General features: G+C 37.6%; 2 protein-coding genes across 2 annotated transcripts; both read right to left on the reverse strand.

Moving 5' to 3' along the window:
- Positions 1-6,783: 6,783 nt before the first annotated feature.
- LOC149209004 (abietadienol/abietadienal oxidase-like) lies at positions 6,784-68,815 on the reverse strand. Its single transcript, XM_089398490.1, has 7 exons — positions 68,595-68,815; positions 68,211-68,502; positions 67,977-68,126; positions 11,693-11,771; positions 11,473-11,591; positions 11,263-11,390; positions 6,784-6,976 (listed from the first exon to the last, which is right to left on the reverse strand). The coding sequence occupies exons 1-7, from the start codon at positions 68,813-68,815 to the stop codon at positions 6,784-6,786; spliced, it is 1,182 nt and encodes a 393-aa protein (XP_089254616.1).
- Positions 68,816-108,044: 39,229 nt separating this feature from the next.
- Positions 108,045-112,611, reverse strand: LOC149209005 (abietadienol/abietadienal oxidase-like). Its single transcript, XM_089398491.1, has 9 exons — positions 112,391-112,611; positions 111,977-112,298; positions 111,684-111,833; positions 109,930-110,172; positions 109,746-109,832; positions 108,778-108,856; positions 108,564-108,682; positions 108,304-108,431; positions 108,045-108,138 (listed from the first exon to the last, which is right to left on the reverse strand). Exons 1-9 carry the CDS (start codon positions 112,609-112,611, stop codon positions 108,045-108,047), a joined length of 1,443 nt encoding a protein of 480 aa, XP_089254617.1.
- Between the last annotated feature and the right edge of the window lie 31,568 nt (positions 112,612-144,179).

Below are 144,179 nucleotides of genomic sequence, written 5' to 3' on the forward strand. Positions count from 1 at the left end.
CAGGGGAGGTAGCAGAATTACATGAAGAACCTGTGGTTCCATCATAAACATCATCACAACTGTACAAAGATGACAAAGGTAAGGCAGTTATCACTTAGCAGGAGGAATGTGGTTTTGAAGAGGTAGAGAAGAAATTGAAGCTTGCCAATCTTGAGATTGCCAAACTTAGAAAAAAAGAAAGGAAACATGCAGTTAAGGAAGCCAATTTCAACAGAATGGAGGCTCTGTGGGAAGATAAAATAATTTCAATACCTGAAGTAGTTAGCTGTCATGCTCAATATTTCACTTGGACGGTCCCTGCAATAAAAGAGGCGAGATATATCAGAAGGGTCAATGAAAAATTGAGAACTGGAATTCGAATGATGAAAAGACAGATCGAAGATTTGAAGATTCAATTGAATGAACCAGAAGAACAACCTCAACATAAATGAAGCAGATAGTAAGTGAAGCAATTTTGAGACAATTTTGATGTGAAGTCTACCTTTTGAATATTGAATGTTATTTTGGATCGATAATGTCAGATTATTTGGTTCATAGCATGTGGATAAGCCATCGAAAAATTTCAAAAAATGACAAAAACTGTGTTCTTGAATCACACAGCAGTTTCATAGCACGCTATGAAACTACCAAAAATGACATATAATGCACAGCAGTTTAACTGCTGAAGCTGCCAGTTTTGTTTTTTTCAATCAATTTTGAAATGAAAGGGGGGAACCATTATGAAAGAATGCTGCTGTAGAAGACACAAATGGGCCACCTCAAAAGTTTTGAATACTAAACAAAGGAAAATTCAAAGAATGAAAGGCATTTAATATCTCCAAACTCTGAGCTACGAAAACAGCGGTCATTTTTGTAGCTCAGACAGTGGTCATGCTTCAATCAGCTTCTAAGGGGTTTTGTCTTAGCATGAGTATATGAGCAGGACCTTTGGTCTAATTCAAGGCATTACATGTTATTAAAAGGGATAAAATGGTTAGCAGAATTCGAGGAACCACTTTGGAGACCAAAGTAGAAAAACAGGGGCAGTTTTCCTAGTATCTAGGGACAGTTAAAGGACAGCGTGGAGTTTAAAGTCATCACTCAAGCCAAAGATGAAGAGGGACAGATGTCAAAGAACGAGTTTGTTTCATAGCTAAGGTTGTTGCCAGCATAGATAAGGAGTTACACTCATAATCCAAATAGTTCTCTAAGACTGTTAGTTTACAATGAGTTGTAATTAATAGTCTGTTTAAAGTGCAATAGGTGTCAGGTCTAGAGAAATTCGAATTCCCCTCTTGCTGGAGGAAGGAATTCAAGCTTGTAAGGAAACTCTATATATGACAAGAGTTGTAATGCATCAAGGGTTGGAAAATTTCAGAGAAAACACTCATATTGTGACATTGTAGAAGATTATGTTTTCATGAATACAGACTTTGGCTTTACTTCTCAAGATTAAGAAAGAGTTCAATGGTGGCTTGTTTTATGTTTGTCTTCATTTCCTTACTTGTAGTGGTATGAATGTATGATACTTAGAACTCATTGGAAATGCTCTAACTTCTTCATGCATTTGTAGACTGTGTTTCCCACATGTTTCTATGTGTTAACTGATATATTGAACTTTTGATGCCCTGACTTCCATGTTCAGCGGATACTGTTGTCATACTAAGCATTTTCTAACCCTATAAGCCCAATGGATGTTTATTGACTGTGTTTCAACCATTACACTTCTTCATTTGTTTCATAGAGTTAGCCATCTAATCCATTATCAAAATCTTTAACCTAGTGAGAGAGCCCTCTCAGGTTGATAAGGCTAGGCCTCAGCCAAAAGTTGATTTGAAATAGTTACTCAGAGTCTTCCTGATTGGCAGCTTATCAGGGGTTGATTTTGTGATAACAGCGCTCATTTGAAAACTCATAAAATAGAGGATATAAAGAATATTCTTAGGCACAATGTTAATGTTATGGATGGCCTCCATTGTTGTCTACCAATAGTTTAGCATAAATCTTCCTAGGCTCCACAGGTAGAACGATATTTTTTCATTGGCTCGTACAGATCTACCCTCCCCTGATTGCAGCAACTGCCAAAACCAAGCACCGTGCTCCTAAAGTAATTATGAGCCATACTAGGTTTCCACATGTGATATCGATTAGCCCATTATCAAAATCATGAACGCTGCAACGATCTATATGTGCTTTGACTTTGGCTTTATTTTTACTCCCAATGAGACGTTGCATTTTGTAGTTGTATTAACTTGAGATATTTATGCCAAAGGCGCGGATTCAAATCGACAAAATTAATGGTGGTTATTGCGTACATTTTGTGACCTGCATCCTTTCAAATTTCTCATTTAAGCCAGTAAGGAGTGTCTTAGTTACATCAATATGTCCAACTAAGTTTTCTCCTATTTCTTCAATCTTATTCAATGATTCCTTGGTGTAAGAACAAGTCATGCTGGAATCAAATTGTAAATTATTCAAACAAGAATTTACACAATTGAGAGAAGACTGTACAATATCTACTTGCTTCTTTACATCTTCTGCTTTAGCCATATTCATTTCTAGACCCTTTAGAGCAGTATTGGTCCAATTTAACTGTTCACTAGCCTTTTGAATTCTACCATCAATTCCTAAGGCATTATCATCTTTTTGAACCAGGGGGATGGCTTTGGCTGCATTTGTTTTTTCTCCCAAGATGATTCCTTTATATGGGGGAAAAGTAGTAGGGGTTTCAACTGTGGATCCATCAATTGCAGTCCATCCATGCTTATCAGTCATACTGCTAGAAATAGCACCAGTTAAAACATTTATAGGAGCAATTTTATCTTTCCATGAGTAGAAGGATATCCAAACACTATTTACTTCCATATAGTGTTTCCAGTCTGTTGCTAACTTTCTTTTCTGATCTGGGGTATATCCTTGGTCAAATTCATCTGCTTGAGGATTTGTATACAAATCCCAATTCAACATTTCTTTCATCCATTTAGAACTGATTTGTGATTTTAAGCATCCATCCATAAGTGCAAAAAACTTATGCATTTCCATGACTACAGGCTTTTTACAGTCAGAAGGAATCTGTTTGAATCTGCATTCTGGAATCAGTTCTGATTGTTCAAGTTTCCCCAACCCATACCTTGGCTGTGCTGGTCTCATTAAGCAAATCATCTGAGTAAGCCTAGGGTCTTCTTCTTCTATTGAATGGATCATGAGAACATGATCTGAATCGGGCTCAGGCTCATGTGGGAAAGGAATATCAGAACATTTAGGATTCGGGCATGAGCTGATAGAAGTGGATGGAGGAGCAACACCAGTGCGAGGATTATGGTGCAGATGAACATTCTGTTCGGCTAGGGTCAACAGATTTATGACATTTGTACAATTTGGACATTTTACTTGTAAAGAAGAAAAATTAACAAGCTGAGCTAATTCGAAAAGCTGTGGATGTTTACAAGAAGAAAAGGATGATGATGAACAGGCGGTATCGACAGTGGAAGGATCTCTGTAGTATTTGGATGTTTTACAAGCAGCGTCTATTCTTCTCCGATCAATAGTTGACCTGCGAGGAAAGGATATGACTGCATTGGAAGCATTTTCAGTTATGTTGGCAGAAGTGATATTTCGGGGAATTTGTGGCCTGGAGTAATTTACAACCCAATGTTCAGGGAATTGCAGATCTTCCCATTTTATCAATAGATGTTCAATCTTTTGGTTCTTTGGGTCAGTTTTGACTACCACACTTGATTTGGAATCTCGACTGGGAGTATGACGGATTGCTGGCCATAAAGTGTTGGTATGTCTGAAACAGGCTTTGGTCTGGATGGCTATATTGTTCCTCTTTCTCTTCATATCAAAACCCGTAGTATGGATTTGCAGTTGTAAGATATCTTTAATGGTTTCATCAAACACATATATGGAAAAGTTTGGGAAACAATCAAAGTATACAGGGCCATCAGACAAAGGGGCTACAATTCCACCGATTATTGAATCTGTATATCTGTTGTGCGTTAGGTCTCTAACAGTAGCAAGCACAAATGTTTTTAATCCTTTATGGACCAAAGGATTGATGCCAACCTGAATGCAACCAAGATGTAGATAATTTGTCTTTAACCTTTTTGCTTCTGCTTGTAAGGCCAGCGGATTTAGCAGTGGTATTGTCTGAATACTCTCAGAGTTCTCCTGGACTTGACTAACAGACTCTTTAATGCTAATTCTAGATGCAGCAATTAGATGGAAAGGAGCTAAATCACTATAGACTTCAGAGGGTGTTATATCTGGTAAAGCCCATCTTGCAGAAGGCTGAAATTCCTCATAAGTAAGTTCTGCAGAGTTTAAGGTTCTACTTGAACTATTTTCAAACATTTCTTTAAGAGGATTTTCTTCTGAATGGGAATCATCTTCTTCAAGATCTCGATAAGAAACAGACTTTCTGAATGGCTCCATTCTTACTTAAAACAATATGGATCTGAGTACCAACCTTTAGAACCAGACGTTACTGGCTCTGATACCAATTTCTAGCAGGGGCTCCTGTCACGAGCTTGCTCTTTCTCTGTGTCTCTTCGTATTTCTCTGGTAGCCAACTCCTGATGAACCAGTGGTGAACCTACTTGGATCTTTCACACTCTCACGACCTCAACAACGCGTCCACGCCTTCAAATGGCCTTGGTGTCCCTTCGATCTTTTCGCGAACTTCCTGCGAACTTGGGATGAAAGCACAGAGAAAACTTCTACCACAGCGGACTTTTAAATGCACAGAGGTACTCAATAACAGAATGGCATACTCATTTTATTTCAGAATGGAGAAAATTCTTACAGGATGCTCACAGAGCTTTTATAGAAATGGATTCTATACAGAGATAGACTAATCTCGCATTTACCGGACTTTTCACAGCTCAAAATTAAGCAAGTTACTACCGGAAGCTTCTGGCGAGGTATAGGCTCTGTCTCAGAATCAGACTTAACACCCAAACACTTGACTCTTCTAATGGTTCGGCCACTTTAGGTTCTTATCAGTGCCGAGCACACTGATACGCAGGCTTCTCAAACCAACTAAGGACTTTGAGTGATTTCTCGTGTTGCAAGCAGATCAGACTGGATGTCCGCAGATGCAGAGCAGGAGAACACTCGACTCAAACACACACACAAGACTCTTCAAATGCCGATGCCCAACAAATGAACCTTACCCTTCTTATATAGGATGAGAAGGGGGGACAAACATTACTGTTGGTCGGACAGAAATGACTTAAAGCTTAAAGAATCATTTCTTTTCAGTCTTTATCAGAGCGACGTCCGCACAAATATTCGGGTCCTTAAAACAGACCGAATAATTGCTTTCGGGTAACGCATGAGATATAGTCTGTAAAGTAGATTCGGACATTATGGCTATCTACACAGTGGATACTTTTGTACAAAAAGCCCACGGGAAAAGACTAGATAAGAATATTTACACTGTGGAAGCTTTTAAACAGTAAAGCCCACGGGAACTCTGGTCACAATTAAGCCCTTGTGACTGGTACGTAATCAAAATACAGTCAGATCAGGGAATCTGTTTCTTTTATAAAGTAGATCATCACATGCCTTTGTATAAATCCTTCGGACTATCATGGGTTTACCCAGTATGATTTGATGCTGGACTTTGGTTAGGACATACCATTCTAAGTGCTCTCTCATGTATTCCTGGAGGGAATAATTTGTCATGTGAAAAGGATCCCACTCTTGGGCTGTCATTTCTTTGACTGTGTTGTATATGCGATGAAAACATTCCCCGATGTTGTACTCAAAACATCTGTAACAGTATTTTCTTTCATATCCTTCATGATATACTGGGTCCATGGCTGTTCTGTTCACTCCGTAATCTGTCCACCAATTCTGAAACCATTCACATTGTAGATTTTTCTGGGATGCTGCCATTGTACTGAATTTCAACTTTGTGTAATGGGTTTCTTCTCTGTCATCAATATTCATGAAGTCCCACCACAGCTTTTTATAATCTGAAAAATCATAAACTGTGTCAGGGAACATTACTTTGGGATCATTTCTGGGCCATCGAGCACATGGTTGGACTTGGGGTTGGTTGATCCACAAGTCTCTGGTTCGGTAGATGCAATAATAGCTTTCATAGATTCCTGTGTCACGACCTCCATGGTGCCAGATACCTCCAATGTCATGAAAATTTGTTTCCAGGGCCCTTCTTACTGTTCTAGCATCTGCTTTTGCTTTGTCATACATCATATCATGGATCCATTTTCTGCCCTTTGGGTACACCTTTCTTTCAGGTACATAGTGTTGTAGATCAGTGTGAGGCTGCAAGTTGGCATCAAGGACTTTTGTGTTCCTTAATTGCCATGTGGGTCTCCAGTTGTCCCTGTATGTATCCCAGTCTTGATTATCTGGAATGGTTCTCAAGACTTCTTGTTTTTGGTGCTGGTCCCACTCAGTAATAATCATCATGATATGTGCTGTGTTTTGTTCAAGGTATTCCCTGCTGAGAAAGTCAGGAAGACAATTTTCCTCTCCTTTGATGTGCTCAATGGAAAAATCAAAATTTGCAAAGAGCGCCTGCCATCTGGCAAACTTTGCTTCTTCTGGTTTCTTGATGTCCTTGGATAGGACTTTCTTCATTGCTGACGCATCTGTTCTGAGAAGAAAATGTTTGTTTATTAGATATACTGCAAACTTGCTGATGCAATTCCATGCAGCTTTCACTTCTCTTTCAATAACAGAGTAATTATGTTCTGCTGGATTCCATACTCCTGAGGCAAACTGTACCACTTGTTCTTCCTTGTCAACCTTTTGTTTTAGAATCCCACCCTAGCCTATGTCACTGGCGTCAGATTCAACTATCTTGAATGCCTCATCATCTGCTATATACAGTATAGGCAAAGACTTTACCTTTGCTTTGATTTCTTGCACTGCTCTGGTATGGGCGTCTGACCATTGAGGGGGATTTTTGCCAAGCCGCTTATTGAGAACTTTTCTGTCACTGGCACAGTCTTGATAAAAGCTGCTTACATAATTTAGGCAGCCAAGGAACCTTTGCAGTTGTGTCTTGTCTTTTAAGACATCTGGAAATTTGTCTGCAAAGTCAATGGCATGTTGTTGCAGAGAGATTTGTCCATTGGAAATCTGGTGGCCTAAGAACTTTATAGAAGTCTGAAATACTTCTACTTTCTTTTTGCTAAGCACAAGCCCATTTTTCTTGACCAACTTCATGAAAATATTTACATGTTTGAAGTGATCATCAATATTTTTGGAAAAAATTAAAACATCATCAATATATACAAGTAGCCAATCAAAATATGGCTTGAAAATATCATCCATGACCTTTTGAAACTTTGAAGGAGCATTTTTAAGACCAAAAGGCATGACATTCCATTCATAGTGCCCTGCAGGAATACTAAAAGCAGTTTTGAACTTATCTCCCTCATCAATGGCAACTTGCCAAAATCCTGCTTTTAAATCAAATTTTGAAAATATTTTGGCTCCTGCAAGTCTCCTGATCAAATCTCCTTTATGTGGAATGGGATAAGTATCATCGGCCAAAACTGAATTTAGAGGCTTGTAATTTATCACAAGTCTAGGGATACCTCTAATTTGTTCAGCTCTTTTGTTTACATAGAATCCATAGCAATTCCAGGGGCTAGTGGATTCTCTGATCAATCCTCTGTTGAGCAATTGCTGGATTTCTTTTTGGCATAGTTTTCTGTATTCTTGGCTCATAGGGATTGCTCTGCTTTTACAGGGCTTTCCTGTATATCCTTCTTTATAGGGCAACTTAATGGTATGTTGCTTTTTGTGCCAAAAAGCATTTGGTTCTTCTGAACAACATTTTTCTTCTATCTTTTCTTTCAGTTCTTGGATTTTTCTTTTAATTTGAGGTAGTTTCAGCTGTTCTTCTACTCTCAATGTGCTTTTTAGATCTTTAAGATCTAATAGCAAAGATTCTGCTTTGTCTAATTTCTGCATGGCTTGAACCATTGTAGAAACTCTTGGGGTTGAAACATAAGGAAGCTCAATTCTTTTTCTTCTACCATTAGATGTGGGTACAGAAATAAAATAACCAGCTTTACTTCCTTTCAACCTGGCTGACCCATGAGGTTCTACTGCAGCTAAAAAGACATTCCCTAATATACAATCAACAGGGATGTCTGCTATGGCAAATTTCATGTATACACAGTGGGTATCAAAACATAGTGAAGCTCTAGGAATTTCATATTTGAGTTTCTTATTTCCTAGGCCTACAACTTCTCTTTCAGCAGAGACCCAATATTTTGCTGGAACATTTCTGACATTAAGAATATTAATATCTGCACCAGAATCTAATAATGCAGTCATGAAAAATATCTGGCCTTGGATACAGATTTTTACCTTGACATGATGTTGCTGATATGTGATGGTAAACAATCTCATATCTTGAAAGCCAAAATTTGGGTCTGACCTTCCTTCAGCAACTTGAATTTCTTGGCTATGGGCTGTTGTGTTCCAGGATTCTTCTTCTTTTTCTTCTTGAATGTCCTTGCCTTTCTTAATTTCTGCAATTTGAGCTTTGATTGCAGAAATCTCTGCTTTGATTTGGTGAATTTCACCACTCACTTCTCCCAAAGTCAGGGATCTTACTTTCCTTGGTTTCTGGTGATGCATTTGGAAAGACTTAGTGTTCCTTTCATAGGATGCATCGACAAACAAAGGTATCTTACCTGATTCTTTTGAGGCTTTTGTTTTAAGCTGATCTGTGCTTCTATCAGACGGTTCTTCATGGGTCCTTCTTCCATTGTCCTAATATGTGATAAAATCTTCATTTCTGCCTCTTCTTCAGCAGATGCCATTAGGACTTTTTCTTTAGGAAGCTTTGTTCTTTCTTCTTCTTCTTCGCTGGAACTGTACAAAAATTCAGAGTCATCTTCATAAAATATATGACATGCACATTCTTCTGAATTATAGCAAGAACATTCAGATGATTCAGAATCAGTATACTGGCCCATATTAACTTGAAATTCTTCTTCTGAAGTGCTAAAAGAATCAAGAGACGATTCCTCTAATTGGTGCTGTTGAGCTGAGTCTTTGATAATAAGATTTGGGCACCTTTCTGTAGCATGGGTCTTTGATTTACATCTCAGACAAAAGCTTGGGCCTGAATGCTCTTTCTTAACCTGTTTAGCCTTTTGAGCATAAACAGCTGTCTTTTTTCCCTTATTAAGCTTTGATTCTTCGCCTTGGGGACATCTTGAAGCTGTATGTCCAGTCTGGCCACACAACCAGCAAGTAATTTTGTTCCATTTTTCTTGCTTGGATGTATGCAGGTGGATGTCAGAAGGAGTATAATAATGGGTTTTTGGGATATATTTGTAGTGGCCCTTCTTTTTATGGCTTTTATCCCTTGTAGAATACTTCCTTTTATTTTTTGGATAATCCCTTCGATTTTTGTAGAAAGTCTCTTTGAATTCTCTTTTGGCCCTCTTCCTAGACTTTCTCTTTTTGACCAATGGGTCATCTATTGTCAGTCCATATTTGCTGCAAATGGACTTTCTATCTGGCAGTCTGGACAGTTTTTCCAAAGACTTGTTTACCTTCGAGCTGGTACAAAGACTTACCAGTGTCTTTGTAATAAGGGAATAAATTTCTCCCCATGTATAAGACTCAAAAGGTAACTGAAAAATTTCTTGCAATCTAATATAGTCAACAAATCTAGAGGGTAGAGCAGCTAGATATACCTGCTTCCAGAGCAAGTTTTTGGAATCTTTCACCTCATAGATTCGCTGCATCCAATCTCTATGGAAATCATCAAATTGAGACATCTTATGACATTTGAGGTTCATCAAAATGACCTCATGTTTGTTGGCAATTTCTGTCTCACAGCCACACCAATGTTCTAGAATCATTGATGTTAGCGCACCAATCATATTGCTGATTACAGTACCATCAGGATTATGAATAACATCTCCTTTTTCATCCTTGAGCACTTCTGCTTCCATGGTCTCAATAAGTTTAGGAGAAGATTCAGTTTCCCACCATCTGAGAAGAGTACCTGTAAAACATTGGATGATGGTTCTGCAAGCATCTACCTCTGATCCAGCGAGTTCCCAAATGCAGTTCGTACGCACTGTGCGCTGAAAATCATGCCAAAGGGCATGGGAAAACCTCCCACCTACGAATTTGGACAGTCAAAACGGAAAGCTGGGTCTTCCTTCAGAGAATTGAGCGGCTCCTTCAGAAAATCAATGGTGATGTGAGTTTCTGTTTTGAAACGAATTCCCAACTCACAATCATGAAATTAAAGAACCTAACAAGAAACGTGACTCTAACGCGCCTTTAATTCCATCAGCCACTAAAAAATCTGATTTCTTACGATCAGAATCACCCACAGTCAAAATCACGCATAGCAGAGATGTATAAATAGAGATTAGACAATCATCACAAGTTGCAGTTGCGACTCCACAGTATATGAATTTCTAGGCCAAAGGATCACACAGTAATCAGTTTTCTTTTTACGCTCAGAAGAACAATACACCTTTACATTCATCTATTCTTCTCACACTCAGATCTATAGATGTACACAGACAGGATCACAAAAAATTCTCAAAATCTTACACAATAATTCTCAAAATCTTACACGATAGACCATTCTATGTACACAGTATTACTCATCTAAAAGTCAGGGTTGAGTTGAGAGGTTTGGCACAACACAAATTTTACACTTACTCATCTAAAAGTCAGGGTTGAGTTGAGTTGATATTCATTATAACAATTATATATAGGAAATTATACAGTGTCTTCAACACTTCTAGATAATGATTTTAATTCATTACATCGGAGTCAATAGTTTCTAAACTAACGACTTAAGAAATAACAATGACAACTACATATAATATGGAAATATAACTTCCAACAAAAAAACATTCAATTACCACCATAAATTTTATAAATAAATTTTACCACGATATGCTTTATAAATAAGTTTTAAGCATTTCTCATGGGAATGGTTGGGACAAGATGCATGTAGCCTTTTGTCACTGTCTCCTCTCTTTGACATGTATTGGAAATCGATTGACCATTCTGGCCATCGGAAAGTAAGAGGGCCTGTCTTCTTTCAGCTGATCCCAACTGCATAATACAATCAAAGTTTGGTTTAATTTAGTACCTACATAAAATCTTAAAAATTTAAATCCAAAGGAATCAGCTAGTTGTGACACAACCCATAATTTTTAAGTCCCAAATTATTATGAAAGTCTGAGTTATAAATTGAAATGGAATCATTATTTGGTGAAAAAAGTAATATTCTAACTTGTGTACCTGTATTTACTGACAAAATAATAAAGAAACAGAGAGATCTCAAGCATAGCAAGTTCTGCTCCCGCACAGAATCGACCTCCTGCTCCAAATGGAAGAAAAACTTCACTGTTTCTCCAGTTTTTGTTTTCCTGTGGAAATATCACACACTATTCAATATATCTAATCCAATTAGCTTTGCAAGGTGATATACATGATTGAATTCAAACTTACTGCGTCGGGCTCCAGCCAACGCCATGGATTGAAACTCAGAGCATCCTTGTAAAATTCTTCATTAACATGAACTGCATGTAGATATGGCACTACACACCAGCCTTTGGGAATAACATAGTCTGCCAAAACAAATTATGATAATGGTAAAAGTTAGAATCATAAGGATCCTGAACAGGTAATTACTTGTAGACAGAAGACAGAAATTTAACATCAGCTTTACCGTTGAACTTAACATCCTCTGTAGTCTCACGGAAGAGAGCTGTAGCTATGCCTCGTAGGCGAAGTGTCTCATTGATAACCTTAAAAAGAATAAAAGTTAATTAGGTATATGAAATTAAACTATGAGTATAATAGTTTTTTTCTTTTTAAGTCTGGTAGGATTAAGATTATGGGATAGCACAATATTTAAACCCAAGATTTTTTTTCTTTTAAGTCTGGTAGGATTAAGATTATGGAATAGCATAATATTTAAACCCAAGATTTTTTGGTTTGTGAAGACTTTTGATCTTAGTTTGTGAAGGCTTTATTTTCATTGCTATTGCCAATTGAACTACCTCAAACTGACGACTATAAAAAGAAAAAACTGTTTTCTAAATAGAAATAGTAGTAATCATCATCTTATCTTGGAATAAATATTTTTTAAAAGAAAAAAAAATAAAATTACTTAGATTTCAAGAATTAGATTCTGAATTTAAATACTCGTTAATCATATTTTTAAGCCAGAAATAACTAAAAAGTTCTTTCTTCCAAAAAAAAGTTTTTTTCATGTGTTTTTTTATTTCTCAAATATATAGAGATTCAAATATATGAAGATTAAGTGCATGTAGAATTAAATTAAAATTGATCGTTTCTCTTTTTCTTTAAAAAACCATTTTAAATTTTAAAAACAAGTGAAAAATTATAATTAGGTCGATTTATATATTTTAATATTCAACCAAAAATTTCAAATCCCAAAGATCATAATATCACCCATTTATGCCCATTAATATTTTATATGTGACTTCCCTAACATTTTAACCTTCCAAGCGTTCTAGAATTCAAAAATAAAATAATTATTTTAATAAAAGATTTAAGTTCTCCAAAGGATTCAAGTAACTCTCCTAACAAAATTATTTAACCAGTTCAATAGAAGAAATAATCTGTTATAATTTTTCACTTGTGGGTATAACAATATCATTAAACAGCTTTCTTCATCATATTTTCACAATCAAACTCTTAGAGAATTGGGTGGAAAATGTACTCACACATTTAGTGAAAGACATTGATCTGTAATCATCCCATGTGAGTGTTTCCTGGTCTTTAGGACAGCCAGTAAGAAAATGTACAATGAATGACATTATCTTGGTTGTTGTTTCGATTCCAGCGAAAAGTAGAGAAACGATGACATCGCCCATAATTTCTTCCGTTATGTTTTCTTCTTCATCTAATACTCTGGCTAGTAAGCTACTTTTGGGTACTCCATTAGAATTGTCTTTTCTCTCTTCTAGTGCTTTGGATACCTTAGACAACAAAATCCGCCTTGCCTGAGAATCAAAACTGAATAAAACTCAATATTGTGTAACAAATTGTAGAGTGATATTTAAATATGGTTTGAAAATTATAATACAAATATCATTTAAAATTGGGATAATCATATAAATTAAATGTTTGGTAAACACTACTAGCTTATAATAAACATCTAAACATTTACTTTATGCTAAATATTATATGGTTGAAAATAAAAAATAAAAACCATAAAAATATCTAAATTTTAAATTTATTTTAAATTATTAATTTCTTTTTGTAAGTCACAATAATTTCCATTAAGACAAAAAGCGACATAATTATGTGTAGTTTTTCAAAATTCGGTCATTCTCACTCCTACTAGGTTTATTGGTGATTCATCAGAATTTTAACACAAGCGAGAAAACGTTGAGATATATAAAACAAAAGAGAGCCCATAAACGAGTGAAATGACAAGATTTGCACACATCTTTTAGCCATCAAACACCATAAGGCATTACTAATGTTGGATATACTGGGCTGGATGCTTGGGGTGGAGGGTGAGGGAATTTGGATTGAATGTGCCACTATAGATGCTCTAAGCGAGCATCTAGATGGTTCAAGCCAACCTCCAAACGTGCCAAATTGTCTCGCATCTGCCATTAGCTTCTTTGAAGGACATTAAGGAAAGCAATAATTTCACTACAGTCCTCATTTTTTTCCTTGAAAACTTGACCGATAAATGTCTTTAGCTCCCAATGTAAAGTGACTCAATGGATGTATTGAGATCTCCTCCCCTTAGTGTGATCATGGTCCAGTAATGATCCAAGATCTTTTTCTTATAGATGTGTTAAAGAATTACACGCATAAAATGTAGCTTAACGTAGAAATTTAATGGGCACATGAGAGAAGAGGAGAAACACATAAAGCATGAAAGAAGACAACAGAACTTGATAAAGGAGTTCGTCCGACTTGGACTATGTCTTCGGGCCCTGCTCGATCAATGGCGAGGCCTTCATTCATTAAGTGGCATGAGAAGGAAGAGTACAAGCATCAATTACAAAAACAAGGATTTTTATACCTCCATACTGAGAAATGGCCGAAAAATGTAGAACTCTGACGGAGAAACGGACAACACCATTGTGTTCGTGGCATCGAGAAATGCTAAAACCGTATAAAAATTTTCAAAATCTGACAAAATTAATATTCGGCCCTCTTGCAAAATTCTGCCTCAAACTGCATGAACTACCTCTTGCCCCTAGGCACACCTATAAGTTGCATTTAAAAAAAAATTGCTAGTGGATTTTCCCAAATTAGCGATTGGCTGAGCTGGCTAGGTATCTAGTTATGAGGGAGGAGCTCGGGAGGTCAAACCTCGCCTCCTTTTTTTATACACCACTACTAAATTTTAAAAAAATTGGTTGGGTCGGGCCCGCCTTGGGTCGGGCCCACCTTGGGTGGCCTACCCACTGTACCCACCTCCAATGTGTAGTTTGATTGTTTCATGTTTCGGGGTCGGGTCCGTGCCCCAAGGACTGGCCCAACCAACTCCCTTTCCTTTTACTTTATGTGGTTCCATGGATTGTTATGAGGGTTGTGGGGTGGCAGGGTCATGGCCGCCCACCCCGTTTGTTGTTTTTTTGTTCCGTGGGATGGGGGGATGGGCCGGGGGTCATGGCCCGCCCCTCCATCATTAACATTGCTGTTACAAGTATGGGTTGGGGTGGCGGGGTTGGTGGCCCGCCACCCCCTTTTTTATATTTTTTTTGTTCTTTTAAAACAAACTATGCAAATTTTGAAAATTCTGTTTTTTACCGAAGGAGTCTTTTTAACAAGGCAACAATTTTGCCCAGAATCTGGCCGGAGTTGGCCGGATTCTGTCCGCTGGAAAAAGTCTAAATTGTGCCTTCATTAATCCTGCCAAGTCATCAAAAGTCAACCCAACTTTGACTACCTCTATCTCCTTCATCCGGACTCAGATTGGACTGTCGTTCACACCGTTGGAATCAGCACGACGAGCACTTCGATATGATATCAAGTTAATTTCCTTTCTACCACATTGAATTTTGAGTTTTTTCCATGTCACTGGTGTCTGGAGATCCACCTAGATCAAGTAACCAGTGAGATACTTCTCCAATAAGCTCTGAATCAGAGAGAGATTGTCTTTCCTAGTTCATTGTTCATTCCAGTTTTTGAATATCATCTTGGGTGCTAAGGGAGCTTGTAGCCTTAAAACTAGTAGCCTCCTCCTAATGATGGACCTCAACCTAATACATGTTGGGTTGGCCTTGGCTGGACTTCCCACATTCTTCCCTTCCTCATCTACAATGACCTCGATTAAGAGTCATTCTAGATAGCTCACTAGTTAAACCTCTTGGCATGGTTTTCTTGGACTCAAGACACAAATACAGAGCGAAATTTGCTACAAAGATCCATATAACAACCACCTTGATACTAAAAATTTGAGGAGCACTCAAAATTTCAATCCACCACCAAAACACCAGAGCAACAAACCTCTTCTTGAAGTTGGCTACACAGAAGGAAATGTAGAATTTAAACCAATCCTTAGGAAACTAACTCAAACCAGGCTTAATTAAGAGGAAATCCTCCACTGAAGCCACCGACAGAAAATGGTCATACAATTAGAAATATATGATAGAGGCATAATCTCCTGATAGACAACCTTGAGCTGGAAAGCTAGTGGACACCAAAAGAACAAGAAAGTGAACAAGACACCCAACAATAGTAGCTAAACACCAAAAATTCCAAGCCAGTGATATAACTTTAATAGAGGGATGAAGTTTCCTTGCAAATTCTAACAAGGGTATGCTATTAAATGTCTAGTAGCCTCCTAGAGCAAGGAGAATAGAATTCTAGAGCTACCCAAGAGCCTCTCCATGAGTGTAAATCTGCCTCCCCCTCTGACCAAGACTACACAATGACAAAAGCGAAAGATTTTTTTTTTTGAAGGTTTCTCCATCCAAGAAACTACATACCACCATATTACACCACAAAGTCATTTAAGACTAGCTAGGGACCATAAAGCAAAAACCATTACAAATTATAGGGATGCAAGACCAATGACCCAACCACCAGTGAAAATATATATTGTCCCTCCACCATATCACCATCGTAAAAAAATAGAAGATTAGTTTAAAAATTTGTCTCATTTAAGAACCATTAAACCACATGTGCTTGTGCACGAGGAGGCATGACATGCCACCCCCTACATTAATTATTGTGGGAGTTGGTGGGGTTACAAGAAAATTTCTCCCCATGATCCCTTTTTCTTTGTTCATCTACCCCCATTAGGAAATCCCTATCCTCTTCTAAAATAGTCAACATCTAACTGTGTCAAGTAAATGGGGTTTTCACTATCTAATCAGAGTTGAAGCTTAGATCTTGTCCTTGAGTTCCCCAATTAGCTAGAATATTTGCACTCTTATTCCCTGTTCTGTGAGAATATGACGTGATAACATATGGGAAGGAGGAAAGAAATCATAGGATGTGAGATACGTGAAGTTCTAGCACCATTTTTTGACCACTTTAACCATCGAGGTACCATAGATGAGTTCTTGAGTTGTAGATATTACTAGTTAGGAATCCCAATCCAACTAAATATTGGGGAAACACTATTTTCTTGCAATCCTTACACCTCTCTTGAGGGTAATAGATTATTCTACATGATTCCTGGTAAAGAGAAAACTGATAGCACATATCCTTAGTGGATTTCCAAACCAATCCTTGAGAATTCCTCTGTACCCAATGAGGCCATGGTTGCCTTTATAAGCCTCATAATTGTTTAACTTGATGAAGCAAGGCGGTGGAAGAGAGAAGCAATGTAACACCCTGTCCTCCCAGGTCCACCCAAGCAACCAGCCAACTCGACAAACATGTGATGACAGAGGTTACTAAGGGATTCAATCTCCTAGGTGACCTTAAGAAAATGGAATCAACATAACCCATCAAACAAACCCATCCACATCAGCAGAAAGTCCCTCATGAGACATGTCAACCACTTAGATAGCCTGTCCCTGAGCCCCATTGATTATTTAAGCCTTTTAACCCATATTCACTCTCACGATATAGGAAAGACAATGACTAGCAACTCAAAGTCACTCTCATAGGCCTTTGTGCTAGCGACTGCAAAATTTTCTCAGTAGACCTGTGTCCGTGACCCCGAGATTTGAGCCACTTTTCTAGCCGAGAATCCTGATCTCTGCCCATAAGTTGTTACAACCTTTAGAATCATTTAAAGACATGATAACAATGTTGATAACTATCAACCTTAGGACTAGGCCTGAGCATCCCCAACTGAGATTGACATTCCGTCAAACACTTGGCATTAATGCAACCTAAATGTCTAAAAAGAGAGCATAAATGATGGATAAAACCTACGAAACATAGCCAAAAGGATCACCTCCTTCTCAATTGAACTAGTACATCATTAATTAGGTCTTGCATCCATTCATTTAACAGTTAGAAGTAAATACATGAAATAAATATGCTAGAAACCAGTCATTCAACCATGCTTATAACTAACATAAAACCATATAAATATAAGAGCTATGACAACCATTAAATCCACATATAAACCAGTTCAAAAGTAAGAGAACTTAGCTTTTATTATTCATAGGAAAATCTGACGAGGTTCGAGACTTCCACGTACTACCCGAACATAGACATGGCTAAACCAAATCTCTCTTTTAGCTAGTAATCCCCGTGCCATATTCCAAGCATGAATGTGGAATCTCATATAACAACCAATCCAAGAACAACCAAGGGAATCTAGAAGTTAAACCACCTCCACCCTCATCAAACTGTGATCACAATGAAACCAGTGTTTCGATCACAACCAAACCGAACTTGGAATGTCATCCGGAATCCATCACTATCCTTGAGTAATTTTCCATCTCCTTGTGTCTCACGCTTTACCACAATCTAAACCCGATCACTAGGCCCTAAATCAAGACCAATCTCCCAATATTTATCGAAACCCACACCTAGATCACTAGGCCCTAAACTGATACTTCTCCCTCAAGCTTTGCCATGTATCCCACCAAAACTGGTCAAGGGATTCCTAGGCATTTGGGAATGGAACTTGAGACCACCTCTGCCTTGGATTCTGAAATCCATCTAGCAAACCAAAGCTCAAAAACTGAAATAAACATCCCAACAAACCATGAAATCTAGAAAAAGGCAAGGCTAGGTTGAAAACCATTGTCATATCCCAACAAAACCATAGCACTGACAGCAAGAGAACCATACACCAACATGTAAGGCATTACATGTCCAAACCAGCTAGGAAATCACACATGCAAAAGGTTACCTGCAAGTATTCCTACTAAAGCTACTTGATATTGCTTTCCTTTCTTTGATCCAAAGTTAGAGTGCTCCAAGAAAACTCTAAGTGATGAAGAGTGAGGGAGAGAGAGAAGAATGAGAGAGCTCCAAACTTGAACTGAGAAAAGGTTATCAACTAATCCTCAAAAGCATTTTTATTAATTAGGCCTCTATTTTCTTCATTTTCGATTATTTTCCTTCAATTTCCTCCTCACATGAAAATTGTGACCTTTCACCTTATTTTTCTCCTAATTTCCTTTATTTTCATTAATAAATGTGTCAAAAATGATTTTTTTCCTTTTAATGCCTTTACCTTTTCCTTTGTCATTTTCCTTTAGCCAAAACACACATCTAGTGATGCCCACTAGGATATCTTTGCCCAACATTTAGCTTGGAATAAGTGTCCCTTAACCGTGGCATTATTTTGTCTTTATTAACTTTTATTACATGAACTGCTCACCAGGGATGTTACAGAACCCTCCCCCTTGGGGAACATCATCCTCGATGTTAAACCACACAAAGACCTCAACAAAACCGCTAAAAATAAAACATACTGCCCATGAAGCTTTATAACTTAGCTCGTTGCAGTATTTACAATGAAATACCTGCTCAAAGAAAAACATCATGACAACATGGAAATATAACGACCATAATAACATGACACACATATCACTTATTTGAGCTTTATATCATATCTCATGGTGATATTTACATACATATACCAAAACATTAGCAAAATATATGCCAAAATATACCAACATCAAACCAAAACTTCTTTTCCATAACTGGAAAACAATGAAGGATATAGGGCCCACATCAAATCCACCATTTTCCATAGAGCTTCTTCAGGCCGAAAGTGCTTCCACTACACTTTTTCTTGCTCTATGGATTTGTTCCTCATCATGATATGCTTCCGCTGCAGTGTGCACTAAGGCTCTGGCTAGAACTCTCCTTGCTCCACTTGCAATATAGACCAATCAATAACATGATCAACATCCTTTATATACTTCTTAAGCAATGAAATATGGAAAACATCATGGAATTTCATTGTTAGAGGTAGTGCAAGTTGATATGCCACTAGTCCAATCCTCTCAAGGATCTCAAAATGCCCGCAATACTGTGGTTCCAACTTGGCACATGAACCAATCCTCAAAGAGATTTTATTGGGCTTGATTCGCAAATACACATGCTCCCTAACCTGAAACTCCTTGAATACCCTATAACCTTTAGATTCTTCTTTGTAACCTGCATTTCTAACTCCAGGTCCATCAACATGTCTAGTCCAATAAGTACCCTATTCACTGGATCACTCCAACTGATCAGAGTGTTACAACTCCTTCCATACAATGCCTTGAAAAGACTCATCATCAATGATTCCTGATAACCATTGTTGTATGTGAACTCAACCAATGGAAGATGCTCCTCCCATTTCCTCTACTAGTGCATCATGTACATCCTCAACATATCTTCCAAGATCCTATTGACCCTCTCTATCTGTCTATCTGTCTGCAGATGATAATATATACTGAAATCCAACTTTGTACCTAAGCCTGCAAATAGCTCCTTGCAAAACTTGGAAGTGAACTTTGCATCCCTGTCCAACACAATATTCTTTGGAACACCATGTAGTCTCACTATCTATCTGATGAACACATGTTCTACCTCACTAGTTAAATATGTATTCTTCACTGGAATGAAGTGAGCTACCTTGCTCAATCTGTCAACCACGACCATAACAGAATCATGCTGACTCATTTTCCTCCGAAGACCTGTGATGAAATCCATGGAAATGACCTCCCATTTCTATTCTGGAATCGCTATAGGTTGTAGTAGACCACCTGGATGCTTACATTCCACCTTTACCTATTGATAATCTAAACATCTAGCCATGAAATCTGCCACTTCCTTCTTCAGATTCAGCCAATAGTAAAACATCCTAACCTTTGTCAATGTCTTTTGATATCCTGGATGACCCGAGTACGGATTCGTGTGAAAATCTCTCAAACTAAGCTTCTTGAGCTCACTATAATTCGACACATAAATCCTGACTCTAAATCTCGCCGACCCATCTTCTGTGAGATAGTATTCTGCATCCTAATCACCTGTACCCATACCTACACCTGTACCTTCACATGTACCTGCACTTGTACCTGTGCTCTACTGTAACCTATGCATAATCTCCATGCATTTGTCATCTTGCTGACCTGCTTACAAAATTCTATCTTGTAACTTTGTTTGATAAGAGCTCATATCTTCTATTTTATTTACCTATACCTTCTTGCATAGAGCATCTGCAACCTGGTGTTGGTCATAAAAATTGCCTTATTTTTAACTTCCATTTTACCTAGACACATTACCTAAGCCCTTTGTTTTACCCTTGGAACCTATTTATTCCGGCACTTCTTCTAATTCTTGCACTCATTCCTGCACTAACTTCCTTATTTTCGTTATTAAGGTTTATATGAGCTTAATTACTAATTAAAAAGATTAAATAGGCTATTTTCCTTTGCAACTTACATGTTTTCTTTCATAAAGTATTTTGATAGAGCGAAAGTATTAATCGATGAGTAAGATGGGGTTGGTGCAGGAATATTCTTGTACCGTCTGCATTCTTGTACTCATGGCAGTTGGCAACATCAACATGGTTCACCACCAAAGGACACTCTAGTTTGGCAATCCATGCACATTCCTCACCAAAAGATCAACAACATTATGTCGGGCTTGGAGCATGAGGAAAATGTGGGATATGGAAGTGAGGGTTTTGACTGAATACCCCTAATTTAGTATTTTTTTCAAACAACCAAAAGCCAAGATTATACTTTTGTTTTGATTTCTATTGTGGCTGTGAGCCAAATGATATGTATTTAATAAGGCTTTCTAGTAAAACTAGGTGGCAATATGCTGGTGAAAATTTGGCTTATATTGTAACTTTTTGTATCGCCATACTTCTGGGCTGGATCCAGATATCCACGATGTACATTTGAAGTTACTAAGTTTAACTGATCCTAATTTAAACATGAATGCAAAAAATTACAGATATAACCATAAATACATAGATGCAACAAAAATAACACTTCCTTTCATTAATATAAAATGATGAAATATGCTTACAAACGGAGTGGAAATGAGACTAGCTCGAGCAATGGTAGCTTATCTCTGAGAAGAGATGTGGCAGCTACATGCCTCTGAATTGAGTTACAATGAGGCTAAAGGGACTTTTTATTATTAAACAATAAGAGAAAACCCTAAACAACCAAAACCATAACCCGAGGAGATGTAACACCAAGAGTTTATGGGCCCCATTGGGATTAGTTGGGCACCCAACTTCCCGGAGTCATAACTTGGTCATATTATCTCTATTTGATGCACATGATACTTCGTTGGAAAGATCTCCCGAAGGACTACAACTGATAATGCAATTTCAATAAAATCACTCAGATGAATATTGCCAAAAAAATGTCGTTTAGGACCTCAAAACAGCTCTAGAAGTTTAGGACATGAAAAACTGCCAAAAATAGTAAATTGTGCTACAATTAAGGAAATGGAAAATAAATAAATAAATAAATAAAAACATTTGTCAAAAAAATTGTGGGGGTCCAAGTGGAATAGGCGGGTGGACACCAGTATCCACCTGGATCATTAATACAAGCAGGTATGCTAGTTATTCATTTCCTGTTCCAATATTTTATGTGATGTGTTATTTGAGCAGTTGATTTTCTATATCTCATAATAGGGAAACGAGATGGTTGGCTAGGGCCTAGCCAACCTAAATCGTTCTTCCTCTTTTGTAAGGTGTGTTAGATTTATTTTTGTATGCAAGATTTGAGAAAGAAGTATTTCATTTCTTTTAAGTAGCTAACAAATCTTCACTTTCTTCATAAATTGTGTGACTCAGGTCTGAGGTGTGAAGGTGTGGGTGTGTTCATTTATTGATGATTGAATAACATTTCTTTCCTTTGATGAGTATTTTCCTTTCTTCCAAAAGAATGTTTTGGTTTTCTTGCACCAGTGTGCTTTATTTGTATAAGTGAGGGTTGTTTCTGCTAGTGTGTTTATTTCTGCAAGTGGATTTATTTTCCTTATGCAAATGTGTTTCATTCCTTAGTATGCAAATGTGTTTTATGCAAGTGCGTTTTCTTTAACTTATGGTTGATTTAATTAAATTTTCCTAAGAGTTAATGAAATGTTGTCTATATAATGAGGATCTATGTTTATGATTAATTTCTTGTGGGAATAGTTCAATTAAAGACTGGAATTTGGCGAAGGGACCTTTGAACTGAAACCTTTATTCAGTAAAAGTGTAGATCTGGTTAATTTCATGACATTCATCTAGGAAGGAAGAGTACTCTATATTTAGAGTGGATGATCATTTCCACATGAAGAAGTTTATGTTGCAGTAGAGATTTCCTTTGGATTTTGAAGTACTTTTCACTTTCGGATTAATGATTAGATAAGGAGCATTTTGATTACATGCATTTATTTCTCTTCTGTGGTTTTCCTTGCAAGTTAATTTCTAGTTAGCACACTTTACATTTCATGTAAGTGATTTGGAAGCTCAGTATAAGAATAATTGTTTCTTAGTACATGAATCTTTGTTTTGGTACAGGGATCGATACCCCGGTACAGAACAGAGTACTCTATTACACGAACCTAGAATTCTTGTATAAAAGCCAAAATACTCAATGCAGGAATAGAACACGCTTCAAGTATAGGAACATCATTTTAGTACAGGAATATTTTTCCGGTGTAGGAACTCTGCTCCAGTACAGGAACATTGTTGCTGTGGAGGAACAATGAATTAGACCAGGAAGGAAAAATTATAACAAAGACAAATGCACTTCACAGCCTAATCATTTCTCTGTCTTATGACTGCACTGACATTTAGTCTCAAATATATGTTTTTCTTTCTTTCACTGATCAGGATTGTTTATGTTGATTTGAAGTTCATTTCATTAAGTCTTCGCAACGTACTTTCCTTTCGATTCCAGAACCAGATTTTTTTTGGTATTATTTTCTTTGTAATTATTTGATTATGCAAATAATTAGGGAAGTTAGGAACATATTTGGTGAAAGTTTATACCATTAATCTTGGAATTTCCTGTGCTATGCCTCTAAGCGTATGTAGCCCCAAGTTGACAATTAAGTGTTGAAGGAGATTGCTGAACTGCAACTCCTGCACCCAACGCCTAGTTCTCCTTCCCTCTGATGTATTTGATCTCGAAGTCGAACTCACTAAGGGTATCCAACCATCTAGCTTGCCTAACATTTTGATTCGGCTGGTGAAACAAATATCTAAACCCACTGTGATCTCTTATCAATGTGAACCTCCTTCCCAAAAGATAATGTCTCCACATCTTCAATGCATGTATAATTGATTTAGCTCAAGATCATGCATTGGATAGTTCTTCTCATGCCCATTCAGTTTCCATGACTTGTAACACACTACTTGTCATTCTTGCATGATAACTCCACCAAGTTCCCTCTTGCCAGCATCTGTACACACTACAAACGCCTCATCCAGATCTACAATACTTAGCACTGGTGCATATGTCAACGACTGCTTAAGCTGCTCAAAACTAGCTTCACATTCTTCCTTCCATTCGAACTTCTTACCTTTCCACTACAATGATATGATAGGATATGAAATGCATGAGAAGTTCTTGATGAATCTCTTGTAGTAACCTGCCAATCCCATAAATGATCTCACCTCATCCACATTCTTAGGATCTACCCACTCCATGATAGCCCTTATCTTTTCTGGATCTACTGTTATGTCATCCTTGGAGACAACATGCCCCAAGTATTGTACCTCAGTCTGAAAGAAGTTGCACTTGCTAAGTGTAGCACACAACTGATGATATCTTAGCAATGTCAACACTGCTGCTAAATGTACAACATGTTATTCCTCATTTTTAGAATATACCAGTATGACATCAATGAACATAATAACAAACTTATCCAAATATGGATGCAACACACTATTCATCAAACATATGAATGTAGCTGGAGAATTAGTCAAACTGAATGGAACAACAACAAAATCATAATGCCCATTCCTGGTCCTAAATGCAGTCTTAAAGATATGATCTTCCTTGATGCATACCTGATGGTATCCCTATCTCAAGTCAATCTTAGAGAACATTGTTTCTCCCTTTAACTGATCAAAAAAATCATCAATCCTCGACAAAGGGTACTTTTTCTTGATCGTTACCTTGTTCAGCTACTTTTAGCCAATGCACAATCTAGGAATACCATATTTATTCTTCACAAAAAACACTGGTGCGCCCCATGGAAATACACTAGGTCTGATTTATCCTTTGTCCAACATTTCCTTCAACTGCAGCTTCAACTCTACTAACTCAGGTGTGCTCATCCTATAAGGTGATTTTGGTGCTGGAGCTGCCCCTGGCACCAACTCAATAGAAAATTATACCTCCTTGTGAGGTGGCAACTCTATAATGTCCTTAGGGAATACATCCTAAAACTACTGCAAAAATGGGTACCTTATCAACACATCGGAATCCTCAACCTCCTTACCCTTGTCACTAGAAATATGTACTGCAAACATCACACAACTCTTTCTGCAACTATGCTTAACTTGCATAGTAGTAACCATCATCATTGATGTAGGCTTCTTCTTTCCCTACAAAGTCCTGTTTTCCCCACTATCATCCACACACTCAATGGCCTAGTCAAGGCAATCCACTTTGGTTTTCTTAAGGTATAGCCAATCCATACCCAAAAGCACACTATATGATCCCAATGGAAATACATTCAAATATGATTCTGTAGGCATACCATTTAAATCAAATGCAAAAGCTCTTACATGTTAGTGTCAGTCTTTGTAGCCTTCCTCCAGTGATCAAACATGCTCTTACAAAGTGATTTTAAGGTGTCAAGGTCAAATTTTGTCATTTCAGTGAGTCTTCAAGCAAAATTTGGTCACTAGGTATTAGGTCTAGGGTTTGCTTTTACTCCTTTCAAAGTTGTCCAATTGTCGATCCATGTCACTATTCAGCTGAGTGTGCCATCATTCAGAGGGTTTTCATCATCATTTTAGGTTCCAATGGGTCATTTTACACCTTGTTCATGCTTCAATTGTGCCTAGGTAAGGTTCATTTCCCTCTCCTAGGGTTTTGAAGGCAATTTCTTTTAGATGGTCAAATCATTAGCAAAACTTGTATCCTGATGTTCACACTCTTTCCCCTATCCTTAATGTACTTTATTAAACACTTCCCATCACTGATATCCCTCAAATTCCTCATTTTTTCACAAACCCTAGTTTCTTGCTACAACTTGGCAATTTTCTAGGCTAGACCTGTGTTTTGCCCTTTTGGACCCCTTCCCCAAAATAAATATTTGAAATTCCACTTTTCCCTACTTCCTAACATCCCTCTCTACTTCCCAAAGCTTTCTCAAGAATTTATAAGCCCCTTATCCCCTTCATTTCGCTTCATTTCGACAAATCCCCTGTTCCACACATCAGGATAGGTTTTACTCCAATGATTTTTCTGAGCAGGAAAATATGAATTTGGGAAAACTGAGAGAGGTTTTTGTCCAAAACAGGCAAAGGAAGAAAAACCTCCTTCACTTTGTAAACAGATGTCATGGTTTTGGAGAAATGTCAAAAATACAGTTGCCTCAGGAGAATTGATGCACCTCTGAAGTGACCTTGGGAAAATCAAGTCTTCTCCTAGCTTGGTTGGCCAAATGACTTGCTTGATGAGTCAAATGATAACTATACATAATGAAATTTCCAATGAGCTATCATGAGCTCAATTTGGAGTTGAGGAAGACCTTCAAAAGTTGACTGCAATAGCACTCTGCCTTGAGGCAGCCTCATTTGTCACATTTTGACCAGTCTTGGAAGAGTTGATTTTTGACAGGGCAAATGAACTCCAAATTGAAAAATTCTAGTTGGGTTGGAAAGTATACTCAATATGATTTCCAACGAGCTATTCCATGCCCAATTTTGACACCGGTAAGGCCTCCAAAAGTCTCCTGCAAAAAGCGCTACACATTGGGTTTGGTGGCGCGACGCATTGGGTTTGGGGCATGGCGCATTGGGTTTGGTGGCGCGACGCATTGGGTTTGGGGCGTGGCACATTGGTTTTGTGGTATGGCACATAGAGCTGCAAGCCATTTTTGCCACAAATTCATCCATATTCTCAATTTTCTTGGTTTCCTCCGGTCCAAAGTAAGTCAACAACTCTCCAAATGCCAATGAAAGTGTGTCTTAAGATGTTTATGATGATTTAGTGAAAAATTTTCAAAACCCTACCTCCTTGCAATTTTTTTTCAAAACATGATTGCTTAGGGGTTGTAATTTTTTTTTTGTTTCCATCACTACGTCAGATTTTATTCCCTCACTTCTTTTCTAGTTTCGTTAACCCATTTCACTATCCCCCATATCCCTAAATTTATTCACTCCTATCCCCAATTCCCATTATCCTAAACCCTAGCTTCTAGGGTGAAACCCTAGTTTTCTTCATTGCACTAATGGTTGTATACCCTATCCCTTTAATCCCACTCCCCTCATACATTTTCCCCTTAATCCCATTCTCCACATATAATTTCCCAAACGCTACACTCCCAAACCCTATCCATATCCCTAAACCCTACTCACATCCCTAAAATTCTTACTCCCATCCTTAAACTCTGTTCACACATACATTTTTACACTCTCTTCCATACACTCTACCCATTTCATTCCTCCACCATATTTTCACACTGTTATCCACAAAACCATCCATATACAACCACATTTTTCAAAACCAAAGGAAAACAATGGAAAGGCACAGTGATCATGGGTATAAGCAAGAGATTGAACATGAATAGGAATCTTGGCTTGAGAGAACAAACTTGCACTTGGGAAAGGATGCTAGAGAATTCCAACAGGGAGAAGACATTGTTGAGGTGTATGGCTTATCATTACATTGCAAGAAACAAAGTCTGCAAGGCAAGAATCAGGAGCTTGAAAGCAAAGTTGAAAAGGGCATCGAGGAGGTGAAAGGAGCAAGATAGACTTCAGATATTGGCTGAGGCTTCCTTGGCCCAACACAGCACTTGATGGAGAAGACTCAAACCAAATTTCAAAAAATTTGGGACACTTTTTGCATTTTTAAAATTTTTGGACTAAAACACAGAATTTTCTGCCCTACATGCTTGGCCACCTGGCACTCGCTTTTAATGGGAGCCTCCAAATGAAAAAAAATCAGCATTTTTGGAATTGGCATGAAAAAATATGCTTGCCTACCAATGGCCAAGAAATTTTGACAGGTTTTGAGCCCTCAAAAAGGTCAAAAACACTCAAAAAATGACCTTTCTGCCCCTATTTTGACACACAGTAAGCAGTGTTGGGAGAACTAAATTTTGGAGGGGCAAATGGAAGCCAAATTCAAACATTCCTCTTGGGTTGGAAAGTAAACAGACAAACCTTTCCAATAATAACACTTGGAGCGAATTTGGACGCCGGGAAGGCCTTGAAAAATGGCTCCAAACAGGCGCTATGCATAGAGAAATCAGGCGCGGCGCATAGGGAAAATTTTGTCAGTTTGACCAAGTATACTATGTTTTTCGCCTAGATTTTTCCAGTTTGACTTTTTCACCTTCTTAATGTCAAAATTTTGATGTAATTTAATGTACATTTATGGATCATGATGTAAATATGTCAAATTTTCACTTATGCAGGTAGATTCATCTGTTAAAAAGTTGTTTGAAACTGAATGAATTAGTTCCCTTGTTTCTAGAGGCATGCTGTTCCACTGCCTAATTTCTAGTTCTCAATTTAGAATTAGTTGGAATAGCTCCTAAACTTGTGAGCTCGACCCCTAGAGGCTAGGATACGCTATGGTTTTTCTATATCTTATGTTTTTTCAGTGATTAGCATGGTTGGACTCTTGAGAAAGTATGGAGCTTCATTATACATTCATATTAGCATTTTGGCTAAGGAATTGAGACCAGGGTTTGCAACACTCTTTGGGATCCCTGTGGAATTTTGTTTTGGTATAGTGATTTCTTCTGTATTTGTGAATTTAATTATGTGTTATGTGTGACATTATCTATATTGTTTCTTCCTAACTAAATCAAACAAGAGTGAAAGTAGAATCCATTGAAATTGCAGTGCTCTACTTGAGGTTTGCTTTAGTTTCTTGATGTTTTCAGCTGTTTGGAGAGGATCCATGGCTTCTCTTTCCCTCTTCAACTCCTCACCTATCTAATCTCTCCACCTCATTCGATTTGAAGTGCCAAAATCAGCTGCCTACCTTGCCCCATTGAGACCTCTGCAAAACTGAGCCTCATTCCCAAGACCCAAAAACTGCCTTTCCATTTGAGCCAAAAAAACATCTTTAAATTCAATCAAACTCTTTTGCACAAATACCTAGCCTAAATTAGTCTTCATTCAAGTCATATCAAGCCTCATCGATCACTTTTTCTGAGATTGGTAGGAGAGAGCCCTCTCCCGAATTGGTAGGGCTAGCTACCAAGTTAAGCATGGTTTGATGTTACCCTAGATCCTACCTTTCTTAGCCTGAGGTAGATTTAGGCACTAAAATTACCCAATGGTGAAATTTCTTATTTGTACCTATAGCCAGCTATACCAACCAAGATTCTACATGCACTTCTTTTCTCAAACTGCACTTATCCACTAGGTCAATATTAATATAACTATAGTTAGATCTAGGATCAATCAAAATAGAAACAACTTGATCACAAAGCTTACCGTCCATCTCAATGATCGATGCCTGATGAGCTTCCTTCCTGTTGTCCACAACTACATAAAACTGAGGAATGTTATGGCCGACATCACCAACTGTATGTGCCTCTTGATAACTTTAGATCTGGGGTCTACCACCAATATGATACTATAGCCAATCCCTCTTATTATGATCCTTACCACATATCCAACACGGTAATGGTTCCCTGCCACCACCTCTAGCCTACTGTTCTACATGTCCTTTCTTAGATGTATTGAATCTCTTGTAAGGAATTGCATTATCTTTCTCACTTGCATCTTGTTCATGTCTTCCTCTCTTTGGTGGCCATTTTCCTTTAGCTTTTTCATTTATTTTTAGGTCATGCTTATGCTTAACCTTGTGCTTCGACTGCTCATAACAATGCTTCAACTTTCGGATAGCCTCCTCTAATGATCTAGGCCCATCGAACTCAATTCGATCATTGCATGTAAAGTGAAATCCACTGATGAATCTTTGAACCTTGGCCTTCTCCTCTCTGAGGTAAGGCACATATCTCAACAACAACAAAAATCTGCTGGTATACTCCTCATCTATCATAGAACCCATCCACAACTCATAAAACTCCTTAGCTCTATAATCATAGTACCTCTCAGACAAGTACTTCTTCTTGAAGATCCTTTCAAACTTATGCTAAGTCAAATCTTCCTCATGTATATGTTTGACATTATTCATGTGTTCCCAAAAGATAACCACCTTACCTTTGAGACTAAAAGTGGCTATCTTTGCTTTCATGTTTTCTGAATAATCATGCAATCAGAAGAATTTCTTCATACCAAGAAACCAAGCCTCTGCATCTTGCGATTTTTTCATTTCTCCATCAAGTATAGGTGGCTTTTATTTCTTAAAATCATCCGGAAAGTATCCCCTATCACTCCTCCTATAAGGATGATGATGATGATGATGATGATGATGATGATGTCTGTTAGAACCAGAACCAGATTAGTATTTCTGTATGTCACATCTTGTATCCAGAGTGTCCAAAATCATGCCATCTCTAATCATTTTTTATTTATTTGACCTGTGTCTACTAGGAGACCTGATGCCATATGCCCCATTAGTTTTTTCCTCCTGTCCATGGCTGATCTGAGGTGGTCCTTGTCGCTGCAAATATGACAAACTATGAAGTAATATCGCATTCACCTCTGCTTGTTTTTCTTGTGCCTGCATGATTTTGTCATTGTCTACTTTGCAACTCCTTATTTCTTCCTTCAGTATTCTCAATATTTATGCCAAGTTAGAAGAGTGCCCACACCATGCTACTCATCTGATGCCTAAGGAGATTCTATGTATTCTACCACCTTGCTAGCCATTTGTTCTCTTTCTGACAAGGCATACTATGTCAGCTAAACCAAATCACCATAAATCAACGTACCTTAGCACAATTCGAGGAGGATACCTCGTCTGCATGATCATCAAATCAATGTGATGGATGTATAACATAATCATAATGAAATATAGACATACATCAAATAAGTGCATCAACGTATAAACATCATTCTAGCTAGGGTCCAGTCATCAATGCAAGGCCATATAAACAATGCATGCTTTGAACTCATGCATGGCAACAACCATTACTCCATCATACCCATTTCCACATGCAACTATCAACATGCATAAGCAATGTCTAATTAGCTACACATACGCATAACCGCATGTAGTCGAGCATAAGCAATCAATTCTTGTAATCAACCTACAATACTAATACACATAATCAAATAATCAAGAATGAAACCCAACATAAAAGGATGTAATCAAGTTGCATATAATCATATAACCAGTCATATACTCTTGAAGATGCATTCCATAAAATCAACATCAAGTTCCTCATGATAACCTTACAACAACCATGATCAATATGATGCAGTGTAACAAGCACATGGAACATGTGTAAGAGACAAACATGCAACTGACATGTATGCATGACCAAACATAGCTCATCTAGTCCGAGGGGTGAACCATGTTGTAATACTAATTTGTAACACCCCCTCCTCTCAGGTCCACCCAAGCAACCAACCAACTGAGAAAACATGTGATGAGAGAGGTTACTAATGGATTCAATCTCCTAGGTGACCTTAAGGAAATGGAATCGATGGAACTCATCAAACAAGTCCATCCACATCAGCAAAAATACCCTCATGAGACATGTCAACCACTCAGACAACCTTTCCCTCAATCCCACTGATGATTTAAGCCTTTTATCCCAGATTCACTCTCATGCTATAGGCATGACAATGACCAACAACTCAAATTCGCTCTCATAGGCTTTCATGCCAATGACTGTGGACTTTTCTCAGTAGACCTGTGATATCGACCCAAGATTTGAACCACTTTTCTAGCCCAAAATATTGGCATCTTCCCAGAACTTGTTACAACCTTTAGAATCATTCAAAGACATGATAACAATGTTGATAACGCAAAATAAACCTTAGGACTAGGCCTAAGAATCACCAACTGGTATTGGCATTCTGTCAAACACTTGGCATCAATGCAACCTATAGGTCTAGGATTGTCGTGGTGGAAAAAGTCGTTTGTGTGGACACAACTGACCTCCCTAGGAGTCTAAACTCTCTAGCGACAAACAAGACAAAATGGAGTGATCTTTCTCTAAATATACCTTTTAAAACATGAAAACCACAAGTGTTTAGGCTTACCTTATTCCAAAACGCTGTTGTTGTAGTCCGTCCTTGCCGATCCGGATGAGCTCCTCCTTCACATCAATTCCTGCAACCACAAACAATCAAACAATTACCAAGCACTTGCATTTCATATAATAAAACATATATTCAACATGCAGACCAAGGAACACATGAAATAACTCATTAACACAAGCTATTGAGAAAAATAAACCAGTTTGTATTAATAACGAAACAAAGAAACTCTTACAACCTGGCCTTGGTGTTGTGCAAGTTCCTCCCAGGGTCCATCAAGGGTTTTCCTCTACTTTGACAAAGCTCACCCACTTCCAAGTAGAATCAAGCAAAGACAATCTCTCCTCACAAGGTTCTAAATGGGAGTCCTAATTCCTGCAGCATTTACCCAAAGAAAATGTATAGCTCCAACCTCCCCTCCCTCTGGCTCAATGCCTTTATTTATAGTGCTGTAAAGAGGTTATTCAGGTCCACCATCAATGGGATAATCCCCCTCTTTGGGTGGGATAGCTCCCTTATTGATGGGATAAGTTCCTCCTCAATAGGGATACATGAACCAACTGGAGGCGCATCCATTTCATCAAACCGACCTCTAGAAAGTTCTAGAAGTAACCACAAGTAACTTTTTTAAGATGAAACTTGCGCATTTTGCCTTTTACAGAAGGACGCACCTGTCCCTTAACATACAGAGCGTCCAAAGACGCAGCTTTTGTGAACATTGTGAGCGTCCCCGCAGGTAAGGCTAGAGAGAACCTGCGACCCCAGAGATAAACACATTTTTTACAAGACTTTCTCTCTTCTTTGAGTTTGAGATGGAGAGCAGAGGCATAAGACTTGCCTAAGAGGGTAGCATGACTGTTGATTTGAGCCATACTAACTGTAAATAGTCATGGTGACATTTTTTAGTGTAACAGATTGCCCCCTAAAGTGCGAAGCCTGGAATAGATTAGGGTTTTGTAATTCTAGGAAGGGTGAAGCACTTTATCATTTCAAGGATTGTCTTGTGGATGACCTGGTTGGAACCTGCAATTTCCAACACAAAATACATGTATAAGATTATATCATCACTGAGGTAGGCATTCCCATACTCAGATTCAAAACTTTAACTAAAGGACTAACTACTCTGATACAGGAATGATCTTGCAGTACATCATTTTTATAGACTTTTGTAGACACAGTATGGACGCAGCCATCTGTTTATGATTAGTCTACATAGATAATGAATACAAAACTCCTCGCAGCCTGGATGGTAGAAACTAGATCCAGGGTCTTCACTTCTACTTCCCGAATTGGTACGATTCTAGCCATGTGATTAAATGATTTGATGTCGAACATGTTAGAAACCACTTGATTACCAGTCGATGATGTAAACTGTTAACAAGCGTGAGAGAGACCACCAGTAATGTCAATGGTTCTCAAAGTACCAAGCACAACCCGTGAAATGTGAATAGATGTTTTGATGTCGAACACTTCACGGAATCCTTTGATCGAAAGTCAATGATGTAAACTGACGTCAAAGGCGAGAAACCTGCCATTGATGCATGCAGACTTCAAGGTACTGTCGATTCCTAAGTCATCTTTCTAGATAATGTGTCGATGTCGATAGAAAGCGACCCGTTGCAGGCAAGCCTGCAACACGAAATCATTGTTCAAGTTGAAGAAATGTTGCTGTAAGGACTGACTCAGGGATGGTCAAATGGATGACAAGTATTTTGCAGATGAAAGTTTTGCTTGCAGACCTCTTGAACACATAACGACACGACAGATGGCTTGGTGACGAATAACTCAAAGTTAATCCCCGGAACCCGGTTAAAGACTTTCAAAGTGGTTTGGTCAACTGTGAGGTAAAAGATTTCCCAACCCAGGTGAATGAAACAATGTCGTGTTCAAGAGTGGTAATAAAGTTTCTTCTGAGACAAAAGGTGACAAATAGGTTCATTCTTCTCTCTTTTCCCCCACCATTTCTGGCAAGTACCTCTTTATTTTTAACAAGCTTGAGGAGGATAACATATGCTTGATTGTAAGCTCATCCTTCGGACGAGTCCAACCTAGTTTAAATTCGAACCCTAGGAAGGAGTGGTTCGTTCCTGTTTGTAATTGAACAGGTCCTCTACTGTAAAAGTTTAACGAGCCCAGTATAGGAGAAACTCGGCGTTTTTTCAATTTTAGAGAGTCTGAAAAAACTAAAGGAGACTCCACGTCGAACTTTTTCGTACATTTGTGTCCCTCAAGCCCGAAAAAGTATAAAATAATACCTGGGGGAACCGCTTGATCTTGCGACCAAGGAGTACTTTCATAATAGTGTCGTTGACCTGAAAAGTAAAAAGCGATCAAGGACACGTCGTTTTATTTCCTTATCGAGTTTGAAACGACAAAAACCCGGCAATCTTTTCCTGATTTTGCGGTCAGAAAAGAGCTAAAAGGGGACCGTCTTTTAATTCCGTTTTAACGAGTGTAAAAGAAACGCTCGGCGATCTTTTCATGTTTTAGGAGTCAGAAAAGGGCTTAAAAGATGACTCTGATATTTTGTTTGTGAAAAAATGACAATTTCCCTCGAAATCCCTTTGTCCTGCACAAAAGCAACACATTACTCATACCTGTTTAAAATAGGCAAAAATACATCGAAAAATATCTTTTCATGGTAAAAAATGAACTAATTCACCCAAAAAACCTATAAAAAGACCTTTTACCATGTCATTTTTACCGTTTGACTGTTGAGGTTGAAAAAGGAGCTTTTGACAAGAAACTTCCCGTGGTCGCTGCGGAAAATCCGACCGTCGGAATCGAACGCCGTCTTATCCAGGTATTTTACACATCCTACTTTGCATTTCTATCCGTTTAGAATTAATTTTTAGGTCTTAGTTTCATTTTTTGGGGGGGTTTTGGTTATGGAATGCGCCTCTCGGCGGACGCAGGTGCCCTTCGGGTGACCCGCGTCCCCCGACTTTTTCTCATACGGGAAAATGGTCGGAAGACGCGGCCCGCCTTCAGGCCAGCCGCGTCCGGGCGCCCTGTGCTACAAAGCCGGGGTGCGTCTTCCGAGAAGTGCGCATTTCAAAACCCCAACTCCCTCAAAAAACTACCAAAAATTCCCAAATCAATTTCTAATTGCTATTTCTGATGTGCAGGGCATTAACCATGTTAGATTGGAGAGAAAGAGAGCATGTAGAGGATGATGAAGCTGCAATAAATCATCAACCTTTCCTGGATGCCCTAAGAGCATGCGGATTATACAAATATTGGACCATACCGGGCATGAGGGGCCAGGTAAGATTCTTGGAATGGCTGGTTGAGCGATGGAACGTTCAAGAACAATGCTTTTACATAGGAGGGCACCAGCTCGAGATAGAGCCCTCAGATGTATACTTTCTCACTGGCTTGCCGAACAGAGGCGAGCAACTCAGTCTTGCGGGGACTAGGCCGGGTGGCCAATCCCTTGATAGTCTCCGCGACGAGTGGTGCACACCTGGGGCTCACCATTCAAAAGGCATAGAGATAAAACACATCACTCTGCCTGAACTCAAAGTCATAGCGTTCACGGTTACCAGAATTTGCGGCGCAGCCGCTTTACACATTGCTTCCGGATCCCAAATGCGGATGGCAATTGACTGTTACCAAGGCACCATTTTCAACTGGTGTGAAGCTGTGTCGGCTCATATGAAGAGCCAACTGACCAAGGCAAAGAACGAACGACTAAAGACTTTTGGATATGGGCCTCTAGTCGTGAGCTTTGCCTTGGAGAGAGTTCCAATGCTGATCCCTCAGCAACTCACTGTTGATATCTTGGGTCCTCGGGAGCCAAAGCTGATACGATGGGTTGCGATGATGGCCCGGCATCCTAACGAGGGTGCGACAGTGGTTCGATTCTCAGATAGTTACTTTCACTGGTTAGAGGACCAGGTTTTTTCGATACAGGACTTTCCGTATGCCGGAGTGGATTTTAGAGGTGATCCGGACATGGTTCTTCCACCGGGAGAACAATGGGATGACAGAGGTACTTTATTTTTCACAAGTTTTCAAATTATGTATTTTTTTTATTTTTCATATATATCGTCTCAAAACTAACAGTAAAATTTTCAAAATGCAGATGTTGGTCCACAGCGTCCAGCCCACCTCCGGCCTTTTGATAGACTACATCCAGCTGCACCGCTACCGGCCCCACAGGACGCGGCTGCAGAAGTACTAGCTGAGTTGGAGCATGATCTAGAGCGTCTCACGGCAGATATACCTGAGACTACTATGGATGACATTCCTACCTGGCTTCAGCGCTTCGTAGTCGCGGTCCCTGGACCGTTTAGGAGATTTTTGCGTAAGGTAGCCCGCGCAGTGGTGTCATACAGAGAGCACCACCAGTGATTGACTAGTCACTTTTGTAGTCACATGTGACATTTTGACTTTTTGTACTATCATTTTGCCGATCATAAGGTGTTTTCAACCTATGATCGAAGACGATGTATATATTTTTTGACACACTTCTATCTATATATATCACTATTACCGGCTTATCTTGTTTAACATATGTGATGAAATGTTTTTTTAAATTTACTTGCATGATTATTGTAAATGTCTGTCCAACATTCGAGAAGCAATTGCATCTGCTAATGTATTCAAAGACCTTGGAATATGTTGATATTCAATGTAATCAAATTCACGTTCCAAGAGACGCACTCTCAAAAACAACCTTAATAACACAGGATTCCTAATGGCATAAACTCTATTAAGCTGTAATACAACAAGTTCAGAATCTAACCTCACTATCAAACGTCGAATTCCAAATGAAATAGATTCGGATAATAATTCAATCACTGCACTGTATTCTGCAATGTTGTTCGTTGTTTGACCGAGGCTTACCCCATGCATAGAAACTAACTCGTCAGAGGGCGAATAGATAACCCAAGCTGCGGAAGAGATATTCCGTGTACTACGACAAGCACCATCAGCAAATCCAATGTATGTTTGGAGAGGCGTCGACATCTGCAATATCAAGAGTAAAACCAAGATAAGCCAGAATAACGACGAAAAACCACACTCTCTAAGCTAAGCACACTGACTAAACTAACACACTTGCTAGCTAGAAAGAAAATCTAACCTATCTAAAAATTTCTCCATACCCATCATTTAAGCATAATACCTCTTTAGGTAAAGTCCATTTCTGGGTTTACCCAAAGAGTCCCCATCAAAGTCAACTAGCTCATAAGCCCCTTTTGCTAGCTTTCGCTTTACAATGTAGGGCCCATGCCACATGGGAACGAATTTTCCGGCACCTAGCTTATCGTTAGCTTGATCATATAATAGTACTAGGTCTCCTTCCGAAAAACTTCGAGGTGTTACATTTTTATCATACTGAGCTTTCATTCGTTTCGCGTGAGTCTCGATTGCCAATGTAGCGTCACGTCGAGTCTCATCTAATTTAGCCAAGTACAATAAACGTTTCTCCTCTTCGGAAGTAGCTGGAAGTAATTCGACAGCCATTTGAAGTGATGGGATTTCGCATTCAATGGGTAACACAGCTTCTAAGCCATAAACTAGCTGGAAAGGAGTGAACCCTGTTGAATTTTTCACTGAGGTTCGGTATGCCCATAGCGCTGAAAATAACATGTTGTGCCAATTCGACCGATGAACACCAATGGTTCGTCGGATCATGATTACTAGAACTTTGTTGATAGACTCAACCAAACCGTTGGCTTGCGGATAATAAGGAGTAGAGCTATCGTGGCGCAAACCAAGCTGGCTTGTAAGCTCAGTCATCATGACGTTTCGAAAATGGCTCCCATGGTCAGTAATGATTGCTTGTGGGACACCAAACCTAGTTATGATATGATTGAATACGAAAACTGCAGCTGTTTTGCCGCTTGCGTCGAATGTAGGCATCGCCTCGGCCCACTTAGTAAAATAATCAACCGCAAGGATGATATACGCATGCCCCCCGGCCGAGTGAGGGTTACAAGTAATAAAGTCGATACCCCATTTGGCGAATGGACCAACGGCAATTATAGGGTGGAGAGGAGCAGGTGGAGCGCGCATCTTGCGATCAAACACTTGACAGTTGTGGCACTTCCTGACTGCAATGATACAATCCTTAAACATAGACGGCCAGAAATAGCCAGCGCGCAACACCTTCTGAGCTGTGGCATACCCAGACATATGACCGCCACATGCTCCAGAGTGACAATCATTCAAAACCCTCTCAGCCTCTTCGTGAGTTAAACAACGTCGAAAAACTAAGTCTGCCCCCCGGCGATAAAGTGTATCTCCAATAATTTTGTATGGCTGGGATTGAAACCGAATTTTTCGACGTTCCGCTTTGGAAGCTTCAGGCCGAAAGGTTTGGGTTTGGAGATAGATGATTATATCCCCGTACCACGGATCTAACGTACTGATAAGAAACAAAGATTCGTCCGCAATGGACTCCTCTGCCACAGTCTCTGTGTCAGCACTCGGGAAATCACACATCAATTCCGCAAAAACTAAGGATTTCTTAGACTTGGACTTCTCGAACTCCAAGTCGAACTCTTGCAGGATGACAATCCATTTAGAGTACTTGCCCCCTAGCAGTTGTTTTGTCAAAATATAAATCATAGGGTTGCAATCCGAAATAACTGTAGTTTTGCGGAGAAGAATGTAGTGACGAAAACGCTGGACAGCTTGAACGGCTGCCAGGGCCAATTTCTCCACATGCGAATATTTTAGCTCAGTGGGATTCAAGGTCCTACTAAGATAATATATCACATGCTCCGCTCCGAATTCATCTTCTTGAACTAACACCATTCCAATGGTGGAATGCGAAGCTGCGAGGTATAAGAAGTAGTCCTGGTTGTAGTTGGGAGGATGCAATAACGGTGCATGGGTCAACGCGTGTTTAAGTGCATCAAAAGATTGTTGGGCAATCTCGTCCCAAAAGAATTGTGCGTTCTGTTTCAACAACCGTGTAAAACCTTTAGTGACCTCGGCGTAGTTTGGGATGAATCGGCGTAAAAAGTTCGCTTTCCCTTGCAAACTTTGGAGTTGGCGCAAACTCGAAGGAGGAGGCAATTTGATGATAGCCTCGACTTTCGAGGGATCGACGCGAATGCCGGCTTTTGAAACAACAAATCCCAGCAATCGACCTGTTTCTATACAGAAAACACACTTGTGGGGATTCAACCGAATTCGATAATGCCTACACCTCATAAAGATTGCTCGTAGGTGGACAAGGTGATCAGCTCGATGTAAAGAATGAGCAGGCAAATCATCGAGATAGGGTTGCACAATGTGCTTGATGTCATGAAATGCATAAGACATCGCCCGTTGAAAAGTGGCCCCGGCATTCTTAAGCCCAAAAGGTAACTTGCAATAAGCAAATGTCCCCCATGGACAAATGAATGCCGTTTTTGGTTGGTCGGCAGGTAGAATATTGATTTGATTATAGCCCGAAAAACCATCCATGAAGGAAAACATTTCACTTCCGGCACAATCATCAATAATTTGATCGATATAAGGCGTAGGATAGTTGTCTTTTGGACAAGCTCGATTTATATCCCTATAGTCGATACAGATTCTTATTGTTCCTTGTTTCTTATTGACCGGAACAATATTCGATACCCAATCCGTTAACGGGATCGGATAAATGAAACCTGCTTTCAACAGCTTTTCGACTTCTGCTTTAATCGCAGCCGCTTTTCGAGGGTGAATTTGACGCAACCGTTGCCGGACGGGTTTAGCATCCGGGTAGGTCTTTATTTCATGAACAACAATGGCAGGATCAATTCCCGGCATTTCCTCGTAAGACCAGGCAAACACGTCGCGGAATTCTTGGAATAGGGCCTTGTAAGTTTGGATTTCTTCTTCAGTACATGCGGCACCTATATGAATGTTTTCCTCGATTCCGGGCTTCACTGAAATATCAATGGGAATAGTACGAGAAATATTCCCTAAATTCAACTCTGAATCAGAATGTTTCGTTGGATCCTGAGCGTCTTTGACATATTCAGCGGTAAAGATAGATGAAAAATCATTTTCAAATGCATCATCCTTAGGTAAAAACGAAGATCTGTGATGGAGATCTTCCCATGGTAGATCATCTACACTTAGGATTTCGCGAAGTTGTTCGTCAGATGACACGACTTCGGGAAACGTTATCCGTTCTAAGGGTGAGGTGAAAAGTGACTCTTCACTGACCACATTCATTTGGTCAACTTCGGTTGAATGAAAGTCGGTAAAAGACATGAGAGCTTCATAAGCAATTTCATACGGACTCAAAGGCATAGCATTACCGAGTGAGTCTATCTCAGAGTCAGATGGGACGAACCAAGGATCATCATAAATAATGTTTTCTGATGTAATCATATGAATTGTTGCAAACGAAGGATCTGCGCTGAGTGGAGGGAGAGGAAAAGTTCCCAGTAAACCGGAATCCTTAACTAAACCTACACCAACGTCCCTATAAGGGATTGTCGTCTTACCGACATGCTGGATACTCTCTGAAGAGGCTGGGTCGGATGAAAAGTATGTCAGCTGATCAATAGTCACGATCTTACCGTTATGTGGAAACTTAATTACTCTGAAGACCGATGAAACGACCGCTGTCATAGCATATGACCAACTTCGACCCAAAAGAAGGTTGTAGTCTAGAGGGGCATCAACCACTTCCACATCCAGACTAACGGTTTTACCTTCAACCCCTATAGGCAATTCTTGTAGAATACCAAACGGACGGAACCCACGGCCATCAAAGGCCTTAAGGATGGTGGGGGATTGGTTCAACGAAGGAGAACCAAGCGATCTCCAACATTGAATCGACATAATACACGTAGAAGCTCCCTCATCAATCACAGTCCGATGAATAGGCCTGTTTTTGACTATCACTGGAATTTGGAAAGCCATTTGATGGGGGAGACGTGGCATACTATTTTCTAGATCAAAGATCATTAGGTTCGGGTCCTGAACATCGACAGCTCCGATAGCCGACAAAAGCAATTTCCGTTGTGCTGGGCATGATTGCAGCACTTCGAGTGCCGACATTGCTGAAGGTGAAACAGCTAAGTCCTCAACAATGTTGTAATTCTGGGCTGCTCTCGCATGTGGATTGAAAGCAGACCTTCGAAGTACACCCTTGGCGGGCGGCTTAATCACTAAGTCTGGGTTAGGTTTTTCGATCTGTAGTGGATCGGAACCAGGAGCTGAGGTTGATGGGTTAGAGTGAGAAGATTCTGCTTCCTTACCATCAACAGGAGCCTTACTACCATAATCTTGCGATCGAGTCGCAATCCTCACATGAGACATCATCAAAATGGGTTCTTCACTGGCATTCGAAGAAGAACCTATCATCTTATTCTCCTGCTCCGGAAATGGATTCTTTAACACAGCAGGAGTGGAGAACCTTTGACTATTTTCACAACCTCGGCCCGATGAGGGCAATCTCTCGTAAAATGATCCTCTTCACAAATAAGACAAGGATATCGAGGTTTGCGTTTTTCGTCATTGGTTTCCGACTTTTCAGTTTTCTCCTTTGGAGCCTTGTCTGCTTTAGCCTTCTTCTTTCCTTTCTTCTTTCCACCGTTTTTTGATTTGGCCGTAGATGACTCTACAGCGTGAATGTCGGCGGTGAGTTCAGGAGAAGACTCTCCTGTCGGAGAATCAGGCAAAGTGATAATTGGAGTAGTTGAAGCCTTGGAAGACTTCTTCTTGCTCTTCGTAGTCACGATACCAATCATACCATCAGCGGCATGAGATCCCGAAGGAGCAGCAGCGATTTGATTCGACTTTGGAAGATCCGGAATCTTCTCGTGTAACGTACCCGACTGAGTGTAAACTAAGTCAAGGTATTGTGCCTGAGCAATGACTTGCTCCTCAGTAACTACTCCGGCCTTAGCTACATCTTCAGTAATCTTCGGTAATAATGATTTAACAAACCATTCAGCTAAGATTTGGTCCGGGATAAAAACTTTCACTAATCTCCTTCGACGTCTCCACTCATGAATGTGATCAGAAATATACGTGGACGTTGATTGTTTTAGTGAAGTTAATAACTCCGTGCCGTTATCGTATCTGACCGGCAACTGAAAGTGAGTTAAGAACGAGGTAGCTAACTGGCTAAAGTTGTAAAAAGAGGCCCGTGGTAACTCAATGTACCACTTGGCCGCGAGACCAATGAGTGTACGCTGGAAAAGACGTAAGCGGATGGAATCATCTGAGATAGAATTCGAAGCACACCAGAGGTGGTAAGTCATCACATGATTGGACGGATCCTCTCCAGACTTACCTTCGAACTTGGGTATATCGCTGGGCAACTTATTTGGCATTGGCGGCCAGAACTGAAGATATTGAATTGGATCGTTCGTTAGGCGCGTCAAGTCGGGTAAATCCAAAGTTGCAATAAACGGTAACTGCCGGTTAGGATCTCTAAAACTCTGGGTCACAATACCAGCCCCAGGAGGAGGATATCCAGGATAACTAGGAACAGGAGTCGCATTTGGGATATTATATCCTCCTGGAAAACCAGGATTAACCGGACCGTACTGGGGTTGTTGAGGTTGTTGATAAGTGTACCCAGGATACGGTTGATACTGGTAAACCGGTTGTTGGACAGCTTGCCCATGTTGGTACTGTCCCTGGTACGGAGGTTGAACAAATTGAGGTTGAGTAGTGACAACCGTACTTATACCAGGCTGACCTACAGGCATCTGGACCGTGGTTTGAATCGTAGATCCAGACAACGGTAAAGATGTCTGAGGTGTGGTAACAGGGACAGTAGAAACTGGAGCCGTCGATACTCCAGAAGTAAGTATGGTAGATGTAGCGGTAGTTGCAGCAGCCGTTTGAGATGGAGTACTAGGTGCAATTGACGGCTGAGTAACTACCGAAGCTACAGAGGTTTGAACATTTGGCTGGACGGGTTGCGGTTGCTGGGTTGGACCAGAAACTACAGGTTGTCCAGCTTGAGGAACCATCTGTACACTTGGCTGCAACACCTGTTGACCCTGTGATGGATCCCACACTAACATTCCAGGGTATTGACCCGTAACAGGTTGAGGATACTGAGATCCATAACCAGATTGAGGGTAGGATTGATAATTGTAAGGTGTAGTTCCCATACTTGGAACATATGACTGACCTTGAGGCGGTTGATAACCTTGACTTGAGTATTGACCTTGAGGTTGATAACCTTGAGGTAAATACTGATACTGGGGTTGACCTTGACCTTGAGGTTGGTACCCTTGAGGTTGATAACCTTGGGGTTGATACCCTTGAGGTTGCCATCCTTGGGGTTGCCATCCTTGAGGTTGATATTGATACTGAGGTTGACCTTGGGGTACATATTGAGGCTGAGGTTGACCTTGAGGCAAGTATTGCACCATAGGTACATACTGACTTTGAGGTTGCCCCCCAGACACGATTTGTGTACCTTGAGGTTGCCCCCCAGGCGTTAACTGCGGTTGCCCCCCAGGCGGTAATTGGCCACCTTGAGGTTGGGAAACGGGAACTGAACCTGACATCATGTAAATGTCTCCTACACCCAATGGTACATTACCACTGTTTCCAGCAAATAACCCATGATCAACGGGTTGAGGAGATGCCCCCGCAAAGGTACCAGAAAGTGACTGATACCCAGTGGGAACAGAAGGACCGCCGTGTAAAAAAGATTCAGGACTTTGAGTAAACACGGACGACTGACCAGACATATTTACAGGAGTATAAATACCTCCAGGTGGAAAAGGAGTACGAGGTGTAGAGAAACCTACTGAGTTGTCTAAAAAATTGGTTAACGCAAGGTACCAAGAAGTACTTCTAGGAGGACTGTAAAAGATGGATTCACGCTCCCTTAGATCAATAGTAAGTTGACCTTCAAGGTGAGAGACACCTATATCTTCTTCTGGAGCAAGTTCTTCTATAGCAATCAAACCAGAAGGTAGATTTTCGGTGATAATTCTTTCTATTCTCGGTGAATCAGGGACACTAGAAGTTGGAGTAACAGGTTCGGAAATTTCAGGTTCTTCGCCTGTTTCACTGGCAGATGAAAAACTACCAGCAAGCTCGGAAACTGCAACAGTTTCGGGATTGTAACCTATTTCTAAACTTTGGTAATCTGGATGGACTACCAAGGAAGATTCTCCTTCTTCAGGTGAACCTACTCTACTGTCACTAGGAGGAGTTACAAGGACCTTTAACCCTTCATACTGACCCGGAATGTCTTCAGGAGATTCACCCCGCGATTTACGGAGTTTTCTTAACAAATCTATTCCGGTAACAATCTCAGGAGACTTGCCCCGAAGTCGACGGGACTGTCTCGGTAATTCCGCCACAATTAAAGATTTTTAACTACAACACACGAAAACAAAGTAAAAAATTTCAAATCAAACCATCTAAAGTCTTCTAAAGAAGCAAACAAATTTGAAGCACACGCCTAAATAATCTAGAGCGTCAAACCAAACACAAACAGTAGTCTTCCGGACCAAAAGCGCTAGTTGGTGATTAGGCCCAACCTCGCAGGATTCCGTACAGAAATGGGGGGTGGAACAGTTACCCCGGCAACCTGCTTAATGAATAGACCGGCACAAGTTCCTCCACTTTAACCGTCTCGAAGTGAAGTGAACCCCCCGGAAAATCCAAGTGAGTATAACCGACGTCTGCTCCAGGTACAGTGGGACCTTCCCTCCACCGTCACCTCGGTAGAACCCTAAAGATTATGGTCACTAAAGTTACCAATCACAACAATTACACCTGGGGGAACAGTCTAAACTCCGACAGCACGCAAGGGCAGAGTAGCAAGCTCAATCCCCTTACCGGCTCCTTGACAATAATCCAAGGTTTACCGATAAGTGACCCCTGGCTCCTCGACAATGGTTAATCCGAGGTTTACCATTTGTAATACGTACTGTCTGGCGTCGTTCCCAACGAGGGGGGAATGATCCCCTCACTGGTTCGGACACGAGCTCGTGCTTCTCCTTTAAGAGGAGCTTTCCCAGAGTGCAACTGAAACAATTGGATTTAATCTACTCAAGATAAACTATCTGTTTGGTTTTGTAGTCTTGGAGAGTTAAGTACTCACCTACTCCAAGACCCTAGCCTAAGCTATGTTGGTGTTTCAGAGCCCTAGAAAAATAAAAATTACTAGATTGATTTTAATTTAAGCGTTACTTTTAAGGTTGTTTCTTAAGTCAAAAGGTGATGGAAGTGAAACCAGTGGTGTGTTGACTCGACTCGAAACCACTACAAAATGCACCTAGGATGATTTACCCACTACTTTACTTTTTCGATGAATTGCTTAACTAAAAAGTTGAGAGAATGCAATCTTTATAAAAGCAACTTCTTAATTGAAGACAATCAAAGAAACAATTCATTTGTCTTTTCCAAGCATAAAAAACATGACCGCTCTTTACATGCACGAAAAAACTCTTTTTCTCTTTCAAAAACAAAAAGCTACTTGAAACAAGACTTTTAAAGAAGATGTTTTTGTATTTTTCTTTTAATAAAGCAAATAAATCTAATATAACCAAAAATCAATCTTAACAACTATTAAAATCTACGAAAATTCACTCATAAGCAAACTAAAAGGTAAATTTACTCTAAGCAATCTTAACGAGGCCAAAACCAACAATGATTATTCTAAGGTGTTTTACTTGATCACAATCAAATCAAGGACTAGCTTATTGCAGAACCAAAAACTAGCCAAAACAAAACTCTAATCTTTTTGTTCTTTTGTAAAATGGAAATCAACACTTTATAAACAAGTAATTCGAAATTTGACCCAAAACAACTTAAATGGCAAGTTGCTCACACAAGGAGACTTTACGACAGGCCCGACTTCTAAGAAGGCTGACAAACCAGAGAGATCTAAGGCTGGACAACTTTCTACCGTCAAAGTCACTACAGGACCTATGCAAAAATCAAACCCTAGGCCTAAACTTCGTTGAAATCCACTAAAACACTCAAAGCTCACAAAACAAGTTCAGGTGAAAATTTTTGACAGGGTACTAAAGGATCTGGGCAGAAAACACTAAGAAAAATCAAAATCTAAAAGCAATTAAAAAAAAAATGGAATTTTCCTAAATTTTTACAGGAAGACGCAGGCAACCCGTTAGAACAGGCGCGGGCCCGCTCTGTGCAAACGGCAACAGCGCGTCCAAAGACGCACTGTGCAGTACTCAGAGGGTGCGTCCTTCTGGAAAAGTTAAGAAAAACCAAATCTAACTAAATCTAAAGCTAAGCCACCCAAATACTAATTCTCACAGTCAAAAACCAGAAAATAAAAATGATTTTCTCAGAGCAAAGTTCACACAAAGGAAAAGACTTTCTCATTAATGGATTCCCCAGCGGAGTCGCCAATTTGTCGTGGCGGAAAAAGTCGTTTGTGCGGACACAACTGACCTCCCTAGGAGTCTAAACTCTCTAGCGACAAACAAGACAAAATGGAGTGATCTTTCTCTAAATATACCTTTTAAAACATGAAAACCACAAGTGTTTAGGCTTACCTTATTCCAAAACGCTGTTGTTGTAGTCCGTCCTTGCTGATCCGGATGAGCTCCTCCTTCACATCAATTCCTGCAACCACAAACAATCAAACAATTACCAAGCACTTGCATTTCATATAATAAAACATATATTCAACATGCAGACCAAGGAACACATGAAATAACTCATTAACACAAGCTATTGAGAAAAATAAACCAGTTTGTATTAATAACGAAACAAAGAAACTCTTACAACCTGGCCTTGGTGTTGTGCAAGTTCCTCCCAGGGTCCATCAAGGGTTTTCCTCTACTTTGACAAAGCTCACCCACTTCCAAGTAGAATCAAGCAAAGACAATCTCTCCTCACAAGGTTCTAAATGGGAGTCCTAATTCCTGCAGCATTTACCCAAAGAAAATGTATAGCTCCAACCTCCCCTCCCTCTGGCTCAATGCCTTTATTTATAGTGCTGTAAAGAGGTTATTCAGGTCCACCATCAATGGGATAATCCCCCTCTTTGGGTGGGATAGCTCCCTTATTGATGGGATAAGTTCCTCCTCAATAGGGATACATGAACCAACTGGAGGCGCATCCATTTCATCAAACCGACCTCTAGAAAGTTCTAGAAGTAACCACAAGTAACTTTTTTAAGATGAAACTTGCGCATTTTGCCTTTTACAGAAGGACGCACCTGTCCCTTAACATACAGAGCGTCCAAAGACGCAGCTTTTGTGAACATTGTGAGCGTCCCCGCAGGTAAGGCTAGAGAGAACCTGCGACCCCAGAGATAAACACATTTTTTACAAGACTTTCTCTCTTCTTTGAGTTTGAGATGGAGAGCAGAGGCATAAGACTTGCCTAAGAGGGTAGCATGACTGTTGATTTGAGCCATACTAACTGTAAATAGTCATGGTGACATTTTTTAGTGTAACAGGATATAAGATAGAGCATAAATGACAGATAAAACTTATGAAACATAATGAGAAGGATCACCTCCTTCTCAATTGAACTAGTACATCATTAATTAGGTCTTACATCCATTCATTTAACAGTTACAAGTAAACACATGAAATAAACATGAGATAAACCATTTGTTCAACCATGCTTATAACCAACATCAAAACCATATAAATATCAGGATATGAAAACCATTAAATCCACATATAAACCATTGCGAAAGTAAGAGAACTTACCAGGTTCAGGACTTCCATGTACCACTTGACCATGGACATGGCTCAACCAAATCACTCTTTCAGCCAGTCACTCTTGTGCCATATTCCAAGCATGAATGTGGGGTCTCATAGAAAAACCAATCTAAGAAAAACCAAGGGAATCGAGAGGTTAAAGCACCTTCACCCTCATCAAACCATGATCACACCAAAACCGGTGCTCCGATCACAACTGAACCGAACTTGGGATGGCATCAAGAATCCATCACTATCCTTGAGGAATTTTCCACCTTTCAAGCTTTACTGCAATCCAAAACGGATCACAAGGCCCTAAACCAAGACTTCTTTGTCATGCTTTATCGTGTATCCTGCCAAAACTAGTCAAGGGATTCCTAGGACTTTGGGAATGGAACTTGAGACCACCTCCGACCTGGATTCTGAAATCCATCTAATAAACCAAAGCTCAAAAGTGAAATAAACATCCCAACATACCTTGGCATCTGAAAAAAGACAAGGCTAGCTTGAAAACCACTTTCATAACCCAACAAATGTATGCCACCAACATCAAGAGAACCATACACCAATATTCAAAGCCATGCATGTCCAAATCAGCTAGGAAATCACACATACAAAAGGTTACTTGAAAATATGCCCATTGAAGCTACTTGATCCTTCTTTCCTTTCCTTGATCCTTGCTTTCCCTCCTTTCCCTTTGCTTGTTTTTCCTTCCTTGATCCAAAGTTAGAGTGCTCCAATAAAACTCTAAGTGACCAAGAGTGAGGGAGAGAGAGAATAATGAGAGAGCTCCAAACTTGAATTGAGAGAAGGTTACCAACTGATCCTCGGAAGATTTTTTATTAATGAGGCCTCTATTTTCTTCATTTTCCATTATTTTCCTTCAATTTCCTCCTCACATGCAACCTGTGACTTTTCACCTTACTTTTCTCCTAATTTCTTTTATTTTCATAAACAAATGTGCCAAAGATGGATTTTTTCCTTTAATGCCTTTTCCTTTGGCAATTTCCTTTAGCCAAAACACACATCTAGTGATGCCCACTAGGATATCTTTGCCCAACATTCAACTTCGAATAAGTGTCCCTTAACCGTGGTCTTATTTTTCATTTATTAACTTTTATTACATGAACTTCTCACCAGGGTTGTTACAAGCAAGTTAGGGAAGACTTGGGGTTCAATGTATGATGAGACTTACTAGGAGCTACCATATCTTGAGAAAGTTTTAAATATTGTAGTATAAATTCCTCTTGTAGAATAACCTTTGTGTCCTGTGAGAGCTAGGATTCTGAGACGATGGTCTCCTTTAAAATTATTTTAATGGTATGCCATACGAAGTCCTTTGTTTCTTGAAGATCCTCCTATTTATCTTCTTCCATACATTTCAAAGTACAAATCTAACTACTAATGTGTAGGATTTGCTGACAAAAATGATTTTATAGAGTGATTGCTGCTAATTTTCTATAGTTTTATCCAGGCTATTGGGAGAGCGATCCATTGTCCGAATAAATGCAAGACCCATTTCCATATTTACTCAAAGAAAGTACATGTGTTCAAAAGGTTCTTCATCATTTTGTCCATTTATCTACATAAGGGACATGTTGAGCATCTAATAAACTCTTTCTTCTATATATGATTCTAGGTTAGAAGCTTCCTCCACCAAATGAGTCATAGAAAGCTAACTACCGTCAAACATAAGTTACAAGTCCACATTCTATGCTAAATGGCTTGTTGAGGGATATTTGAAAGACCAACCATAATGGCATAAGATTCCTAAAGAGTTCACATACATCTATGTTTGTGTCCCTATTGTAGCTTATTTGAATATAGGGTGAATTGGATATTTCTAACCCAAAGGCATTGATCTAGGATGGTCAATAGATCTAATGCTTAATTATCTGGCCAATTTTCCTAGGCTTTTCAATCTTTCTAGTAGGTGTAAGAATGGATCTCTTTCAAGAAGTATGATACCTTGGAGGGCCCTTAATTGATGGTGAATAGTTTTATATCTCTTCAATCCTCTCAATCTCCCAAAAAACGATATTGTTTCCATGATTCCTCCCAGAAATTGTGCAATATGACCATCATAAATATCCCAAAAAAGTATGTTATTGTATCAAGTGTTTTTTTTCTTGATCGAAGTTCCAGATAAATGATCTGGGAGAATAGGCCTAGTCTCTTACTTCCACTGCTTACGAATTGGATTGACTATATTTTCTATCCCAAATATGTTTATGGATTTCCTATCCTCCTTGGAACCAAATCCACCACAACATTTCTCCCACATCCTTATTGAGGACCTCAGGATCCCTAATCCCAAACCTCCTATCAATTTTAGAAGGCATACCTTCTCTGAGACTACTAAGTCCCACTTCCAAGCATTCTTAGTTCCATGCCATAAGAAATCTAAAAAATTGGATGTGATAGCTTTGTAAACTGACTTGCAGGTAGGTAAAAAAATTGGTATACTAGTAAGTCTGTAGAACCAATTTGACCAGGATAACATGTCTTGCCAGGTTTAAGGACCGAAATGCCTTTTTGTCCATTCTTTTAGAAATCCTCTATAGAATTTCTTTCCAGCAAGATACTCATAAGGAATTCGTGACAAGTAGTATGCCAAGGTATTGTGTTGGAAGGGTACCTCTCTGATATCCAATTATTCAAGAAAGGTGCATTTGCAAAGGGTACATTGTGTTAAAGAATAAAATATAGGGATTTTCTCCATTTATCATAGTTCCTTAGGCTTCCATGAAATTAGTAAAGATTGAATTAAGCATTCTAATTTATTATAGGAAGGATTCACCAAAGAGCATGATATTTTCGACAAATTGTTGGTGTGTTATTGACAAGTATTATCCCAATATGTGTAGGATTTTTAGAGCTCCTTAGTTAATGACTTCTTTTATATATCTTCATATACCTTTCACTCTAAAAATGAACATAAATGGGCATAGAGGATCACCTCAAAAAATGCCCCAGGATTCTTGAAAGGTGTGAGTGGGGGACCCATTCAATAGTAGAGAGAAGAAGCATGTGGAGATTAGGGACTTAATCTAATCAATCCAGTGCTCAGAAAAAATGAAGGCTTCAAGGATCCCAAAAATATATTTCAAGTTTAATTATTCATAAAATTTGGAAAGATCAATCTTAATCACCATGCTAGGCCTTTTGAATCTTTTAATGGAACGAAATACTTCTTGGGTTGTAACTATCCCATCTAATAGTTTATCGCCTTCCATAAACACAATTTTTTCTAGGAAAACTATCTAGTTAAAGAGGGGTTTAAGTCATTTAGCAATCATAGAAGAAATAATCTTGTACACAACATTTCATAATTCGATAGTCAAGAAACTACTAGGGTAATTAAATTTAACATTCCTAGGAATAAGAGTGAGAAAATTTGCATTAAGACTACACCATACCTAATTAAGACTTCGTGACTCCTAAACTAAAACAAGCTCTTATTTTCAAATAAACAACCAATAAGCTTTGAAGAAATCTATTGTAAAATTTTCCAAACTCGGGGCCTTGTTGTTGGGAATTTCCTTTACCACTTCCTCCACCCCCTTAAAAGTAATTTCTTGAATTAGTTCTAAATTTTTTTTTGGATTAATGATTTTAGGAATGTGATTTTTAAGGAAATTTATGACATCTTCTCTATTAGGTTTTCCTTCCATGAGCATTTCCTGGTATTAGAACAAAAAGTCCTCCCCCATTTCCTCATGTTGGAGAATACGATTACCCTCCTTCGAATTAAGGGAGAAGATATGATTATGATGTTTATGTTTAACAATGGGTTTATGGAAAAAATTTGTATTTAGATCCTCCCTCTCTTAACCACTGGATTCTTGACTTTTGCTTCCATAATATTTTCTCCTACCTTTGTCTCTACTCTAAGTGGTGAAATAGTTGTCCCTCCTCTAGTTTTAGTGCCTCCAAGTGGCCCTCCAAAAATATTTCTTGTTGGATCTCTTGCATGCATGGAAAAATTTAGGGTCTAATATTTGCAGGTGGGCTAATTTTTCATGCTTTTTCCAAAAAAAAGATGCTCCAATTTCCCTTTTTCTTCTAAAAATATTCGCCCAAATTTTATAATATAAAATTATTTCACCTTAAATATAACCAAAATTTTATAAATACTCTATATAAAATAATTATAAATTTAGGTATTTTTACGAAGATTTCATAGTCTAAACATTTTAAAGTTAGCATATTACAGACAATTAAGACTCAACAAGGTTTCTAAACTTTAAAATAAATTTCCATCATTAAAATTATCCCTACCTACGTGCATGGCTCAAGATTTGTTTTATTCTATAAAATATTTCCAAACTCTAGATGATTCCAAATTTTTGTTTTGGATTTCAGCTCGTTCAGTTTAAGCTAGATGGTATGCATCTAATTCCTTTCCTCAACAATAATCTCCTTCCACCATCCTTCTTCTCTTCTCAAAAAATCGAGTTTCTAAAACCATAAGCTTTCAAAGCGGAATGAGCAATTCTATGGGGCTATTTTAAGGTATACCTATAAATGGATTGGTTAATTATTATAACCTAACACGGGTAGAACGGTTTATTCTACAAAAGCATATGTCCCTAACAATTCCTCTAGGATAAGAAAATGATCTAGCCAACTAGCCACCTGGTGATGACCTCCTCTATGATTTTTCCATACTAAGATCCCATTATTTTGATCTATATGTGAAACCATCAAATCTTGGGTGGCTTCCCTAAAATGGTGAGCCATTAAACCTAAAAAATTAATAGCTTATTTCTTCTCCATATCCTTGATGAGTTTGAAGTATCCTCCTGCTATCCAAAATTCATCCTTATGACTGTTTCTTGTCTCTCTTAAATCACCAAAAAAAACTGATTTTTGAAATGGTATAGAAGGACCATAGATGATGGATAAAAAAACCTCATCCTTTACTCCCACGCTATGGAGTTACCCATATAGGATGTTCCAATATGAAATCCAACCTTGAAGACAAACACCTTGGGACTCTATGCAACTTCTAGCCTTCTCCCATTGCCTTTAGCATCTATAGCCATTGATTCAAAACCCCTCAAACATCTGTCTAGAATCTCAATTATCTTTTCGTTGGATACTTTAATTTCTTGCTGAATACTAATATTTAGTTTCCATTTTTCCAATATATCTCTTAGTTATCCCTATTTACCTTCACTATTGCGACCGCATATATTTCTTTAGACTATTGTCATTGAGAAAGATATGGGACTCGGGAGAAGTATCCAGATAGCAGTGCTACCTGCCCAAAATTGATGAGAAATTATCCCACACTCTATATTACTTCTCGACTGGGAGAAGTATCCAGATAGCAGTGTTCTCGCGTTTGTCCTCTGTTTCCATGAGTAGATTTTTGTCTGTAAGCAAATGTTTCATTTTCATAAGGATAGGTGGGTGGTGTGCCCATAACTCCTTGCCATTTTTTCCCTCCAGAGGAACATAAATCTGTCAGCCTGCACCTAAATATGGAGCAACCTTGGAGGTGAGGTGCATAGTGTTTCGTACAACACAAAGACCGTTTCAAACTTCGTCGGAGGGTGTAAGCTTGCAGGAGAGCAACTAAGAGGGGTACGGATTTTTCTGGTCGGCTATATTGATAATAGATGATTTGTAGCAACATTTTATGAGGGCTGTGGACAAGAAAAAAACACTACAAATGCTTCGTGATATATGCTATCTTGGGAAACACGTAGTATAGTGATGGTCAGATTTTTATTGAGAGGGTTAATACTAAATGACTTCGGACCCATGAATGTAAGAGTAGTGGGAATAAATTGATAAAAAAAGTTGGTTCATAGTGGAAATTCTCTAGTTTGAAAAATAGGGGATGGGTTCTAGATGTAGCATAAACTGAGGACGCAAGTAACAAAATCCATTAACCAGATTATAGAGTGAAAGCCAAAGATTGAAGCATCGACAAGGGATAAGTTTGGTAACTTCAAGTGTCGATTAAAATAAAGAAATGGTTAAAGTGCAACCTCTGGTGGTGTCAAATCTGGTGTTGTTGGTTACATAACTATTGCACCTAGCATCTCTGGTACAAATTTCTTAGGGAAATTCACTGAATACAACAACTCCATCATATTCGAACCCATACCGATGTTGTATCAATTTCCATAATAAATGTTGTCAATTAATGAAGGTTGGTGGTGGTTGGTATATTAAAAAAGTAACATCCAACATATCAACTATTGCTGAAGAAGTAGAGACGTTAATTATACATGTACAAGTGTTTTGATAAGATTGGGGGACAATAAGCAACTTGCTATTACGCTTTTTTTAACAGAAGTCTTACATCTAGCTATACCAGTTTGGAGATCAGAGGTATTTTTCTAGAGTAGAAATACTATGGTTGTTTTATTGGTACATTTAAAAATTATACTGTCCAATCAGAAGTTTTTGAGTTTTAAAAGGTTTGAGGTGGGATGTTGGTTTGGCAGAAAGATTCTATTGTCCAACTGGACCACTCACTAAATTAGTCTTCGTGGTGCCTTCACATGCAATGGTTTTCTTAAGACTGACTCGCCATTAAGTTTGAATATCTTGACAAAGGTCTTAGCGATATTTTGTCCAAATTTTTCTCTTGCCCACAACTTCCGACGCCAGGTGTGATTCCAGTATTGGGAAAAAAAAAGGCTATTTCTCGGCTACGGGATACGAAAGGACACCTGATTTGCAAGTTGATTGATTTTGGACAAAGAGGTTTTTACCAGGGATTCCATTAAATCGGACTATCGATGGTCGTAGAATGTGTATTTTTTTACGACAGTAGCGAGCTTACAACATAGAGGATCTATAAGCAAAGTGTATCTTTTTCTGAAGCCAACGAGCTTGCAAAATAGACGATATATAAGAAAAGTTTCTTTTTAGTTTTTGGTCATGATTGGTAGCATGAATCAACATTTGTTGTGTTTTATTTCAGTTGCACATGAAAAAAAACAGCCCCAAAAATTCTAGTTTGACTTGGCTACGCTCGTTGGCAATTCACAGTTCGTATTTTTTCCCTTCTAACTCTGGTGGGGAGCTGATTTTTCCCGAATGGAGGCCCAATCCCTAATCATGGAATGGGATGTAGATTTTGAAAGCCTAATAGAAGTAATAGAAGTTACTGTGGTAGCTGAAAATGAAACTACGGTCCGAAAAAGAAAAAAGTTGGCTAGCACTGGAAAACAGAGGACACGCTTGCCACTAAGAAGGGGGGGTGAAAGGTAAGAACACTGGAGAGTTTCTGCATAAAATAAAATTTGACACAACTAGGGGATCCGTACTTCCAAGTGGATTGATGGAGGAGGATGGCAGAGGCAGATTTTTTCAACAAACTCTACCTGGCCGTAAAATTTCCAAGGAGAAAAGTAAGAAGCCAATCAAGGCCTAGGGGGAAATACAAAAAGTTATTCGTGGTGTTTACCTGTACTGCGAGAATGTGATCAGTCTCAAGAAACATATGTTGGTTAGGAGGTGGGAGTATATTAAGATGAATGGTGTTCAGATGAAGGGTTGGACACTAAAATATTGCTCTTCCCTCTTGGGTTACCGACCAAAGGTCAGAGTGATGGTCAATGGGTGGTTTGGTTTCCATTTTTTGAATGAGGAGGACACGTCGAAGATTGTAGGATTACCATGGGTTAAAGGTCAGGTTTTCTTGACTCTCTAGCATTGGAAACTCGGTTTTGACCCTCTAGAAAAAACACCAAAAAGAAAAATTATATGAGCGAAGCTACCTAGCTTTCGAGTGGAGTTATGGACAAAGGTTGCCATCAAGGAAATTGGAGGCATAATAGGAAAATTATAGTATGTGGATGAGGGTTGCATGGGGTTGCTTGACAAGAAAGCTGTTTGGTTTCTAGTGGAAGTGAACGTTGTAGGGGATTACCAACAACGATCGATATATGTTGGGAAACTTTTTCTATTAGACAACAAGTTGCCTATTGGGGAATCCCCATTAGGTGTTTGGAATTCCATAAAATAGCCCACCTATTGGCCAATTTCCCATTGCGCTTTGGGGATAGAAAATGTGTGTCTACAGATCATATCATGGACAACCAACATCATCGTTGGAGGGATAGGGGCTCGATCAGGGCAGTTTTGTCTCTAAAGGAAGGAATGGCTCTGAGGCATTGGCTCAAAAACAATAGCCTATTCCAAATTCAAGAAAGGCTCTATAATTTCCTCTGCATGAAGTGTCTACTATTAAATGAGGTGAAAATATGGAGAAATTGGGGGAGTCCCCATTTCAAAATCCTATAAAAAGAAAGGGGAAAGAGGTTGGACAATCTGCAAACAAAACCAGGCAATTATCCCTGCTTTCTACAATTTACAACAAGAACTCCATTGAATCAAACATGTCACCTTTATCGGTGGACATAGACATCCATAACTTAGAATATTTTCCTAGTCTAGAGCTTGAATCCATTTTAGTTAAGGGAAAAAATTTTATTAGCAGAGAAACATTGAAGGATGGCGACCAGGTTTTTTAGAACATAACATATGGAGAAGAAAATTGCCTAAATTGAGAAAAAATACCTCGTTTGGTGATATCAAATCTAAATTGAATCATAGATTCTTTGAAGCCATGGAGGAGGCTCTCATCCCCTCCTTTGATCGGAGACCCACAAATGAGACATATGAGGCAGACGATGATATTCACAATCGGGGCCTTATAGCAACTTTCCCGATCACTTAGATTTCTCGGTGAAGATGATGTTCCTCAATCTGAGGGGGTTGGGCTTTGCCCCAACAAAAAGATTCCTCCAATACCACATAAGATCCAATTCTCCGTCTATTGTATAACTTCAAGAAATAATGTGCTCAAAGGCGAAAGATTTGGAGATCTTGCTCTCCATTTGTCCATCATGGTGGGGATGTGCATCTAAATCTAGTGGAAACTCAAGGGGCCTTGCTGCCATCTAGGACACTTATTATTATAATTTTGAAGCTTACAGATTAAAGACCAGAATAGTTTTAACTAGTCACAGTTGTGGCTGGAATCGTAGACTAAGCATGTTAAATCTATATGTACCTTACTCTAATCATAAGGCTTACTGGGATATGATTAATGTGTTTGACTTGTTGGAATTACATTCTTTGATAGTGGTAGGTGACCTGAATCTTTCTCTGAATGCTGGAGAGTTATGGGATAGAAAGGCTCTCCATGACATTGTCCCTACATGTTTGGGGCCTACTTGGCGTTATGGGAGGCTGGGGCCAGAGAGTATTTCCAAAAGAATCAACAAATTCTTGGTGGATCCTTGTTTGTACCAGAGGTTGAAACAAATAAAATTCTAGTCCTTTTATTCAGAAATATCAGACCACAAAGCCATTGTATTGGAATGGAAGGGTGAACTAGGGGAGGTTAAGATCCCATTCAAGTTCAACTTGAATTTGGTCAAAGAGCATGATTTTCATGATGTGATACACCAGTCATGGTCTCATTCGGTTTTATCTACTGCTAATGATGCCACAACGACTTTATTGGAGAAACTCATATGCCTAAGAACATTGGTCAGATCATGGGTTAAAAATCAGAGAGTGGATATTAGAAAGGAACTCTTACCAATTGATTAGGAAATTTCAATGAGGCTAGACCTGATTTCCTCTATCCTCTTCTCCAAACTAAAACATAGGGCCATCTTACAGCTGGTATCTAGAAAAGGCAAAATTTTAAATATGCAAGAGGAAGAATGGCGTCTAGAAATCGTACTAGTATTGATTAAAGGGGGAGATTGTAACACTAAATTTTTCCATCGGGTGGCATCCAAAAGAAGACAAATTAACTCAATTTGGTCTATTGAAGATGAGACAGGACATATTATTTCTACACCTAAGGAGATTAAAGAGGCGGTTTTCCTTTTTTTCAAAAAATCAATTTCAGGAAATGGGGGAAGATTATATGGATGAAAAAATGGATCTTTCTAATAGTTTCTCCAACTGGGTAACTGAGGATGAATCAACATTGATGGATGCCTACATATGAGGTGGTACACCAAACCTTTAAGGAGATGGAAAAGGACAAGAGTCTTGGTCCCGATGGTTAGCCAAGCAAATTCTTTCTTCACATTTTTTATTTTATGGGGTCAGATTTGGTGGGGATGGTGGAGGCTATCAGAATTTCCAGGCGTATTCTCTTAACTCTGATTCCTAAAATTTCGAATCCTAAGACTCTTTCAAATTATAGACCAATTTCTTTATGTAAATATGTCTACAAATTGATGTCCAAACTCATTGCCAATCGTGTCAAAAATATCATCTCCCCACACATTTCGATGGAGCAGTTCGGCTTTTTGTTTAACAGCATAATACAAGACGCAATGGCCATTGCTCAATAATGTATCCATTCGATAAAATCGAGGATGCAAAAATCATGTATTATGAAAATTGATATGAATCGGGGTTATGACTGTGTAGATTGGGAATTCCTCACAATAATACTCTATAAAATCAGTTTCAAGCACAGATATGTTCAATGGATAATGGCATGTGTTTCATGAGTGTCACTAGTGATTCTTATAAATGGGGAACACACAAATTTCTTCAAAATGGGTAGAGTGCTGAGACAAGGATGTGAATTGTCTCCTTTGTTATTTACATTAATTATGGATTCTTTTAGCGAAAGTCTTCTGGATATGAAGGAAACGAGGGATATTCCGGGATGTAGGATTTCCAAAAATAGTCAGTTATCACATCTGTTATTTGTAGACGATATACTTTGTGCAGTGGAGGAAAAAATTGTTGAATGGGAATCCTTTCACAAGTCTTTTCAAAACTTTCACAGGTCTTCTGGACTCTATATAAATAGTGAGAAATCTGAGCTTATTTTGGATGAGGGTGAATCACCAAAGATAAAAGGTATTGCATCCATGTTTGGGGTGAAGATCTGATTTTTATATCAGGGATTCTAATATTTGGAATGCATACTGAAACCGAACAAGTATAAAATATTGGACTGGGAATGGCTTGTTAAAAAATTCAAGAGGACTTCGCTGAGATGGGACCATAGATGGCTATCTTTGGGAGGTTGGTTAATTATGGTTCGAGTTGTTTTTCAAGGAATCCTAGTGTTTTGGATGCACATTTTCCAAATTCAACATGCTATCATCAAAAATATTGATTCAATTATTGCAATTTTGTTGTGGTCTCGATTCGGTCCCTATAAAATGATTCCGCTTTCTCAACTATATCTCATCTCCAGACCAGTAAATTTGGGTAGTTGGGAAATTCAGAATATTAAAAGCTTAGAGATAGATGCCTCTAGAATTCCATCATAATGGATAAGTACATTCCGCGGGGTGTGTTGGAGGAATGGATAGCAATAGGAACCCCATTGAAATCCCACATTTTAGTTATTTGGAGATCCTAAGGTCTGTTGTACCATGGTTATGTAGCAACCTTCACTGGGCTATTGGGGAAGGATAGAAAATACAAGTTGGTTTGGATGCCATCAGAGGAATCTCGGGTAACTACATGCTATCTGCTCCATTAATTAACTTCCTCATCTAGTGGGGGCTAAACAATTTTGCCAGTATTGGGAGGGGTCAATTGTCACCTCATTCCTCGATTTTGTGGCCACATGCAAGTGAAATTTGGATTTTGGTGTTCACGGAGGCCGAATGGGAAGCACACAGAGGTAATCTCTGGTAGTCTGGTATTTCTTTGTCCAGACGACTAGACATACTGGAATGGGGAGGAAAAACATTTGATGGCTACATTTTGACTGCAGAAGCATATGAACACATTATTTCTTGTTAACTATCCCTTCCCTTTGATAATAAAATTGATCCTATGTGGAGATGGGGGGTCCCACTTAAGCTTGTATGTTTCACGTGGTTAACCCTTCATAATTGTATTCTCACTTGGGACTCCCTTTTGAAGATGGGTTTTAATGGTCCTGGAAGACGTACACTTTGTAAGCTTGTGGCGGAGCATTGCTTACATATACTTTTCCTCTACCCTTTTGCCTAGAACATTTGGAAACACGTGATTTCACTCTTGGGATTTTAGATAGATGTGGAATCTCCTTTTGTGGTGGCCTGCATTAGCTCTTGGGAATAGAAATATCAGGCTTATAGAGTGTTTCCTCTCTATGTTTTTTGGATTATTTGGCATGCTCAAAATGCATACTTCTTTGAAGGTTTCTCCCCAAATGCTTTTCTTATTGTTGAAAAGTGTGCAACAAGAAAGGCTAAATTTAGAAAGTGCTAAAGATAGAACTGCTAAAAATAACACTTCTAAAAATAATAGTTTGGCCAATGAGCATTTTGGCCACCTTGGGTGAGAGGTGAAACTGCTAAAAATAGAATCTTCTAAAAATAGCATTTCTGAGTCCCCTCCTATTTATAACAGTCCCTAGTCTATCTACGGGAAGTAAATTCGAATTTGGTCTTACCAGCAATTTGGAATATTAATTAATTAATCCTCCATGAGTTAATTAGTCAAGGAAAAACAAACTTGAAGTCTTTGTGAGAACATGCAATTATTTCTCCACTAATTGGGGAATGTGTCCTTGATTTACTCCACTGATTAAGGAATTAAGGATGAGTTCTATATTGAGAGGATCAGTTCACATAGTTTAACTTATTCAAGTTCAATTAGATTAATTTAACAAGTTGTTAAATTAATGAGATATAGTTTGTTGATGCTTGCATGCATGTGACAACTATTATTTTCAGATCACTGAGTATTTTCACATGAATAACTGATGCATGTCAGTTCAGACAGAGACACAGTTGAGATCAAATAAGGGACAATGTACTGTCAGTTGGATGAATATTTTTCGTATAAAGGAAAATCATCCAAGCAGAAGGATTAAGGCTCCTTCAGGTTTGTGCAGTTAGATCAAAGGTTAGTGAGTGTGTGAAGAGGCCAATTCACATAGGTGGTAGCACTGGACCCCAAGGAAAACTGCACAAGGAAATAGAAGGCTTGGAGGATAGAGGAGAAGGATTGTGAGAAGCTTTTGACTGTCTATGAGTAGCAGAGGGATTGCAGAGAGAGTAGGATAGCTTGCGAGTTGATTTTTTTTGTAATCCGGACTATATTTTCACTTGTATGATAATATAGAGATTAGGGTTTTAGGCTGATGCTTTCCCTGGGTAAATTCTTCTGTGTTATGAGTGATTGATTCCTTCTTATCAGTTATATGTGTTCTTATTGAAGTTGCTCATGGTTGATTCAACTTTCGCTAAATTGTTTGTAGAAGAAGATCAAGTGTTTTGCTTTGGTACATTGCATTACTAGGTGATCTACAGGTGGGAAATTTCTACATGGTATTAGAGCTAGCTGATTTGTAGAAAAATTCTACACTTATTTCCATATTGTTGTAGCGGCTACAACCACCGTCCAAATTTTTTCCTTATCTTTGTTTTGGAGCCTCCCTTCCAACCTTCACAGAAACATGTCTTCCTTTATCAAGTACACAAGCTTCAGTGTTTTTCTTACAAAAAGGCAGCCTGTCAATCATAGCTCGATGCATTCCCCTCACAGGGTGATCACCCAGACTTGGTCTAGCTGTAGGCTGAGCAGCTCCCCCAAGAAATTGCACAATTCTAGAGCGCAAGCAGCCTTCCCTCCAGAAATTGTGAAATCCTAACTGGTAGCCTACTGGGCTCCAAAATAGCGCAATTCTCACAGTCAACGCTCACAGGGAAAATTGTGCAATTTTCCCTAGTAGAGCTCCTCGGCCCAAAATTTGCGCAAATCTGGGAAGCAGTCAGCTGCTCTACCCAAAAATTGCACAAATCTCTTGGGCAGCTAGCCCAGCTCCTAGCCATAAATGTGCATTTTCTCCTAACAGTCAAACAGTCTCTTGCATGTGCAGCTGAGTTGACTAGTTCCCTCCAAAACGAAGCAAAACAGAGTTGCATGCATGGAATGCTTCTCCCAAGGCAGCATGGAAAGGCATCCATTGTTCCAGGGATCTAGTTTTAACAGTTGGAGGTTGCATGCAAGGATCATTTCACAAACCTCCAAACAAGTGTCGCTTTCCTTAGATTTGTGGCATGTGTGTCATAACCTCAATGTTATCAAAACTCATCAACTGGATGTCGTAGAGTTCATTCCTCACATTAATCTTGTAGCTCTGACATCCCACATCACATCTAGGAGTTGTCGACACACTCAACTCAACTGTTTTGGGGTAAGCCCACTTTCCATCACTTGTCTTTCATTTTTGACACTTTTTGTGTTTTGCTTCGCATGAATGTTGTTTGCTTGATTTCAGTGAGCACTTGTTGTCATTTTGATACATTCTAGCTTGTACTAGTGCCATTTTAGTTTTAGTCAACATCTCAATGTTGTCATATGCATGAAACTGTTTTTCACAAACGGTCATCGATTTGGCGACTTTCCACACCCACATGCATATTGTTCCGTTTTCTAAATTTGTCATTCACCATTTGCATGCATGATCATTCACTTATTCTTACACTCAGTATCACCATGCATTCACACTCACATTCACGTTCAGTTTCCCATCGGGGAGTCTTAGCAATGTTGGCCCAGACTCTACCTTCATTGAGACATCATTGTGCAACCTGGGGAAGGAAGGCTCTGTCTCCCTCTCCAGAAATGCACATTTCTGCCCAGCCACTGTCCTCCGGGACTGTTTTGCGCATTTCTGAGGGACAGTGAGTGTTGGCCCAGAAAATTGCACAATGCAGTCCTTAAGCCTGCAACCACTGCTAGCTAAGATTGCACATTGCGCAATTCTAGCAGTAAACAACCAAACTGGACTGTGCATTGCGCAGTTCTAGTAGTCAGTCAGCCTCCCAATAGGTTAGACTCTACCTCAGTCTTGGCAGTTAGTCTCCCGACCTCCTGGCCGAAATTGCGCAACCTTCATGATTAGTCACCTAGGTATGTTGCAAGTTAGTTCTCAAGTTCATTTTGGTTTTCGACTAACAGATTTCTTGCCATGAGTTTTGAAATGTCTCCAAGTATCGCCGGTGCTCATCTGCCTCTAAGAAATACAAGTACAATGGTTTCAGGAGAGCATAGGCGAAGACACCATTCAGAGCACACTTGGGGATGTAGTCGATCAAGTGTCTATTAACTTGCCTACCCACGAAGACATCAAGTTGTTTGTAGACAAGGACATCAAGATATGACAACAACAACATCACAACAAGTAGCATCATGAACAACAGTTGAAGGTAGCATACCAAATACAACGAATGCAAGAGGAAGGTTGTTGACAACACAGAGGTGGAACAAACTTGCAAGCTCAAGCAGATCCACTGATGATGAAAGAAAATTTGGAGACTCAGGCTATTAGGTGATGGTGCGAGATGAAGATCGCGTGAAGATAGAGAATGGAACAAAGGAGGAGTTGCATGTGTTGAAGCAACAACTCAAGGAAGAACAGGAAGTTTCACAGATAGACGAATGAGTTGCAACAGGAACATAAACAACCATGGGGGCAACATGCACTTATGGATGAAACTGTGCCCATACATCTTAAAGATCCATCCCAGTAGCTGGCACATAGAAGACATGGTGAGGAGTGTTGTTTATCCCATGCAAGGGATTCAACAACATGCACATCATTGTGCACACACATGCAATCCAACCCATTTAGAACACTCACCAAGGCGAAGACAAAAAGTAAGTCAAACTAGATCTGAACATGTACTTCAGCAGATGCGCATGATGACCAACACACACTTGAAGATTAGCATGGACACTATGCATCAGTGTGTTCCCAGTTCAGCCGCACCCAAGGAGACCATGCACATATTAGCAGATGAATTAGATGAAGGAGCCATAACAATGCACTAGATGCAACAAAGGCAAGAGTTCGCTTCAGCAAGATGTCACCATGGGGTACATGCACACCATCATGGACGACTAAGCTTGGCATCAACTCACCACCCTCACCACCACAAGCATGTCAAAGAGTTGGTCTCACCACCACAGACCAAGTGTTAGTGATGTTTTGCATGGCTTGCTCAAGCCATTCGTCTCTCATGAGCACATGTGCACTGTAATGTAACATCATGTAAAGTGTAAGTCAAGTGTCGATAGTTGGATGTAATAGCCATAGAGTAGATGAAGAGTCATGAGGGTAGATGCATTGTCACAAAGGGGAATGTCAAGGGTCACCCCACCCTTTGCTATAAATGGAACCTCATAACTCATTGTAAGGGCTTTTAGTCAGCCAAGATGTCGAGAAGGCTATCTTGGAGAGAGCTTCAACAATATTGTAAAACGCCTTGGCTTCTCCACTACACATAGCTAGTACATCTCTTTGGAGGAGTAGGCAGATCTAGTTGTAACGTTCCACTATTGGGACTAGTGGTTGGACATGGATGTATTGTATGACCAAAACTCGCACTTATTTATATAATAAGAGCCAACACGTTTCATGCATATGTTGTATTGTATTCCCCCTATCTTGTTTACTCTAAATGGCATATGTATTTTCTTTCTTATGCATGCATGTATGGACTATTCTGTATGAGTATGTATGAATCTTTCTCAAATGCGTTGTTGGTTTAACCATCACTTTGGATTGCCATATAACTTGATTTCTAGCTTGTGATATCTTCACTCGTGTGTCCCTTTCCCATCCGAGTACTATTACAGGGTGCCAAGGGGCACACTTATCTCAACCCCCATGTGTTAGAACCTCTCATGCACCTTCCTTGACTCACTGCAGCTGTCACACCCTTACTACCAACAAAGTTATCTTACTTTCCTCTATGCGAAATCGCGGTCAAGGCATTAGCATATGACCCACTACTAGGACTCCTACACCAAACGGTCTAAGGTCTGATTGGGACTTCTTACCGGGGAGATACCCTTACATGTTGGCGGGTCCAACACCGTTAACATTTTGGCGCTAGACGGAGGGCCAGATGACAAGATGAGTCCTCACATCTATTTTGAATCTCTACATATCTATCATGAATAACTACCGAGTTGCTCTTCCAAAATGTATATCTTATGGAAACGATTTCATCATCTCAGAAAAGCTCTCAGATAACTTGTCTCATAAAACATTTGATGGTGGAGGCTACGTAGCCTTGGTTAGGCACACAATCGGCATTGTAGGCTCATGCGAAAGACATGGATTCTTTGAAGAATACATGAGTTACACGTTGTTCGTAAACACGCTTCGAGGGCACTTAATGCACTAGTGTGCCATGCTGCCCACAAAATCTATTCATTCTCTTGCTCATATGGTCGCAGAGATAGACCACGCTTTCAATCACTTTAAGTATCAAGCACTCAACAAAGAAATTCTAGAAATACGAAAAGCACCTGATGAATCCGTTGAACAGTTTTACACGCTCTTTTGTAATCTTACATGCTGATTCCCTGAAGATGATATTGATTGCGAATTTCTTCATGGGAGATTTGAGTATCTTCTTCACATATCTGAAAATTTGCAATTCTTGAAATCAATCAAATCCTACTCATACTCCGGTGATTGAACTGCGAAATCATAGGCAAGCACAGTTGCTGTCACAAGTGATTGTCCGCCTTCACCTCATCAAACAGCTCCACCACCACAAAGTGATGTGGGAGATCATGCACATACCTATGTTGAACTGTCACATTCTCCCACCCCACCTGCTCTTGATATTTGCGTAGATTTGGCTTGCAAGCCTGTTGGTTGTCACGTGGACTCGTTCCCTCAACCTCCGTCCTCGCATTTTGTTGATCCTCCAGATTATATTGTCTTGTTTTCTCCCATTCCAGACTACTCACTTTCTGTGAACAAGGATCAAGTTTTCGACAGAGTTGGTGTTATGTAGCCAACCTGCACCATCATTCATGATGAGTGTGTGCGGGAATCTAAAGAAGAACCCACGGTGAAGGATGACTCCCTTCTAGATGTGCCTCATCCTCTTTATCCTGACATCCCTTGTGATTCTACCACTGCTGATTTCCCCTATAAAAACTCATTTCCAGATGCTTCTACTTCCAATCAGTCACAGGACACGTCGGATGTTAGTCTGTCATTACAGTGCGGAGAGGACATATCTTCCTGGGAAAATTTGTCCAATCTGTCATCTATCTTTCTTGAAAACACAGAGGGTGAACATATTTGCTTCTCATCTACCCCTCTTCCCGATTCATCAAATCATGAGGATGCCAACGAACATCTCGAATTTTCTAATCTTGGGTGTTGTGATCTATTTACTTCCTCATATGATCATGATGTTGATTTAATCATTATTAATCTGTCCAAGACACTAGTCTACGATGACCTATCTATTAATGAAGTCGAAACCCCCCAGACTGTGGAGGCACTTCAGTCTGCGCTGATGGTTATGTCAAGCCCTCGATGTCCTGAGGTTGGTTTCACTTCCGGTCAGAAAATTGTTGAAACACTCAAAGCTCCTCATCACTCTCTGCTTTGCGTATAGGATCAACCAAACACCCAGATTTCACTTCCTCCACTCGAACTACATGATTCCATCGCTCATGCATTAGAGAAATCTTACATAGCAAGCGTACATGCACAACACAAGTGGTCTACCTTTCTCACATTTTCTCGCATGTCACAGTCAAGAGAATGCATACACTCAACATCTGTATGCAATGTAGCACAACATCATGGCAGCGCCACAGAATTCATGTCATACACTTTCACTCATCTTTGCTCTGTGGTGGCTTGTAAACTTGTAGTGTATTTTTCTTCATTGTTATATATTTCTTGTTTGTTGGTTCGCATAGCTGTCTTGTTCGCAAACCATGCCATCACCAACATGGGTCAACCAATGCACTGGTGGCTACATTGGAAGCATCACTTCACGTGAGATTACCCATGCACTGTTAGCTTAAGAGTAGGAGTAGTGTTTTCATTTGAGTTGTTTACTTGCATGCTTGTTTGCTTACTTGGTTGGCTTGTTTGTTGGTCTCCTTGATTGTTTGCTTACTTTCTTTTCTTTTGCTTTTCCTTCTGCTCTTGCTTTGCTTTGTTGTTTGTTAGTTCGCATGTTTCGTTCATAGGTTAGTTTAGCATGAAACCATGTATGACTCTAGAAACAAGTTGGGTAAAGTACAAGAGGGCTTGTGTAGCTATCACTAATTGGTTATCTTTTATCTTCCCTCTGTATGAAGAAATTGTTACTTTTAATCCATGATATGTTGAAGGAAAATACGTACTGTTCGAAGCGAACCTTGGTGAAAACACAACGCTTATGTGCTAACTAGTATCATCTACTCTAGTCGGTTGTTTTTGGCTTAATCCTTGTTAGATCATTCAAGTAGAGTAAGGTGAGGGGGAAAACCTTAACATACACGTCAAAGGTATAATAAATTCCTTCTCTGTAGGAACAACCTCTTTTTCTCTCAATAATTTGAGATCCCTCTTCTACCTCTGAAATAAACAAGTCATATGGACAGTTACGAAGATGAAAAATGAAAAAAATGAAAAGTGATTTTTTTGAAAAAAATGAAAATGAATAAGGCGAAAGAAGAGAAAGCTTCCCGTGCAGAGAGGCGATGCAAGTAATTCCGTCGAGGTATTGACCAAGCTCGCTAGCAACAGAGCCATGCTGGTGTTCCTATGTGATTCCATGGGGGTACTGTCTAGGCCTGCTAATGGCGGAGCAACACTAGAGATGAAACTAAGACTCTGACCTGCTTGTGCACCACTATACCCCTCAACCTCAATCGAAACAACTATGTTTCTTTGGCTTGGAATGTGTGTCAATTAACTAAGAGCTTGGCAGATGCTACATTTTACAATCAAGCTAGTGTGGAAACCAAGAGGAGCTGAGAACTGAACAATACTTCTGGAGATGTTAGACTTGTTTTTCACGAATAAGGTCCATTCAAAGAGCTGGAATTCTACTAGTGTGTCACCAAGTGTTGCAGCGGCTACAAGCACCCTCCAAAATTTTTCTTAGCTTTGTTTTGGAGCCTCTCTTCCAACCTTCACAACAACATGTCTTGCTTCGTCAAGTACACAAGCTTCAATATTTTTTTTACACAAAGGAGGCATTTCGATCACAACTCGATGCATTCCCCTCACAAGCTGATCACTCGGACTTGGTCCACTTGCAAGTTGAGCAGCTCTCCCAAGAAACTGCACAATTCTGAAGGGAAACCAGTGTTCCCGCCAGAAATTGCACAATCTTGATGGCAGCTTGCTAGGCTCCAGAATTCTCGAAGTCAACACTCATAGTGAAAATTGCGCTTGCGCAAATCTGGGCAGAGTCAGCTACGCTCAGAAATTGCACAAAGAAATTTAAATTATTATTATTAGTTATAAAAATAATTAATGGATAAATTAAACACACACACACATATATATATATATAACCTTTGTTATATAACCTTTGTTACAATAACATAACTAATATCATGGCTCATGAATACATCAATATAATAGAGTTAAAAAAATAATAATTCATATAACACTTGTTTATATAAATATTTTTCAGAAAATCATATTAAAAAAATATAACTATTTGTAAAATAAATCTCAATTTTTGGATTTTGTTTAATATATTATTAAACATACCCTAAAATATTTAATGGAAATGAAATAGCTACCATTAAATTATTAATATTTAAATTTAAATTAGAGAAACCTTTCCCAAACAATCATGACTAGTAACCTAATTATCATTGATTTCTTTGATAAAATTATGAACAATAGCCGAATTAAATAAAAATATCTGACAAACCTTCATTGCTTTGGAATATGTAGACCCTGGTATGTATATGGGAATCGATACGATTCCATCCACCAAATCGGAAAAATGAGTAGATAATTCATTTACTTCATGTTCATTGGATACGCCCAAAAGCTGGTTCGCCATTAAAGTGAGACCTAACTGCAATTCATATATGTGTAATGTCAACGACAGAAGGAATAACTACAGAAAATGAATGCAATTGGCTTTCATCTGTGCACTTGCCTTCCTACACTCGACTTCGAAAAGCATTTCTCTATCTTTCCAATTATCCATAGTTCGCTCTAAAATTATCTGAATGTCTCTCATGTAATTTCTTTTCAACTTCTCTCGGGCCACTATGCCGTCTCCATGTACAACAATCAAACTGTTTTTTCCTACTAAATCTCGAATTGATTTCACGTTGCTGGCCTTGAATAATGTTCCCTCGTTTAAAAAGATGTATCTATTGAACTTTGGATCCACAGAAATGACCGTTGAATTTCCAAAGAGATTGCAGGTGAAAATATTTCCAAACCTATATTCTCAAACATATATTTCATCAATAACTGCGCTAAGGAAACAAACAAAAATTCAATTAATTTTCCTATGTAAGTGAGGATACCATACCTTTTAGCAAAGTCCTCAACGAATGAGGTTGGGTGTGAGCTTGATGTACTGAAATACCATCTAAGAGTCTGCCCTATTATTGGTATTCCCTTGGGGCCAGGAGGTACATTCACGGCGCTGCTAGGACTGTTTCCCTTGCTCCAAAGATACACAACCCATGCAAGAACCACAGGGATAAGTACATATAAAAAACTATGACACATATTTAAGAATTCTCCCATGGCCGCATCTACTGCTATAATGGTGAGCAGCATTAGAATCACCCTTCAATTATATAAATCCCAGAGTTTGAAGGATTGCATGTATAATCCCGGTGTTTGAAGAATTGCAGAATATTTCATATGGATTTAGAATTTGGGATGGCATGTATAATACTAGAGTATAATGTTTATATAAAATTAAATATATATAAAAAAACATATATATATTAAAAAATTATCCATGATTTTAATTTTTTATTATACCATAAAAGTTGGGTTATATAAATTTATATATTTATAATCCATTATAATGGTTAAATATATAAAAGAAATATTTGTAAATATAAAAATATTTTTATCATTATGTTTTTTTAATTTATTATTTTTGAACACATATATATGAAATGTAGTACTTCAATTAAATATATAAAAGAAATATATGCACAACCCATGCAAGAATTAAAAATATATAAAATGAGTTGTATTTAGTGCCATTTTTTGGAATCTTTTTTGTAAATTTTTTGGTTCTAATTTCTCTATAATACTATCCGAATTTATTGAAATCACAAGTTTGACTTTTCAATTAAATATAAAAATTAAATATATGTGCAATCCATGCAAGAACTAAATATATATAAAATGAATTGTCTTTAGTGCCATTTTTTGGAATCTTTTTTTTAAGGTTTTTCGGTTCTAATTTCTTTATAATACTATAGGAATTTATTGAAATCACAAGTTTGATTCTTCAATTAAATATATAAAAGAAGTATATGTGCAACCCATGCAAGAACTAAATATATACAAAATGGGTTGTCTTTAGTGCCATTTTTTGGAATCTTTTTTGGTAGGTTTTTCGGTTCTAATTTCTCTATAATACTATAGGAATATATTGAGATCACAAGTTTGATGGGTAACCATGCACAATCCAAGTGCCTTAAGGGGATCCAAGTGCCTTAAGGGGTTTCCAAGGTGCTGAATCCATATATACAGTAAAAAAAAGTTTAAATAACACAAATCAAGATTTCACCTCAAATTTTTTAGTTGGATTTTGACACGGGAAAGTCCAAAAGGTGCTGAATCCATATATACTGTAAAAAAAAGTTTAATTAACACAAATTAAGATTTCACCTCAAATTTTTTAGTTGGATTTTGACACCTGAAAGTCCAAAAACTCGCACTAAAGACAACTCCCATATAAAAAACTAGTACAACTACATTAAAAATATTAATGTGGTTGATATAGAGAAGACATCATTAATTTTTTTTTAATTTATTATTTTTGAACATCTATATATATATATATGGAATGTAATACTTCAATGGAATATAAAAATTAAATATATAAAAGAAATATATGTATAATCATGCAAGAACTAAGTACATATAAAAAAAATATTACAACCACATTAAAAATATTAATGTTGTTAACATAGGGAGGACTTCATTTATTTGATAAGATATATATGTGTGCGTGTGAGAGAGATATATTTTAATTATATAAAAGATCATATGTAAATTAAATTAATATTTTAGTCTTTAAATTTTATTGTGATTCACTATTTTTGCGCAGTATAGTGTAGTTGTGTAGATGTAATGTAAGTATGTAAACAATTACAAATATTGGCTCAATTAAAAAATAATAAAGTTAAAAACTTATTAGGGATGTGTATAAACATTTAAAAGTTGGCTTATTTAATAGTAAAAAGTTAAAAGTAATAAACAAAAAGTTAAAAGTAATAAATAAAATGTTAAAAGTAATATCAACCTAGAATGAGTTTAAACATTTAAAAGTTGGTTGAATTCCTAATAAAAAGTTAAAGTAATAAAAATAATAAAATTCAAATTGTTATATTTTGATTTTGTTATTGACTTGTGAATAGACATTGTTACAATACCATGAGCATATATCATGGTTTATAAATACCACATGCCCAAAAAATCATAACTTATTTTACAATACAATCATTTTATAACAATATAATAATATGACAAGATTCTTAACCATGAATGTCCACCCCCACTTTACCATAGATATTATTAACTTGTAAATAGGCTTATCAATACCACATGCTAAAAAAACTTAGCATATTTCACAATCAAAATATTTTATAACAAAATGACAATATTCTTAACGAGGGATATTCACCCCCACTTTTACACGCCCAAAAAACCATAACTTATTTCATAACCAATATTTTTTTTTTGTTAAGCTTGGTAGGACTCTTTCATTTTCGATTTTACATGTCCATTATTCACCCCACAATGGGGAAGGGTAGTACAAGATTCGAACCCAACATCTCTGATTTCGGTGAGACTTCATTGCACGTTCATCACCACTTGAGCTACCCAAGGTGGACCATAATCAAAATATTTTATTTTAAATTTATTTTTTAATATTTTTTAATTAAATCTAAGAGGTAAAAGGTTATAATTTCTTTTTTGATATATCTAAACCCTCTATCCTCACAACTACTAAAAATATTTCCATAGAAATTAAATCAAGGTTTTAATAAAATTAAAAATGAGTATACTTTTATATATAAAAAATGTGAAATTTATATAATATAAATAATATTGTTAAGAACCAACATAGATCCATCTTAACTATGGATCCAAATGATGAGAGGAAATAAAGTGACTGACAATAATAGAGGAAAGATGGTGCATGATTTTTTTAAGTTTTTCATTATTGTATTTTCTTTGATATGATTGATCCAAAATATAAGTTTAATACTTTGCAACTAATTGAGTTTTTTTAATTTAGATAATTTCTTTGATGCAATACAATGGGATCAAATTTAAGAGAGAGGGAGAGGAAGGTAGGGGAGGGGAAGGCAGGGGAGTCGAAAGAGGGGGTGAGGGGGGCGTGGAGAGTGATAGAGATGAAGGGTAGAGAAAGAGAGAGAGCGATGGGGGGGGGGAGAGAGGGAGAGAGATGAGTAAAGAGAGAGGAGGGGAGAGAGAGATACAGAGTTGGAGGGGCGAGAGCGGGATTAAAGAAAAAAGGCATAAACAGATAAAGGTGGAGAGAGAGAGGGAGTTGTTAGGATGGGGTCCCGTAGGTCTACATTTTGTTTAAATTTGGAATCAATTTTGATGTAATATTGTAAAGTCTTCACATTTTGAGGAGTGAAGCGCGAATAACGCAAAAAATGAAGAATCAAAGGGGCTTTTAGGTAGGTCAAAGCCCCTTATTTCATAAAGGGATGGGTTGTTTTTATTAAGTAATGAGCTCCAACCATGGTTCATGGACCATGGTAATGTAATGTAAAAGCTATAAAAGGAACTCATCTAGGGGTCGTTAGGAAGTTCAGTTCAGTTCATGAATTGGATTTTGAGTCAATTTTGTCTGTAATTATGTATTCTAGAGAAGGGGAAGGCTCCTGCAGCTGAGTGTGTGGAGACCTTGGCAAGTTCATAGCTAATTGTGTGGGCCCCTGCACCTGAGTGTGTGAAGATCTTGGTAAGTCCGCAGCTGAGTGCACGGGCCCCTGCAGTTGTGTGTGTGAGGTTAGAAGAAGTGTATTCATTAAATATATGAAGTAATAAAGCCTATTTGAAGCAATTACGTGCATTCCATGTATATTTATATGTGTTTGTATTTATGCTCTGTTATGATTTGATTGTCTGTAATATTTTTTTAATTGCATCGTGAAGGTCCATATCTACTTTTGTATGATAACTTATGCATATTAGTACAGTTAGGTGAAGCTCATAAATCTATTTAAGTAGAAATCACTTTAAGTATGTGATTATGAAGACAAGGGTTTGTGAAGGTCGGATCAAGCCCTAGATTGATGAAACACCTTGTTGGTAAATCACATAGCCTTCTAGATTTAGAAACCTAGTTCTAACATCCCCCAATACTGCCTCGGGTGATACTGCAATCTACGCTAAGAGGAATGTTTCCGAAAGGGCTAATAGTGTAGGGATTTGTTGGTTAGCATAGCTAACTCTAAACCTAGGTCCAAGCCCCCTCAAACCAACAATTGGTTCCATTCCGGGGATTGAGATCTATTTGAGGGATCTGTGATGTGGCATCTATGGAGATCAACTGAGAAAGAACTCCAGAATTAGTTAGATCAGAAGTTTGTAGCTCTTGAAAATCGGAATTTGTGTTGGTCAAAAGATAAGTAGTTACAGATATATATCTACATAGAAGAGCATGGATTTTTCTTTGCATAATTCACTTGTGAATTATGTGAGTGGCTATCTAAATTAGAAAAAAGCCAACCTACCTGGAAACACGACAAACATCTGGTGTGGATTCCTGAATTGATCAAGCATTTTGAAGAGTCTGATCATAAGGTTGCAAGGGATGTCGACTATTGGATCGATAGTATTTTGGGCGATTTCATCACTAAATTTGTAATTGACACATCTGTATCTTATAGCAAAGTGAACACCGATTCTTTAAGGGTCTAAGAGGTAAGTACCTAAAATCGCTAAAAGTTTGGATTAAAATGTTGTTGTGCGAAAAGGGTGTTATGCCTTTGAATTAATGCTCAAAAGAGGCTAGATGAGATCTACGCAAAGTGGTAAAAGGTGCCAAGTAGATCATGAAAGATATGCTGAAGGTGAATACAATCCGTTGTTAGGGGATTCAAAAACTAATGAAGGGAGAAGCCCTAACACACTTAGAGGTGCATCGTAGATAGAATATCAGGGCACTTATGGGATTCTGCATCCATCTAATCCACCTCCACCTTCCCTGCCACCTCATACAGTTATGCCTACACCTCCACCTACACATCCATTATTCAGTATGGTGAATATAATGAAAATTCCTGTATTCAAGGGTCAAGGACCAAAGGATCCTAGTCATTTTTGGTTTGTAGCAGACGCTATGTGGAAGATGCAATAGGTCAATGATGATGACATGAAGAAATCGCAATTGGTTACAATGCTACAAGATAAAGTGGTCACATGGTATATCAAATATAGTACAACCAATCCGAATGTACATTGGCTGAGACAAAGACTGCACTAAACGCAAAATTTAGAAAGCCAAAATCACAAGCTCAGTGTGTTAATGAAATAAAGGAGATCAAGCAGACAGCTAACGAGTTTGCGTGGGATATAGATAAGAGTTTGAAGTGCTTACTCAGACAAGCTAATCTTCATATTTTAGACGAACAACATAAGGTATGGTACATAGCTACATTATTGCCACACTTAAGATTGCCTCTCTCTCAACAGAAGATTAGAGCTTAGGCCTAAGCATTAGAGATCATGATGAAGTTGGAGGCTTCACTGATCTAGGACATGAATATAAGAGTCCAACAGATCCAGTCACATTTTGCAAGCCTGCATATGGAGTTGCAAGATCTGAAGAACAGAAAGGAGGTTCAATCAGGAATACACTTTGAAGTTTCGTGCACAAAGTGCAAGGATGTAGGCCACTATAAGGATTAGTGCCCTGTGTACCGGGACTATATAACAGCGGGAGGTCCCAACCTGTTAAAACTAGAGTTTGTTGTTGGATCAACATCTGTTCAAGTGTCTGGTGTAATATTTGCCAAGTGTTAGGATTGCATCTGATAGATAATTGTTATCTGTTGCAAAAGTTTGTATAGTCACCAAACAAACTATTTTGTAAGTTTTGTAAATCGATTGGTCATGATGAAAGAGATTGCCGAAGCTAGGAATTCATGATAGACATAACCCCAATGTAAGGGATGCAAGCTAAAACCCATGCATAGAATGATCAAGGCTCACTTGCGACTCGCGGAGGATTCCAAGGATAGGGAAGAGCACGAGGAGGAGGTGCTAGAAGAGGTTGGTACCAGATCATCTACTACAACTATGGAGAACCAAGACATTTTACACGTGACTGTCATAATCCAACCCATTCTTCTTTTCAATATTGTAAGCAATTTGATTATGTTATAGAAGATTTCCCTCTATTAATATCAAAGATGTAGGAAAAGAAGAACCAATATCTGACATAAAACATTTAGATGATGATATCTGAGCCATGTGAAGACAATCCTAGTGTCAATATAGTCACGTGAAGTGGTATAGCCACTAGTGAAGACAAGGTAGAAGACAAGCAACAAGTATCAAATACATGGGTTCAAGGGCTTGAAAGAAGAATGTCGGATTTGATTTAAAAAGAGAAAAGGAGATGCTTATGGAGGCAATAATTTTTTTTATGGATCCAGGTGTTTCTACATCTAAAAATCAAATACAAATAGTCCCACGAAAAGAGAAATTTGAAGAAATTACTGTGATAGAGGACTATGATCTCACGGTGCTAAAGTTGTTTCAACAAACATGAATGAAGCTACTGTGGTATTAGAAGGTAGTTGAAGGACTACAAGAACTTATAGATAACTACGTTAGCAAGGACAAGTTGTTAGGAGAACAACACGTAGTAAATAAGGTGAAGCGAAGCAAGAAGAGGACTGGTAGGGAGATGTGGTTGAGAACAAAAATTGGTGATTTTGACATGGACCAGGTAATTATAGACATGGAATCTGACACTAATGTACTGCCAAAGAAGACTTGGGAACGTATGGTGAAACCTAAGTTGCAGTAGTCACCAATCTAGCTGCGCATGGAAAACCAACAAAAGATAATTCTAATGGGTCACCTACATGGAGTTGTTGTAGATATTGAGGGAGCCAGTGTGCTCACAGATATTGAAGTTATTGAAATAGTAGATGACAGTAATCCATACCAACATTTCCTGGAATTGATTGGACTTTTGAAATGAATGATATTATTAATTTAAGGAAGCGAAGTATGGTGCTTGAAAAGAACATCCTTAGAGTGGTTGTTCCATTAGATCCAGATGAAGGTGTGCGATACACATAGTTAGTTTGTGATGACTATGATGACGGAGAAATTGATCATATATATAAGCTCATTGTGCGAGGGGATTAATCTCACTGAGGATGGACATACTGGTTGGGAGAATGATAGTTAATGCTAATCAGACTCAGATGAAGAATTAAAAGATTGGCAGAATTGGTTGCATGAGGTCTCTACACTACGATGCAATAGGCTTACAAAGTCTTTATGTTGTATACCAATTGAGCTACATATATTGGCTTAATATGATGGGCTAGATGATGTCAATATTCTTCTCGACCATTTTCAAAGAGACATACCAGACGAGCACAGGTTCTAGGCTCTAGATTTGGCTTTAAGGGCTATGTCTGCAAGATGGTGGGGAACCCACAAGAATAATATTGTTGATTGGAGGGAATATCATAGATTGATGAGATTAAGATTTGGCTATGTAAAAATGAAACTCAGTGAAAAGTACACAGGTAAGGATGACCCTCACGCACATCTGGCTTGATGGACTAAGGATTTGGGTGAGGTACCTCATTTGGAGTGGGTACATATATTTATTCATACCTTAGATGTCATACCAATGAATTGGTATTTGGAGGCAAAGCTGCAACACAAGACTGTTGATTGGGATGAAATGAAGGAGAGTTTCATGTTGACATTCAACTTTGAAGATGGATTTGAATGCATTAATGGGGCACTTTAGGAGATTAAAGTAGCGATCTTCTAAAAACCAATAGAACCTATAGCTTGGATGGAGCCTGACTGGAGCGTGCAACTACAACAAGCTTTGGAATGCTACAATGTGACTACAAAAGAAGTCAACAAAGATCCATGAAATATCAATATTCCTGAGTCAGAGGGACTGCGCAAAGTTGCAGGACCTGATGTAGAGATCCTTGATCCGATAAAGATAAAAAAAAGTAAATATTAGCTCAGAAGCAGAACCAAAGTTTGCGCATATTGGTGACTATTGGGATGAAGACACTGTAGGAAAGATTGCTGAATTATTGCATGAATATCAAGATTTATTTCCAACAAAATTCTCTAAAATGAAGGGTATAGTAGGTGATTTGGGTATTATGAATATCAACTTAAAGAAAGATGTGTAGCCAGTTAAGCAACACGCATATCAAATAAACCCCAAATACAAGTAAAAGGCAAGAGAAGAGTTGGATACGATGCTTGTGGCAGGTATAATTGAGCCAGTAGAAGAGTCAGAATGGGTCAGTCCAATGGTAGTCCAGGTGTTATACCTATTTCTCTTAGGCAGTCCTTGGCTGCAAAAACTACGCCATGATACCAACTCAACCAGCCTTTAGGTTCAATCTGGCCCTTGAACTAGAGGGGGCTCCCTCAGTTGTTACGAGGCCTTTTTAACGTTGTTGAATGTCACTAAACATCAACCTATGAAGCACAATGGCCAGATTTATAATTTAGTTTGGGTGGTTGTTGATGATTGCACAATCCATGTTCATCAATAAATACCCCTCTTACAGATACCTTCCTCAAAGTGTGAGCTTCCAGCCTGATAGAATAACATGATTTATAAATAATTTGATAGAAGAATATAAGGATATTTCTAGTAGTTAAGCAACCAAACTGAATACTTAATCAATGAGGCAGATTTGGATGAATGTAGAAAACTTCTACAACCCAAAAAAACACATTGTAGAGGATGACATAAGGCAATAATTAGTAAATATGTAAAGGAGCTATCTCAGACAAATAGTCCAATAAATTGATCTCTTTAAATGATTATAATTTTGTAGGGTATTTCAGAAAGATTAATACTCAATATATTCTTACCTAGAATTTTCTATGTAAACTTGAACATGTGCAGAAAGAGAGTATGAAAGTACTGGAAAAACAACAAGAAACACAAGTTCTTCTATAAACTGGAGCCGAAAGGCTTTGATTAGGAATTCTGTAATAAAAGTTTTACAAAGCTAACAGGTTCTTGCCATCAAAATCCAACCTTTTTGCATTACAAATGAAACAATATATAGAGTAAATATCTCTTAAACTGTTACAATAATCCTAGAATAAAATCCTGAATAGTATACTAAAAATAAAACAATCTCTGAATAGTCTGCAAGAAATTTGGAACTATTTACAAATTCTCTGCCATAGAATCTGGAAATTAGTTGAATGACTCTTGAGTCTTCTCCTTGGAATCTTGAACTGTTGATTTTGACCTTGGAAACCTTTGCCATATGTTAACTAATTATCACTTCATATTTATCTTTCTCCATAAAATCTGAAAATAGTCTTCAATTGTTGATCTTGTACCTGATTGGCTGGCATGAAAATTCAGTGAGAAAAATTTTGGAGAAATTGGAGGAATTTGTTTTAACTCTTAATGGTTCTTCATGCCACCTGTTCTTCAAATTTTGGCTTTCAAGTTAGTTGTTAGATAATGTCGATCTAATTGCTACAATGATGGCTTGATGTGCTGGATTTGGTTTAATTAAATAATGAAATTATTATCTCCTTGAAATCTAGAATTGACAGTAATGGTAATCCTTTGGTTCGAGGAAGTCTTTTGATTGCCGCGATTGATGATCTTTCATAATCTCCTAAATCTAGGATAAATATTCTTTGCCTCCAAGATATTTTGACAACTATATCTTGGAAAATTTCCTTTCAAATCTAGATTTTCTATGAAATGTAGTACATTATTGGCTTCAAATTTGGGTTTGAATTTCGATTTCATGAACAATTCCACCCAAAGTTTTCATGCAACCTCTTCTTATGAAATGTCTTTAAAGAATATGCCCAAAGTGATTGACACATTTGAAACCTCAAATGGAAATTATGCATTTGAGGAACCTTTCACCAAAAACTCAGTGCCCTTTCTCAAAAAACTTGGTTATCATAAATAAAAAACGCCACTTGCATGGAATATTCTAAATATTCAATATTTGGAACTTTGTAAAAGGAAATCCTATCCAAAAAAAGATCATATGAAATGTTGTGAAAGAGACCCTCTCAAATACCACGACTTACAAATAGTCTGGTTTGAAACCATTAGGTTAAGACATAGAAAATTCTCCAATTTCTTTTCACCATCACCAAATGAAAATAGGCATGAATAACATTCCCTAATCAAATATTTTCAATTGATAAGGCTGAGAAAAAAAATGGTCACATTGTGGACTACAAAATTGATTTCTAGTTGCATCTGGGCATTTGCAACTCGACAAAGCTAGCATGTTTGACTCATGTTCATTTACATAAACTGGATGTAGATAATATGTTCCACAAGTTTCTAAAATTGGAAGTTATAATATTAACATTTCTAATTGGAAATAGAAGCCCATGATTGCATGCCTAGCTTCATTTTCAATGCCCCACAACCCCATGAAGACATTGCTCCATCACGAACTCTGGGTATATACCCTTGAGAGAACTGAGGAAATATCCTAAACAACTCAAAATTTTACAGAAATTCCCCATGAGTTATAACTAATGTCGTTATGCAAAAAAACCAAGTCTCATATTTTTGAATTTCATCTCTGTTTTCCCAGGGATGGAGTCCGAAATTCACTATCTGTGGATGTCCACGAATTTTTTGGTCCACTATTTTCCTGAAACCACAAGTGGATTTCGGGGGGGGCGGGGTCTTTGTTGGTAAATGGTTTTGGACCTGGGGGGTCCTAAATGCACAAGAATATGCCACGTGGAAAAGTGGTTTATTTTTAAAAACATGACTTTGGACCCCCCCAGCTATTAAAGCTCAGATGACCTTGGGGGGTTCGAAGTGATATGAAAGTCGTTGATCTTATAAGAGCTAATATTGACTATTAAAAATTGCTCCATATTTACACCATGTGCTATTGTATTTCAATATTTGTAAAGATGTGCCCCTCTCGTGCTTTGATTAGTGTTGATGTGGGCTACTCCTTTGACATGAGATGATGCTTTGACTTTTATATGACTTATGATTAATAATAAGACTTTAATTTTAAAGAGATATTTATATAAAAATATATTGGTACTCTAAAATTAAAAATTTATAAATCATTCAAAAGTATTTAATCAAAATATATCATTGTCGCTATCATCCTTATAGGAGGAATGATAGGGGATACTTATCACATGAATTCAAGAAAGAAAAACCACCTACTTTTGATGGAGATGTGAAGAAGCCAGAAGATGTAGAGGCTTGGATACTTAGGATGAACAAACTCTTGTAGTTGCATGAGTACACAGATAACGTGAAGGCTAGAATAACTATCTTTAGCTTGAAAGGTAAAGCATACATCTGGTGGGAAGATTCTAAGAGGGTTAGAGACATCAGGGCAAATGACTTGAGTTGGCAGGAATTCAAGAGGCTTTTCAGGAAGAAGTACTTGTAAGAAAGGTACTACGATAGTAAGGCTAAATAATTCTATGAGTTAAAGATGGCATCAATGACAAACGAAGAGTACACAACTAAGTTTCTAGAGCTATTGAGGTATGTATCATATCTTACTAATGAGAAGGCTAAAGTTTAGAGATTTGTTAGTGGTTTTCCATTAGAATTTAGAGATCGGATTAAGTGTGAATAGCCTTGTTCACTTGAGGAACTCATTGGGAAACTAAAGCATTTCTATGAGCAATCAAAGTGTAAGAATGAATCTCAACATGGATGGAAGGGAAAAGAAAAAGGTATAGGTAAATGGAATCTTAAGAGGACAAGGCCTCAACATGCAGATGGGAACGAAAATGTGGCTCCGCAAAATAGATTTAATGTAGCTAGACAGGGACATGGGTCACAACAACAGTAACAACATCATAGAGGTGAGGCCATTGGTCAGTTGGAGTGTTGGACATGTGGTGAGGAACACCTTAGGAGAGATAGTCCGTAGCATCAGGGTGGAATGTGTAAGATATATAGTGCATAGGAAGCGCAGATTGTTAGGGATGTTTGTTGAAAATGCAACAAGATGATGGAGCTTAGTGAAAAGAAGTTGCCTTCACTAAGTGGGCCCGCAGGCTATTTTTGGCGCAAAGTCTATTTTTAGACTATGTCTATTTTTAGAAATATGGATCATGGTCTATGAGTTGCAGGATGCTATTTGTGGATGATTGGTCATGTTGGTAAAAATAGATGGAATTCTATTTTTAGACATATGGGCAGAGTCTATTTTTAGACTGCCAGGCTAAAAATAGAACAGTTGAATATTATTAGCTATTAATAATATTTGGACTATAAACATTATCTTATCCTCTTGGAGCACTTCAGTTCGAGCTACAGATGTGGCACATGCAACTGCCAGAAGGAAATATGCTTTTCTTATGGGTTTTTCAGCTATTGCATGATGGACTTCAGTTAGAACTCAAGTGGTTGAGTTTGGTGGAGTTGATTGAGGAGTTGATGGAGTTGTGTTCAGTTTGACTTGGTTGAACTAGTTGTATTTAGTCTAACTGCAGAATACACTAGTGATGAGTGATGTGAATTAATTATTAATTAATTCACTAATTATTAACTCATAAAGCAACTAAAGAATACATCAGTTAACTTAGTGCATGGACAGTTCAGTGGAGACAGGTGTTAGAGGTGGAGACTACTATCAGTTGTGACTATAGCTGTGCATGAGATTTTCACAATCAGTGATTGAGATTGCCAATGAGGATTGTGCAGTACAAGCCAAGGAAAAATGAGCTTGGATCATTCCTATTCTTACTTTGGATTGCGCAGTAGAGGCAGGCAAACAGCGGAGGAGATTTGAACCTGTGACTTGATTCAGATCTAAGCTAGTTTGTGTGTAACAGGTGGAGATAGTACTGAGTACTTGTGAAGAGTATTGTACTATGTATTGTTACATGTTCTCTATCATTATAATATACAGATAGTTGGGGTTTTCAGCGGTATGCTTTCCTCGGTTACATACTGTGTTAATGTGCACATGCGATTGATGTTTCATTATTTTTAATTCCGCAAAATTGATGATCAACGTAGAGGAGGTTATGTATTATGCATGCATTCCACAAATAGTGTATAATCAGGATAATCTTTGTGAATAAGTGTTATATTATTCAAAATTTATACAATGTTGTCTAGAGTATTCCACGTATCTATGCAGTAGTGGACAACAGGAAAGTAGAACACGAGGCATGTATCATTGAGATGGATAGTAAGCTTTGTGATCAATTTATTTCTATTTTGATTGACCCTAGATATAACTAGAGCTATGTTAGTCCTGACTTGGTGGATAAGTGTGGTTTGAATAAGGAATTGCATACAGAGTCTTGGTTAGTGCAGTTGGCTACAGGTATAAAGAAGTGAGTTCATCATTAGGTAAGAGATGGTGCATTTGATTTAAATGGTATTCCTATAGAAACACATTTGAATGTTTTACTATTAGGATCATACAATATGTTTTTGGGCATGGATTGTTTGTATCTACATAGAACCAAGGTAGATTTCTATGACAAAACCATTGAATGTGTTGATGACAATGGAGAACCAATAGTCTTACGGGGTAAGAAGAAAGCCACATCCATTGGGATGGTGACAACTATGCAAGAAAACAATAGTAGCAGGAAATGGTGAAAGCTATTTACCATACACATTTCTAGTGATAAGGGTAAGGAGGTTGAGGATGTAGATGTGTTGAACAAATATCAAGTGTTGCAGTAGTTTCACGATGTATTCCCTAAGGAATTTACAGAGTTGCCACCTCATAGGGAGGTAGACTTTTCGATTGAGTTGGTTTCAGGGGCAACTCCAGCTTTGGAAGCACCTTATGTAATGAGCACACCTTAGTTGCTTGAGTTAAAATTGAAGCTGAAGGAAATGTTGGACAAGGGATACATTAGGCCAAGTGTATCAACTTGGAGCTTACTGGTCTTGTTTGTGAGGAAGAAAGATGGTACCCTCAGATTATGCATTGATTACAAGCAGTTGAACAAAGTGACTATCAAGAATAGATATACTTTGCTGAGGATTGATGACTTGTTTGATCAGCTGAAGGGAGAAGCAATGTTCTTGAAGATTGACTTGAGATCCAAATACCATCAGGTACACACCAAAGAGGAGGACATTTACAAGACTGCATTCAGGGCTAGGTATGGGCATTATGAGTTTTTTGTTGTTCCATTTGGCTTAACTAATGCTCTAGCTACATTCACATGTTTGATGAATAGTGTGTTGTGTCCATATTTGGATAAGTTTGTTACTGTGTTCAATCATGATATACTAGTATATTATAAAAATGAGGAAGAGCATGACGGGCATTTAGCTGCAGCGTTGAGGTTATTAAGGGAGCATCAGTTGTATGCTAATCTTATCAAGTGTAGTTTCCTTCAGACTGAGGTGCACTACTTCAGACATGTTGTCTGCAACGAAGCTATTGCAGTAGATCTAGAGAAGATAAGGGCCATCATGGAGTGGATAACTCCTAAGAATGTGGATGAGGTGAGACATTTCATGGGCTTGGCAGGCTATTATAGGAGTTTCATCAGAAACTTCTCATAGATTGCTTATCCTATCACACCATTTCAAAGGATAGGTAAGAAGTTCAAATGGAAAAAGGAGTGTGAATCTAGCTTTAAGTAGCTTAAGTAGTTGTTGACGCATGCGCTAATAATACAGATTGTAGATCCAAACAAAGAGTTTATGTTATGGATAGATGCTCGAAAGAGAGGGCTTGGTGGAGTCCTTATGCAAGATGGACAGGTGGTATGTTATGAGTCTAGGAAAGTGAATGAGCATGAGCAAAACTAACCGACACATGATCTTGAGTTAGTAGTGATTATACATGCGCTAAAGATGTGGAGGCACTATCTTCTTGGCAGGTGGTTTGTGCTTATGAGTGATCACATTGGGTTGAGGTATTTGTTTGACCAGTTGAATTTGAACGTGGGGCAGGCTAGATAGTTGCCCACAATCAACGAGTTTGATTTCGAGATCAGGTACATCAAAGGTAAAGAGAACAGGGTGGCACATGCTCTCAATAGACAAGTACATGTACATCACTTGGCAGCTATGAGATCCTATGGGACATAATTACAAGATAGGATCTTGTAGGCAGGAGAGCAAGATGTCAGGTATATAGAGATTGTGCACAGGTTATAGTAGGGTGGTAGTACAGGCACAAGCATAAGTACAAGTTCAGGTGCACAGGGCATAGACTATCATATTACAATAGATAGATTGGTGAGGTTCCGAGATAGGATATATGCACTGGATAGCAATGAGGTCAAGAAGGTCATCTTGAGGGAATTTCATACGAAACCATATTCAAGTCACCCAGGTTATCAGAAGACACTGACATCAATGAAGAGATATTACTATTGGATGAATTTAAAGAGAGATGTAGCAGAGTTTGAGCCTATATGCTTTGATTGTCAGTGAGCGAAGGCAGAGTGTAAACATCTAGGTGGACTTATACAACTGATTGCGATTCCAGAATGGAAATGGGAGGTCATTTCCATGGACTTCATCAAAGGGTTTCCTAAGATGCTGAAGCATCATGATTCCATCATGGCCATTATGGACAGGCTAAAAAAGGTTGTACACTTCATTCTGGTAAACTTTACGCTCTCAGCTAGTGATGTGGCACAGGTGTTCATTAGAGATGTGGTTAGACTACATGGTGTTCTAAAGAAGATTGTGTCAAACAAGGATGCAAAGTTCACTTCCAAGTTTTTGAAGGAGATATTTATAGGTTTTGGCATAGAGTTGGCCTTGAGCACAACTTATCATCCACAAATAGATGAATAGATAGAGAGGGTCAACAAAAAATTGGAGGACAGGTTGAGGATATATGTGATGCTTCCGCAGCTGAAGTGGGAACAATATCTCTGTTTCATAAAGTTCACATACAACAACAGTTATCGAGAGTCATTGAGGATGAGTCCTTTAAGGTATTGTATGGGTGGAGTTGTAACACTCCCATTAGCTGGAGTGATCCAATTAGCAGAGTATTGATTGGATCAGATATGTTGGCAGACATGGAACAAAAGATGCAGGTGATCAAGAAGAATCTCAAGGCAGCACAGGATAGGAAGAAGAGTTATGCAAATAGGAATAGGTTGTTCAAGGAGTTCCAAGTTGGGGAACATGTGTACTTGTGCATCAAACCGAAGAAGATCTCCTTGCAGATTGGATCATGTGCTACGCTGGAACCATGGTTTTTTGTACCCTTGAGTATCACTGAGAGGATTGAGCGAGTAGCCTATCGAATTGCACTTCCTCCAACAGTGAAAGTCAATGATGTTTTCCATGTGTCTTTACTTAAGAAGTATGTTAAGGATGTTGATCATGTAATTGAATCGTTTGTATTGCAGGTGGAACTAGATGGAGAATTGAAGCTAGAGCATTAGTGTATATTATAGAAAAAGGTGATCATGCTCCAGAATTGAGTAATTGAGTAAGTTAAAGTGCAATGGAAGCACTTTCGGACCGATGAAGCTACATGGGAGATGGCAGATCAGATGTGGGCCATGTATCCTTCCTTGTTTACGGTTGAGGAAAAGTAGCTTGACATGGTGGTTTGGTATTTACTTATGGTGGTTTGGTATTTTCTTATGGTGGTTTGATATATGTTATATGATTTTTTTATATGTGCTTAGATATGATGACTAGTCTATGTTTGATATATGATTTGGTATATGATTTGATATATGTTTTGGTATATATTTGTAGTGATGTTACTATAGGTACATATGTGTATGGATGTAGATACCACCATGAGCTATGTTATAAAGCTCCACTATATGGTATATGTGTTATGTCATTATGATTATGTTGTCATGTTACTATGCTATCATGTGGTCATGTTATCATGATGTTATGATGTCATGTGGGTTGGTACTCATTAGGATGATCATTCCAAATACTGTAATGAGTTGTGATATAAAGCTCCACTATGCGGTATGTTGTCATGTTGTCATTATGTTCTTCTCTTGAGCAGATATTTCATTGTGAATATTGCATCAAGCTATGTTGTAAAGCTTCATAAGCACTATGTCTTCTTTCAACAAGTTGCTGACGTATATGAGTGATTGAACACCGAGGATGGTGTCCCCCAAGTGGAAGGGTTCTATAACAACCCTGGAGAAAATTTCATGTAATAAAAGTTAAAAACAGTAACCACGAATGAATGGGACACTTATTCCAAGCTGAATGTTGGGAAGCACATCCCAGGGGGTGTTCATTTGGTTTTTTATGGCTAAGGAAATTTGTGAAGACAATGGCTAAGGCTTTGAAAAGGAAAAATGGAATTTTTGGCACAATTATTTGATAAAATAATGGAAATTGGGAGAAAAGGGAGGTGGAAGGTCACGTGTTGCATGTGTGGAGGAAAATGAAGGAAAATAATGGAAAATGAAGAAAATAGAGGCCTCATCCATAAAAAGGCTTCTGAGGACCAGTTGGTAACCTTTTTTCAATTTAGCTTTGGATCTCTTTCATTATTCTCTCTTTCTCTCATACTCTTGGACTCTTAGATTTTTCTTGGAGCACTTTGGCATTGGAGAAATAAAGGCAAAGAAGGCAAGAGGAAGTAATGATCAATCAGGGAAAGGTGGGATCAAGTAGCTACAACATTCTTCATTAAATGTATCAACTTGCATGTGCATTTTCCTTGCTAGATTTGGCATGCATGGGATTTCATGTGTTTCTTTTCTACCATAGCATGGGTTTTTCTAGGTGTGACAATAATTTTAGCCTAGAATTTCCATTTCCTGATAGTTTCAATGAGATGGGTTCTCTCATTTAGTTTCTGTAGGATGGCCGGATTTGGGGTGGATATTTGAATTTACAAACACATGGTGTAGTGGTCCCTAAACCAGACTGAGGATGCATGAAGCCACTAGCATAGTAACCCTTAAACCAGATTGTTGGTTGCAGTAAAGCCAAATTGTGTGCCTCGGTGGGCCTAGGAATACTTGTTGGTGAATGACGGGATATACGGTAAAGCCAAGAGGTGGATTTTCTCTCTATTGGGCCTAGTGATTCCAGGATGTAATGCACGGTAAAGCCTAGAGAGTATGTCTTGCTATGGGGCCTAGTGATCCCTGGATCGGACCGCAGATGCATGGTAAAGCTTGAGAGACTAGGTGGCACTCAAATTCCTTATGGTGTAGGTGGAAAACTCTGGTTTCATCCACATTGATTGGTGTTTTTGATCTATTCTATGAGTCCCACATTCATGCTTGGAATATGGCACATGGGTGATTGGTTGAAAAGAGACTTGTCTCAACCAATCTATGGTTAGGTGGAATGTGGTAGTCCCATCTATGGTTGGTTCATTGTATTCATTAATGAGAAATTGATTTTCATGTGTAAATGTATTGATGTATATATGGATTTTGATGGCTGATATGTTTATTGTATTTATGCTCCTATTATGTTGGTTATATGCACATTTTATGACAACAACTATGTATGGCTCTCAACATGATTTTACTTGTATATGAATGGATAATGTGTTTATGCCCTAATAGATCAAGATGCAACAAATGACATGAGGGAACAAAGTTTTATAGAGATTCTTAGGTAATTATAAGATCCCTACACTTAATGTTGTTGTTTACACATGTAGGTTACATGTTGACAATATATTTGATGAAATGTCTATTATGGCTAGTAGGGGTCTAGTTAAGGTATTGTTCAATTTATTGTTTTTGCTTCATTTTCTTCGTGTACCTTTCTTGATTTCAAGCTTTCATTCCATTCTCGGCAGTGGCCTGGGCTCTGGGCCTGAAAAAGTGGCTTAAATCTCGGGGTCGTTGGCACAAAACTAGCAAGTTGGGTCCACAATCACTGACATGTATGCCTATGAGAGTGAATTTAGGTCTTTGGTCATTCCCTTCCCCATAACATGAGAGTGACTATGGCCTCAGAGGTCCAGAAATGCAGTGGGACCTAGGGATAGGCTGTCTCAGTGGCTGACTTGTCTCATGAGGGATCTGTTGATGATGTTGGTTGACTATGTGTGATGTTCCCTCGATTCCACTTCCTTAAGGTTGCATAGGAGGTGAAATCTGATAATAGTAGCCTCTTGTCTCATGTTTACCTTGGTTGGCATGGTTACTTGGGTGGATGTGGGAGGAGGGTGTTACAAATGCAGAGTGGAAGATCGTCAAAAGTAGTTTACAACGAATAACTTATTGTAGTAAATAATTCTACCAAAAAAACATTGTGTTTGAAGAACAATGGGGTAAAGTGTTTAGAAACATGAAATCATGTTTAATGTAATGGCCATGCTTGAATTAAAGGCTATGATTTCTTTTTGTAAAATTTCAACAATAGACAATGGATGCAATCCATTGTTTCCATTGAGTGGGCCTAATGGTTAAGAGCATGTGTTTCCTCCTAAGAGGTCATAGATTCAAAACTAGAGGGAGGTAGACTATGTATGACTTTTTAGACTTCACAGTCAAATCACTGCACGGAGATGGGTCGCTTGTCCCACAAACAAGGGGGTCTCATACACAAATGTGGTGTATGGCTTCGCTGTGACCTTAAAATTGGATAATAATAATAATAATAATAATAATAATATGTTTTTTTTTACATTTAGTTAATATATCTCTCTTTAAAGTTAATATAAAATTATGTTACTTCACATGGATTTTGAAATATTTTATTCATTGCCATAATGAGGGTCACAAAGAAATAATGAAATTTTTTCCTTGAACAAATTGTTTTTTTCATGTATTTTCATTACTTATGGGTGTGGGTTTACTCAAAATTATGGATAGTGGTAGATTTTTCATCCAACAAATGGCCACACTTTTGAGTAAACAAGAAGATAAATAGAATTATTATTTTTTCCTCTTAAAAAATCATAATTCTTTTTTGATTATTTTTGTTATTATTTTATTATTTTTCTTAAAAAACTCATTTTAAAACTAGAAATCTTTTAATGCCACCTCCCTTTATAATGAATATATTTCTTTTTTAGTTTATTTTTAAAAAGTTTGTTTAACTATTTTATGTTTGGAAGGTCATGACATCTTAACCATATTATTTATATATCTACAATATTGAATTTCCCCAATTTTCACCTACTTCATGATTTCAACTATATTGAAAAGAAAGGAAAAGAAGAAAAATTCCAAAATAAAAAATTCTAAAAATTCCAAAATATCAAATTATATTACAAGTATTGTATGTAGCTTATTCGTTATCATTCATGTTAGAAATTATGTTTAAGGAAAAATCACATAAAAATTATAACATATGCTAAATCAATAGTGGCCAACAGTTTTCTTTAGGTAGAAACTAATAAATTGATATGTGAAGTGGATAAATTAATTGCTCACTCACACACAAGGAGTTGCATAAATTTTGCACAATCACTTCACAAATATCTAAAACTCTAGGATGAAAATTGCAACTATATCCATAAATTATAGTATAAATATAAGAGTGAGTTATCCACATAGCATTATATTGTGCAAAGGCCGCAATAAGGTCATCAAATTATGATCCAAACAAATATTTTAAAAATACTTTTTGATAATATTGATAAATATTTTTTTTTTTTTGAAAATTAAACATCATAAATGCATTGGTCAATGCTAAACTAACAATAATAATCAACAAAAAAATCAATACTAAAGTCATCCCTTAACACAAATTATTATAAATAAAGTATAGCTTAAAAATTTTCAAAATTTCAATCACATATAATATATTCATTATCTCAAAATACATATCTTACCATCTCAATTTATTTTTAATGACATTAACCAAAAATTACATTATATAATACTAAAATCATATAATATTACTTACATCTTTTTATAACATACATACATATATATATATATATATATATGCACAATTCAAATGAAAAAAAAAAACAAATATATAAACAAAAATCTTAACTATCATTAAAAATGCATACATATATATATATATGCACAATTCAAATGAAAAAAAACAAATATATAAACGAAAATCTTAACTATCATTACAAATTTAAATTTATATTGTTTATCATTATGGTATTTAAAATTTAACTTATTTTCTTATCTTCTAATGAGTTAGCTCTTTTTCATTTTTCCATTTATTATTATAAAATATATTTATTTTAACTAAAATTTTAAATATATATATATACATATTTATTTATTTTTACCATGAGTATAATATTACAATCTTTGCAATAATTCACTAATATAAATTACCAATTTAAATATCCAATAGATATTAAATTAATAGTCTTTATTGGTAATACATATTATTGAATAATTATATTGGTTTGTTCATAATACATAGTTCCTTACCTCCAAGGAATCAAATTTAAACTTAAGAATGACCATGACTATCATCAAATTTAGTGTAGAGAATCTTAACCCCTACCATATACCTCATAGAAGTATTAGAAAAATAAAGAGAGATGAGCACATAAAAATTTTGCACAACACAAATCTTACACGTTAATATTCATTACAACAGTTACATATATAAGAAATTACACACCCACTTCGACAACTCCAGATAATGAGTCCAACTCATTACATAGGAATCAAGAGCTTCTAGACTCATGCCTAGGGACTCACAATGACAACTACACATGTCATGGAATAATTACTTCCAACACCATCCCTTAATACTTACATGAGAAACACATATTACAACAACAAAGATAATTTGTCTCACATCCACTCTGGAATCTCCTCAAACACTGATCTTTCACAACCACATCTTCGAGCTGTCACTTGACCTCCATTTAAAACGTAACCACCTCTTACCATCATTGAAGAACTTTGCAAGATCAAAAATATTCACACAATGTCTCGTCGAGACTTCCAGGATAAGATATGTCAAGTAATGATCCATCCTATGGACCATCCACCATCTGCCTGATATCGCTTCCGGCTATTCGTTAGTTGCTAGGATGGAGATCTCGATATTGAATGTGTTCAAAAGTTGGTCAAACAACTTAACCTTATGACGTACAAGAAATCATGTTTCGTACTCCGGGGCTTCCACTTTAAGAACCACCAACCTTTTTATAATAAAAATTAGACGAAATAAAAAAAACTACTTAACTCACACCACAGCACAAACTTGGAAACACAAACAAACACACAACATCCATGGCACTCATTTGAAAACTCATAAAATGGAAGATATAAAGAATATTCCTAGACATAATGTTAATGTTATGGATGGCCTCCATTGTTGTTTACCAATACTTTAGCATAAATCTTCCTAGGCTCCACATGTAGAACAATATTTTTGGAAACACAAACAAACACACAACATCCATGGCGTTTGTTATCACTAAAAAAGTTTTTAAAATTTGGACAGCTAGTATGGTTCCAAAGTTTTATGTTAGTCTTGGTCAAGTCATTTTTATTGTTTTGTTTAGGAAGTCTAAATCATAGAGTGGAGTCTTGTTACCATCATCAAATAAGGTCAACAATCTTATCTTACCTATCATTGATCCCTCATTACTTCAAAAGTGTCACGTGTTAAGGCTGTTTTAAATTTGACATGCGCTACGAAATCACCTAGGAGTTTTTAGAGCGCAAAACTTAGAAAATACACTATGTGTGCTACGAAATCAGGGATTCATAGTTAGGAGATTTTGTAGTGCAAAACCCGGAATTTGCATTGGCTGTGCTACAAAATCTGGGATTCGTGCCAGATCTTGTCTAGCTGTCTAATCCAACAAAATCCGTTAATGTTTCATCACCATGTGTCAATCCATGCACCTTTCTTATCACATGTAACCATACATTCTCATCATTAGACTAGTTAGGGGTCTTGTTTGCACTCTTTTCAAATTTCAAAAAGGTGATGAGTTGGTCTTAGTCTTTTCCGTGTTCCTTCATGCATAAGAAGACAATCAGCAGGCTCAAGCGAGGCAGTTTCCAAATTAAGACAATGTGGGCTCTTTGAAATCTCCTTGCAGGAGTCTCATAGAAATGTCTGAAGAAAGGAAAAATCATAGATCAGGCCGATGTCATAGAACTGAGCCTGAAGGCTTAGATGTTCTCACAAGGGATAGAGAGGTGGAACATGCATTCAAATAGGTGGGCTGCTAGAGATTCTGTGAAAAACTTCAGGGTGGTCACATTCAGGTAACCAAAGACTTTGATTTCAATTTCACCGTTTTGAATTCAAGGGTTGGAGTCCTAGAAATACTAGTTTCTCCTAAGGTTATATCTACAGTCACAAAGATTCCTAGAGGCCAGGAGAGATGGTTCAAGAACTTCAAATTTGAAATGGCACCTTGCCAAGAATTTATGAAGCCAGAATTTATAGGCTCGGACCTAACCAAATTAGTACCCAGAAGCTATGTAAAAGATTCATATGCCAACTTGCTGTCATGCATCCAATGATATTTTACTTGTGAAGGAAGATACCATAAGGTGTACTCTTACCATTTCAAGCTTTTATTACATTTCACTGGAAAAATATCTTTAGACTTACCTTTTTATCTATTTCGTAGCATAGGCAAAATTTCTAATGAGGTTCAGTTGAAGAAAGAGGCTTGTGAAACCTCGTTGTTCCATCATGGTTTGATCAAGTTGATTATTTTACATGAGCTTCAGAAGATTGGAAGAGAAAGGTCTAATTTCTTGTTTATGACAAGCTTTAAAACTAAAACAGGACTTAGCCCTAAGGCTAAGGATATTTCTGCACCAGCAGTAAATTATTAGGAGGAAACAAGATCAAGAAGATTTGTAAAATTGAAAGCCAAAAAGTAGGTGAAGGAACCTATGACACCACTAGCAGTTCAAGACACCCATCAACAGTGACAGAGGAAGAAGGTTCAGATCAATGAGGTGGTACAAGAGTAGTTTGTTGATAAAATTGTCCAAAGAAGAGTAATAAGAAGTCAATTAGCCAAGGAAAAGGGGAAGACTGTGATTGCTGATGAAAGCCCAACTTCAAAGCGAAGTTTGAACGATCTCCTCCAGGCCATCGACATAGAAGAGACTCCTTTGGTCCAAGCAAAGCTACTTGAAGCCAGCAAGAACAAAACCAAAAGAGTTAAATCTTTCAAAAAGCTTCAATTTGATGACCAGGTCTCAGAGTTTGTGTTCAACCCGTGAAGACCCGTGACAAGGCATTCAAGAAGGATACAAGAGGAACAGCCAGAAGCAAGTGAGACAGGGGAGGTAGTAGAATTACATGAAGAACCTGTGGTTCCATCAAAAACATCATCACAACTACACAAAGATGGCAGAGGTAAGGCAGTTATCACTCAGCAGGAGGAATGTGGTTTTGAAGAGGTAAAGAAGAAATTGAAGCTTGCCAATCTTGAGATTGCCAAACTTAGAAAAAAGCAGGGAAACATGTAGTTAAGGAAGCCAATTTCAACGGAATGGAGGCTCTGTGGGAAGATAATTTAACAATTTCAATACCTAAAGTAGTTAGCTGTCATGCTCAATAATTCACTTGGGCGGTCCCTGCAATAAAAGAGGCGAGATATATCAGAAGGTTCAATGAAAAATTGAGAACTGGAATTCGAATGATGAAAAGACAGATCGAAGATTTGAAGATTCAACTGAATGAACCAGAAGAACAACCTCAACATAAATGAAGCAAACAGTAAGTGAAGCAATTTTGAGACAATTTTGATGTGAAGTCTACTTTTTGAAGATTGAAGGTTATTTTGGATGGATAATGTCAGATTATTTGGTTCATAGCATGTGGATAAGCCATGGAAAAATTCAAAAAAATGACAAAAACTGTGTTCCTGAATCACACAAGAGTTTTTTAGCGCGCTATGAAACTGCCAAAAATGACAAATAATACACAGCAGTTTCATAGCGCGCTACGAAACTGCTGAAGCTGCCAGTTTCGTTTTCTTCAATCAATTTTGAAATGAAAGGGGGGAACCATTATGAAATAATGTTGTTGTAGAAGACACAAAAGGGCCACCTCAGAAGTTTTGAATACTAAGCAAAGAAAAATTCAAAGAATGAAAGGCATTTAATATCTCCAAACTTTGAGCTACGAAAACAACAGTCATTTTTGTAGCTAAGAAAGTTGTCATGCTTCAATCAGATTCTAAGGTGTTTTGTCTTAGCACGAGTATATGAGCTGTACCTTTCGTCTAATTCAAGGCATTACATGTTATTAAAATGGATAAAATGGTTAGCAGAATTTGAGGAACCACTTTGGAGACCAAAGTAGAAAAACAGGGGCAGTTTTCCTAGTATCCAGGGACAGTTAAAGGACAAGAAATCAAAGGCCAGCAGGGAGTTTAAAGTCATCACTCAAGCCAAAGATGAAGAGCGACAGATGTCAAAGGACGAGTTTGTTTCATAGCTAAGGCTGTTTCAAACATAGATAAGGAGTTACACTCCTAGTCAAATTAGGTCTCTAAGACTGTTAGTTTATAGTCAGTTGTAATTAATAGTTTGTTTAAAGTGAAATAGGTGTCAGGTCTAGAGAAATTCGAATTCCCCTCTTGCTGGAGGAAGGAATTCAAGCTTGTAAGGAAACTCTATATATGACAAGAGTTGTAATGCATCAAGGGTTGGAAAATTTCAGAGAAAACACTCAGATTGTGTCATTGTAGAAGATTATGCTTTTATGAATACAGAGTTTGGCTTTACTTCTCAAGATTCAGAAAGAGTTCAATGGTGGCTTGTTTTATGTTTGTCCTCATTTCCTTACTTGCAGTAGTATGAATGTATGATACTTAGAACTCATTAGCAATGCTCTAGCTTCCTTCATGCATTTGTAGACTATGTTTCCTACATGTTTCTATGTGTTAACTGATATATTGAACTTTTGATGCCCTGACTTCCATGTTCAGCTGATACTGTTGTCATACTAAGCATTTTCTGACCCCATAAGCCCAATGGATGTTTATTGACTGTGTTTCAACCGTTTACACTTCTTCATTTGTTTCATAGAGTTAGCCATCTAATCCATTATCAAAATCTTTAACCTAGTGAGAGAGCCCTCTCGGGTTGAGGAGGCTAAGCCTCAGCCAAAAGTTGGTTTGAAATAGTTATTCAGAGTCTTCCTGATTAGCAGCCTATCAGGGGTTTATTTTGTGATAACATTTTGGTGCGTCTGCCGGGAGTCTGAAGATTACTCATTCCCAAAATCAAGAAGCTGAACTTTTGAAGGTAACAGGAGCTCAAGAATCTGTTCGAGGCTGCAAAACTACCTTAGCGACTCCACGCATCAAATAACAAATTCAAAGGTGACTCCACTGCTAGAAGATCAGTAGCTTGATGAAGTTTCAAGATGAGTGCCATTGCAAGAATGAATGCCAGGTATGCCCCTATGAATCGGTCTCATATCCTGGTTTTCCAAATCCTATGCCAAATCTCGAATGGTTAGATGATCTTCCAATATTCTGTTGGAAATAATACTGAGAGGGGGGGTGAATCAGTATTATCAGATCAATCAAACTTTTCAATTTCATACTCAGAAACATATACGCTACTTCAATTAAGTGAACCCGCGTGTACACGCTACTGTGTCTAATGAAACTCGCGTATATCCAGAGATCTTATAATTTAGTTAGCTTAATCTTCAGTAAATGCATCAGATCATTATTAAGCATATTAACAGTAAACAGGTGCAGAATAACAGAACAGAACATCACACAAGAGCCACACACATGAACACAAAGATATAAGGTGGAAACCCAATGTGGGTGAAAACCACCTGCTGCAAGTCATCTCAATCTTCTTCTTAATAAGAAAATCCTTTTACAATATTTGTACTGGTGCAGTCTTATACCAGTACGGGAGCTACAACCCCCTTTGCTCTTGTACTAGCCGATTCATTTACTAGTACGCAGGCTGCTACCTGCTACAATGCTCCAAAGATCTCCTTTAGCTTTTGTACTAGCTTAGATACTAGTACGTAGGTGCTTGCCTACAATCTTCTCACCTCCAGGTACCACGTTTCATCAATTTTCAGACTGGATACACTGAAGCACAACACATAATCTGTAAGGCCACTTTTCATCCAATTTTCATACTGGACCCATAACTATCATTGAAGCTCAAAACAATCATCAAACTCTGAATCACTGAAACCCTGTTAACAACAACAGAACACAGAGCAGACACAGAACTCTGTAATAACCATCAGACCCATCTGCAACTTCAAGTATCAAGCTTTCCAATGTATACGCTACTTCGATGAATCAAACCCGCGTGTATACGCGCTTTTCCCAAAGACAACCCGCGTACAGATCTAAAAATAATTTCTCATAACTTGCAGCTGTACCAGACATCAGTCATACTCATAACACTTACAGAACAATACATGCGTCAGTATGTAGATCTAGAATAAGCATCATAAAGATAGTTCATTTCAAACCATTTGATCCCGATCTCTCCTTAGATCTTGTTCTCCATCAACCGGTGAGATCTCTCCTTAGCTCAGATCAAGCAATGCATCATCAACCCATAACCCTGCATACTGGATCTAATGCTTCATTAGATATTCAAGACATTTCAGCTACACTTGCCTAATGATTTCCTTCTCCTTATATAGCCTTAGGCCTTGTTCAATACCAAGAGCCAAAACCATAGAAATCCAATACCATCAACTTCAAAACTAGGGATCGACACGCCCGTCGAGACACAATGGTCCGAAACCATAGGCACAACTTCCAAGGACTAACCGCCATGGACCAAAGGTACTTTTCCACATACACGCGCTTTTGCTGAAGCCAACCTGCGTGTACACGCGACTTGGGCTTAACAAACCTGCGTGTATGAACTTTCTCTTCTTCTTATAGTCTGATCATCAATTCCTTGCTGCTGACCTTCTGTACTATGATTTGTCATCAGTGAGGTTTCCCATCAAGGACAACACTTATCTCATAATGCCAACAATCTCTCCCTTTGGACTTGATGGCAAAGCTAACTTGTCACACTTAGAATTAGCATCTGATTCCTTTGAGCTGTCCTCCATCAGTCACATCTGATATCTCTTCTGAAGATTCATCATCTGATTCCTTTGAGCTATCCTCCATCAGTCACATCTGATATCTCGTCTGAAGATTCATCCAGTTATACATAAGTGAGATATTCTTCCATCAGTCACATCTGATATCTCTTCTGAAGATTCATCCAGTTATACATAAGTGAGATATTCTTCCATCAGTCACATCTGATATCTCTTCTGAAGATTCATCATCTGATTCCTTTGAGCTATCCTCTATCAGTTACATCTGATATCTCGTCTGAAGATTCATCCAGTTATACATAAGTGAGATATGAGAGGGTTGCCATCAAGTACAACACATGCATCATAATGCCAACAATCTCCCCCTTTGGACTTGATGGCAACAACACCAAATCACTCTCCCCCTTTGACATCAAGGGCAAAGGGTGGACCAAGATATTCTCTTCCTTTGCTGAATCATTCCTCTGTCCATACTCCCCCTGAGTACCTGCTGAAATCTCTGAATAATCTCCCCCTTTGTATATGCCAAGGTGTACCAATCTGTCAATGCTCCCCCTGAGTACATGCCAAGTCTCTGTACTGCTGAAGTGTGCTGTTCATGCTCTTCCTGACTGTAGGCAAGATCTGCAAAAGATGTTCTTCAAGAAGAACATGACTCTATACATCATAAAAGACCTTCCTATCACCAAAGACTCATACATACATCCATCTCTCAACTAAGTGAGGATATACAAAAATTGACTCATCCACCCAACCAAGTGGGGATACATCAAAAGTTTACATATGACAACCAATCATATTGCATCAATCATCCCAGGCATAGTGGGGAAACCAAAATAGGCCGTTACATGACCTTGACACCATGAAAGAGATACCACAAAAGAGATATATGACATAGAGACGAAATAACTAGACCAAGACTTATGAAAGTCACTAGCAGCATCTGATAATCACCATTCAGATCAGCAACCAAGAGATCCTTCTGTTCTCCTTTCGCCTTTGTTCCTCCTGAAATCAACACCAAATGTGAACTAGAACCAAAAGCTTTAAGATAATGCCAACAATGCATCATTGGAAGATTATCTGCTCCCCCTGAACCTGTGCCAGATGATCTCTGTCAGACCTATATCAGACTTTCTGCAACCAACATCTGTCCCTGCTGATTTCCTTCAAATCTCCATATACGCGTTTTTATACACATAAACAAGCGTATATACGCAGATATCACTTACGCAACACGCGTACACCATATACGCGACTATCCCCTTGTAAAACGGCGTATGCACGCGGATATCCTTTAAACAACACGCGTACACAAATTTCCATATCAGCAACCTGTAAATGTCCTGTAGAGAATAGGTCATCAACCTATAACAAGGTATGTCTGCATCAATTCATCCCTTTGAACAGAATTCAGAGTCATTCACATTGTATCATGTGTGAAACCACCATAGCCATTACATGATCCAAGTATCATTACTTGGGAACATCTGCATCAATTAACATATGTAAGTATAAACCTATCATCATATAGATATGAACTCATCATCATGTCTCCAACAAAGTGACTTTGAGGAGTCATCCATGAATCAGCACTATGTATCTTGAGCTCAAACTCTTTTGACAAAGCTTCTTGATATCATCATCAGCAACAACCTTTATCCACATGAGTGCCTGCATCATAACTGTATGACCTTTATGCATATGATATCAAGTGAGGAAGATGTGTATTCAAGCTTTGTACTTCTCCTTGTCCTTATGAAGATCACCATGTAAGCACCATTATGCATCATCAAGGAATCAACCATAAATCTGATCTGATCATCAACTATGTAACCCCAAGAATCATATGTGATTTTATCATAGACAACTCACAACCACATCATAGCAAGATATATCATTTAGCCATATAAGAATCATCACCAAGGACTATTAACCATAATGCCAACAATGAATTATTAAAGGCATATGCTCCCCCTCAACCTGTGCCATCTGTTAGATCTGATCATGCATATATCAGCAATAAGCATCAAGACATCATCATCATCATCAAGTTAGGATCAAAACACTTCTAGACATCTTACAAGTATCAAAACATTTTTACACATCCTCAACAGACTGTAACAAATAATGGACTGAATCATATCAGATCCCTTTTCTGAGCCTGTCCCCACTGCTTTTCCTCAGACTGACATATACGCGACTTTGCAGTGTCGAACTCGCGTATATACGCGACTTCCCTTTAAGGAACTTGCGTATGAGATTCAGGACACTGAAGCTTTACACTTTCAGCTCCCCCTGAGTCTGATATGTCTGTGCTGTGCTGTGTCTCAGTACATTGTGCTGACTGTACTTCCTTCTTCCTCCATATCTTCAAGTGTGATGAGGTTTTCTCCTTTTGGTGTGATGTCCATCCTTTGTTCCTGCATTCCTTTGCTATATGTCCAAGCTTGTTACATGCATAACATCTTACATGTTTCATATTCCTCCTGTAGCAATCAATAGCTTTGTGACCATAATGGTCTTGAACTCTTCTTCTTTTACATCTAGCTGCAACATGTCCAAGATTATGACATACATAACATTCAACATTATTCATAGGAGGAGTAAAAGATTTTCTTTGAAGACTTTCTTTCCTTGGTTGACCTTTCATCTCCTTGTTGATCATTTTGGATTTCTCTTTAGAGTTCCTTGCCTCACCTTGTGAACTAGATTCACCTTCAACAGATTCATGAAAACCAAGACCAGTCTTGATTGCAGGAGACCTTTGACTACTAAGAATATCATCCAAGGCTTTAGTACTATCTCGAAATCTCAAAAGTTTATCCTTTTCTTCTAATTTACCTTTCAAGATATTTACCTCAACTTGAAGTTGTTCCTCCTTTTCTAGACATTGCTTCTTCATGTCTTCTCCATCTTTTCTTCCTTCTTCCATTTGTTGCCTTAGATTGAGTGTCTCCTTTTCTTGCTTTTCATACAGATCCTGCTGAATTTGACGAACTCTGAAGGCACATTCCAACTGTGATTTTAAGCTGATGACTTCGTTGTCTTGCTTTTCAATTGCTTGGTGTAGATCTTCATTCTGCTTCTTGGATTCTTCAAGATCTTCCTTTAGTGAGAGGATCGTAGCTTCAAGATTTTCATAGTAGCTGGATCTATCTTTGAGTTTCTTGATGGTTGTGCTTCTTTCGTTGACTTCTTTTCTTAATGATGTCATTTCATGCTGCAATTTTTGACATTGGTCTTCCTTGTCCTTGAGTAGCTTTCTTACCTTGTTTCCTTCTTCTAGTTGGGCCTTTAGTTTGGTAACTTCTTCTTTGAAAGCACATTCCCTTTTGTTCAATAGATCTTGTTGATCTTTAACTTTGTCTGCAAGCCTTCTAAACACTGCCTCTATTTGACACTTTTCTTGCTCACCCATAAAAGCATGTTCAGTAGTTTCACTATCACTTCCATCACTTTCACAAGGAAATATAGCAGGAACATCAGAGGATAACACATTCATACCTGATAATGATTCTGAATCTGATTCTGAATCTGAAGAGCTTCTTATACCTAATCCCCAATCGACTCTCCCACTGTCATAGTCCTTCTGAGATGTCTTCTTCTTCTTATGAGCTTTCTTCTTAAGCTTCTTTCCCATTGTTCCACGGATCTCCTTCAAGCGATCAAGCTTCTACCAAAGGACCTGCTCTGATACCAATTGTTGGAAATAATACTGAGAGGGGGGGTGAATCAGTATTATCAGATCAATCAAACTTTTCAATTTCATACTCAGAAACATATACGCTACTTCAATTAAGTGAACCCGCGTGTACACGCTACTGTGTCTAATGAAACTCGCGTATATCCAGAGATCTTATAATTCAGTTAGCTTAATCTTCAGTAAATGCATCAGATCATTATTAAGCATATTAACAGTAAACAGGTGCAGAATAACAGAACAGAACATCACACAAGAGCCACACACATGAACACAAAGATATAAGGTGGAAACCCAATGTGGGTGAAAACCACCTGCTGCAAGTCATCTCAATCTTCTTCTTAATAAGAAAATCCTTTTACAATATTTGTACTGGTGCAGTCTTATACCAGTACGGGAGCTACAACCCCCTTTGCTCTTGTACTAGCCGATTCATTTACTAGTACGCAGGCTGCTACCTGCTACAATGCTCCAAAGATCTCCTTTAGCTTTTGTACTAGCTTAGATACTAGTACGTAGGTGCTTGCCTACAATCTTCTCACCTCCAGGTACCACGTTTCATCAATTTTCAGACTGGATACACTGAAGCACAACACATAATCTGTAAGGCCACTTTTCATCCAATTTTCATACTGGACCCATAACTATCATTGAAGCTCAAAACAATCATCAAACTCTGAATCACTGAAACCCTGTTAACAACACAGAGCAGACACATAACTCTGTAATAACCATCAGACCCATCTGCAACTTCAAGTATCAAGCTTTCCAATGTATACGCTACTTCGATGAATCAAACCCGCATGTATACGCGCTTTTCCCAAAGACAACCCGCGTACAGATCTAAAAATAATTTCTCATAACTTGCAGCTGTACCAGACATCAGTCATACTCATAACACTTACAGAACAATACATGCGTCAGTATGTAGATCTAGAATAAGCATCATAAAGATAGTTCATTTCAAACCATTTGATCCCGATCTCTCCTTAGATCTTGTTCTCCATCAACCGGTGAGATCTCTCCTTAGCTCAGATCAAGCAATGCATCATCAACCCATAACCCTGCATACTGGATCTAATGCTTCATTAGATATTCAAGACATTTCAGCTACACTTGCCTAATGATTTCCTTCTCCTTATATAGCCTTAGGCCTTGTTCAATACCAAGAGCCAAAACCATAGAAATCCAATACCATCAACTTCAAAACTAGGGATCGACACGCCCGTCGAGACACAATGGTCCGAAACCATAGGCACAACTTCCAAGGACTAACCGCCATGGACCAAAGGTACTTTTCCACATACACGCGCTTTTGCTGAAGCCAACCTGCGTGTACACGCGACTTGGGCTTAACAAACCTGCGTGTATGAACTTTCTCTTCTTCTTATAGTCTGATCATCAATTCCTTGCTGCTGACCTTCTGTACTATGATTTGTCATCAGTGAGGTTTGCCATCAAGGACAACACTTATCTCATAATGCCAACATATTCAAAGATGAAAAGAAAGACATTGTTGCTCTTCATTTGGTTAGGTTCCAAATGCATGTACACAGTCTTAATGTTCAGTTCCTTGAAGATTGTCTCATGAAGATGTTTATGACCACTTTAGAAGGAAAAGCATGGTCTTCGTATAAAAGCTTGGAAAATGGTTCATTATATTCTCTTGCTGATTTCCATGATGTATTCTATGAGATGTATAAAGAATGTCATCCCTCCTTATTGTTGGTCAAAGATTGCTATAAACATTCTGTGTGTTTTATTCAATATTTGGAGGATTGTTATGATGATGATGAATTTATGGATGAAGAAATTTTAGAGGCTCTTCATAACAATACATTTCAACACCAAGAAGAAAGGATAACATCCCATGAAAAGCAGCATGAAAATCAGCAGGAGTTTACTTATGAAAACCATGTTACATCCTCTAAGATTAATGTGAAGATGCAACAAATTTGCCATTCTTTTGATCATAAAGAGTATGAAAATGATTACAAACACCAAGAAGAAATACTGGAAGAAATTTTTTATAACCCTTAGGCAAAGGAAAAGGTTGATCATTTCTGTAATTCCTTGCAGCATCATACATCAAAGAATGACCATAATAATGAGGAAAACTACATTGTTTGTGGGAATCATTTAGAAAAGCAGTTGGATAGCATATCAAAGAAACCGTGTGTGGCTAAAAATCAGTTGTCTGAAGATATAGAATGTTATGATGATCATCAAAATAACCATGTCCTCTTTAACCCTATAAATGAATACATGGCAAAGCTTTGCACACTAGTGTTTCATTTTCATTTGCATTATGAATATCAAATACATTATAAGTTGATTTGGTCATCTCACTATCATGGTTATTTTGAGGTCAAATGCAGTCAAGAGCCTCAAATATCAGAAAAGATAATTGATTGGCTTTATTGGAAATATCATGTTGCTTGACCTAAAGTGGAAATTGTAGCTGATAGGGTAGGTAGGAATGTGCAAATAAGCTCAGGGTAGGTTGATTGAGCATTTTTTAGTAGGTGCAGGTTGATTCCATCTTGCAGAAATCATTAAAGCTTGGGGAGCATATTGGGCAGCATTTCAGAATTTTAATCTAAAGGATGGATAGCAGCACTAGAACTGCAGGTTCTTAGTGTACCACAAGGGCACACTATCCCAAGTGGAGCCACTATTATCACTGAAAAAGTTTTTAAAATTTGGACAGTTGGTATGGTTCCAAAGTATTATGTTAGTCTTGGTCAAGTCATTTTTATTGTTTTTTTAGGAAGTCTAAATCATAGAGTGGAGTCTTGTTACCATCATCATAAAAGGTCAACAATCTTGTCTTACCTATCATTGATCCCTCATTATTTCAAAAGTGTCATGTGTTAAGGCTGTTTTAAATTTGTAGTGAAAAACACAGAAAATACACTGTGTGCACTACGAAATCAGGGATTCGTAGTTAGGAGATTTCGTAGCGCAAAACCTAGAATTTGCACTCGTTGCGCTACGAAATCGGGGATTCGTGCCAGATCTTGTCTAGCTGTCTAATCCATCAAAATCCATTAATGTTTCATCACCATGTGTCAGTCCATGCACCTTGCTTATCACATGTTAACCATACATTCTCATCATTAGATTAGTTAGGGGTCTTGTTCGCACTCTTTTCAAATTTCAAAAAGGTGATGAGTTGGTCTTAGTCTTTTCCGTGTTCCTTCATGCATAAGAAGACAATCAACAGGCTCAAGCGAGGCAGTTTCCAAATTAAGACAATGCGGGCTCTTTGAAATCTCCTTGCATGTGTCTCATAGAAATGTCTAAAGAAAGGAAAAATCATAGATCAGGTCGGTGTCTTAGAACTGAGCCTGAAGGCTTAGATGTTTTCACAAGGGACAGAGAGGTGGAACATGCATTCAAATAGGTAGGCTGCTGGAGATTCTGTGAAAAACTTCAAGGTGGTCACATTCAGGTAACCAAGGACTTTGCTTTCAATTTCACCGGTTTGAATTCAAGGGTTGGAGTGCTAGAAATACCAGTTTCTCCTGAGGTTATATCTACAGCCACAAAGATTCCTAGAGGCCAGGAGAGATGGTTCAAGAACTTCAAATTTGAAATGGCACCTTGCCAAGAATTTCTGAACCCATAATTTATAGGTTCGGACCTAACCAAATCAGTGCCCAGAAGTTATGTACAAGATTCATATGCCAACTTGCTGTCATGCATCTAATGATATTTTACTTGTGAAGGAAGATACCATAAGGTGTACTCTTACCATTTCAAGCTTTTATTACATTTCACTAGAAAAATATATTTAGACTTACCTTTTTATCTATTTCGTAGCATAGGCAAAATGTCTGATAAGGTTTAGTTGAAGAAAGAGGCGTGTGAAACCTCGTTGTTCCATCATGGTTTGATCAAGTTGATTCTTTTACATGAGCTTCAGAAGATTGGAAGAGAATGGTCTGCTTTCTTGTTTATGACAGGCTTTAAAACTGAAATAGGACTTAGCCCTAAGGCTAAAGAGATTTTTGCACCAGCAGTAAGTCATCAAAGTCATCAGGAGGAAACAAGATTAAGAAGATTTGTAAAATTGAAAGCCAGAAAGCAGGTGAAGGAGCCTATGACACCACTAGCAGTTCAAGACACCCCTCAACAGTCACAGAGGAAGAAGGTTCAGATCAATGAGATGGTACAAGAGCAGTCCGTTGATAACACTATCCAAAGAAGAGTAACAAGAAGTCAACTAGCCAAGCAAAAGGGGAAGATTGTGATTGTTGATGAAAGCCCAACTTCAAAGGGAAGTTTGAACGATCTCCTCCAGGCCATCGACATAGAAGAGACTCCTCTGGTCCAAGCAGAGCTACTTGAAGCCAACTAGAACAAAACCAAAAGAGTTAAATCTTCCAAAAATCTTCAATTTGATGACCAGGTCTCAGAGTTTGTGTTCAAGCCGAGAAGACTTGTGACAAGGCATTTAAGAAGGATACAAGAGGCACAACCAAAAGCAAGTGAGACAGGGGAGGTAGCAGAATTACATGAAGAACCTGTGGTTCCATCATAAACATCATCACAACTGCACAAAGATGACAGAGGTAAGGCAGTTATCACTTAGCAGGAGGAATGTGGTTTTGAAGAGGTAGAGAAGAAATTGAAGCTTGCCAATCTTGAGATTGCCAAACTTAGAAAAAAAGAAAGAAAACATGCAGTTAAGGAAGCCAATTTCAACAAAATGGAGGATCTGTGGGAAGATAAAATAATTTCATTACCTGAAGTAGTTAGCTCTCATGCTTAATATTTCACTTGGACGGTCCCTGCAATAAAAGAGGCGAGATATATCAGAAGGGTCAATGAAAAATTGAGAACTGGAATTCGAATGATGAAAAGACAGATCGAAGATTTGAAGATTCAACTGAATGAACCAGAAGAACAACCTCAACATAAATGAAGCAGATAGTAAGTGAAGCAATTTTGAGACAATTTTGATGTGAAGTCTACTTTTTGAAGATTGAAGGTTATTTTGGATCGATAATGTCAGATTATTTGGTTCATAGCATGTGGATAAGCCATCGAAAAATTCCAAAAAAATGACAAAAACTGTGTTCTTGAATCACACAACAGTTTCATAGCGCGCTATGAAACTGCCAAAAATGACATATAATGCACAGCAGTTTTGTAGCGCGCTACAAAACTGCTGAAGCTGCCAGTTTTGTTTTTTTCAATCAATTTTGAAATGAAAGGGGGGAACCATTATGAAAGAATGCTGCTGTAGAAGACATAAATGGGCCACCTTAGAAGTTTTGAATACTAAACAAACGAAAATTCAAAGAATGAAAGGCATTTAATATCTCCAAACTCTGAGCTACGAAAACAACAGTCATTTTTGTAGCTCAGACAGTTGTCATGCTTCAATCAGCTTCTAAGGGGTTTTATCTTAGCATGAGTATATGAGCAGGACCTTTGGTCTAATTCAAGGCATTACATGTTATTAAAAGGGATAAAATGGTTAGCAGAATTCGAGGAACCACTTTGGAGACCAAAGCAGAAAACAGAGGTAGTTTTCCTAGTATATAGGGACAGTTAAAGGACAAGCAATCAAAGGCCAGCATGGAGTTTAAAGTCATCACTCAAGCCAAAGATGAAGAGGGACAGATGTCAAAGAACGAGTTTGTTTCATAGCTAAGGTTGTTGCCAGCATAGATAAGGAGTTACACTCATAATCAAATTAGTTCTCTAAGACTGTTAGTTTACAGTCAGTTGTAATTAATAGTCTATTTAAAGTGCAATAGGTGTCAGGTCTAGAGAAATTCGAATTCCCCTCTTGCTGGAGGAAGGAATTCAAGCTTGTAAGGAAACTCTATATATGACAAGAGTTGTAATGCATCAAGGGTTGGAAAATTTCAGAGAAAACACTCATATTGTGTCATTGTAGAAGATTATGTTTTTATGAATACAGACTTTGGCTTTACTTCTCAAGATTAAGAAAGAGTTCAATGGTGGCTTGTTTTATGTTTGTCTTCATTTCCTTACTTGTAGTGGTATGAATGTATGATACTTAGAACTCATTGGAAATGCTCTAAATTCTTTCATGCATTTGTAGACTGTGTTTCCTACATGTTTCTATGTGTTAACTGATATATTGAACTTTTGATGCCCTGACTTCCATGTTCAGCTGATATTGTTGTCATACTAAGCATTTTCTGACCCCATAAACCCAATGGATGTTTATTGACTGTGTTTCAACCTTTTACACTTCTTCATTTGTTTCATAGACTTAGCCATCTAATCCATTATCAAAATCTTTAACCTAGTGAGAGAGCCCTCTCAGGTTGAGGAGGCTAGGCCTCAGCAAAAAGTTGATTTGAAATAGTTACTCAGAGTCTTCTTGATTGGCAGCCTATCAGGGGTTGATTTTGTGACAACAGCGCTGATTTGAAAACTCATAAAATAGAGAATATAAAGAATATTCCTAGGCACAATGTTAATGTTATGGATGGTCTCCATTGTTGTCTACCAATAGTTTAGCATAAATCTTCCTAGGCTCCACAGGTAGAACGGTATTTTTTCAATGGCTCGTACAGATCTACCCTCCCATTATTGCAGCAACTGCCAAAACCAAGCACCGTGCTCATAAAGTAATTATGAGCCATACTAGGTTTCCACATGTGATATCGATTAGCCCATTATCAAAATCATGAACGCTGCAACGATCTATATGTGCTTTGACTTTGGCTTTATTTTTACTCCCAATGAGACGTTGCATTTTGTAGTTGTATTAACTTGAGATATGTATGCCAAAGTCGCGGATTCAAATCGACAAAATTAATGGTGGTTATTGCGTACATGCTCCTCTGACTTTCATGCCAAACAATTACACGACTGATCCAGCGAGTTCCCAAATGCAGTTCGTACGCACTGTGCGCTGAAAATCAAGCCAAAGGGCATGGGAAAACCTCCCACCTACGAATTTGGACAGTCAAAACGGAAAGCTGGGTCTTCCTTCAGAGAATTGAGCGGCTCCTTCAGAAAATCAATGGTTTTATTCACGGAAAAATTCGTGACTCCCTTGAACAAATTTGACAGATCTCACTCCCGTGACACTCAGTCTATGCTTGAAATCTGGTAAAAGGAAGCACAAATAATCCGCCACGATCTGTCACGTATCCGGAAATGGTGATGTGGGTTTCTGTTTTGAAACTCACAATCATGAAATTAAAGAACCTAACAAGAAACGTGACTCTAACGCGCCTTTATTTCCATCAGCCACTAAAAAATCTGATTTCTTACGATCAGAATCACCCACAGTCAAAATCACGCATAGCAGAGATGTATAAATAGAGATTAGACAATCATCACAAGTTGCAGTTGCGACTCCTTGAGCAACGAATTCCACAGTATATGAATTTCTAAGGCCAAAGGATCACACAGTAATCAATTTTCTTCTTACGCTCAGAAGAACAATACACCTTTACATTCATCTATTCTTCTCACACTCGGATCTATAGATGTACACAGACAGGATCACAAAAAATTCTCAAAATCTTACACAATAATTCTCAAAATCATACACAATAGACTATTCTATGTACACAGTATTACTCATCTAAAAGTCAGGGCTGAACCATATTAGAAAAAAAAAGGAGACCTGAGTTGAGAGGTTTTGCACAACACAAATTTTACACAGTGATATTCATTATAACAGTTATATATAGGAAATTATACACTGTCTTCGACACTTTTAGATAATGATTCTAATTCATTACATATAATATGGAAATATAATTTCCAACAAAAAAACATTCAATTACCACCATAAATTTTATAAATAAATTTTACCACGATATATTTTATAAATAAGTTTTAAGCATTTCCCATGGGAATAGTTGGGACAAGATGCATCTAGCCTTTTGTCACTGTCTCCTCTCTTTGACATGTATTGGAAATCGATTGACCATTCTGGCCATCGGAAAGTAAGAGGGCCTGTCTTCTTTCAGCTGATCCCAACTGCATAATACAATCAAAGTTTGGTTTAATTTAGTAAATCCAAAGGAATCAGCTAGTTGTGACACAACCCATAATTTTTAAGTCCCAAATTATTATGAAAGTCTGAGTTATAAATTGAAATGGAATCATTATTTGGTGAAAAAAGTAATATTCTAAATTGTGTACCTGTATTTACTGACAAAATAATAAAGGAACAGAGAGATCTCAAGCATAGCAAGTTCTGCTCCCGCACAGAATCGTCCTCCTGCTCCAAATGGAAGAAAAACTTCACTGTTTCTCCAGTTTTTGTTTTCCTGTAGAAATATCATACACTATTCATTCGAGCGACCACCTGTGATATATATATATATATATATATATATATATATATATATATAATCCAATTAGCTTTGCAAGGTGATATACATGACTGAATTCAAACTTACTGCGTCGGGCTCCAGCCAACGCCATGGATTGAAACTCAGAGCATCCTTGTAAAATTCTTCATTAACATGAACTGCATGTAGATACGGCACTACACGCCAGCCTTTGGGAATAACATAGTCTGCCAAAACAAATTATGATAATTGTAAAAGTTAGAATCATCCTGAACAGGTAATTAATTGTAGACAGAAGACAGAAATTTAACATCAGCTTTACCGTTGAACTTAACATCCTCTGTAGTCTCACGGAAGAGAGCTGTAGCTATGCCTCGTAGGCGAAGTGTCTCATTGATAACCTGAAAAAGGATAAAAGTTAATTAAGTATATTAAATTAAACTATGAGTATAATAGTTTTTTTTTTTTTTTTTTAAAGTGTGGTATGATTAAGGGATAGCACAAGATTTAAATGCAGCATCTTTTAGTTTGTGGAGATTTTATTTTCATTGCTATTGTCAATTAAACTACCCCAAACTGATGACTAATAAGAAAAAAATTGACATTAAAACTGTTTTCTAAATAAAAATAATAGTAATCATCTTGTTATCTTAGAATAAATATTTTTGAAACAAAAAGAAAAATAAAAAATTTACCTAGATTTGAAGGATTAGATTCTGAATTTAAGTACTCATTAACCATATTTTTAAGTGAGAAATAACTAAAAAGTTTTTTTTTCAAAAAAGGGGTTTTTTTCCATGTTTTTTCTTTGTTTCTCAAATATATGGAGATTCAAACCTATGAAGATTAAGTGCATGTAGAACTAAATTAAAATTGATCAATTTTTTTTTTAAAGCCATTTTAAATTTAAAAAAATGAAAAAATTATACTTAGGTCGATTTATATATTTTAATATTGAACCAAAAATTTCAAATCCAAAGATCATAATATCACCCATTTATACCCATTAATATTTTATATATGACTTCCCTAACATTTTAACCTTCCAAACCTTCTAAAATTCAAAAATAAAATAATTATTTTAATAAAAGATTTAAGGTCTCCAAAGGATTCAAGGAACTCTCGTAACAAAATTATTTAATCAGTTCAATAGAACAAAGAATCTGTTATAACTTATAATTTTTCACTTGTGGGTATAACAATCATTAAACAGTGTTCCTCATCATATAATCAAACTCTTACAATAATATAGAAGACTTCAATGGAGAATTGGGTGGAAAATGTACTCACACATCTAGTGAAAGACATTGATCTGTAATCATCCCATGTCAGTGTTTCCTGGTCTGATACTTTTCTTCTTAATGAATCAAACTCAACCTGAGTCAAAAGATAGCATTTGATTTATCTTGCAAATTTGTTGATCTTGTAACCAGAAAAACCATAATTCTCTCTTAAATGTAACTTTTATACTTACTCTCAATTGTTCCAAAGCTTTAGGACAGCCAGTAAGAAAATGTACAACGAATGACATTATCTTGGTTATTGTTTCGGTTCCAGCGAAAAGCAGAGAAAGGATGAATTCACCCATAATTTCTTGCGTTATGTTTTCTTCTTCATCTAATACTCTGGCTAGTAAGCTACTTTTGGGTACTCCATTAGAATTGTCTTTTCTCTCCTCTAGTGCTTTGGATACCTTAGACATCAAAATCCGCCTTGCCTGAGAATCAAAACTAAATAAAACTCAATATTGTGTAACAAATTGTAGAGTGATATTTAAATATGGTGTGAAAATTACAATACAAATATCATTTAAAATTGGGATAATTATATAAATTAAATGTTTGGTAAACACCACTAGCTTATAGTAAACATCTAAACATTTACTCTATGCTAAATATTATATGGCTGAAAATAAAAAATAAAAACCTTAAAAATATCTAAACTTTAAATTTATTTTAAATTATTAATATTTTTTTAAAATCACAATAATTTCCATTAAGCCAAAAAGCGACATAATTATGTGTATTTTTTCAAAATTCGGTCATTCTCACTCCTACTAGATTATTGGTGATTCATCAGAATTTTAACACAAGCAGAAAATGCTGAGATATATAGAACAAAAGAGAGCCCATAAACTAGTGAAATGACAAGATTTGCACACATCTTTTAGTCATCAAACACCATAAGACATTACTGATGTTGGATATACTGGGCTAGAAGCTTGGGGTGGAGGGTGAGGGAATTTGGATTGAATGTGCCACTATAGATGCTCTAAGCGAGCATCTAGATGGTTCAAACCAACCTCCAAACGTGCCAAATTGTCTCGCATTTGCCATTAGCTTTTTTGAAGGACATTAAGGAAAGCAATAATTTCACTACAATCCTCATTTTTTTCCTTGAGAACTTGACCCATAAATGTCTTTAGCTCCCAATGTAAAGTGACTCAATGGATGTATTGAGATCTCCTCCCCTTAGTGTGATCATGGTCCAGTAATGATCCAAGATCTTTTTCTTATAGATGTATTAAAGAATTATATGCATAAAATGTAGCTTAGCTTAGAAATTTATTGTGCACATGAGAGAAAAGGAGAAACACATAAAGCATGAAAGAAGACAATAAAACTTGATAACGGAGTTTGTCCGACTTGGACTATGTCATCAGGCATGCTCGATCAATGAGGAGGCCTTCATTCATTAAGTGGCATGAGAAAGAAGAGTACAAGCATTAATTACAAAAACAAAGATTTTTATACCTCATTATTAGTTATAAAAATAATTAACAGAGAAATTAAACACAAATATATTTAAAAAAAACATGCAACAAGAATTGTAACAAGCGCGCACACACACACACACACATATATATATATAACCTTTGTTACAATAACATAATTAATATCATGGCTCATGAATACATCAATATAATATGATAAAAAATAATAATAATTCATATAACACTTGTTTATATAAATATTTTGTCAATAATCATATTAGAAAAATATAACTAATTGGAAATAAATCTCAATTTTTATTTTATTTTTTTAATATATTATTAAACATATCCTAAAATATTTAATAGAAAATAAATAGCTACCATTAAATTATTAATATTTAAATTTAAATTATAGAAACCTTTCCAAAACAAACGTGACTAGTAACCTAATTATCATTGATTTCTATGATAAAATTATGAACAATAGCCCAATTAAATAAAAATATCTGACAAACCTGCATTGCTTTGGAATATGTAGACCCTGGTATGTTTATTGGAATCGATACGATTCCATCCACCAAATCGGAAAAATTAGTAGATAATTCATTTACTTCATGTTCATTGGATACGCCCAAAAGCTGGTTTGCCATTAAACTGACAGCTAACTGCAATTCATATATGTGTAATGTCAATGACAGAAGGAATAACTACAGAAGATGAATGCAATTGGCTTTCATATGTGTAATGTCAACGACAGAAGGAATAACTACAGAAAATGAATGCAATTGGCTTTCATCTGTGCACTTGCCTTCCTACACTCCACTTCGAAAAGCATTTCTCTATCTTTCCAATTATCCATAGTTCGCTCTAAAATTTTCTGAATGTCTCTCATGAAATTTCTTTTCAACTTCTCTCGGGTCAGCTGACTGGCCGCTATGCCGTAAAGCTTCTTGTGCAGGTCTCCATGTACAACAATCAAACTGTTCTTTCCTATTAAATCTCGAATTGATTTCACGTTGCTGGCCTTGAATAATGTTCCCTCGTTTTGGAAGATGTATCTATTGAACTTTGGATCCACAGAAATGACCGTTGAATTTCCAAAGAGATTGCAGGTGAAAATATTTCCAAACCTATATTCTCAAACATATATTTCATCAATAACTGCGCTAAGGAAACAAACAAAAATTCAATTAATTTTCCTATGTAAGTGAGGACACCATACCTTCTAGCAAAGTCCTCAACGAATGAGGATGGGTGTGAGCTTGATGTACTGAAATACCATCTAAGAGTCTGCCCTATAATTGGTATTCCCTTGGGGCCAGGAGGTACATTCACGGCGCTGCTAGGACTGTTTCCCTTGCTCCAAAGATACACAACCCATGCAAAAACCACAGGGATAAGAACATATAAAAAACTATCACACATATTTAAGAATTCTCCCATGGCCGCATCTACTGCTATATAATGGTGAGCAGCATTAGGATCACCCTTCAATTATATAAATCCCAGAGTTTGAAGGATTGCATGTATAATCCCGGAGTTTGAAGAATTGCAGAATATTTCATATGGATTTAGAATTTAGGATGGCATGTATAATACTAGAGTATAATGTTTATATAAAAATATATATATATATATATATAAACATATATAAATTAAAAAATTATTCATGATTTTAATTTTTTATTATACCATAAAAGTTGGGTTATATAAATTTATATATTTATATGGTTAAATATATAAAAGAAATATTTGTAAATATAAAAATATTTATGTTTGTTAATTTATTATTTTTGAACACATATATATGAAAGGTAATATTTCAATTAAATATAAAAATTAAATATATAAAAGAAATATACGCACAATCCATGCAAGAACTAAAAATATATAAAATGAGAACTAAAAATATATAACATGAGTTGTCATTAGCGCCATTTTTTTGAATCTTTTTTGTAAGTTTTTTGGTTCTAATTTCTCTATAATACTATCGGGATTTATTGAAATCACAAGTTTGATTTTTCAATTAAATATAAAAATTAAATATATGTGCAATCCATGCAAGAACTAAATATATATAAAATGAATTGTCTGTAGTGCCATTTTTTGGAATCTTTTTTTGTAGGTTTTTCGGTTCTAATTTCTTTATAATACTATAAGAATTTATTGAAATCACAAGTTTGATTCTTGAATTAAATATATAATAACAAGAGGAATACAAGGATAAACAATTGGAAATAATGCAAAATCGCTCTACTTTAACACAATTAGGGACATCTCTAGCAGTGGCATCATTTTGTTTCCTCTTCAACTTAATTTTCCTTGGATTTAAAAACTCTTGTGTTAATAACATGCATAACATGCTTCTATCTCCCTTAGATTTTATACATGCAATGTTTTGTTATACTTGAGTATCCATTACAACTTCATTTTGACAATATTGATTTCTTTCCTATATATTTTCTATTAAAAATTAAACTTACCTTATAAAACTTACTAAAAATATATATTTTTAAAATTATTATAAATACAATTTTCAATATAATATAAATATCGTCTATTTCTAAAAAAAAAAACAATATTATATTTATAAATATTTCAAAATATATTTATAATTATGTAATATAAATCCATACTTTTTATATATTTTAAAAACATATTTATATAACTAATACATATTTACTATTTATAAATTTAATATTTCAATTTTAATATAAATATAATATTTTATTATATATATATATATATATATATATATATATATATATATATATATATATATTTATTTATTTATTTATTTATTTGATTAAGATTTAATAAATTATATTAAATAATAATCATCTTTATCATTATAAATATTTTCCCCTTTAATAAACTTGTAAATACTATCAAATTTATTCATGAGAGGTTGACCAAACGGGGCAAAGTGTTGTTATTTTCAATAATGCTCTCCTTTCAATGTTGGCGGCTATAAAATATAGAATTTCGGTTTGTTTTCTCAATAGAGGTTGACCAAACGGGGCAAAGTGTTGTTATTTTCAATAATGCTCTCCTTTAAATGTTGGCGGCTATAAAATATAGAATTTCGGTTTGTTTTCTCAATAATAATCTCTAAAAAAAATTTAAATATTTTATAGGTAAAATTTAAATTTCATAATTTTAAAAAATGTAAATATAATTTTATATTTGTATTTTAAATTTAAACATAATTGAAATGCTACACTCAACCGCAACCAAGTGATTAAGTCGAGTATTGAATTCGTATAGTTGTATACATTCAGACGGTTGTTTAAACGCATACATCAAGTGATATATATATATATATATATATATAAAATTCACATGGGAAAATATATATATATATATATAAAATTCACAATTCTCATGGGATGCTTCATACAGTTGTTTAAACGCATACATTAAGTGATATATATATTATATAGAAGTTGTTTATAATGCGATTTTTTGGAGATTCCGGTGACGGAATCTGCTGGAAGAAATTGAGGTTAAATCTTGATTTGTTGCAGTTAAAATGGGTTTTTAACTGCATATTTGGATTCAGCACCCTCGAAAACCCTTGGGATGCTTTGATTGTGCAGAAACTAGCTATCAAACTTGCGATTCCAATAAATTGCTGCCGGATTTTGACCGGAAAAACCCATTGGAAAGACATCCAAAAAGTCGCTATAGACAACTGCTATTATATATATTCCTCATAGGAATAATTCACAATGCCCATGTGAAGAAAGCGCCTCCTTCCCATGAGATGCGCGCATTACATAATTAGTATTACGTCATACGGACGGCAAAACCTTTAAAAACATGCATAGAATTAGATATAAAATTGAATATTTTAAGAATGGTTGATACTTTTTTAATTTTAGAATATTTTAAGAATGGTTGAGGGACAACCTGTGCATAACCAATGACGTACGTTTCTTATAATAAATACTACGCCTCTATCCATAACCATTCCCTACTCCAACAAGACTAAGCCTTTGCCACCTTGACTGAACACCAACCGTACTTGACCAACAGTACTGAAGACCAATAAATTGACCAACATTTGTGTCCCTTGTTGTTTAACTTGGTTAATTCATGTCTTACAATATTTCCAATTGATGGAGAACGCTGTTGGATGGAATTGAATATAAATGACATGGTGGCTGTAGTTTTATGTTGAACCAGTTCTATTGCCGTAATTTGTTCAGAAATGAATTCGATTTGTATGAATACGTTTGGGTTCAATCTTTGTAAGGTGACTCTGCACATAATTTGGGAAAATCGATGTTGTTAATTAGGCAAAACTCTGATATTATTTAAATAATGTCGATGTTCTGAACATTACAGACAGCGCACAATTGGGATGTAATATCCACGGCAATTGCAGAAGTTAATTGGAAAATCGAATTACAATGTTAAGAAATGCAGTAGAGCGTTTGAAGGATTGATGGAGGAGGCGTTAAATTGGGTTGAAGACTTCAACAGTACTTGGTGGTCTGTAATCGAATAAATTCGATTGGACAGCGCTGAAGAATGTATCGATTTGGTAAATGAAGTTTTAATGTTCCAAATTTCATTTGCTATTAACACTATTCTAAATCCAGAATCATGGAATGCTAAAAGCGTTGGTAACACCATCCAAATTCTGCCTGTGAGCCATTAGACAGCGAATTAACATTTGAAATTGCAGAAAAAGACCACAAGCCAACGAGTCTGGCAAAGTTATTAAACGAAGGGGCTGAAAGATTACAATCTGGCAAAGTCTCAACAACAGTATTGCAGTAGTCGTATGAGGTTAACTGTAATGTTAATGTCAAGGTATGAAATTCTGGCATTCAATTTTAAGAGCTGGTAAGCAGAATGGGAAGGGCGCACTTATATATTTGATATTGGTTCATTTAAAATAATGTTAAAGTTAAATGATGGGGCATTGTCTCATTGACTTCTGAGTATATGAAATCAGATACTGAAACCCATATATAAATGATTGTGGAAATGATTCAAGAAGAAGATTTTGGGCTTAAAACCAGAATTAAAAGGGTTTATAATATGGTTCTGCCAAAAGGGCTATTGTATTGAGGTTTGGTTGAGACAAAACTTTGTGCAATTTAATGTGAAATGGAAACCATATAGATAATGGCCAAGAGTGAGTGAAATGCCAAGCTTTTGATTGAATCCAGCATATGTGAATGTAATTGTGGTAATGGATCTGAAGTATGAGAGCATTCGAAGTTGATGGGATTGATAGTTAAAACAGAATGAGGATGAAGGAAACTTCACATACAGTGATTGATTTTTATTGAGTTTTCATGAACCATGAAATATGTGAACAGGTGTTTGATAAGCTTCCGCATGCAAATGATAAAATGTGAATTTGCCAGGAATTGAAAGGTAAGCTTCCGCATATTAATTGAGATTGCCAGTGGTAGAAATTTGCCAGACATTGAGGTACTGATTGAGCATAGGCCGAGATGCATGTTCAAATGCATTTGAAGAAAGATTCTGGGTATTGCAGGTTGGCCCTGCATCAGAAAGTAAACCAGCAAGTCAATTTAATCAATGTCAATTCAACAGGGCGGTGTTCTATTCCCCCCACCTGAAGGCCCTTACTCTGCATATTTAGTTTTTCAGCAAAATTGCGGGAAGGCGACGAGGAGCAGGGTGCGTGCTGTTGGGGCTGCTGCTGTAACGAGTTGCGAGAATTGCCTTTCCCGCAAGATAAATGCTTGGAAACCGTCTACAGGACGCAGAATGGACAAAATTCCTCTACGCACATGGATAGAGTGTATTTTATTCCAGTTCTAGGCCAACCCATCTCCTCCAATCGGTACTACGTTGTTCGAGCTGAACGCAAGTACAAAGGGTGAGCATTTCTGCTATTTATCAGACTGTTTTCCGCTATAAAACCCTGCAGTATTGTTCTAATCGCAATTAAAAACAAGCCGAGGGATACTTGACTGAGAGGATGCTAACAAGTTGGTACCTGGGTGGCGAGCTGCAGAGCGGGATCGTAGAGCGGGAAGCGCCGGGTCGAAGAGTAATGTGAGGGAGCAGCGCGCGGGTGACCATTTCCTCCTCAATTCGAATTGGAACCTGCAATAATACTCCGCGGCTGCCGATCGGTCAGGGGATGTCAGGCCCTCCAGCTGCATTCGGATTTTTTGTCAGGGAATGTCAGGATTTCCAGGGGAGGGTGTCAGAGCTAGGGGATGGTGGCGGAGGGCGGAGAGATTGCCGGTGACCGGCCAGACGATTTTCCGGCCAGTGACGGAAAATGGGCCATTCTACAGCCTAGGTAGACTACTCCCTTTTTTCATATCTCTGCCCAGATTCCCTTTGGAGTTGTTTTTAGTGAGACTTTTTGGAAGCTTTTCCGATGGGTTTTTCCAGTCAAATTTCTCTAAAATCCGGCAGCAATTTATTGAAATCGCAAATTTGATGGCTAATTTCTGCACAATCAAAGCGTCCTAGGGATTTTTCATGGTGCTGAATCCAAATATGCAGTTAAAAAATCATTTTAAATAATACAAATCAAGATTTAACCTCAATTTTTTCCGTCGGATTCCATCACCAGAATCTCCAAAAACTCGCACTAAAGACAACTCCATTTCCTTTTCTGTCTCATCTTTCAAGTATTTCACATTTGATTTTATGAATTTGGATGGGAGTTGTGTTTAGGGTGATTTTTTGGAATTTGGATGGGTTGTTTTTAGTGTGATTTTTTTGATTTTTCACTGTTGGAATTTGGCAAAAAATATTGATATGAAATTTTAATTTGTGTTATTTAAACTAGTTTTTTGATTGTATATATGGATTTAACACCTTGATAAATCCCTAGTTCATTTTGGTTGTGCAGGGTTACCCATCAAACTTATGATTTGAATAAATTTCTCCCAGATTTTAAAGAAATTAGACCAAAAAAACCCATAAAAAACATAAAAAAAAACCACACTAAAAACAACTCCATTTAAATGTGCATATGAACGTCCACTACTCATGAATTGTGTTCATGTGAACGTTGTATTGATAGTGAAAGAAAGAAAATGACAACCTCCATACTATACACCAACCATATTGGTGAAGCATTACACTGCCCCAGAATATTGACAGTCAAGAACGGAATCTTATTGATCGACAACCAAGAATATTGACAACCAAGAACGGAATCTTATTGCTCGACAACTAAGTAATGAGTCATGTGACAGCCAGATAGAAATAATGTTGGCAGAGCGGTCTTTGCCCAAGAAAACATGAATATTGTTCATATACAATATAGAGGATGGGAACTATGGGTTTTGATTGTGTTGTGCTCTTATCTGAAAGATTGCCTAAGCTGTGATGTGTTCTTACTCTCGAAACAAGAACTATGAAGCAACAATAAACCATAAAAAGTATTTGAGAAACAAGAACTATGAAGCAATAATAAAGCTTAAACAACTATTTAAATCACTGTACCATCCATCCCATTTGCTAGCATGGTATTCAATACAATCTCGGCCAAAAGAAACCATTGTTGGAAAGGCAGAGAAGCTAAAACACAAATTCACCCAAAACACATCAGCTGTGGCTCTGCTATTGATCACACAAAATTTGATACTTACAATGAACACAGTGAAGGGTATTTAAAGTTTTTCGACTAGAAAATCGCCTAAAATATCTTGACATGCAACCACACACTAAAATTCATCTATTACTTAACTTGACTTGACTCAATGCTCAACTCTCAACACTGACTCTCTAATTTTAGCCAACTCCTCATGTGGGAGTAATTACAATTTCTAACACTCCCCCTCAGTTATGACAATATGAATCAACATAACTAAAACATGACTTAACATGACCCAACTATGCCTGCTAGGTTTACAATAGAAATTGACTCAATTATCACTCAAACATGCCTGCTGGTTTATGTCTCAGCTAGGGTTTCAATGACTCGAGACTTTCACAATTTTGCATTTTCTTTTTCTTTTCTTCCAAATTTTAAATCCTCGAAATTGCTTCATTCTCTGTTGTGAGTTCTTGTTGTAAGCTCCATATTTCTTTACTTGTTGTTGCTGCAATTTTTCTTTGACTTTTCTTGAATTTGTGTTGAAATACAATTTGATCTTGTCTACTACATCTTCCTCTTCAAATATTCGTTCAACCATGGACTGTTGCCACGACATTGCATCTTCAAACTGTCTTCTTTGTTTTGATTCTTGCACTTCATATTTCTAACTTTCTTTTTGCCATATTTCTTGATAACAAAATCTTATCTCTTCTTGAATCCATTGCTAAAAAATGGTTTCAATGCATTCATCTTTGTCTTTCATATCATTCTTTTCATTTTCATCATCAGGTACTGTTGTTTTTTTCCTGTAATCTGTACACTCAAGATCAATATTCACAATTTTATTCAATTCTTTTATTCCATCTGCTGCTTTAAGACTCGCTTCAATTTGTTCTATTGGTTTCTGAATCCATTCTTCAATGAGCTTCAAATATGCATCAAACTTATTAACAACCTTGCTTTCAACTTCTTTGCCCATGCTATTCTAAACACCTGCATATTCAAAACAAAAACATGTATTATTCTCTTCAGTGACAGCTTCCTTCTCTAGCTCTTCCTTCTCTTCCTTCTTTTCAACTTCACTGAAACTATCTTTCACTATTATGTGCTCAGCGAATATTCTCATCAAAAACTCTTCAATCACTTTATCCTATTCTTGATCATCAGCGGCTGCTAGATGACATACTGCTTCATGAGCAATTCCTACTGCTTCATATCTTGCTGCTACAGTGGAAACTTCAACATTCAATTCTTCATCACACATTGCGCTTACTATATTGCCACAATGAATCCTTGTTTCAAAAAGGAAACCACACATATCATCAACATAATGTTCATCCATACTATGGTGGGATATTCGAGCATGCATGTGCTCATTGTTAATTTCATTGACAATTTCAACTTCACCAAATCCATCAACTATGGTTGGTTGCACCAATTCACATCTCACTTTGCATTCATCATCCACATGTGTTTCATCACAGTGGGATTCACCATCATCTGCATCATCCACATTACAATGGATTCCTTGAGCATTTATATGCTCTTGCTCTGCTTCACATACAAAGGCTCTTGCTTCTCTCTCTGCAATCTTTGTTGCATCTTCTTCATCCATATGCATGCTTGCATAATGGGTTTCAATTTTATGGTCTTGAAAACCATCATCCACTTTTGAGTGGAATTTTCCAAGCTTTGTTTTCCTCTTAGAGTCTTTCTCATTTACTCTCAGATCTGCGGCTGACTTCTTTGCTTGTGACATAACCTGTTGTTGCATGTCACTCCCCCTTGCACCAAATTCTTCTTTGTCTTTTGCTAGACTTCTCAGTTCCTCGGTTGCGGCCTGAACCTTTCTAAACATGACAACAATCTCTGTCTCTTCTTTTCAATTCATTTTCTTAGTCTTCTTCAATCACGCTTTGCGACCCATGACTGATGTCATTTCTTTTCTTATATTTGCTTCGCTGGTTGCATGAAGATGTCTTCCATATCGTCCCTGAAAACAAATATAATTTTCAAGATGCGCCCCATAAGGTGCAATCTTCACCCAAAAAAATGTCATGCTTGACAAAACACCAAAGTAATTTTACATACTACAAGACTTTTCAAAGCCCTAATCTCTCTTGTTCAATAAAATCATTGTCTTTCTTTGATTTTCTTTTGATAAAAAAACTTCAAAAAATTATTATTTTCAAATATTTAATAAAGCTTGTCTTCCCATTTTAATATATCTCATCATTAAAAAAATATCTTTGTGAAATCCATTCAAAATCTCTCCAAAAAAACATATGTGTATGCTCATAAACCAAAACAACCTAGCCCAAACCTTTTTAAGCCCTTTAATGAACAATATGTTAATACGAAGAGACATGCATTCGTTATAAGAGAAAACTTTATCAAAGCCTTTCGAATATTTTAAGCCCTTCAATAAAAGTTTATTGCATTACCCACATGACCTTGTTAACTTTAAAGTGGCACAAAATTTGTGTCTTTTTTAACAGTTTTACAAATTTGTAACGCAAATTAAAAAAAAATGTTGGTTTTTTTCTTGGTCTTCCTCTTATTGGCTCTGCAGACACTACGGATCTTGTGATCTTTCCTTAGATTTGATACCAATTTGTTAGAAAGGCGGAGAAGCTAAAACATAAATTCACCCAAAACACATGAGTTGCAGCTCTTATATTGATCACACAAAACTTGATACTTACAATGAACCCGGTGAAGGGTATTTAAACCTTTTCGACTAGCTACTTGCCTAAAATATCTTGACATGCAACCACACACTAAAATTTGTCTATCACTTAACTGGACTTGACTCAATGCTCAACACTCAACACTCAACACTACTCTCTAATTTTACCCAACTCCTCATGTGGGAGTAATTACAATTTCTAACAACCACGTGGAAAAATAATTTAAACATAGTTGGAAGTTCAATGTACTAAAATCTTCTAATATATAAAACCTTTTCATAGCTCCTATAAGTTAGAAATGAAAATTTTTGTTGGAATATCTAATTCCTACTTGTCTCTAGTTGTGATTATTTCTATGTAAGGAGTCAGTTCCTATTCTATAGGAGTTGGCTATCTCTACTTGTTCTTAGTTTGGTGTGTGGTTGAGAGATTTCCTCAACCCACAGATTGTGTAACCAAGATAGCTTACCTATCTTGAGACAACACTTTTTGTATATATGTAATTGCATTTAATTAATAAAATAATCTGGATTCACATATTTTATCATGGTATCAGAGCGTCAGGGCTGAGGAACCTATACGCTAGCTGGTGGGTGGTTCTTTGAACCGGGATCATCGCAGTTGTGAAGAGGATAACTGCGACGAATCTGAAATCATCGCTAGTTGTGAGTGTACCTTTGTGACGAGTGCACTGCAGCTCCTTCGCATATTTTTAACTTTTTTGTCATAGGTATTTGATGTACAGCTGTGACGACGTCGTAGAAAAGATAGGCACATCTGCGACTATCGTGTAAATCAGAGAAGCAGCGTGGGGAAGCCAAGAACAAGGCTGTAGCTGTTAGAGAAGCTGCGTGGGGAAGCCAAGAACAAGGTTGTAGTTGACAACAGAAGGTTTTCTAGAGGCTGAGAAGAAAGCCACGGTGATCAGCAGGTGTGCTGCAAGATCAAACAACATTGAAGAACAATGATCTGTCTCTGTCACAGATCTGGGGTAAATTTAACATCTTTTACCTGTTGATTTTTTTTTCTTCTAAATCGCCAAGATGAATAACAATATGTTTGAAGCATGCTTGAATGAGCATAACAAGCTCGATGGTTCCAATTATGAAAATTGGAAATTCAAGATGCAGACTCTACTAGAAGTGCAGAGTGCTTGGACGATTGCGAATGGGGATGAGCCAAGGCCCGCGGTTGGATCAGCATCAATCCCAGATTGGGAGAAGCGAGAAGGTAGAGCAAGGACACTATTGAAGATGTCAGTGAAAGACTGCATCATACCTCACATTAGAGAATGTAAGCTAGCTAACGAGATCTGGGGAATTCTGAAGGATTTGTATGAGATCAAGAATACAAATCGTCTTCTATTCCTCAAGAGTAAGATCCTATCCCTGAAGATGGAGGAGAATGAAACAATTGCTTCATTCGTAGCAAGGATCAAGGATCTGAAGAACAAATTAGCAGACATTGGTCATACAGTTGAAGATACAGATCTTGTAACCACTACAATGAATGGTGTGGTATATCCAGCATAAGCGATTAAAGGATGATGGATACTCAAATTTTCTTGAGTAGTTTGTTTGAGTTTGTAGAATAGACTCATGATTGTGATAAAGTGTGAGTCACACATTGTAATCATAGCAAATCTAAATTTCATATTTTGTTTTTTTGGACAATTGTGGTCCCTAAAATTTTTTATGTACCTAATATCTTCTTAAGCTTGGAGTATATTAAAAGGGCATATGACTGTAAGACTTGGAGAGGCATGTATACCCCTTTGTTATGTGTTCCCTAGTGACATCAAGTTGTGGAATCAACCACTAGGTAGATACGAGGGTGGCAGGTGTACTTGTATCTAAGCTTGATATGTAATCAGAGAATTGAGTCTTTGATTAATGGGGGAATTGAGAGATGTAACATATCTCATAGTGTAATGGACCAAGTCAAAGAAAGTTCATTAAGAGGTGGATGAACCATGTATGTGAAGGACTTCCTAGTAGACTGGTGGTTGCATCGGTTGGGAACCCATGCATTTCGGTAGATGGTTGTTCCTTTATATGGACACCTACAATTGAATGAACAAGCTACAAGGTGTGATTACCAGATTGGATGAGATGTAGACTTTGCAAACTGATATTGAGATAAGTACTCATTAAGGGGGGTGTTGGAATATCTAATTCCTACTTGTCTCTAGTTGTGATTCTTTCTAGGTAAGGAGTTAGTTCCTATTCTATAGGAGTTGGCTATATCTACTTGTTCCTAGTTTGGTGTGTGGTTGAGAGATTTCCTCAACCAACAGATTGTGTAACCAAGATAGCTTACCTATCTTGAGACAACACTTCTAGTATATATGTAATTGCATTTAATTAATAAAATAATCTGGATTCACATATTTATCAATTTTTATGGGATTTTTATGTAACAAGAAGCAACGAAGGTGGCATGCCAATTGCTTTTGTCTGAAATATTTAGGTGATTGCATTTCGTGATTGTTGTTGCTCCCCTTATGCTATTTAGTGTCAAAACTTGTGTTGTCTAGCTGTGTCAAAAATTGGATTCTCTAGGGTGCATAAATATATCAAAGGGCAAGTCATAGCCAATCAACTAGCCAATTCTATCTCTTTCTCTCGCTACGATGACTATAGTAGTGATAATGATCTTGATGTTCCCGATAACTAAAGCGTTGCTCTGCACCCTCTCAAGAAAATAGAGCGCCCTCTCATGAAAATAGAGCTTCATAATATCACTTATCACTTTTGACTTTATGTAATCTATATTTACTAAAAAAATAACGTAGTTTTTCACTTCTCAGAATAACACAGTTTCCATGAAAAACTTATATTGAGCCATTATTGAATAATCGTATTACAAAATTGAATTGAATGATTATGGAATAATTGTTCAAAATTGTTTTGAAACATAGTTTATTTATTTTATGATGTTCGGATGCACTATTATAGATCACCACTAGGTGATGGTCCGATATTAAAGAAAATTTATACATTAATATAAATATATAAATACAAAAATCAATTGTAAAAATATATATGTGGGTTATTTACAATGCACCACGCCATTGTAAGATAAAGAATGAATGACTCGAAGAAGTGCCATTGTAAGATAAAGAATGAATGACTCAAAGAAAGGGCTTCTACCCTTTTTGGGAAAGAAAATGGTATGAATGTGAGATTTTTCTTTAAAAGTGTTTTTTTCAATGAAAAGATACTTGTTTTTTCTAAAATATTTATTTTTAAAATCATTTTCAAGTTGAGATGACTCATGATTTCAGTCAAGATTTAAAAACACTTTGTTCAACGGATATAATTATATCCGCTCACATTTTTCTAAAATATTTATTTTTAAAATCATTTTCAGGTTGAGATGACTGGTGATTTCAGTCCATATTTAAAAGCACTTCGTTTAGCAGACATAATTATATCCGCTCCAAAAAAATGGGGTGGTATTAGCAGCACTGAGCAGAATCATAGTTATGTTATGAAAGTTATTAGTGCTTATAGGTTGAGTTCAAAAAGATGCATGGGTAGAAACATTGAGATGAACATATATACCTTTTCTACTTATGTTTTAGGCTTCTGATTAGTAGACTTTCCATTGGAAATATGAGTGAAACAGGTTAGACTCCTAATATTACATGAAATATGAGTGAAACAGGTTAGACTCCTAATATTACATGAAATTCATGTACTTGGAGCAGATCGTGTACTTATCCTTGAGGTATGCTTTTCAAGATCCCATTATAGTCTTTAAAACATATCTAATTGATATTTTGATATCTAATAACCTGTATATATTTTATCAATGGTTAATATTTTGTGTTAAAGGTATGAAAGTCCAAAACTTTTAACTTTTTTTACAAAAGTCACAAATTTTATGGTGTATGATCTAGGTTTCCATCGTTTGTGGGTGTTGGTTTGACATTGTCAAATCAGAATTCTTCATGTTAAGAATGGGTTAAGATATGGATATTCATACAAAAATAGTACTACATTGAATATGTAAATTTTAAAGAAGAGATAATTATAAAGAAGAGATATGATGGAAATTAGTAAAATATAAAATGTAGTTCAAAACATTATGATGGTTATTATTAATCAATTTTTTTTTTATTTATTAAGTAAAAAATCACAGATTCAAGTTGTAGATAGAGTGGCTCCTGTAATAGGCCCTGTGTGCCACGACTCTATATTTATGATACTCTTTTAACCATGTACAACGGGTGCGGGGGTGTGGCACCACTATACTTTTTCTTTTCACCAATACTCAAGTATATGGAATACACCTAACCAAACACTTAGTCAATTATTATCTTCAAGTGTTATTGTTGTAGAGGAAATAAACTCTTCAATTAACCATATCATCAATATAAATGCACAGTGGAAATCATCAACACATCATCATATGTGGGAGAGGCAACTCCCATAAGTTAGAGTGTGCCTGATATCAATATATATATAATTTTTGTAATTCAATTGTACATAAAAACAATACAATTTGGTGCTGCCAACAAGCCTTGGCATGCACACTTTTCTTGTACAAAACGTGCCTACAAAATTTTGAAGTCGAGCCACCATGCACACCCAATTGAACTATTGAACTGCTACAACACTACTGTGCCCAATGTTCACCGTTCTTGGCCTAACCACACCCTTGGCTCTCCTTACCACAGTTTTCCACACTTTACAAATCTCAGCACCTTACCACACCCTCCATTTAGCCCGAACTCCTAGATGTTACCGTGCCCTATTCGGAAGTGACACAACGTGTTGGCTTGCCCGCAAGTTTGTCGTAGTCGTCTCGGGTCACCCTGGTCGCCTGCACTCAACACACTGTCACAACTCATAAAAATGTCGATTCTACAACACGATGCTCTACTCAACCAAAATGATGTTGAGTCTGTCGACTCGACCTTGTTGATTTGTGTAGCTTGTGAGGTACTCCAAGCCCTAGGGTTCAGAGTTTGGAGGGAAAAGTGCCACAAGGGTCACTTGCGAGCTTGGAACTCAAGTATGGGGATTTGCACCTAATCGTGTTTGGCGTAATTCCGCGAGAACATTTCTACATATGATGGCAGGAGAAGATAAAGGGACGAAAGGAGAATCCAATGCTTTGAGAATCGTCGAATTCCAAGTTGTAGAAGTGGAGAAATGAATTTTATAATTTAACAAGTATTTATTGGTTTTCAAGTCATGTAGGCTTGAAGTAAATTAGTCCAATAGATGTGTCTCTTCATATATTCATTAGAGCTCCTCTTTTGCCTATAAATAGAGGGTGATATGATGTGTTGAGAGCATCCATCTTGTGCAACGCTTACCTCACAAGAAGCTCGTTGGAGAAAGGATACTTTTGTGCCCTAGCCGTAACAAGAAGGAGGCAGAAAAACGTGTTGATTTGAGGTTTGCTTCAGGGTTGTTTGAGGATTGAAGTTATTGTAGTGGAGGCCAAGAGTGTTGGAGGCTAGGCCGAGTTGAGGAGGCTCCTCATAGGCATTTCTTAGAGGCATTTCAGGAGCTTCGAGATTGTTGAAGTAATGTCGCAGTGCCTTGCTAGAGGGCCACAAGAAGGGGGAGTTGTTTGAGGGTTTGTTGTGGTGGGACAACCCTCAAAAGAGGCTACCATAGGCAGTTTGAAGGGTTGTAAGACAACCGTTGTCATAACAGGGAGGACAGTTCATGTTTAGGGCTAGAAACTTCCCAATGCTTACATTGTGAAGGGAGAACCTTTCACTAAAGGATAACCACCATCCTTAGGGGCAAATCTGGGCAGGTTTAAGTGATGGAAAAGGGACTGTCATGATGCCCTAGTTTGTAGTAGAGGAGAAAACTTAAAATAGTGGACATAGGTATATATTGTGGTGAATGTTTGTAGGTGTTGGATCCTAGATGAGGATCAGTTTTGGATTAGTTATCATTATAGCTTATTGATACCATGTGGAGGGTCTTCTGTGGTGGCGAAGAGTCTTTCCTAGGAGAATAATCGACATTGAAGTATTGGGTGCCATTAATCTAATTGGGGGCAGTGTGTTGGTGACACAAAGTATCCCTAGAGAATTATACAAGAATGACGTTGTTTGGTGCGTGATTGGGTGAAGATTGAGCCTTATGTGTAGCTCTTTGATGAATGAAAGAGGATACTAGAAGGCAGATTGAAGCTCAGGAATTAGGCCTACCCAGAGAGAAGATTTATGAGCCCGTGTACTTGTAGCAGAAGTGACATGCATCATTGTTAGGTGATAGCCCTCTTGGAATCTCGATGTGTAGTGGCTTTCATGGACTAAGGCACTACTAGTGAGTAGTACGACAGCAAAGGACCAGCAGGACAAGATACGACATAGAAGTTGCAGCGAAGTTTGTCATTGTATCTTTTATACCATAGAATGTTGTATTATTCAGATTTGGTTTAATATAATGAAGATGGAGTTGTACATTATTGCACAATATTGTTAAAAAATGTGTATACTTGTGCATATGTGATTCACTACTTTATTTTTTCCGTTGTGCAAAGTAGTTCTTATTGAGATTCTTGGTTTGATAGTGTTAGTGATTTTAAGACTCTAACCTAGACCCAAGGTCGTGGAAATTCAACATGGTATTAGAGCGTGTTTGAGCTACTTTGAGGGACAATGAATCAGAGTTGTGTGCAGCGAAGTACAACGTGAGAGGGAGTTGGTCACATTGTAAGTGAAGGGCTCACTACAATGTCAAAGTTGTAGGCAGGTCTTTGGTATGAGGACAAGTTGGAGGGTATGTCCAACTATAGTCCTTGGAAATAAAGAATCAAGATGGTCTTGCAGGTCAATGGGCTCTGGGAGTTTTCGAGAAAGAGATTGAGAAGCTCACCAACCCTAAGGAGCTGGAAGTATATGAGTATTTGGATGCAAGGGCGAGATTAATCATCCTAGATGGTGTGAAGGATGCCCTAATACCTCATTTGTCTGGGAAGAAAAATTCATATGAGATATGGATGGCTCTTTAGAATTTGTTCCAAAATAAGAACAAGAATCAGGTATTGGTATTGGAGGATAATTTGAAGTCCACCAAGATGGTAAAGGGTAAAAGCATGATCTCGTATCTGACGAGATTGTCTCAAGTCAAAGATGAGCTTGCTACCATCGGTCTATCTACCTTAGATGGAGATATGGAAAGGATTGCCTTGAAAGGGTTAATCGAGGATTGGAAGCCCTTCATCAAAGGGATCGTTGCTGTTATCACAAAACCAGTACTAGGGGCTGCAACCAAGCCAAATTTCATGTAACTGTTTCAGACCATACTTTAGATTAGGAATTAGCCTTCCTAATCAGAGAGGGCTCTCTCACAACTCTTGATAAAATCCTTCAAACACTAGATGGCTAACTCTTTATTCACTTATGAAAGCATAAATGGTTGGAAACACATCAAACTGGCTCTCATTGGGCTATGGAGTCTATAATATTAAGTAAACAAGGAAAACACAGTGATCTCATGGAAATCAAGGCTCTTAGCATTACATGTCAAACATACTCCACCAAAACATAGCTTGCTGAATACACAGGAAGTCAGAGCATATAATTATGAATTCTGAGTGATTGCATACAACAAGACTATAAAATAACATAAAGTATAAAACACCATTACTACATTTGAACATGACAATCCTTCGAGAATCTTGAGAAGAGAATAACTCTGTTTTACTATTACTGTCAAAAAGGTCTTACAGTGGCCCAGAACAACACTGTTTTTTATAAAGTATCCAACCTTTTTTACATAAAAGTTATTCCTATATATAGCCAATCAAAACACTACTGCACGAGACTCCTCAACAAGCATGAAGGGAGCTCGGAATTTTGACATTAATGACCTTAACTATATCATAAACAAACTAATTGATTACAAGAGATATGGTGCTACGAAAACAGAGGACTCTGTCACATTGGCACTTTAAGTCTTTCCCCTCGTATACTTTGCTGCGTTCTCAGAGCTTGCCACCTGTAGCATTACAATAATAACCAAACCCAAACTGAAAGCAGATTCAATGTATGAACAGCTCCGGATACCTGATGCATAGATGATTCATCAACCAATAAGAAAATGAAGCCTATATTCTCGGTTGCTGCCTCCCATCGGTGTACATGTATTAATGATCCAGTTTCAAGCCATTTAATCCTTGGATAGTCCCGTGTGACTGAAGAAAACTCATGATCTGGCCACCCCATAACTAGACAAGTGTATCACTTAACATCTCAGCAGCTCTATCACAACCCTAAAAACTCGGACATAAAGTGAAACTTTCAATAAGAAACAAAACTTCACCTTTTCTTCGAATATTTACACCTGGCAACCTTTTTTAAATATCTGACTGACCTTCTATAACCTCCATGCTGGCATTAAGTCATCTCTTTAAATATTTGCTGACCTCAGCATTCAAACTCAAGTTTTCAACATAACCAGTCATCTACAGCAGTTTCGTAGCGCGCTACGAAACTGCTGTAGGTCATCAAAATTAAATACATGAACCTTAAAGCAACAATAACTCAAGTCTGTGATTTCTTCAGTCATTCTATACAGGTGTAAAGACATCAAAAAGTCTCAAAAAGCTTTTTTAAAAAGACGATGGCCAAAATATATCAAAATTTGGAAAACACATCCCTTCTTGAATCATTTAGCTAGTTTGTCTAGCTTCTCTTTCAGGCTGATGACTTCTTCCTTCAACTTCTTGTTCTCTGCTCTTAGACCTGCATTCATTTGTTTCATAGTCTTCGCCTGCTTCAGAGCTGGCACTGTCCATACATAGGCATCAGATACTGAGCTAGCTTGACTGATCAAACTTGTCTTACCTTTCATTACAGCTTTCTTATAGCTTGTATATCTTACTGCCTTTTCTTTAAAAACATTTTGAACCTGAGGTATTTCCTTACTTGCTTCAGCTTGTTTCTTAATGGCAATCACATTTCCACTTTGACTGATAACAACCTTATTATCCTTGTTCTTGTTTTTAGCTGCTTGAACTATTTCAGAGAAGACTTCAAGTGCCTTTGTCCTAGGCATCTCTGAAGGTGCTTTCTCTTTCTGAGCTTTTTCCACTTCTTTCATTTGCCTTCTAGTCATTGGTCTGCGTGGTTTAAAGGCATACTCTTCACTTGGTTCCTCAAACTTTAATCTTTTAGAAGCCTTTGACTTCTTAGAACTTTCAGGTGAGGATTGTGTTAGATCAATATGCATTGGTGATACCAATTGATCTTGCTCAAGTTCAAGTGGTTCAATTTGGATTGGATGATCTTGCTCTAATTCAATGGCTTCAAGTAAGTCATTTAAACTACCCTTTGAAATAGGACTTTCTTCTACAGGGGCTGACTTTCCTTTTTCTTTGCTTAGCTGGCCTCTAGTTCTCACCCTTGAAACCCTTTCAACTTCACTGGATTTAGTTTCATCTTTTCTTTTGTGAGTCTTCTGTTTTGATGACTGAGGTGTTTCTTTAGGAGATGACTTAGGGGTTTCCTTTTCAGATACTCTAGATGATTTTGAAGTCTTCTGTTCTGATGCTTCAGGTGTTTCTTTGACTGTTACAGACCTCTCTGATTTCTTTGTTTTAGCTTTGGGCTTCTTATGATCTGTTATTTCTTTCCTAATCTCAGCCAAAGTAGTTTCCTCACTCTTTTCTTCTCTTTCTCTTACAGGTAATGGAGTTATGCCCGTTTTACTTGGGAAACCGGACATGAACACAAATGAATCCCAGTCTTTACCAATTTTATGTAGGCTATCCAACACCAGTAATTTAACCAGACCATGATGAAAAAGAGATGTTTCATAAGCTTCCTTCTTTAACTGAATCTTATCACACATCTTGCTAATACTTCTGAATAAGTAAAAAGGTATGTCTATTGAGCTCTTACCAGTGAAGTGTAGCAGCAGCTTAAAATGGTATGAGTAGACTTTGTTGTACCGACCCTCACATGTCAGGTACTTCTGGATACATGTCAATAGCATATCATAATTCTCCTTTAGATAGCTCCTTGGGACAGCTTTAGTAAGATCTTCGTCTACATATGGTGCCTTCAAGAACTCCTTGCACGGACCCATGTCAAACTTGAAATTCTTGAACCACTCTTGGCCACCCCTCGGGATTTCTGTGACAGAAGAAATGACTTCAGGGGACACCGGAAACTCCAACATGGCCACCTTCGAATTCAGTCCAGTGAAGTTCAATGCAAATGCCTTGGTCACTTCTGCATGTCCACCCTTTAATTTTTCACAAAATTGCCAGCAACCAGCACTTCTAAACGCCTTTGCTACCTCCTCATCCCTGAGGGTTACATCTAACCCCTCCGGCTCTGTTCTCACACATTTACCCGAACGATGTTCCCTTCTTTCCATGCTTCTTTGAGTAATTTTACACAAGGGAATGACGGTGGTTGGCAGCACGAAGACAATCTTTAGCTGTAGAGAGCAAGCTCGCTTGCAGTAGTTCGTTTAAAACAAAGCTCAGGCTTTTCATAGAGCAAAAACATTCATATGATATGAAGAACTCATTATGGAATGACCAGCTCTTATAACGTCCTCTAAACTGACACATAACTATATGATATCGGACCTTATGGCAAAGTAATGGCTCATCATGACAAAGAAATGGTATGAAAAGACAATCATGACCGGATTCGTGACTCACTACTTCTCGGATTAGACATTCAGGGAACAATGCTGCAAAAAAAAGCCTGAAACCCCGATTTCGTAGCGCGGGCAGTTCAAATTTAAGGGAATGCGCTACGAAATCGCTGACAAACGGGGCGCTACGAAAACACGCAAACATTATTTCGCAGCAAAACTGACCAATCACACCCGCGCTGCGAAACTGCGCAAGTACCAAAGACATCATACCCGCGCTGCGAAACTGCGCAAAGTACCAATGACATGACATGACATAACTAACAATGATGGAGAGGGACTAATAACCTTGCCTTTACACGAATTCTCATCCACAACTCTTGAATTTCAAATTTGAAATTGACATCAACTAACAAACCTATTTACAAGACCTCAATACTTTATAAAAACTTATGGACACTCTTATATATATGAACTATAGTTCCTAGTGATAACAGTTGCCAGGGAGAAGCTTCTAGATTGGGATAGGTTGTGGCATGACTTAATTCCAGAAGAGTCGTGAGACGAGGATCTTTGTCCAAAGAAGAGGGCTTTAGATGATGACATGGCCCTTGCAGGGCGAATGAAGGGGTAAGCAAAAGAAGGGCTTGAGTAAAGTCAAGTGTTTCAACTGTGGCGAGATGGGTCATTATTCATCAAGATGTCTAATGAAGAAGAAGGGAGATGATGAGAAGAGGAGAGAAAAGTAGGTCGTCGGTGTTTCCCCTTCAACTGAGATAGATGATCTCACGAGGAGATTGGAAGAGGAGGACTTTTCTATGATTTCTCATTTCTTGCAGGGTAGTATCAATGAGGATGGATGGTACGTGAATAATGGTGCGATGAAGCATATGACAGGGTCACAGGAGGTTTTTGAGACTATAGTTGAATGGGACTCGAAGTTGCACATGGTGTTGGGCAAAAAGAGTCAGTTGGAGATTCGAGGATTGGGTGTTGTGCCATTCAGGATGGAGACAGGACTTGTGATGTGGGTCCAGGATGTACTTCTTGTACCAAGACTCAGATATAGCATGATTTCCATATTGATGATCGAGAGGAAGTGGTTTGAGGTCTTATTCCAGGATGGGAAGTCAATACTGAAGCCCATAGGCTCTAAGTCTGATGGGATTGTACTCGGAGTTAGAGAGAATGGTCTCTACAGGTTAATGGACAAGGTTGTGGATCATGGCAAGAAGCAAGTGGAGTAGGTGCAGGTTCCAGAGAAGCAAGAGTAGGTACAGGTGAATATGCAGGCTTAAGAGGAGTAGGTATAGGTTCCCAAGAAGAAGATGCACCTTCCAGAAAGATTTCCAGGTTCCAGAGACTCAAAGGGAGTTGAGCTTGAGAGGGAGCTTGCAGATTCAAAGGGAGACTCTGCAGTCCAAGAAGAGCATGTGGTCAGTGGGAAGAAAGGATGTCCCTAAAACTACTAAGAAGGAATCATGGAGAGAGTGGAAGACGTTACAGGATAGGAAGAAGAATCAGGGTGCTTCCAGTAGTGACAACGACACTTCTGAGAAGGGCATAGTTCACCCTATAGAGATTGTTGCGATTGTGAGCACTGGGAGTTGGGAAAGTGTTGTGAGAAGTGATGACGATGACGAAGTACTTCCTAGTCTTGGAATTACCTCCCTCGCTAAGAGGAAGTGTTGATTTGTGGAGCTTGGGAGGTACTCCAAGCCCTAGGGTTCAGGGTTTGGAGGGAAAAGCACCACAAAGGTCACTTGTGGGGTTGGAACCCAAGTATGGGATTTTGCACCAATCTTGTTTGGGGAAATTATAGGAGCACATTTATACATGTGATGGAATGAGATGATAGAGAGTGGAAAGGAGAATCCAACACTTCGAGAATCACCGTATTATGAGTTGTAGAAGTGGAGAAAGGAATATTTTGAAGTTGACAAGTAATTATTGGTTTTCAAGTCATGTAGCCTTGAAGTAAATTATTCAAATATATGTGTCTCTTCATCTATTCGTTGGAGCCCCTCTTTTGGCTACAAAAATAAGGTGATGTGATGTGTTGAGAGCATCCATCTTGTGCAACGCTTACCTCACACAAAGCTCATTGGAGAAAGGATACTTCTGTGCCCTAGCCGCAACAAGAAGGAGGCAGAACAACATGTTGATTTGAGGTTTGTTTCAGGGTTGTTTGAGGACCGAAGTTGTTGTAGTGGAGGCCAAGAGTGTCGGAGGCTAGGCCGAGTTGAGGAGGCTCCTCACAGGCCTGTTTTGGAGGAATTTCAAGAGAACTGAGATTGCTGAATTAATTCTGCAGTGCCTTGCTGGAGGGTCGCGGGAAGGGGGATTTGTTTGAGGGTTTGTTGTGGTGGGAAAACCCTCAAAAGAGGCTACCACAGATAGTTTGAATGGTTGTAAGGCAATCGTTTTCATAACAAGGAGGATAGTTCATTTTGATTCATGATCCGGATTAACCACAGTTCTCAGTTCATTTTGCCAACGTTTCAAACCCCAAAGGGGGTCCATCATCAGGACAAATTTGAAAGAATAAGAATGAGAGATTATTGAGAGAGAAGAGAATGCGACCTGGAAATAAATACAAGAACCCTAAATTCATAAATAAAGACCGACATATAATTTATTATTTTCTAATTTATTAGAACAGGTTTTTAATTATTTAAAATTATGGACACATATTAATTTTTTACTATAATTATTTTTACTATAATTAAATAATATATCAATATAAATTATATTTAATTTATATAATCCTCTTAATTTATATTAATTTATAAAATCCTTCTAATTTATATTAAAAGATATACTATAATTCATCTATACTAATTGATATAACTAAATTATATTTATTATAATTAATATATATAATATATATAATTAATATAAATACATTATAATTAATTTATATAATTATTCTAATTTATATAATTAATATAATTTAATAAAGGTTAATTAATATAGTAATATAATTTTAAAATTTAAAATTTTTTATCAATTAATTAACATAATTTATAAGATTTAATAAGATTTTAATATAATAAATAATATAATTAATAAAAATTAATTAGAATGATTAATAGAATTAATTAATTAATATAAATTAATTTTACTAATTAATATTAATATAATTAATATAATTATTATATACTTATATAAATTTTTGCTTACCTGTTTTAAGTGAACTCCCGGAATGCAAGACCCTTTATTTCCGATCCTGAGCTTCCAAGGGTTCGGGGGGGGTGTTTATTTGCTTTATCAGAGGAAGCCAATTTCCACTGATTTCACTCCCATTGTCCCTGTTGAGGTTCCGAGGGTATTTCATAATTTCAATGGCCTCCCTGATTTTTCTTTTATGATAGTTGTCTTCTCTTGCAATAAGCCTGGCGCTTTCCAAACACACCTGAAACCGCCCAATAATATCAACGTGATGGGAGACCCTTTCACTAAAGGACAACCACGATCCTTAGGGGGAAATTTGGGTAGGTTTAAGGGCTAGAAAAGGGACTGTCATGATGCCCTAGTTTGTAGCAAAGGAGCAGACTTAAAATAGTGGACAAAGGTATATATTGTGGTGAATGTTTGTAGGTGTTGGATCTTAGATGAGGATCAATTTTGGATTAGTTAACATTGTAGCCTATTGATGTCGTGTGGAGGGTCTTCCATGTCGGTGAATAGTCTTTCCTAGGAGAAAAATTGATAGTGAAGTATTGGGTGCCATTGATCTGATTGGAGGGCAGTGTGTTGGCTACCCAAAGTAGCCCTAGAGAAATATACAAGAAAGACATTGTTTGGTGCGTGTTTAGGTGAAGATTGAGCCTTATGTGTATCTCTTTGATGAATGAAAGAGGCCACTAGAAGGCAGATTGAAGCTCGGGAATTAGGCCTACCCAGAGAGTCGATATATGAGCTTGTGTCGTTGCAACAGAAGTGACATGCAACATTTTTAAGTGGCAGCCCTCCTAGAGTCTCGATGTGTAGTGGTCTTCATGGACTAAGGCACTACTAGTGAGAAGTACAGCAGGGAAGGACCAGCATGGCAAGATATGACATAGAAGTTGCAGCAAAGTTTTTCGTAGTATCTTGTATATCATAGACTATCATATTATTCAGATTTGGTTTAATATAACGAAGATGGGGTTGTATATTATTGTACAATATTGTTAAAAATTGTGTATACTTTTGCATATGTGATTTATTTCTTTATATTTTCCATTGTGCAGAGTAGTTCTTGTTGCAATTCTTGGTTTGGTAGCATCTTTGATTTTAAGACTCTAACCTACACCCAAGGTCCTTGAAATTAAACAAGCCCTTCTGCAGTTTGATTATCTGACCCGTGCCTTTTTGTTCACCCGAAACCAGAAATCCCAAATCTCATTCAGCAAAATTCACCCTTCGCTCCCTACGGTTCCGCTTGTTTCCTTCAGCCCTTGCCTTCGTTGTTCTTCTATTTTCACTCTATGTAATTTGATCGAGTTTGATGATGTCTTTGGAGCATCCATCGACCTCCAATATATACCCATGTTACGCCATGGTAACACTCCAAGGGACATGATCCTTCGTCCAACTAAGGGGTCGACCCAACCTCCAAATGATACTTCGACTTGCGTATATGTTACATGTCAGCGCCTACTCAATATATCATTTCTTTGCATGTGTATAATTCGTTGCTCCATTTGGGTCCGCCTTGCCACCCATCCGTTTGACCTCCATACTTCAGTTCCACACATCTCATCACCACCGCTCCTCCACCAGTCATTCCACGGGTTGCCCATGTCAATTGTGGGCACGCCCACTTCAACCGTGTCTACTCACTCATGGGCACCTCACCCGGGCGCGTGCCTTCCTGAACGCCCAACTCGAGTGGCCCGACACGCCCACCCATCGCATGCTCCCATCGCACAAATTATCGTAAAGGTGGGTGTCGTCCCAATACGGCGTGCCTGTGCCCCCGTCGTCGCACATAACCAAAAAAAATGTACTAACTCGAGTCGTCGTTAACCGAACACGGGCACCCATCACACTTATGTTGTGACCGTATGCCTTTAACCGTGATCGTCAAATTTTTGACTCTTTCGAGCGCTCGCCAACTCGATGCCCTGACATCATCCACCACTCTGAAAATGTTTTTGTCCTTGACAACACCATCCCAACAACCTCCATCGCTAATACATATCCATATATCTGGGTGCTAAAATAGCTTCACCAATGACTTGCTCCATGCTCCAATCTTGTCAAATTCTGTAAGAAAATCATGTGTTCGATCCCCCTATGATAGTGATTAATTAGGTAGCTAATCCAACCATAACATCGCCTCCATAAGAATGCATGCTCCTCACATCATTATGAATATCTTCACATCCTACTATAGATCATGTCCATCTCGTCTTAAGTGTCTTCTCATAAAGTCATAGAGAGGACTCACTGCCATGAGAAGAAGACAATGAGCCTCATCCCCATGTTAGTCTAGAAAGATGGAGGGGATGGGAAAGTCGATGGCTCTCCATCCTCCTTCTCTAACAGCTCAATCCATCTATCTAGATATTCCTCTTCTAGTCTCTTAATGTATGTTTCCCTGCTCTCCTCTTGAGTCTTTCGTCTAGAGTCTCTGTTTCCTTCCACTACCTCTAGCTTGCCTGTTAAATCTAGGATATTGTCTAACAATGCTCTCATAACCTGTGACTACTCCATGAGTTTCGATGCTAGCCTAAGCCACATATACCTCAATGATGTAGCCTAAGCCGCATATACCCATAGTATGCAAATTAAGTTGCATGTCACACTGTGTGTGTCCCAGGAATTCCAAACATTCCTTACTTAGTAAAACCTTCCATAAGTCAAGGTTTAATGCTCCCTTAATAACTCTATGCGGATTTGACTTAGCTATCCAAAATCTAAACCTTTGATAACCCTTTAAGCGGAACCTTATACGACCCTTCATAACCTTCGGTTAATTCTTATTACCTGTGCATATTAACCATACCATGGTCTTTAGACTTTGGTTAACTCAAACTTAACCCATAAAACATTAATCCTGCTTATTTCTATTATAATTCCCGTATAATAGAAATATCTCATAAACACATGTAAACCTTACCTTTCCACCATTCCACAAACCTTTGCACATATATAGATGCTCTCCTTAGCGCCTTAAATCTCCTTCATCGATCTCGTTCCTCAATTCGACGGTTATAGCGTCACTCAATCATCAAATAACCCGGACGATCTCTACCATTGATCTACTCTGCCCAATCCAACGGCTGCCGCATCACTCAATCACCAACAAGCTTGGTTGATCTCCACCATTGAACAATCCCACTTGATCCAATGGCTATTGCACAGATACTTGCATGACCAATATCAGATTGGAAGCACACAAGAAAAGTAGTTTTCTCTCTCCATCGTTTGCTACGTGTCAGCTGCTAAAGGTAATTGCATGAAATTTTGAAAGACCGCTTACCACCTTTAGGGCGCATGAGAAACTACTTCCCGTCTTTTGAAACTGCCCACGTGCTTAATACGAAACTTAAAGAAACTTGGCTTAATAAAGGGTTAGTGCTTAATCTCCGTTGTTCATCTTCTTCACTTTATTTTGCGCGACTTAATCCTAGCCGCCTATTGCACACAACCTCGTCCGTTGATATGAATGATCCAACAGTTCCTGAACACTGTTACGTTCTTTTGGTTCTTACTGTATAATCGCCCATTTGGCTTTCTACCTGTGTATTTGTCTTCGCCTCACGATCTTCACTTGTCCTGATCTTGATCTCTGCTCGTGCCTTTATGCTTCCTTCACGTTCGCTGTAACATTAAAGGCTTTCTCCAATACTATCTGTGTGTAAAACCATAACACTCCTCTCTGCACTTCTTCTCTGATTCTGCACACCTGCAACCTACATTACGCAAAATTACTCAAGTTCACACACAAATTATAATTCAAATACACATCACACAAACTCAGAATCGAGTTATCTATATTAATAAACAACCATTTACATAGGAATTTATTCCTCGGCCTGATTTTCAATATCAGTGGCCTTTTCTTTCTGACCGTAGGCCTAAATGACTGACTCTCTAACTCCATACTGACTAACTCACTCTCTACCTCACAACTATGCTTTTTAGGCTTACATTTATACAAAATGTTTTGTTTAACCAATTCTGGTTCAAATCCTTAATCTGTTGAACTAAATCCTGAATATCCTCTAAATCCACTTTTAACTCTAGTAATCCCTAAGAATCCTCTCTAGTTCCATGAATCATCACACCACTTCCTAGTCTAAGACTTACAATTGAATTCCAACTCTCTTGTCATCACTCATCATCACTCATGTTCTCCTACGTTCGAGAGAATTTAAAAATATCCTCACAATATCTAATTAATTCCTATTCCAACCACTCAAAACATTAATAATTACATACATAGGAATCCAACTTCCTTGAAAACACAAGACCCGCTAAGTTAACTAGAACATATTGAAATTGTTGAGCTGTATGCTCCTGCATTAGACTCCCAAGGTTAAAATAACATGATCTCCTAATCATGTGCTTCCAACCTTTGTCTTCCTAGATCCCATACTTTGTTCTGCAATTTGTCTTTGGTTGTTGTTGTTGTTTGTTTCTGTTATCTAGGTTTCCACACTTTATGTTGCTTTGCCCCACTAGCTATGATTTCACAGTCTATTGTTGTCTTTCTCTTTCTGTTGCTCCTTGGCCTTCTTATTGCTGCTTTCTTCTGAGTCACCTTCATCATCAATCTTATTAATCTATTAATCTCTATGTCCAATTTATCTTTTGACTGATAATTACTTTGCCATTTGTTGTTGTATTCTGTCCACTCATCTTCAAACTGTTGTCTGTTGTCTTCTCTGTAAAGTTGTTGGATTCTTACTACCTCCCTTTCATCCTTACCCTCTTGTTGCTTTCCAAACAACCTCTATTTAATATCTGCAAATTTACTTTCAAAAAGTAAATTGTCCTCCAATTTCCTTTGTACTTGATTCCTCTCAAATGCATCACTATGTTGTTCATCAATTCCAGAATATTTTCCTTTCTCTTCCTTGACAAGACTCAGTAATTGTCATTCGCTTTCTTGACTGATTCTGACAATCAGTTTAACTTCTTCAAGCACAATATCTTCATGCCTTTCATCTTCCTCATCAGCACATTTGACCTGGAAACTTCCAGTCTTCTTTAGTTCTAAAATTGACTCTTCAAATTGAAACATGTCGATCTCATCTTCATCAAATCCTGTAATCATAAAATGATTATTAGAATTAAAAATATAAGGCCTCATTACCTTTTCTTTCTCTGGCAACATCTCATTATGTTGCTTTGAGTTTTCCTTCAATTCCTTTGTCAACACATCAGTCTGTTGATTTAAACTCTCCTTCATATCATCAGTTTCAATGATAGCTCTCTGATTTGGTTCACAATAATGAACTTCTTCCTCTGTAATGTCAATTTGCTAAACTTTTATTACCATCACCTTTTCCTTATGATTATCATTCACGACAATTTCTTTGTCTTTCTTTTTCAGCAATTTATCCTGAGTATATATCCTCTGCTTTTCCAACTTCCTCCTTTGAAAGTCTAATTTTCCATATAACTCAATAATTTCAATTGGAGTAGAATTTGGAAATTTCACACAATTTTCCATAATTTACTTTGTTATTGACAAATCATCAGATGTCCTTTCTCCCTTTTCTAAATCTTTTGCATAGTCTTCTTCTTTCTTAACATCTTTCAATAGATGTCCTTCTTCTTCAATACATTTTCCCTCATTATCTCTTTGTAACCCTTCTTCAAGAGCTACACTTGGCTCATCATCTACATTAATATTCTCTTGCATTTGTTCTTCATCAATAACATTAATCAAATTCATTAGATTACCTCTCTCAGACAATATTCCTTCATTCTTCATTAGAATAATATCCTGATCTTCCATCTCTATGACAACTTCAAATGACTATCTTCTCTCATTAAGTAACTCATCCATAGACTCTTTTTGTTGTAACCATTCAAATTCTTCCTCCTTTGAGAAATTTTCTTTGTCACCTTTTACTTCAAGATATTCATCCATTCTGAAGACATCTTCACAAAGTTGCTTTCTCCTGCAATACCTGCAATCATACACAAACTATCAGTTTTAAAAACATAAGACCTTATGGTCTCACTTGATGCTTTAGTCATCATATCCCCTTGCTGTCTTGAATTCTCATAATAATTCATAAGATATTCCACATATCTCTAGTCTTCTTCTTTACCTAGAACTTCACCCTGTTCTGCTTCACAAATGGAAACTTCCATTTCCAACTCAGCTTCTCTGAGTTCTTCCACCAGCCACTTTACTTGCCTCTATTGTAGCCTTCTCTGTAACTCAGACCACTTCACTACCTTTTTCCTCAAGACCCAACCTTGTCTTTTGTTTTCTTCTAGTATCATCCTTAATACATTGAGTTGTTCTTTTAACTCTGTAATCTCATTGTCACGCTCCTCTTGACTCATCCTCTTCCCATTTGCCTTGGCATCCTCCTGACCACCTCTTCTTTCACTCAGAAAGTCTTACTAGCTTTCCTCATCCCTTAGCAATTCTACCCACATCCTCTATGGAATTTCCTTTATGATATTCCTGTGAGCTGCAACAATACCTCTGCAGTAACAAGTCTCCTTCTTACTACACATGCCTACTAATCTTCTCTCCTCTGAGCTCAATCTTTTGGCACTCCTTACTCTAGGTTGCTGCAATCTTCTCATCTTCTTTCTTCAATACCTCTGCATGATCTTGTTCTACCATTCACCTGCACTTTGAATGGATTGTTCTCTGTTTCTTTTGCATCTGCAATTCTACTACACTTTATCTCTGTGTGCCTACTGTTTGTCAAAATTAAAATCTGATCTCCTCTTGCCTCTTTTCATCACCATTCACCTATATACACACCTTCAAAACATAACTCTGTTCTAAGTTTTCTCAAAGAATTCTTACACACAGAATTTCCTTGTTCTGCTCTAATACCAAATGATGCTAGACTAAGCCACATATACCCCAATCATGCAGACCAAGCCACATATGCCCACAGTATGCAAATTAAGTTGCATGTCACACTGTGTGTCCCAGTAATTCCAAACATTCATTACTTAGTAAAACCTTCCATAAGTCAAGGTTTAATGCTCCCTTAATAACTCTATGCAGAAACGTTTGACTTGATAACCCTTTAAGAAGAACCTTATACAACCCTTCATAACCTTCGGGTAATTCTTATTATCCATGCATATTAACCATACCATGGTCTTTAGACTTTGGTTAACTCAAAATTAACCCATAAAACATTAATCCTGCTTATTTCTATTATAATTCCCGTATAATAGAAATATCTCATAAACAAACGTAAATCTTACCTTTCCACCATTCCACAAACCTTTGCACATATATCGATGTTCTCCTTAGCATTTTAAATCTCCACCATCGATCTCATTCCTCGATCCGATGGATATCGCATCACCCAATCATCAACTAACCCGAACAATCTCTACCGTTGATCTACTCCGCCAAATCCAAAGGCTATCGCGTCACCCAATCACCAACAGGCTTGGATGATCTCCACTGTTGATCAATCCTACTTGATCCAATGGTTGTCACGCAAATACTTGCACGACTAATATCAGATTGGAAGCATGTGAGAAAAGTTGTTTTCTCTCTCCATCGTTTGCTACGTGTCAGCCGCTAAAGGTAATCACGTGCAATTTTGAAAGACCGCTTACCACCTTTAGGGCGCGCGAGAAACTACTTCCCATCTTTGGAAACTTCCCACGTGCTTAATATGAAACTTAAAGAAACTCAGCTTAATAAAGGATTAGCGCTTAATCTCTACCGTTCATCTTCTTCACTTTATTTTGCATGACTTAATCCTAGAACACATATTTCATTAAACTTGGAAATATTTTATTACAAGGACATCACTAGAATTGTGTCTCTTGGTTCTTTTGAAATTATAGATCCACTATTTAATTCCAAATTTAATGAAATATGTGTTCTAGCCACCTATTGCACACAACCTTGTTTGTTGATCTGATTGATCCAATGGTTCTTGAACACTGTTACGTTCTTTTGGTTCTTACTGTATAATCACCCATTCGGCTTTCTGCTTGTGTATTTGTCTGCACGTCACGATCTTCACTTGTTCTGATCTCGATCTCTGCTCGTGCCTTTATGCTTCCTTCACCTTCACTGTAACACTAAAGGATTTCTCCAATATTGTTTGTATGTATAAACATAACACTCCTCTCAGCACTTCTTCTCTGATTCTGCACACCTGCAACCTACGTTACGCAGAATTACTCAAGTTCACACACGACTTATAATTCAAATACACATCACACAAACTTAGGATCGAGTTATCTGTATTAATAAACAACCATTTACATAGGAATTTCTTCCTCGGCTTGATTTTCAATATCAATGGCATTTCCTTTCCTACTCGTAGGCCTAAATGACTAACTCTCTGACTCCTGACTGACTCAATCACTCTCTACCTCACTACTATGCCTTTTAGGCTTACATTTATACAAAAGGTTGTGTTTAACCAATTCTGGTTCAGATCCTTAATTTGCTGAACTAAATCCTGAATATCCTCTAAATCCACTTTTAACTCCAGTAATCCCTACGAATCCTCTCTAGCTCCACGAATCATGACACCACTTCCTAGTCTAAGACTTACAATTGATTTCCATCTCTCTCGTCATCACTCATCATCACTCATGTTCTCCTACATTCGAGAGAATTTACAAATATCCTCACAATATCTAATTAATTCCTATTCCAACCACTCAAAACATTAATAACTACATACATAGGAATCCAACTTCCTTGAAAACACAAGACCCCCTAAGTTAACTAGAACATAATGAAATTTTTGAGTTGTGTGCTCCTGCATCAAGTTTTATCTCTACAGTGGACAACCTGCTCGATGTCCTCCACATTCATCACTGTCAATTTACACCCAGTTGTCATAGCTGCCACGGTTGGTACCCCTAAAGGTTCATCATCTTGTCCATCATAAATTTACAACTTTTTCATATGTGGCACCATCATGGCCTCATATTGCTTCAAAAATTCCATACCCAATACTGCTTCATAATCATCCATCTGCACAATCATGAAATCGA

The sequence above is a fragment of the Pinus tabuliformis genome, chromosome 1_2, assembly GCF_031772625.1.
Source record: "Pinus tabuliformis cultivar Carrire ecotype Pingquan chromosome 1_2, CPIR1, whole genome shotgun sequence".
Taxonomy (NCBI): Eukaryota; Viridiplantae; Streptophyta; class Pinopsida; order Pinales; family Pinaceae; genus Pinus; species Pinus tabuliformis.

Excerpts from the sequence above, each read along its gene's own strand:
- LOC149209004 (XM_089398490.1), bottom strand. The coding sequence starts at position 68,815 with ATGGGAGAATTCTTAAATATGTGTCATAGTTTTTTATATGTACTTATC. Across the intron at positions 11,772-67,976 it reads CATATTCCAAAGCAATGAAG|GTTATCAATGAGACACTTCG; the intron begins GTTTGTCAGATA and ends ATTCTTTTTAAG. Across the intron at positions 6,977-11,262 it reads TATTTTGTCAGTAAATACAG|CTTTTATCAAGACTGTGCCA; the intron begins GTACACAAGTTA and ends TTATGTAAGCAG.
- LOC149209005 (XM_089398491.1), bottom strand. The coding sequence starts at position 112,611 with ATGGGAGAATTCTTAAATATGTGTGATAGTTTTTTATATGTTCTTATC. Across the intron at positions 110,173-111,683 it reads CATATTCCAAAGCAATGCAG|GCAAGGCGGATTTTGATGTC; the intron begins GTTTGTCAGATA and ends TTTGATTCTCAG. Across the intron at positions 109,833-109,929 it reads AAGCTTTGGAACAATTGAGA|GTTGAGTTTGATTCATTAAG; the intron begins GTAAGTATAAAA and ends CTTTTGACTCAG.